This window comes from Corvus moneduloides, chromosome 2 (assembly GCF_009650955.1).
Source record: "Corvus moneduloides isolate bCorMon1 chromosome 2, bCorMon1.pri, whole genome shotgun sequence".
NCBI classification, from domain to species: Eukaryota; Metazoa; Chordata; class Aves; order Passeriformes; family Corvidae; genus Corvus; species Corvus moneduloides.
Window position 1 is genome coordinate 18,278,562 of NC_045477.1, and position 144,179 is coordinate 18,422,740.

General features: G+C 40.0%; 1 protein-coding gene and 1 long non-coding RNA gene across 6 annotated transcripts; one reads left to right on the top strand and one right to left on the bottom strand.

The window, feature by feature from the left end:
- Positions 1–56,232: 56,232 nt before the first annotated feature.
- NECTIN3 (nectin cell adhesion molecule 3) lies at positions 56,233–119,143 on the bottom strand. Of its 3 annotated transcripts, none has more exons than XM_032098314.1 (9): positions 118,840–119,143; positions 94,389–94,727; positions 87,020–87,316; positions 85,139–85,256; positions 82,924–83,075; positions 68,985–69,123; positions 67,523–67,604; positions 60,202–60,264; positions 56,233–59,726 (listed from the first exon to the last, which is right to left on the bottom strand). In XM_032098314.1, the coding sequence occupies exons 1-9, from the start codon at positions 119,042–119,044 to the stop codon at positions 59,550–59,552; spliced, it is 1,572 nt and encodes a 523-aa protein (XP_031954205.1). In that variant the 5' UTR covers positions 119,045–119,143; the 3' UTR covers positions 56,233–59,549. The 3 variants fall into 3 exon arrangements, with proteins under 3 accessions (XP_031954205.1, XP_031954206.1, XP_031954204.1); XM_032098315.1 differs by having other exon boundaries at positions 59,636–59,722; XM_032098313.1 differs by lacking the exons at positions 56,233–59,726; positions 60,202–60,264; positions 67,523–67,604; positions 68,985–69,123 and adding an exon at positions 71,647–74,412.
- Positions 119,144–124,053: 4,910 nt separating this feature from the next.
- On the top strand, positions 124,054–136,039 carry LOC116439151. 3 transcript variants are annotated; one of them, XR_004238065.1, is made up of 4 exons: positions 124,054–125,141; positions 126,230–126,308; positions 127,537–127,673; positions 130,637–136,039. It is a non-coding gene; the product is annotated as an uncharacterized LOC116439151 (long non-coding RNA). The 3 variants fall into 3 exon arrangements; XR_004238064.1 differs by lacking the exon at positions 124,054–125,141 and adding an exon at positions 125,508–125,789; XR_004238063.1 differs by lacking the exon at positions 124,054–125,141 and having other exon boundaries at positions 125,508–126,308.
- The last annotated feature ends 8,140 nt before the right edge of the window (positions 136,040–144,179 follow it).

The following is a 144,179-nucleotide window of genomic DNA, read 5'->3' on the forward strand; positions in this document are numbered from 1 at the left end:
TGGCTGCTGCTCATGAGAGTGGCCCACGCCGGGGAAGTTCATGGAGAACAGTCTCCTCTGGGAGGGACCCCACGGCCTCACACGGGAAGACTCCTCTCCCGGAGCAGCGGAAGGAAATCTCGGTGATGAACTGCCCAAGCCCCCATGTCCTGTCTCCCTGCGCTGTCGCTGGGAAGGAGGGAGGGGTTGGGGAGGGAAGGTGTTCTAAGGGCTTATTTTACTTCTCATTATCCTCCTCTGACTCTGTTAGTAGTAAACTCACTTTGCAACTTAAGTTGAGCCTGTTTTGCCCTTGGAGTGTTTTCTCCCGGTCCTTATCTCAACTCATGAAGCCTTCATTAAATTTTTTCTCTCCTCAGCCCAGCTATGGCAAGGGAGGGTGAGTGAGTGGTTTTCATGGGTGACTGGCACTGGCCAGTGTCAAACCACGACACCTGGCTTTTGAGAAAGGCAAGCTACTCCAGAGATGCTATATGCTACATAGGAAAAGCCTCTGGGAGCTCAGGGAGAAGGATTGCTGTATTCCTGCAGGGAGCCTCAATGGAAATCCCAAAAAAACATTAAAAAGAGCAATTGTGGTAAAATCCTTCCATAGTATGGAAACCACTACAACCTGCATTTACCATGAATGTTGTATCAGGCTCCAATAATGTTCTTTTGCTTGTGCCAACAGACAGCCTATGCATCATCTCTGGCCATCAGCCTCATTACTGTTTCTGGACAGTCTATTTTCCTACTGCCTGATACTGTTGCATGTGACTTATTTACATTCTCTTTATGATGAATGGGTAACTTTGGTTATCCAGAAAAGGGCAATTAAAAATAACATGAGGCCAACCAGACAGAGATAAGTGAATATTAAAGCATCTGGGCAGGCCAGGTGTTTGAAGATATCACTGGAAAAGTCTTCAAGTAAAAAAAAAAAAAACAACAAATTACCACCTTGACAGATTATTAAATGTTTAATGCTTCTGGCAATAAGAGCTGCTAATAAAGAAGCAGTGTAAACCAGAAGACAGCAGCAGCAACAGTAATTATACAGCAGAATGATTAAAAAGCGCACAGCTATAATGACTTTAATCTATTTTATGAGAGAAACTCAAAGATTTAGCATTCAAAAAAAATAATCAATTAGGGAGCAAGGGAGATGGGAAAAAAAAATCTATTTAAACTCAATTCCTACAATCAAGTGATAAATCAGTCATGAGTAATTGTAGGAATTACTGCAATTCACCATGTTTCAATAACACTGGCTACTCCACCAGAGACTGAAGAACAACTGCTCAGTTTCTCAGCATCCAAAGAGACTCCACAGAGCACTTTCCAAGAAATTGTTGTGCTCAATAAATTGTGCTGCTTAGCTGGAAGAATATCCAGCATGACCAAAGTCAAGATCTTGGTTTGGAGAACTTTTCTTATTTTCATAGCAACAGAGTAATTTCAGTTCATTGGCACCTAACAGGCAGGCTGCTTAAGTCTTAATCACTTAGAGACACCTTATTTTATTTCCTTTTCCTGATCTCCCTTGACGTTTTTCCTTTCCCAGATATGAGCTGTTCAGCTACCAGTGAAGGAAAGGCTGTTCTTGGACATCTGCCGTATTTCCTTTCCTCTAAAGGCCAGGGAGTTCAAAGGAACGACGAGAGGAGGATGCATGGGAAAACCTGAGCTCCTCCTCTCCCAGAGCTCTGCTCCTTACAACGGGATTCGTGTGCTTGAATGTGATATTTCGCTCACTCCTCCCTGCTCATGGGCAGGCAGCAGGATCCACCCTTCATCACCTCTCTCTCTCTCCTTATCCGCAGAGCTTGGCCAGCTTCTGCCTTTGGGGAGGGTGTGCTCCAGGCAGGCACGCCTGCTCCCGGCTTGGAGTGGCGCAGAGATGAAAAGCCGGCTCCCCTCTAGAGCTCTTCCCGCTCTTAGGAAGTAGTGGGCGCTGTTAGATAAGGGGAGAGCTCCAGGTCATGCACCCTCCAGCCCAGCACAAGCAGCACCAGCCCAGGCTGTCCCTTCCCTCAGGCACCCCACTCCAGCCTCCCCGCGGTGACAGCTCCGCGCCCTCGGAACTGCGAGGCTGCTCGCCTGCTGCCCGGAGAAGCTGCCCTGGGACAGGAGTTCTGTTCACTGCACTCTCACCGGCACCCAGGGCTTCGGGCAGGGAAGTGGCAGGAAAGAGAGGCAAGGACTGGTGTGGGCAGCAGCCTGGACTTGTGCCAGATAGAGCGTGCAAAGAAAAACAAACTTGTGTTGAAATGTTTCTACACCTGAGTAAAGGTCTGTATTATTCTGAAGATAAAAATAAGTTATTCTGTTCCCCTATTTATCTCCTCCTGCTCATTCTAGTGAGATTATTTTGTATATTAAAAATCAGGGCCTTTATAAAGCTTCTGATTTTATTCCTGTAGCTCTTTCCCTCCCACTTGCAAAAAAAGTTCTGCAACGTAGAAAAGGTGACACTATCAGATATCTGCTTTAGAAATATCAAAGAAAAAAATCCAATAGCTCTCACCTCACAAATCAATATAGACATCAACATGTCTATATGGGAAATCTCTTTACATGGGCTCTTTTTAACATGGTGATGTTGGTCTGACATGCCTTGTTTGCTATTACCCTCTTCAAGGTCTATGTGCCAGGACGAGATCCCTGCTCCTCCACCCTGATGAAATGCTTCCGAGAGCAGAGAATTGGATTGGACTAAATGCACCAGATGCAAGAACTAGGTATGAAATACAAATAGCAAGAACATGGATCAGATCACATGAAAAAGCAGTCTGTGGGTCAAGATAAAAATTTAATTTCTCACTTGCTGCTTCCCTGTGTAATTCTTCTTTTTGTGTTTTAAATAAAATCATTATAGGAATTTTTATATTGTGATTGAGCAACTCAACTTTCTGTAAAGTAAGCATTATACCATTAACTACCAAATATTTAAAAATTCAATTTCAGAAGAAGGGAGAGATAAACCAACTCAGTATGGACTTAGCTGTGCCAAAGTTCCTCTGCTTCTCAACATCTCCCAGGAAAAAATAAGCACTGATCATTATCACCATACCATCCCTCCTAGCTTGCTTAATGTTCAAATTTCAGAATGGGATGAAATTAATTAATATGGGCTTACACGTGCTATGTTTTCAGACCTAGTATCTCAATAGATACGGCCACTTGACATTAATTATTTGTATTATTGACCTCTTTGCATCAGAGAAAGCTCTCTAGAGAAGAGCTTGGGAACATACCAGAGGTGGAGAGGCACAGTTGTAGAAGGCAGGCAGGGAGATGCTGTGGTTGCACTTCTGCAGACTGGGAATGCAGGTGCTGCAACACTGAGCTCAGGGTGCTCGAGTTATTGGTGTTGTTTACATCAGTGGGCTCAAACTGGAAAAAAGGCAGCCCCTGTTGTGTTCCAATCCTCGAACAGTGTGACCCTACCTAGCCTGGGGATGTGCCTGCGGCACAAAAGACAGTGAGATGCTTCCCTTGTCACGTACACATGAAAAAGCAGCCTGGCCCACTCCAGCTAGGTGCTCTTGGGCGGGTGAGCTCAAAGTTAGGCAAGTCCCTGAGGCTTCCAATAAAGATGCATACACACAAAACTAGCAAATAGATGAGTCAAGCAATAAGCAGAACATTAAACTTCAGAAACAGCACCAGAGAGATGAAGTTCTAATTGTAGGGACACCGGATAGCAACACAGAAACCAGATAAATCCGAGTGCCAGGGCCACAGGCAGAGCAGCACGGCCTCAGTGACACAAATAGGGCAGGTACCAGTCTGAGGGCAGGTGTGAGGGATCCACAGAGACCCCCAGTGAGTCCTGGACAACAGCAGCCAGGAGGAGAGCAACATTGACGGAACTTGGGGCAGTGCAAGACCTGCAGCTGTCTGAGAAGGCATCACCCAAAAGCTCATTGTGCTGGGAGGAAATTACCAATGATGAATCTGCCTTAGATTGACTGTCAGCCTGGTTACACAGCAAGCAAGGGACTGACTACTAAGAGACCTTGAGGGCAGGAATCAACTTGAAAAAAACTAAGAAGGTACAAAAAATTGTGACTGTGGAGAGAAACATTGGAATAGGAGAGTGGTGGTCCAACCCAGTTAGAAATCCAGTAAGGCATAGGCTTTTGATAATGTTTGAGTGTCTAGTATTGTATTTACATTGTTGATATTGATCCTGAATGTGTTTTGTTAATTGTTCTTCACTTACTTTTCATTTAAAAAAAAAGCAAATCAAAATGCTTGGATCCTGATTTGATTTAACCACATAAATTGTACAGCTCTTCTACCTGAGAAAGTAGGCAAAAAAGGGACATACATTACATGGTGAGGAATGTAGGTATCAAAGAAACTGCCCAGAGGAACTATTTCCTGCTCACCCGTAAGTGTTGAAGTTGGGGTGAGCACTCACCTCATGCTCACATGCTGCCCAGAGGCAGTGAGCTGAAGGGAGGCAGGATGCCCACAGGTTTTTCCCTTTGCCTTTTCCAGGCAATAGGCCAAAGACAGGAATCAAATAAGAGAAGATTAAGACTTTTCCACCCAGAAAAAAGCTCTCCCCTTAATGAGCAATAACAAGAAATTCAGCTTTTCCCTCTCCACATGTGTTATGTTTTTAGGAAGGTGCAAACAGAGGAAATTTAATACCAGTACAGGATGCTACTTCCCAGCCAATAACACCTCCACAGAGGTTACGAGCCCACGAGGTCACAGCAGGTAGCACTGCTCTCCAGGTTGGGGGAAGGTGCACCCCTACTTTTCATACTGATGGCTTCTTCTGTGAGCCTACAGAAGGATATAGGAAGCAAAGGAAGCTCATAGAGCTGTTTAATGGTGAAATACCTTACTAATAACCACCAGAACTGATTTAAAAGCTTAAAGCTTTAACAGCTGTCCTTATCATTTATCAGTTACACCCCAAGAAACACAGAAGCAGAGCATCTTTCCTTATCACAGTCAGATCCCAGCACACTCCTCCTCCTCCCACTTTGCTTTAAGCACGTGATGCAGCTCCCAGCGGTCTGCTGTTATCCTTCACACGCCAAACCCAACCTCGAATCCTCCCTTTAAGATTGAAATGCACGTTTGTCTCTGGTGGCCTCGCTCCATTTTGCGGCGTGCTTCAATTGCCAGAGCAGCCAGCTGGGCCAGTAAGTTAGAGAAAGACGTTGTTCCCATAGTAACTCACTTTCTCTACCCACTCATTAGATTAACACATTTCAGATCAAAGGTAGACATGAAAATGTCTCAGAAATGATAGTCCAAGACATTGCTTAAATATGAACAAAATCCACCTCACGATCTCAAAAAGCACTGTTTGATATCAGAGCATACATCTGTAGCTGCTAGCCTCATTGTGCTGTCCCGCCTGAAAGTTATCAAAAGCATCTTGGATAGTTCATTTTGTTGCTAGTCTGCAGACAATTGCTTAAGTACAGAAACAAACAGGTACTCCCCACTACCAGATCAGAGCTACAACCACTGAAGAAGTTCACTGTCTCTATGCACTCAAAATTCAGTTAATGTTTGCAACTTTGCTGCAGAAAAGGTCTGACTCACGCTCCCAGTAGCAGCAAATCTCTTATCAGTTTTGCCTGCCCCAAATTCAGTTTTGTTACATTTTTAGTACTGCAGCATGGTAAGTTCAAGCCCAAGGAACAGATTAATGTGCCAACACCATGTGTCCAGGCATTACAGAAAGCCTTTGGGCTGCTTCTGCTCCGCCATCATACAGCAACTCTGCCACACACCAAAAAGAACAAAAAAAAGTCTTGATACTGCACAGACCCTTTGCCACTGAAGATTTCCAGTAACAGCTTCTGGTAAAATACAAAGGACATAGAAGTAAGGAATGAGAAACTGGGAGCTTTAGATAGTGTTTCTTTTTTGTTAGTTTTTATTTCCCCCCCAAGTGCAGCTCTGCAGGTGGAATATGAGAAAGTTCTTTGGATTGCCTGTCTTGCCATTCATCTCCCCAAACTGATTTTATGGTTCTCAGGGGGCTTCACCACGTATACATGTATTTATGTATACTTACATAACACCTTCAATGCACACTGCTTGTGAAAACTGCAATTGGTATTATGGGTCCTGAACATGCCTGTAATGCTACTGTAATGCAAGCAGGAGCCATGAGCTTGCTAAACCCCTGTCTTAACCCTTTGCGAAGACCCAGGTAAAGACTATTTACACCTAACAACACAGTTCAGCGACTGACTTGCACTGGCATTTTCATGTCAATGTCCACTGTCCATTTGTGTCTAAAAACCAGGATTTTCCCAATGACAGCCTGCAATTTCAGCAGTCTGTTCAAATCACCAGGAATTGAACTTGGTTCTTTTTTTTTTTTTTTCTCTCTGCCTCTCCTTGTCAGAAATCTCATTTGTCAGCTGTACAGCCTTGGGGCACCAGCTCACCCCACCGACATCTCACCTACCTTTTCCTCAGTACAGCTCCTCACAAAAGTGCAATTTACAGGTGACAAAAAATAATTCTCATCTCAGAAAATTGCCTCAGAGTTCTGGCAAAAATTCATACAAAAGGCGTGATGTATATTAAGAACTTAGATGAGCTGATGCTGTTCATCATTTCTGATGGCAAAGTCAGGGCAGCCCTTTGCCTGGTGAGGTGGGGGAAAATGTTATGCGTGTCCCAATTAAGGTCTCTCACATCAGGTACTGTAACACCCTCACCTAATATCTTCACAGTGTTGACTGATTTTAATTTTTTCTCTATTTTCTTTTGTCTCATTCACTGTCCTGCCCTTGTCTGCTTTACTTCTACAAAGAAAGGTGTTACTGGATTCATGCTGGGTGGTGCATGACTGGGTCTCTGCTTTTGTGCTGGGGACTCTGCTGTTTTCTGTCACTTGGGGAGAATGAAATTTGGTCCTAGTTTTCAAGTAAACTGCAGATGAAAGACACTTTTCCTGCTTTGTTGTGCTGTAACCTTAGGCTAGAGCTTTAAAATATATGATCGTGGTCATTAAAAAAACTGCAGCCTTTTTCCTGTCATTTATGTTCTCTATACTTTGTGCCTCATTAGAAACATGAGGGGCATACAGGCACTCCAACATCTTGGAAATGTCAGCCAGAGCCAGTATATTTTGAGTGTTAAAATGCACACAGTAAAGTGGTAACGGAATGTAAAGAACAAACCATTTTCCTCTTAGCTTCTATTATTTTCTGTGTTTAAAGTATAGTAGTCAGAACAAAATCACAGACTTTTAAAATGATGAAAGGAAGCTGAGTAGGAAAGCTGGCCACGAATTTCATAAATTCCTGTTACTTAATAGCTGTAGCTGACTGGATCTTCACAAGAAAATACCTGTCAGCCATGTCACTACCCAGGGAATAATCGTTCTCTGACACTTATCTTCCTGCTTCTTTTCATTGGCAGAGGATAACTGGTTAAGCTGCTCTGTTTCTATTGGGAAAAGATAAATACCCTGCTCTCCCAAGGCAGGCAGGCAGCTCCTGATCTGTGTGGCAACACAGGGAGTGAAGGGACACTGCCTACTCTGAACTAAGTGCAGTTCCCTCAGGAAACGTGCTGCCATTCTCAGGGCACCGCAGGTGGGGGTCATACCTTTGATTATCAGATACCAAGGCAACATTGACTGTTTTTCCTCTCTCTCTAGTCTGATATGTTGCTTTCCTCATTTTAAGCGTCCAAAATCAAGGGAAGAAAGACAACAGTTTTCCCCAGAAGTCAGCAAGCACTTGCGCTTGCGTGAACTCTTTCTTTTGCTTCTTTTTACAAAAGAAGATGGCCAGCAATTAGAAGGCAGGCAATGCTTTGGGAATAAGTTTACTATTCTCTGTGTTTCAGTACTTCAGACGTTTCCTCTCAGTTAAATTCCTACAAACAGCAGATGAATGTCCTTTCAAGTCTACTTCTGGACCAGATTTGGTGTCATTCACAACGGTGAAAAAGTGGTGCTTTCTACTTTGCAGGTAGAAAGTAACCTACTACACAGATTTCAAGGTTAACGGAGCTCTTCAGGGACCCTGAGACTTTCCTATAGAAGGGTAAACTCTACTACACAGTGTGTTACAGGCTGAGAAGGAGGATAACCTTCCCTGATGTTTCTGAAGTGGTCATTTTTCAACCCTTACTCAAAATGATGGTGGGGCTAGCTGGCACACCAACCCCAAAAGAGCTCCATTTTCCTCATAACTCTTTATCCTTGCAAATACAGAGAAAACTCCATCTGCCTTTTTTTAAATCTCTCTTGCTCCTTGCCAGCCTCATCTCCTGCAGAACACCTTTTTATCCTCTGAGTGATTTTACAGCTGGCAGACAGGAATGGCACTGTGCTGAGCAGGCTCTGCTGCTTGGCCATGGTGTGTGCACATGCATGTGCAAACCCTTATTTCAGTGTCTTCACTTGTATCACTGATTTGCACTTACTACAGCTTTACTTCGAAGTGCTCTTGGCCCTGACACAACCTACTTACTTGCATTCTGCATTTAAGGACACATAGCTCCTAACCAGCATATGCATATTTTTTTTCTTTTGGTGCAATTTTCTTTTTTTTTTTTTTTTTTTTAAGTAGATGTTGCCCGAGCTGCTCCCACTACTTAAACGTGTCTCTGATTAAAATGTCATGCTCTGGTACGTGATGTTCGTGTTCAGCCCCTGGGATCCATCCACAAAGCCAATCAATACACCGTGCAGAACACAGATTACAAGAGGTGCCACCCAGACACATTCGTGCATGCAGTTGCTCTCTTCCCCTGGCAGCATTCCAACAGCCCTGCAGACGGCAGACACAGCGTAAAGGGAGAGCAAAAGTAGTTTATTGGCAGAGATGTGCACTGTCACACAAACTGCAGGCAGCTGCCCTAACACATCCTGACAAGGAAGCTCTGATTGGGCTTGACACCTGCATGATATACAACTCTCCAACTATACAGGTCCTAAGGGAGTGCATGGGAGACCTTTTCCCTAGGAGAGATGCAGGTTAACATGCCGGGAGTTAGTCAGCAGTACTGGTCTCTTGTTAATATAAACAGCAGCTCGCCTTAAAGAGGAAAGCACAAAGTGACCTTCACCGCCTGACAGTCAGCAGTCTGAAATCCAGCAACAAGCACAACACAATGCCTTACAAGTCTCAGAATGGTTTTTAAAGAGAGCTGGAACATAATAGCCACCTCCCCCACCGATATCTCAATTCAGCCTTCGACTCTGACTGTGATGTGTTCTGCTGCTAAATCTTCTGTGGCGATAGCTCCAGCTGCCTGATGCCCGAGGGCTATGTCAACTGCACAGCGAGTGCTCCGGAGGCACACACAGGCTGTGGGGAGCACCATGGATGGGGCACACAGCAGCACCCTGGGATGCGTGTGTCCCCGCTGCCCAGCGGAACGCACGCGCATCCGGAGGTTGCCAAGTGCTCCTGAGCCAAGCGGCTCCGCGAACTGCTCCTCTCGTGGGAGAGCAGCCAAGCCCGACGGGAGGGAGCTGCCCTGCAGATCAGGCACAAACACGCTGGCGGCTTCAGCACGGGAAGGCTCACAGCAGAGCAGGTGGCACTTGTGGGAGTAAACGCCTGGCTGGTACAGCCTGCCAGCGTGCTGAGCTGCTCTCCAAGCAACTCTGCGAAGGAGGGAAGAAGAACGTCCCAGTGAACTGTCAGACAGCGATCCACTCCTCTGAAACCAAGAGGCTTTATAAAGGCAGTGCTTGAATTTTAGTTATTTGTTTATTAAAAGCAGTTTGAGTGGGGCTGAGAGATTTCAGGAGGTTTTTGGTGGTTGCAGCACCCAAAGGTGTTCTGGACCCTGGTGTTGCTTCCCTCCCCTTTTCTGACACCCAGCATTTCCTCTGTAATTGTTGCCTGTATCCTTATAAGCTGGTTTTCATCTTTGTCTCCTAGCATTCATGACGTAAGAAAACATATTCACAGGTTGTGACACTTTTTCTCTGAACTGCCAACTGCTGACCCATTCCTATTCCTCCGCAAGTTTTTAGGATGAGACTGGCCTTCTCAGGATGACACAGATCAGCTTTATCAGCTGATATCAGCCTTCTCAAGCAATAAAGATTTTTTTTAAAGCTGTAAATCAACAGCACACAATGTCTGTCAGTGACATATATTGTAATATTGTGCTAATATTGTAATAACTCTCCAAACTGCTCTTTTATCTTAGAGAATGTTTCTGAGTTAAGCAGTGACAAGTGTCACATTAGGAACTTTGACCACTGCGGTGGACTGCAAAACTCAGTTCTGGTCACATCTCCTCAGAGGAGCCTGGTCTGGGTCCACCACAGAAAATCACAGCAACCCTACACTGTGACCCAGCTTCCTGCAGTGAAATGCCTTAATCGTGCTTCTCAAGCTCAGCCTGACAGCTGGTAACACACTCAGGCACACTTGGCACTACCTTCCACTTAGCACCATGAAGAACCTGAAGTTTGATAAGATTACAGGTGCCACCAGCATGAGCCATCAGCTGGACAGCATTTTTATTCCAATTTACCCAACACACAGCACCCTCGGAAAAGTCTCTGGCTTAGGTCTACAGAAAAGTATTTCAGGCAAGCATCTCATTGGCGTTTGGTTTAGTTCAATTTTGGGTTTTGGATGAATGGAAGGAAAGGGGACAGACAGGCACATGCAAAAAGAGCATTAGGAAGCTGTCAGCTTCCCTTCACTATGATTCATGTGATCCTGAGACACAAGGTAAAATCTTATGCTGAAGAGTAATACAGCACACCAAGATGTGCTGTACAAAGTCATCTATTTTTGCTCTTCTCTTGCTTCTCAAGTGACAGTCACTTAATAAAGAAAATCTACAGGAGCTCTGCAAACAAGTACACTAAATGCACAATTACATACATTTTATTTCCAGTCACATCACATTCATGCCATTGCTCTTGAGACTTCTCATCACAGTGGGACCAAGCACCTTCTGGTATATTCTAATATGTTATCATTGGTTCCCTGCTAAATAAATCATGCATAGGAAGGCAGCTTTTTAGTCAGATTCTGTGCTAACAGTCATTCAACTTCAGAAGAGGAAATTCCATTAACTGAAATGAATTTCAAGGTAAAGATCAGGTTGAAAAAAACATAAATTATTTTGATGATCATTTGGCGAGGTCTGAAGTACATTTCAAAATAAAACACAGAGTACCTCTCAATCTTCCTGATCTTCTTGTTTATCAATCACCAGAAAGAATAAATATATGATCCAAAAAGCACATGTTTGGCCTTAACCCTGTAGGTTGACATAATTAATCTTTTGTAATGCATCCTGAATAAACTACCCAGGATATCTGGGATACGTACTTTGAAAGCAGGAACTCCCTGTACCCTTACTAAATGTTTTAAATCCTGATTTTTAGTTGAGTACACTTAAATGTCATTTTACCTAGCTGAAAGAACAAATTTGATTTTGCCACTGAAGACTTACATCCTTAGACTTTTGAAGTTCTCTACTATACTGTGAACCATCCAGATTAATCATAGTGGAGAACCATAGTGTTGTTCTTTTCTTTTTTCCCTACAAAATGTGCAAACACAAACACCAAATATGCCTTTGCCCCGTAACAAAAGATAAACAGGAACAAATTTGCTGTCTTTGCCCTCGTGGAAGTGGAGAAGAGCTGCCTGTTGTCCGGGGCTGGGAGGTTGTGCATCTCCATGCCACCCCTTGCTCTCCCCCGGACCTTCTGGGTGGCCTGGGACATTACACTTCTCATTCAAGTTGACAAATCAGTGAAGGAGTTGACATCCCTTACTAGAGAAGCAACTTTTGATCAGTTTACAGAGTCTCTGTTTCAGCATGTGTGAAACAAGAGCTCACATCACTGCTGGGCTGACAAGCCCTGCGAGACCAAACTCCTGAAAAAGCCTGAGGTACTGCCTGCAATACAGGCTGTAACCTAACACATAAAAAGCCCCACTCGAGCATGAACTGCCTTTTCAGGGCCACCACACTGTGCTCGAGAAGCCCAGCTGCCACCTACCACACTGCTTGAGCACAGTGCTAAGCCTGGACTTTCTCCTGTGCCTGGACTTGCCCTCTGCTACAGAATGCAGGGGAAGTTGCAATCTCAGACTGACACCAAAAGGTTACAGAGTTGTCATTGCTCCAAATCAACTCTTGCCCCATCTGCTTCCCTAGCATCTGTTCCCATAGCAGTTCCTGACTCCCCCCAGTGAAGGAAATTGATCTGCTGCACAATGTTGGTACGGAAAGGATAGGAAACGAGGAAGCAAAACTGGCGCTGTACCAAGCTTGTAAGTATTTTACAGGCCATGTTGACAAATCTGTTCTGCACAGGGCACAAATCACTGGCAATGACAAAATTTTTACCTACTTCTGAGATCCCTGTGGAAGTGCCAAGCACGATTTTCACTTTTCTGGTTCCTGGACAAGGGAGCAGAGATAAGTGACTGCACTGGGAGAACATCCATCTAAAGTAATTTGTGAATAGAGCCATATGTGACTTACTAAAGAGCTTGAGACATTTTGATTGGGTTTAATATCCTCACACCTTAACAGATGCCACAAGTATGTCAGCAGGGAAAAAAGCAGAAATGTAGGGATGCACATGAACAGTGATAAAGGGCAAAAAGAAGCAACTAATTTATTTGGAATCGATATTAGGGTAATAGGGAACAATTTGAAATATAGAATTAGACAACTTGATTGCAGTCACAAGCCAGATCATGTTTTACAAAGGTAAACTCACAAATGCAGACATGGATTAATGGTGTCAAGATTGCATGATGAAAATTACTAGAAAGGGCAAAACAAAACCAAGGCTCCACACTTCAGTTTTGCTCACCAGAGCAAATATTGTGTCCTGGCACTTGCTGGAAAACTGTGGTGAGTGGGATCCTAGTGATGCCTTTGCAAAGCCTGGGGATCAACTGGGATATGTGGAGCAGTAGGCAGCAGCAGCAGCAGAGTTTAAACATCTGAACAAACCCTTCTTTCTTACAAGTTTGCTAAAGATCTGTACCTGTAACTTCCCAAATTGTCATTAAATAATTTAGTCCTTCCTTTCAATCCTGAACCAGGAGTACAGGCACAGCATTTAATTAGTGTCTCAATTATCATTTAAATATTTGCCCATCAAGTTCAATAAAGATCGTGGCTGAATTTTGAGACAAGTGGCTGTGTCATCAATGATCTCCCAAGTGGTGACTTATTTGAAGGTTAGAAATTCATGCAGGTGGTTCTAAAACAGCAGTTAATCAGTATAAATTCTTTGGCTGCAGACCCTGCCCCTGTGAGCAAGTGTCCAATTCATTTGACCTTAATGGAGTAGAATGTATTTCATGCGTCACAAGAACAGATGTCCTAAGCTGCAGTCATGAGCTTCAGAGAGGTCATATCTCTAAAAATATGTTCTATCAAGCAATTCTACTGCAGAAAATTAGAAAGTAATTCACTAAAATAACTTAACTACACCAGTGACTGAAATAAAGATATAGAAAGGTGTGCAGCTGCAACCAGCTGCAACTTCAAATATGTGTTCTAATGGCTAGAAATCTGCTTCTCAAAAGAAAGATTTTCCTGGTCTCCTTCCAATCATCAGTCATCAGCTGATTTTATGAAATGTTTGTTTCTAATCCTTGGAAGGAAGACAGCAATGAAAAATCCCCAAATTTATCGCAACTTCTTGAACAAAGATGCATCAGCTTTGCTTCTATCTCTGGGCTGCCTACAAAGTCTGCTACTTGCAGAAATGTGCAAGTTTTCCTTCAGTTGCAGGGACTTTGGAGATGGAGAGAGTGGAGTTCAGGTCTTGGGTATCACATGCAAGATACATAAGGAATTCTTCCCACAAAGCAAGCACATTATCTGTAAACCAAGTGAGTACTGGAAGACCAATAATGCCAAGATATTCCCAAAGATTGCCTGGGACTGAAAGCTATAACTATCATCTGCTGTCTTCATTCCCCAGCAAATACCCCTACAATACAATAGTGACAGTTCAGTGAGTAAACATAGTTAAACTTCCCAGATATTTTTCAATGTGAAGAGGGAAAGAGAGAACCAAAATCTTCAGACAGTCCCTAAGACTGAATTGCTGGAGGTCAAACGGCCAACAAGGACAAAAAGCTGGGTAGACCAAGCACACCCAGCTGATCTCAGCACAGCACACACACCAAAGCTCACTGCCAGGGCAGCCCAGCAGGACACCCCTCCCAGCCCCAGCCTCCTGGTCTTATGCAAACCCTGAGCAGACGCACAACTGCAGAACTGAAGGGAAGGGATGCTCTGCCATTTGAAGCCACACAAGTAGACAATCTTGATTAGTGCCTTTGTAACCTCATGTTTAATGTTTGCTACCCTGTCTCTTGCAAGTTATATATTGCCTCAGATTTCAAATCACTGGCAAAATGGAAGAAACGCTAAATCAGGAAAAAGTCATGACTATGAACTCATGAACGACCTCCCATTGACAAGCTGAGGGATGCCAGTAAATCAGTTCTGAATTTATCCATTTTCTGGTAGCACCTTGTATGATCTAAGTACGGTATTTTTGTTTTGGAGTTTTTATCCAAAGCCAAAAATTAGATGTAATATGGCATTTGTAGCCAAATGTCTCAGAGAAACGCAAGTGAACTGTATCAACTCAATTTCTTTCGTTCATTAGATAGGTAATCCTACAAAACAATGAAACTAATTTTACCAAGGCCATGAATGAATGATGTAGATTTACTATGATAGTTTTAGTCCAAGCTTTGTGGACAGAATTCTAAATTAACTATTTCATTAAACTGTTCAACTGATTAACTAGCCAATCTATAATTCCTACTCACCATTTTACATTTATTTGCTTTCACGAGATTTACTTGTTTCAGGCAGAGATTTGTTTAGATGTCTGCAGGAATTTTATTTATTGGAAGATTCTGTCATAGGCTTTTTCCTCAGAATTTTGCTGATTACAGAAGATGCTTAAAGATCAGCAACCAAACTCCAGGCTAACATGGCTAAGAGTACACTTTGTGCTAATGAAATTGAACTAAACCAGCTTGGCACCACCTGCAACAATGATATGAAGTTGGGCTACACAAATAGTTGATTTCTCAGATTGGTTGCTAACTTCAGAAAACATTTTTTTTTTCCCTAATTAGAAGGATTATACCCTTGTCATTAAAAAAGCCCAATAAATTGAGAAGAGTAGGTTAGTTTTGTTGGCGCTGAAACAAGCTGCTACGTTTCCCATGCTGATGGTTTTAACCCATACAAGGCAATTGAGATTCCATAAGCATTAGTCACCAAATAAAGGACAGGGAAGAGATTGATGCCTGATGTCCTTTCTCCCCTCTCCAGTCAAGTTTCAGAGGGCTCAGTGGGAAACATGGAAGCCCTTTCACTGCATACTGAGGACATGAATTGAGGTCTCCCCATCACAAGGGGGTTGCCGCTGTCAGTCAATCCCCGTAGATGTTCACAGCACCCTGATTCATTGGCTCTGCCTCCACCTTCCCCAAGGCTCTGAGCTGGGAAGGGACTGTTTTGGTACCCCAGTGCTCTGCTGCACTGTTTGCTGTAATTTCTAGGACACTCAGTTAGGGATGAATAACCTCTGAACTAGATGAAGGATACGAGGTGCCAGCCCATGGCACATCTCCAGCTCAGGCAATTACCCGCTGGCATAGGTGTGTATGGGGGAGGAGAGGAAGCTTTCCCAAGGTGAAAAGCAGTACACCAATGCTTTCAAGAACTTCTCACAGAGAACTCTGTACATCTAACCTTTTTTTTTTTTTTTTTTTTTTTTTTTTTTTTTTGTTTGGTGATCTAAGAATCGTAAATCCACGAGTCAGTTCCCAAACATTTCATGCCAAGGTTATCATTGAATCACAGCCATTGTGAAATGCCCTGTCTCACTTTTCGTGCAGCATTTTTCTTTCCTACTGTTGTTTGTATTGTTGCCTGAGCACTGCAAGCAAGCCTTACAGTACAGGAACAGTGTAACTTCCCCACTTCTGACTGCACAGAAATAAAACTGCCTCCCCTCATCCCCATGCTTGGTGATTTAATATACACCTCATTCAAGATGTCCCAGTTTTAGGCAGGGAGCACTGCAGAGGTGGTGGAAATGTACAGTGCTGTAGTTAGGAGGGAAGGAATATAAGCAGCATGAGCTAACTCCTGCTAGACAAATATTTGGGCATCGCAACCTCTAATATTGTCTTAGATGGCACTTGAAAATTAAGTAACATAATTGTGGGAAGAAAACAGGGTGACACATTCTTTCCATCTTCCCTGGGCTACTGGTTACCCCTCAGCCTACCTCTCAAAAAAACGCTCTTACTTGGGCAGAAATGCCACAAAGAAACTTCCTGAAGCCCGAGGCAGGGCACCTGTTTGGGTGCAGCCTGGCTCTTGTGGTTTATGAAAAGGTCTGTGCATAGAGTCCTCTCACCACTTTTGTTTTGACTCTGGGTAATTAAGCCTGTTACCTCCTGGTAATAATGCAAACTATCCAACACCTCTTTAGCAAGAGAACAGGCTTATCTCTGCTGCATTTGCCCTGAGGACAGGCAACACAGTTTCAGTGCTAGCCACGAGCAGGTATTTCCGTCTCATCCTGGTATGAACTGTGAGGCATCTTTATCATCACAGTTCAGGATTCAGGCCTTAAACATACTTTAAAGAAGGGAGATAAGAAATAGTGCAGCATCCACATCTGCAAAGCTGTGTAGTTCAACTTCTGTATGAATGTGTGTGTTGAGAATTGAACCAGCATCAGGAAGACAGAGCTCCTATGGGACTTTTAACACAGGGAGCTGGTATTTTGGGATAACAGGTACTAAGCTCCCCAAGGAAAAGGCAAAGTGCAGACATGCCAGCCCACGTGTTCATTCAAAACTGCTTTTTAACTGAAAGCTGACTGCCATAAAAATCTCACCCTAAATCAGAAGGAAAATAATGAACCTGATTAGACACTTACACATACTAAGGGTGAATACTAATCTCTGGCTTAATGCATCCTCTCCGCCCTACTGAAATTTCTTTGGTCCTCTGTCTGTTATAGGTGAATGTCTTACTGATGAAAAGCTCTGCCACCAGCACGTTTCCTTCAGTACAGCTCAAAATATTTGATCCACATAGGTTGGTTCCAATGTTCTTATTTTGAGTGTAGGGAAGCAGGCAGAAGGAGGGGATTACATCCCAGTCTCTCCACAAATCAGCAGTGAACTGGAAACAGGGCTCTGGGTCACTCAGCTCTGCCCCAACACTACAATGAGGCCAACACAGCACTGCCTCAGCCCCCAGGCTGGAAAAAGACCCCTCTGCCTGTCCATCTATCTCCCTGTCTGTGCTGGGGCCTCTGCTGGGCAGGGGCTGCCCCATGGGCTACAGTGAAGTCCTTTCCAAGGCTCCCACCAACTCATCAGTAGCGGCTCACAGCTGAAAAAGCCAAATATCAGTCCTTGGAAGCAATATCTTCTAAAGAGTAAAGAGAACAGATGTCCATGTGTTACAGTTCTAATACAAATATCAAGTCCATTGCTTCTGTTGCCAGGCATTCTGCTTGTGACTTCAGTTTCCCCACAAAGAGAACACAGAAGCAAAGCACAGATGGGGAAATATTAGTTAAACCACTAAAAAAGTTATTGCCTTTTTTTTTCTTCTGCAAAACAAAACAGCATTTCTAGGAAATGCAAATGTAGTTCCAAACTAAGTGGTTAATATTTGGAGTGGTGGATCAGATTTGTAATTAGGATTTTAAAGGATGCAAAGTCAAGGCAGCAATCCTTCTGGCTTCCGCAAGGTTAATTACCTTTAAAAAAATCAATAGATACCTTTACATTTATTAAATATGAGGTAAGTTCTAGAATGAGGGTTAAAATCTGTTCCTGCTTTTCTAGAAATATTTATTACATTGCAGAATCACTCTGACGAAATCTAAAAGAAGGTTGATTATTTTTTATTCCATTCCAAGGGATGCGGGCTATTTTCCAAGAGTGTTCAACCCAAAATATGCGGTCTTCAAGGTAATCTACACATTGTCAATCTTCTGAAAATATATACAGTCACACATAAAAGATTTAAAGGTGCACTGCACAGTGTTAACAATAATAATAAAAATATTCTCTGGTTGGAGAAAAAAACTGGATGGTCATATGCAAAGATCAAACCACAGGAGGGGCGGAGAGACAAATTCACAAGGGAAAAAATGGGGAAAGCAGCAATACACTGGCAAAAAACCAGCTTTGATAAGTATAACCAAGGCAGCTATTTTTTACATGCTACCAACTCATTTGCAGGACCCAGACCTTTAGTTCTGCTGCTTGTACATGGGAAAAGTATATTTTACAGTTTCTGTTATCCTATGGCCTTCACCTCACAGGACAAGAAATTCCCAGCAAAACAAAGGGATTTTAAAGTTACACAACTGCGGCCTCAAAGAACAAATATTACCGCAGGCCTGGTTCCTATGGTATATCACCGTGTCCCGCAGCCATAGGGAGGAGGAGGAGAGAAGATCCAGCAGGCAGGAATTGTGCAGCAAGATTGATTTATTTAATTATTTTACAAACTCTTTATAGACTTTTTTCTTCATAGTCTAATTGGACAAAGGACCAGCCACCCCTTGGAGGTGATTGGCCAAAATCCTAAAACATCCATTATCAAAATATTTTTCTACTATACCATAAACAAGACTTTTCAAGGTTGCAGGTGGCTTGGTTGTTTACATTCCCTGCTACCTCTTCTGTGAGAGAGAAAAGTGTCTCACGGACTTAGAAAATAGCAAGAAAATCCTTGCTAGCAGCATTTTTGTACCTACAAACAAGTTGAATCAATAAACCCAACAGTCAAATAAAAGGCTAGGAGTGTAAATAGAAAAAAGAAAAGTTAGGACCTAAAAAGAAAATAAAATTAGTGTCAGCAGATGCATCAGAACATGGAAAAAGTTTGTCATTATTTGTCAACAAGAGGCGGTGAGTGCAAACTGAAATTCAGGAGATTATACTTGAACAGAAAAAATAAAATTGCTTTACAGCGAGAGTGGTCAAGCACTGGAATGTGATGACCAGAGAAGCTGTGGAGTCTCTGTGCTTGGAGTCCCAGTCCTGGACAACCTGCTCTAGCTGACCCCACTTAAGCAGGGGAGAAAAGCTAAATGGTCTCTAGAGGAACCTTCCAAACTCAACCTTTTGCTGTGTGATTTCATAGGCAAAATCCTGTCCACGAGGCAGCACTTGTTGCAGGCTGCCTGCCTTAGTCCAGTCTGGTTCAAACAAGAGACATCTCCTGCTTCCAAGGCTTATTTGAACTGCACTCACTCCACCCCATCCCTTGAGAAGGCAGCAAAGGAAAGTATCTTTTTCCTCTCAGGCTGTTTAGTAAGGTCCTAGGCTGACTACCAAAACTTTTATTTTTTTTTCAGAGAGTGAACCAAACAGATTTTTAACACCAACCCTTCCCTGGTTATTGTCTGGTGCAATCAGCTGTAAAGTCATCAATGTGATGGTAAGTTTATGCACTGAGTCCTTGTGTCTACTCTGTGAGGTTGCTCAGGAGATGATTTACTACCACAAAACGTGACTATGTTAAAGACTTTTTACATCACTCCTTAAAAACTTAGCTGGGGATAAAACAGATCACAGGAGTCAAGAAGCAATAAGTCTTCTTCTGATGAGTTGAGCTAGTTTTGGAACATTGATTAACTTGTCATGTTTTCCTTTTACAAGAAAAAAAAATGATGTGAAAGGAATCAATTTAAAGGTGAAGATAGATCCTGTACACTAAGTTTATTTGACTGTTAAAGATCAGACAGTAGCGGAACACTTTGCATGTAGATTTGCTTTGAAAACTGCCCTCTATCTAAACATGTCCCTGATAACCTAGAGAAATCAACTGGTAAGATTGACTGTGTCAGTGGGACAAAATAATGAAAAGAAAACAAAATGTACCTCTTTTAATAATTAAATATCAAAGCCTACAAAGTCATACAAGGTGTCTCTTGTCAGATGTTTGGGAAAGAAAATTTTGCTCCTTTAAATCTTGCTTCTTTTGCTGAAAAATGATTTAATGGGTGTGATTTCAAAACATACATTAATGCTCTTACTGCAAGTTTATTTTTACGAGTATGAATCAGCAGCAGAAAGGCAGCTCAAGAGATTTTAAGGGTAGGAGCTGAAGGCAATGACAGCCCAGCATGCACTTGTGAATGGGAGCAAGAAGAATCAAAGCCTTTGCCTTCTGCTTCATGGCTTGATTGACTTGGCAATTACACAGGCCATTGCTCTGATCTGCTACAAACTTTCTCTCACAGCATCAAGTCTTATTCTTTAAGGGCTCATGTTCCTGATCAGATTTCTTTTTCAATAAGTACCCCTTTTCATCAAGGAATGCCTGACATATAGTGGAGTGAGGTAGAAGCACAGGAAGAGAAATTATGTAGGACCAAAGTATAAGCGTCCAAGAACAAATTGGCAGTGTTTGTTCATGTGGAAGAAAATCATATGAAATACTTGCTGTGTTCCAGAACATCACAGAAGGACACATTGCTGTGTTTTATCAAGGTATTGTATCCTTTTTAAAATCAAAGTGATTGACTTTCCATTGTTCACAAACTCAACAGCCACACGGAGGCCATCGCTTTGGATTTAAAAGCCAGTGAATCATTTCCTCTTGCTCTATACATAATCTGGTCTTGCCACCCCTTGGATCACTATGGCTCCTTTCAAGCTACAACTTCTGTACAGAACTTGGAGGTGACATATTCAAATGACTATGCTGCAAGTGAAAAAAGATATACAAAGGCTTTAGCAGCCCAGGTTTTAAAAACTGAGGAGTGTAGAAATAGATTTTTATTCCCTTTGTATCAGTAAGGAAAAAATGGTTTCTGAGATTCTCCAGTAAGAATTTGCTACAGAAATACTCCAACATTCTGTAACTGTCTACAAAAGAACACACCATTATTAATCAATCATTCTCCTTCACAGACAAAATGACTGCCAAAGGCTGGCATGCCTATCGACAAATGAAACAACAGCAGCCCCAGGAATAGATAACTTTCATCTTCCCTTGTGGTCCATGTTGAAGCAATTAGACACTAATGCTTTTTAATGGTACCCACAATCTATATGCTGCTCTTGCATTCTTTGACAGCTTGGGAGTTGAATCATTTTCCTCATTGAGTGAATAAGGAAGGTTTTAACTTCTATGAGTGAGATGCATACTCTTGTTTTAAAGAATAGAACAAGATTTAAATTCTGCTCTCAGGCAGAAGAAAAATTAGATACTATACTTTTCCAATTCCACCAAGAAGTGAGGAAAGACGCTTCTCCTTTCTAATGAAGTGAAAGAAATTACTCGGAGCAGTTCATTAGCTAGACCAGGGATCTCTGTGTCCTGATTAGCCATTGGCTGCATCAGTCTGGACATAATTTTTGAGGCCAGAGCAAGGCTGTCCTGCTGCCAGGTGCTGCCAGGCACAGGGCGACCTCTCCAGCCTCTGATGGCCACAGCACTCACACAGCAGCGGTGAGGGCAGGGAAGGGCTGAACTACAAACGAGGCTTAGTTTGCAGTCTCTTCTGTCCCTCTTCTCTGTAGTCTGTCTGCTTTGTTAACCATCATCACACACGACAAATAAAATGGGCAAGAAGGGGGAACAACCTTGATCCTTGGTTAAAACAAAACCACAAAACACACATGTCCCAAACCAGAAACAGCACCTGCTGACTCAAAGGTTGTGACGGTCAGTTCTTGCCTGAGAAGGCTGGAGACTGGCAGAGACACAGGGATGAACACACAGCTCCTGAGAGCCCCAGCGAACTCTGGCCTACATCTCCAGTCCCTCTGGCTCAGGTGCCCTCATACCCAATTGTGCCTGGTACAGCAGCCTCAGCCTTTGCCACACACCTCTCCCTGTGCTTTTTTATCCATAACCACGTCCTGGAGCTTGCTTCTCAAAATCACTGGTGTTTTAGGCAGCATGAGGGGAGAAGCAGAGGAAGAGCTAGCCTCAGAAAAAAAGAAGACAAGATATGAGGCGGTTGTGGGGTAACATTTACTGCTAAAAGTATCACTGCCTTGTAATTCTTCCTGACACAAGGGAGGGTCAATCCTGCCAGGTCCAAGCAGCACCGGCAACTATTAATTCCTGTGACTACCTGTTTTTCCTCCCTACCCTGGCTCCCCTTCTTCCTCCAACCCCTCACTTTCTGCAGGCCCAGGGCCACTATTTTGGCTTGGCTGAACCGCTAGTGTCCTGCTGTCCTGACCAGGCTCTCTGGACATCACACTGGGACCCCCGATGGAGCCCACTGCTGCCCTGAGCTCAGGGCCCTCTCAAACTGGGGATACTCTGCTCCTCCTTCACCTTCAGAGCAAGGTCACCACTGCTTTTGGTGCCTTCTACCAGGCCACTGCACCAGGAACAGATCATCAGTGAGAGGGAGACAGCTACTGTTTGACTGCTTTGGGAATCCCTTCCATTCCACTGTGGGATCATCACACCTTAGTGGAGATGACTTATTTCAGATGAGATGGGCAGCCTAGCCATGGAAAAACACCTTCTGCTCTGCTGTCACACGAGCCACCATTGACACCACTCTTAGCACATGGCTTTGTTCTGCTTCCAAAATATTCCCAACTGCCTGTCATTTCACACTCTCCTGCCTTCATCTTCCTCATCCTCCCTATTATTTCTTTTGCATCTGACACTTTGTCTTCCTCTTCTTCTATAAAGCAGTACAACCAAATTGCATAAGTCTGTTGCATAAATCCCAACTGCAAACACTCCAAGATGCCTGTCATGATGCCTTGTTTCTGGTATTCTCTTCCTCACCACCCCCCATCCGCCCCCAGCCCCTAATGTTCTCTAGCTTTTAAAGTCTTCAGACAAGAGCTATCTTACTATCATTTTTTTTCCCTGGTGTAATGCCAAAGGCCAACTACCTTGCCAGGTTATTAATGGCAATTATTGCGATTACTAATTCAAGAAGAATTATTTTGCGACTAAATTAAATATCTAAAGTAAGGGCAAGTATATGTGATGAATACCCAAGAGCTGTCAAATGTCTGCAATTAGTACCCTGTTCAGAGATAAAGGAAAAGCCTTTGAAGCAGCACTGAATCATAGATTTTTTTTTTTTTTTTTACTATATTTCATTGTGGAGTTGGAGAGAGGATAAATCACACAAAAATGACAAACTCCAAGGTTTCTAGGTGTATTCACTACCCAAAATCTTAAACATCGAACAACTCATTACATATTTACTGATCCCATTAGAAAACACCGGTCAGTTTTCATTTCCATTGTGGTCAATTTGTGTAAAAAAATCAAAGCAATTTGTGTAATAAAACCAAACAACTGTGCTGCAATCAAGACTACTTCATTTTTCCCATCTTCTATTCCCTTTACCATGTTTAAAGCAAGAAAAAAAGGCTTTCAGCCAAGGCCTCAGTGTGCATGCCCAACCATGATAAAAGAAGAACGTGTCCTTTATCAGCAATGTATTGATGAGCAGTATTATTCTATTTCCCCTGCTAAGATGGAGTGAAAGCAATGCATTCTGATGAACCACATAGAGCCTCTGAACTGGCCAGGCACTGGGATCAAAACAAGAAGCAGACATGACTCTCCATCTTATGGCATTTGTTCAAAGCCACATTTTTTCTTTCCTCAACAGAGAACTTGGTAAAAACCTGTTTCAGAGGTTGGTCTTTGCTGAAGGTGAAGCATGACAAGTAAAGTGTGCAACAAGAAAGCTCCATAGGCAAAGTCATTCGTGCCAAGCAACCTCTACTCTCCTGCTTGACAGCTAAGGCTGTGGAGCTGCACCAGATGGGATGGAGATCTCCCCCCTGGGATCAGAGACATTTGTTCCTCAGACGCCTGTGCCAGCACAGAGGAAGCTGCGCCAAGGGAAGACACCGTGGGCATTTGATTATAGCTGCAGCGTCTGTCTCAAGTGCAGGCTGCATTGCTTTACCCTTCTGTAAGTTGTTTCAGCACCACTGCAAGGGCTTGCAAATTAGGCAAATACTTCCTGTTAAGGGTTGTCTCAGTTTTCACCCCCATCTTTCTGAGCCTGAATCTCAAGCAGTGAAAGAGCATTTAAGAGTAGGAGCTGCAAGCCCAGCTTTTAAGTGGGCACTCTTGTTATTGACCTTTCTATACAGGAGATGAAATCATAGAATATTTCAAGTTAGAAGGGACCGATAAGGATCACCAAGTGCATTTGATATCTCCATTTGATGGATTCAAATCAAACAGTTGATACACCCATTGGTATAAAAAATGTTAAGCATGTAATAAAAAAACCTAAATTACTTTCAGGCTGCAGGGAACACCTCTGGCTAGCCAGTGTTGGCTGGAGTTGGGAAACCCACACCAGGAAGAAATTAAACAAGTGTATTCAATTAAGAGCAATCCTAAAAGCAAAGCTTTTATAATTAAGATACTATAAAAGAGACTCAAATCCTTCAGAGATATCAGAAATGCTTAGAACTCCAGTGCTGTTTGTCTGCAGTCAATTCTCAGTAGAGAATTTTCCTTTGGGCATGTCTTCTCATAAAAGGAATATCTGTTCCATCAGAACTTTTTGCCATTTGCTGAGCTTCGACAGGCTGGAGAATGATGTTCCCCACAGAGTCAAACCATGTGTAAGAACAAAGCCCATATGGCTGTGCTGCATTGTTCTCCTTTCTCTCATCTCTCTCAACAGATAATTTCTGAGCACAAATTTGCCAAGATTTTTAAGATATAATCCATCACTAAACAGAAGGAAACACTGTAAAACTTGCCATCTCCAGCCTTACTTAAAGTTCCTCAAGGAGCAAATTGATACCTGGACTCAAAAGACATCTTTCAGGTCACAGCTTTTTAAGGAAAACTTGGCCTTCTGCAAAAATTACTATACTCCATCTCCTGCTTTGCACCTGGTTATTATTCAAGCTGTAGCTTGTTAGCATGAGGACTTCCTACAGGCTTTTATGGCCTGTTAAAACTCCCAGTATGCATTATGGCCTTCACATTAGAGCTGCATAATACTATTAATAACAGAACATGGAAGGGCAATTTACTGACAAATGACTGTAATTGAATACACACAATCCACTAACAATGTTTAAGAGAAAAATACATTATATGTAAGAGAGAAATATCATATAGTGTTTTAAGAAGGGACTGAAGGCAGCAAGGCAGAGATAATGACACCTATTAATTAAAACTATTCCAGACAGTCCCTTTGCTGGCTTGTTTTTAACATTCATTAGTGTAGACTCCACAGCCATATGCCACTGCATGCCACTTCTGCTGAGGCTTTGCTGTCTTTTTCTTTAGCAAGCTTCATCAAAGTCCATCCTGAACCTCCTGTGCTGCAGTATATGCTGTCCATCAAGGACATGAAGGAAAAAAAAAATTCCTTTTTATGGCAATAGCTTTTCAAGTATTTGAAGACTATTATTGCATGCCCTGTCAGACCCTTCTTTGGGGTGTTTTTGAGTGACCACAAGTTTTCCAGACCTTGCCCTCTCAGTTTCTTCCTCAAGGCTCCCTCTGATTGATCCTTCTCTTCCTGAAAGTGTGATGTTCAAATCTGGATGTCGCGCTTTTGCTGCAGAGTAAGAGGAGAGATGAGCTGACAGCAAACATCTTTATAGATAATACTTCTAGTTACCTTATCGACTCTTGCATCGTCGTTGCAAGAGTTGTGTGAAAACACAACAGATCTGCGTAACCTGAAATCAGATCTTGCACTACAAATTAAATTTAAAATCCCTTAGCCTCACACTTGAAAAGAACTCTCAGTATTTTGGCAAGCTGATTCATTAATTCTATCTCTTTGCGCTGGAAAGAGATGACTCCCAACAGTGACGACTTCCCAAATGTTTTTCCCACGGGTTTTCATGCTGTTGGGATGGAGTTATAAGACGTATGTCTGATCTCTGTTCAGCAACTATTTTCAAAGGACATCCTTGTCTTCAAGGATATTTCTGATCGAACACATCCCAGAGATCTAAGAATCATGACTATTGCTTATTTGGCATTTTACCTCAAAAAATGAGGTGGGAAAGAGGAGCAGTCACATAGCTGCCAAGCTAAGTGGATTCTCTTACAATGCAACAGTATTAGCAGGAGGCACAGGAACTGGACTGCGGATAACCAAACTACCAGGAGGAATCAATCACGAAAAATGGACACAGAGCAAAACAGATAAGCTCCTCAGCAAAAGACCAGGAGGCATGAATACATCAGAGCTACTTCCATAAAGAACAATGAAGGAACTTCTGTTAATCTATTCCCACTCACCCCTAGTTACAGTTTCCTCTGGTTTCCTGGAGAATCTGCTGCTAAATCAAACAGATGACACAGTTTCACAATGATTACAGTGGCACAGTGTGCCAGTTTCCCCTCTGTCCCTCACTGACGTGCCCAGTAACTGTCATCTCTTGGAATTTAGAGCCAAGGGTCATCCACAAAGTGGAATGCACTTCATTTCATGGCTTTCAAAACATCATTAGGACATGATCACTCATTGTTTCCAAATAAATCAATCATAGCTCCAAGGCTGAAGACTTAATGCCATACTTTATGCTTAACCATCTCCCTCTAAAATAGACTCTCTCCAACAAACCGTCTGCAGGAGGAATATATATCTCTGTCAGAGCAGCTTCTAAGCAGTACTAAATTCGGTAATTCCTATTAAATTCCCCTTTTTTTTTTGCGTTTCTCCATCATGTTAAACACCTTCCTTTTCCTCAAATTCATTTGACAGATCACCATGACCCAAAGGTCCAGGATATAATCCCCCAAATCATTATGAGGATATGTATTGACTTTTCACTTTGGAGCAGAGGTATGTTTTTTTGTTTCCTGGTTTTTATGTTTGTTCCCATCATTCATCTCACCTGGGTACAGAAGAATCATTTAATGTCTACCTACAAATTCTAACAAATCTGTGAATAATTCATGCAGTGGAGGAGATCAAATTACCATCCACCTGCACCTGTGGATGCCAAGGGATTAATAATCATTTATAAACTCACTTTTCTCTTAAACTGCATTCCTGTGGCACCAAACAGCACACTCGATCAGCAGTGCTGTCAACTTGGGAAAGCGAAACAGATGCATCACTGGAAGGCAAAAGTTCTTTTTTAGATTAAAGATAATTCATGAGGAGGAGACACTGTAGATCTGCTCACCCCAGACTTTGAGGTCAACACCTCATTTCATAGGGGAAGAGCAGCATGCACTTAATGCCACAGCTTCAACCTGGGAGTCCATCTCTGCATGAGGGGAAAAAACAAACAGATAAAAACCACAACCCATGTGTTGTGGAGCTCAGTATACAGTAAACAGGAATCAGTATTTTCCTTCTTTTGTTACCAGTCAGTGGAGTAGGTCTGTCTGACCCCCTTCCACACACACTGAACAAGGCTTTCTGCTGTTCTGCACAATAAAGTACCAGCTCCTGCTGCTAGATCAGATCAATTCCCTCGTGCCTGCTTTGTAAGCAAAGAGAAGAATTTTCTATTCTAGCAGCCTTCGTGCTCTAAGAATGGAGCCTGAAGTGCTGTCTCTGTTGTGACGGTGGAGCTCAGGCCTCTCCAGCAAGCAGGGTGCTGCACGATGCCGAGCTCTGTCACAGCACAAGGGTCTCTGCCACGTTTTTGTACCAACCACTATTAATTTCCCCAGCAACGCCCATGGAGTATTTGATCCAGAGTTGCTTCCTTTTGCAGTCAGCACACCAGCTTGCCCCCATCCTTCCTGGGGACACTGGCATCCCCCATCCTGGGAGCAGCGATGCTCCTGGGGTCTCCCTGCCCTGCCCCAAGTTTAGGGGCTGTCACTGCAGCCAGAAGGGGCTCTCAGCCCTGAACCCACCAGCTGCCCAGAGAGCCACACCCAGCTGAGAACTGGGAGCTGCTGCACCAGTTCCTCCTCCTCCATCCGCTCTCCCCGTGTGCTAAGGGCCCCTGGCTGCAGAGGATACCCCAGGACAGGCCCAGGGAGACTGCCTGAGGCCCCTCCTGCCCTCAGCCTGCCCCCGGTCCTGAAGACAAGCCGAGGTCACCCCGGCTGCACATGGTGCGAGAGCAAGGGGGCCCTGCCCACTGCCCCGCTCACGAGTGACCACTGGCACCCGAGGCTGAGCCTGCCAGGCCAGCACCAGGTGAGGTGCAAAGCACTGCTCATGAAGCATCCCAGCTCCGCCCTCCACACCGGTGTGCCGTGGAAGAGCCGTGAGAGGTTTCTGCGCCATTTCCCGTGCCCATTTGTCTCCCCACGTGGCAGCCAGCTTCCAGCTCGCTGCTGCGCCTCCAGTGCTGCTACCCTTCAGTGAAAGCCTGGAGCTGGCAGCACCACTGCACTGCTGCTACGTGGCTCCTCTTTCTGGAAACATGGACAGTTTTTTTCTTGGAGGTTAACACAGAAAATGCAAATTAGTAATTTTTCCCTTAAATTTTTTTCAAAAGAAACTTAAATTATTAAACACATGGAAAAAAACTTTCTTCCTCCTTGTCACCATGAAGAAAAAAACCCCTTAATTTCAGTTTAATATTTTTAAAAAATGCTAAGATTTTTAGAGAAGTAATATGAAATATATTTCTTCTATATACAAGCAGCAAGAAAGTATCCAAGCATGCAAATTACACTCCCAGATTCACCTTTTCCACTTACCTCAAACACATTGTGATTAGTCTTCAATTGTTTACTTTTGCCATGTTTGGGGATTGAGGGTTGTTGGTGGTTTTTTTTTGTTTTTTTTTTTTTTTTTGTTTTTTTTTTTTTTTTTGTTTTTTTTTGTTTTTGTTTTTTTTTTTTTGTTTTTTTTTTGGGGGGGGGGGATGTTTTGGGTTATTTCTGCTTCTTATTTTTAAGGTTTCTACCCTATGGATAAAACACTCCCCAAATTCATGATGAGATCTTGAGAATAAAAGGAATAATTAGTTTCCAAATATTTGCAGGGTAAACAAGCAACATTTCACCATCTTAAGTAACAACCCTCAGTCTCTGTTAAGTGTCTCAGTAAAAGCCCATAAAGCTCTAAACCATAAAAGTTGTCTCACGAGCCTTAGGCCAGTACGACAGGCAAACCTCTTCAATCTCCACAAAAAGTGTCTTTTCCAAGAAGTCTAAGGCCTTCTATTATATCCAAATAACACATCAGGCTTTGATTCCTGCTTAGGAGTAGTCACAATACGTAGCTATAAATTATTTGACACAATCGTTTACTCAGTAATTTCAGGTACCAACGTCAGGTAAAGACAGATGTGTATGACCTAAATCATCCTAAACTGTCATGGCTACTGGAAGCTATTAACAAACAGTGCACTGAAGCTGGAATATTTCTCAAGGAGGTCATAATCAGCATGGACAGTGCTGGATTGAGTCTCCTTCACATCTTCTTACTTCTTACCTTATTACAGTTTTGCATCTAATCAGCCAGCTGGATTTGCTTAAATTTGTGTCTGGTTCTAGTTGATGTCAACTTCATGTCAATTCCCAATTCCATCACATGGCTGAAATTGCCCATCTGGAAAAAAAACATAGCAAGAATATCCTAGGAACATCTAGTCCTTCCCCTCCCTGGAAATGAAGCCAATCAACTGTGAGCTAAACTAAGAGCAGAAATTGGCATGAACAGTGCAAGCTATCTCAGCTGAACCTTTTTTCCCATCATCATATCCCTGCTTTACCTAATGCAGGAAAATTCTTGCAGACAGCTGTTATTTTTTTTGGCTTCTTTCGTACATCACCAGGAACACCTCCCACTGGGTTTCTCAGGAGATTGCTAAACTAATGTAAGTAATACAGCACAAGTATTCTATCATTAGTCATTGGGAAGAGGATCATTCTGGCTTTGTCTGCTTCTCTCTGTGATTTCCTTCACTGCATCCGTACAGTCCTTTGTTCTCTGTGAACACACTCATCATTCTTCAGCCCTTGTAGTGCCCATGTGACAAGTTATTACACCGAAAGCCTTATTATGGGCAAAAGGAGAAACGCCTCATTTGGGAAGCCAGGAATTCTATGTTAGACTAATTAAAATCTTAACAGCCTAACTAAAATACAGTAAACTGTTATTACGGTGCAGTTGCAATGATACCAACCTTCGGAGTCCCAGTTATCCGAACGACACAATGCACAGCTCAGTAGCGCAGTCAAAGATTGCCAGACAGGAGTGTTCCCTGATGTTATGCTCTGCTCTCCCTTACCCTGCCCCTCTGGCTCTCAAGGGTGACATAAGTCAGCCTCAAAGATCAGCTCATGGGGAAGGACAGGGGCCCAGGGTTGAAACACTTTGTTAGCATTCCCAGTCCTTTGCTTGAAGGATGTTCATGATGGGGTTTCTTCCTCTCCTTTGCCGAGGATTATGACATCAATAGCTTCTTTCTTTTCCCTTCAGGGCCCCCATTTGAGTAATTTAATACATTTTCTAGGACAGTTCTAAACTTAAATCGTTCTTCACTGATGTGCAACTTGCTATTACATCCGTATTTGCTATAGGTGAGAAACTCTCTCCATAAATTCCTTTTCTCTTTGTTACCACTAAAGCTGGCTTTGTCAAGCTCTACAGTTTTTTAACTGAGAATGGTTAGGCCATCAATAGCCTTAGGGTTTCCAGTATCATCCTTTGCCCCCTCCATTTTCACCCCATGTCTCTGCTCCTTTACACCACATCCTCGGATTCTTTGGCGGCCTCTACTGTCATACCACACCTACATTATCCTGTGTTAATTTATGCTATGGTAATAAGTGTTCAATTCTAATAACTGCTTCTTATAATTGTTTATACAAAATTAAGGTAATTCCACATGCTTATACAAAATTAAGCAAGAGCAAAACAAATTAGGCAACAGCTTCCTTGTCATTAAAAATAATAAAGAAATGTTGCTGCTGAACAAACAAAACTAAAGCTCTAGGATGGCTAAGACAAAATTAGGAAGAGACTAACAAGAATCAGTCCTGAGGCCTTAGGAAGTAAGCAGGCTACAGAGCTATGATGACCAAGATACCCCACTCTTCCCAAAGCATCATGACTTGGGTCTCAGTGTCCTAGAGCTTTGTGCACAGCTGCAGCCACTGAAAGGTAGTGTGAGCTTGCCTATGTTGCTTCCAGTCCCATACAGCCAATTACACCCCTTCAGAGGCAAAGAAAATGCTTGGGAGGTAACTAAAACATGATTTAGGAAGAAACACCCCAAATCCAACCACCCAGATCCAGCTATAAATTGATGTGAATACACCAGGTTCTTTAATTTGCAGCCTTTGCTCCAGGCGGTCACTGGGTTTGCTTTGACTGCCACAAGTATGGATCAGACCGACAGGGATGGAGATCATGACTTGAGCAGCTGGAAAGGTGGAAATCATGGATCTCCCCCACAGAAGGGGTGCTACAAACATCCAGTACAGGTCAGTCAGATGTATGCTTCTCTTGCCTGCACACCTATTACACCTGTTAGTCAGACAATTGTGCTTTTTCTTTTCTGCTGGATACAAGATCTTTAACGTTTGTTGATGTGTTTATCATTTGTACTCATTGTGATGAGGTTTCATCTGCATAAGTTGTCATCTTGTTGCGGCCTCACTTTACACAAGTTTGGCACCAAATTTCAGTCAAAATTGTCATCAGTTCTCCTGAAATTTGCCATGAGAAAAACTGCAGCTTTAGGAGAGCACAAAACAAGCCCATGTCACTTGTCATGCATCCCCTCAATGTCCATCTCCAAGTAGGTGGGAGGGGAAGCTGCTGGTCTACTCTCCCCTTCTGAATACCTGGGCAGTATCTAAAGTCTGGAAAATACTTGCAGATTTTCTTCTCCTTTGCCTAGACTAAGCAGCTTTCACAGAGACTAAATATAGTGGATCTTAGTCTACAAGGCTGCAAAAAAGTCAGTCAAGTCCTGACAGCGTAAACTAAATGAAATAGATTTTTTTTCAAGTATAATGTAGTTTAAAGAAGCAGATGTTACCACCTTCTGGCAGAGAAAAAAAGCCACATTTTCTGGCAAAACAGCATCTTAATACATATTGAAGAGCCTGCACAGTGGAATACTTGTTGAAATCCAGAAAAGTCCAATTTGTGAAAGTAAGTAATTGCCCACAGCTCACTTTTGAGACACAGAAGAAAAGAAGAAAGCCATTGAAGATCATACCCTTCTATGCTCAGCAGTGTCTGCAGTGCTACCTCCTCATTATGCGAGGCACCACACAGAGTGCAGCTTGCAGAAGACTGAAGACTGTGAGGAGATCTGCTGTCACATGTATTCACAAAACCAGAATGGTTGCTCTGCTTTGAGCTAAACCTATTCACCTTAATGCAATGTATACTTAAATAAAGCTGTCCTCATTCAAGCTTCCACGTTAGACAATCCAACTGTATTTTCATAGAATTGTTGAGGTGGGTGTGAGACTCTTAAGATCCTTTAGTTCAACTCCTGCTCAAGCAGGGTCAGCTGGAGTGGGTTGCAAAGGACTGTGTCCAATCAGGCTTTGAGTATTTCCAAGAATGGTGACTCCAAAACCTCTCTGGACCACCCACACAGAAATACAGTGGTTTCTGATGGAATTTTCTGTTTCAGGTGTGCCCAATGCTTCTTGTCCTGGCACTAAGTACTTTTGAGAATAGTCTGCTTCTGTCTTCTTGACTCCCCCTCAGGTATTTACATACTTTGATGAGATCTTCCCAAGCTTTCTCTTCTGGCTGATAAGTCAAAGCTCTTTCACAGAGCTTCGTCATGTGAAAAAAGCTCTGGCCCCTTAGTCATTTCAGTGGCCTTTAGCTGGACTCTCTCCAGTATGTCCCTGTCTCTCTTCTGTTGGGAAGCCCAGCACTGGATACATCTCCAGATGCAGCTTTGCCAGTGCTGAGCAGAGGGGGAGCACCCTGCTGTGCACCTGGACTCCCAGGTCCTTGTCTGCAGAGCTGCCTTCCAGCATGATCTGTGATTTGAGCCCATGAACTCACATGAGTGCAGGAGAGCTCAGTCTTTGTTTCTTGCGGAGACCACCCATGTCCAGAAGATGTGCCAGTGTCACATTGGGATAATGGCACAAGAAGGCTGGACTAGCAAGTGTGCTGTACTGGCATTCATTCATTGTCCTTGAGATATTTGGTACAATTTACTTTCCTCCAAAGAACGGCAGGGAGCAGTTGGAAGTCTTTTCAACTCAACTAAAACTGGCTGATCCTCTCCTAAAACTGACACACTATTCTGTATAGTGTGATCTTCTGTATAAACTACTGTTTCCTGGGAGTCGGAGAACACCTGGCTGTCCACATGCCTGGTTTACATGCAGTAATGTGAGTTCTTGATCCAGAAGCTGAGAAAATGCCTTGAAATTTCCAACAGCAATTGAAACCACCCATAATCTGAACCTGGAAACCCTCAAAGGGCTGCATTTAAGCCAAAAAACTTTCTTGGTTTGTATGGCATTATGCCTGCACTGTGTTTATTTCCTCTGCTTCAGACTCAGATGCAGCACCAGGCCGAAAACAGTCATTGCTGACAAAGGACAAAAAGCAGGATTAGTCACATTTGAGCATCTGCTTCCATCCCTTCTTAAACCTTAAGAGCCTTTGAGTACTTGTCGAGTTGTTTCTCCTTTCATTTTTATACAAGTCATTGCTGATTCACAGAGGTGGCAGAGGAAAATAATGAGGGAAGCACACATGTTGCAATACTAAAAAAGACATATTAGTATAAACAGCCCAGCTGGAAAATGCAAACAACAGAAACATTATGAAACAGTTTGATCTTAATTTTCCAGCTGAGCTATGTGGATCCTCCCACATACTCACAGCACTCACCCTCCAGGACTGTTTGGAACTAGTTTGCAACCCACCACAAGCCATGAGGGCCTGAGTCCATGCTGCATGACCCATGTGCACAAAACTCAACAGAAACCCTTTTTTTCATTTTATCCAAGAGAAAAATCTGTGCTTTCTCTGCCTACTTGTTGTGCTGAGCTGGAGACAAACAAGGTGGAGCATTTTAGAGTGGCTTCCTGCTAATGAGCTAACATTTCCAAAGTGGGCTCAGGCAGATGCAGCTATAAAAGTACTGCAATTTCAATTCATTGGCCTCTAGTAGAAGTGAAGGAATGAATAAGACAGCTGCTTAAGAGTGATCCAAGAAAGAAAATTATGATTAATGTTTGTCTTATTGCCTTAACATCTTCTTTTTTCGTTATACAAGGCAACACGTGTGTTCAACATAGTATTCAAAGAAAATATTTCATTACTCATGTTTCTTCAATCAACAAAGCTAAATATCATCTACATCAAACAAGTGTGTTCCTGACCTACTGAGGCATGTGGATGTGCAATGAGCATGTTTCCTCTCCCTTCAGTTTAGCTCTAGTGTTGAAATGATCACACTTCCCACACCCAAGTCCTTCGAACATTTAACTTCATATGACACCCAAAGTAATTCCTGCATGACCTAAACTGAGTTTGTAATTTGCCATCATTCCTCATCCCCCTCATATAACCCAGCTGTTTGATCAACGTGCCATGAAATAGCTACAATAAACCATCGACCCACTTGGCACCTAACCAGCAGGCTGAGCAAGGACACCTCCCAGTGCTTTAGTGCCGAGGGACATTCATCTGCTGGTCACAGTAAAATGTAGCAATTTTTCAATACATAGTCATAACCTGTACTGGGGCCACAGGTTCTTCAGGGAATTAGCTCTGCCTTTCAGGAGCAGCAACCTCCGAGCACTGGGGTACCCCATAACCTCCAGAGCTCTGCACTCACACAAGGCAGGCTCCCGTGCAGCAGCCAGCACACAGACACACTCTTTCTGGAGACAGGCTCACTTCAGCCTTCTGATTCATCTGGGATCCTACCCAAATTCTTCAGCTGCTACAGCTGAGGGAAGAAAAGCACGGAAACACCACTCTCCAGCAGTAGAAATGGAGGCTGGAATTCAGGCAAGTCCCATTCCCTAAATGAAGCAGAGAGGGATGCAATCCTTTCTTCTAAAAGAATAGCTGCTCCATCAAACACTTATTTTGGATTATTTTCTTTAGGCAGAGAGGCTTCTTTGAGCCATCTGAGACAAGCTGCACACACCCTGGGCCCCTGCCAGATAATCGGAGTTAACAAATGCTCACAGCAAAGCTTTTTCTGCAACCACATATTTATTTCCCTTACACCCATATAAGCAAAAGTGTAAGGCCACTGTTTGGCAACATTTTTACTTTCCAGGATAGTTTCAGATATAAACTCTAAAAAAGAACATTATCATGTTTTATGAAGTGTTTTAATATTTTCTCTCCTGCACTGGCATCAAAGGCATCACCTGGATCCACACAAGCCCTTCACTTAAACTATCAGTAGATAAAGCAAAGTGAATAGATGCAGCACTTTTACATATAAAGATTCCCCTAATGTTTGGACAGGTTGGTAAATACTCGTTTTGTTAGGGGAAGCTGTGCATTTCCATGTTCCAGCCTCTTACACCCACAGATATGCCACTGTCACCAGTTACAGTCTTTCCAGGCTTTCCCTCTCCTCTATATTTAGCAGATGAACCAGCAGCTCACTTGCTTCTCTTCTTTAACCAAGTCACATTTGGATTTTGTTTTTCCCAGGTTTCTTGCTTGAATTTTTGCAGCTGGCACTCCTTTATTCTTCTGTCACTAGAGGCTCTCAGGTGGTGTGTGACAGATCCATGTGCAGACTCTGTCATCTCCCTGTGCCCCACAAGAGCAGACTGAGACATCTGTGTCCCTGGGCCATGTCCCCTGCTGCTCTGGAGAGCTGCTGTCCACATGCAGTTCCCCTTCCGAACATCTAAGCACAGCCAAAGCCAACAAGTCCTCCTACAATCTGCTCAGGGCTCTACACCACATTTCATGATACATGCTCTGAGGTTGAAAAGTCTCAGGAAGAGGCCTTCGATGCCCACTTCTACAAATGGAAAAATGAAATAGAAAAGGAAAAGGGGAATATGAAAACAGATTTTGAAGAATCCAATCTGATCATCTGCAGCAAAAATTAAACTTCATGTGCAATAAGCACCCTGGGACCAGTGTTTGAATTAGAAGCTTCTGAGTTATTTGTCAGATCAATCCCTGTAAGAGACAACAACAGGTTTTTGCTGACATTTTTGTATTGCAAACAATTTTTATTATATTCCCCCATGTATTCCAACAGCTGTGCTAGCAATGCCCTTGGTAATAGACTTCAGACTCTCCAGTTTGTTTGTATCTGCTATATTTAGGTTTGTTGTTCAAACCTCTTGATCTGACTATTGGCATGACTCATCAATTTTTGGCAGCATATTATTATAACTAATCAGCATCTTACAGTTAGAGACAATGGCTTCTGAATAAAATTGTTGACTGGAATCCTTTTTGAGCCAGTCAGCAGTGGCCATTAGAGAAAAAGCTTTACCATTTCTAATTTTGTGTTATTGATCCAAAAATGCTAGAGATAAAACACTGCTGGAAAACTTCCTGGAGATTATGTCAATACACACTGAGTATTAATACAATAACTTTTAAGAAGCCAGACACAATGATTCATTCCTTTTAACACATGCTTGGGCTTTGCAATTACCTTTTATGATTTCCTTATCACTATTTACACTAACTGAAAAGCTTACCTTTCTCCCAAAATATTAATTTAAAGTTTTTAAAGGAAAATCTCTTCCAGCCTGAGCAACAGCTTTCCAAGTAGTTTCTTTAAGTGTCCAGATCTAATAGACTTTGCAACCACATAGGCAACTACATGTATGAGTTCCATGACTGGTGTTTTTGGCAAGTTCCTCTGTGCTGCCATTTTCTCTTGATCCAGCTTCACAACAGAGATCAGTCAATGCAATCTCTGGATTTTATTGCCTGTGGAACACAGCCTGTGAGAAGATTGGAGTGACACTCTACACTGGTGGAAGCCATGGTGTTTGGGGAGAGGCAGCAGCCTCCAGCTTTGGGCACGCTCTGGAGTCAGGTTAGCCAGGAGCCTTCTTTTAGGGACAACACATTGCTTGTTGGCTGCTAAGCAGCATCCAAGAGGCAATATCCCAGCCTCCAGCCCCGTTTACAGGCATGTTTCACCTATAATTTGGCAAGGCAAATTGCTATCTGGCACACCAAAAAGGTTGCTGACTCCAGGTAGAAGCTATTTTAAAATGCTTTTATGCCAGAATACTTTTTTCTCATTTCCATTTCTACCAGGGGATAATTTTAAAGCTCAATGCAAAGAAAAACATATCACCCTACTATCTTTCCAGAAGAGTTCAAATGGGAATTAAGCCAGTATCTTCACAAACAAATCTTTGTTTACAAGCCCAGCACACCAGCAGTACCTTCCGTACTGGCAGAGCGCCGCTGAAGTTTAATTGATGGCATCACCCTTCCCAACAAGGCAGGAAACCTTCAAAAAACCCTGTAGAAATTCTGTGAAATCTAATTTTTCAACAGTTCATTTTCAACAGCATTGATTATTAATTATTTTAGCTCAGAATTTGCTGTTTGCCAGCTCACATGGTATTAACTTCATCTACAAGCATTCCTGGCACCCTGTGATACCATGACAAGCCAGGGCTACGTGCACACTTCACAACAGCATCTGTCTGCAGATCAGCCTCCCCAGGCCAGTGTCCCGAGCACATGAGTTTTAAAAGCTGTCAATCATCACTCATGCTCAAACGACAGCACAAAAACAGTAAGAACACAGAGCTTGGTGCTTTTTTCTTCCCCCCCCCCCCTCCTTAAAACTATGTCATTTAAGCTCTATTTTTACTCCAGTCCTTGGTGGCGGCAAGTAGGAGGCTGATGAAAAAAGGTGCAAATCCTGGACCCACCCTGCTGCAAAACACAGGAGTACAGATTTCTCAGGAGATCATTGGGGCATCTTCCCAAGGGCCTCACATTCCAGCGCCACTCCTGTGAGAGTCTGAACATCTTATTTGAGACAGTCACCAGCCTCTGGGACACATCTATACACTATGGAAAATTGGCCCCTCCTTTCCACATGTTGAGTTAGGGAAAGGAAACAGAATAGACATGCTTGATGTGCAGGGAAAATACATCATGTTAGTCTCCACAAGTGGCAGATTCTAGAACACACTCTTGGGCTATTAAGACAGGGTTTAAAAGTGCTAATAAAAAACCACCCAGGATGGCAGTAAATGGACCTATATCAAGCCCTAAAGAAACAAAAAACTAGTAAGCAGGTTCAGACTTCAGTCCAAAAATTGTTGGAACAAGCTCACAGTGACAGTACACTGGACAGCAGGATTCACAACAGCAGCATCAATTTTATCCTGAAAGGCTTTCCTGTTACTCATTTACCAGCACTATCAGCCAGATCCCAAGCCATGATTTCAAGTGTGACATCAAATTGAGTTTTCATATTTCTCTTTCACAGATGCTCCTTCCTTGGCTTTGCTATGCAGGCATCACAACCACATCACAAGAACAGTGACACACACAGATTTATCAGCTCCTCAGCCTTTTGCAGGATCCAACACTCATACGGTTGTTATTTCCATTCTGAGCCCAAACCCATCACTTTTCCACACCATATTTTCCTCTTGCTTTTCTCCTCAGTTCCAAAGGAGGTGGGAGGAAGGAAGATCACCTCTTCCAAAACATCCTCTTTCCAAGGAAGGCCAAACTGATGTGGGCAGCCTGAGCAGTTCCTCAGACTAAACAGTTTCCTTGATGCATACATAACTGCACAGGATTTCAAATGAGCAACTAAGTGCTGGAAGTGAATATATAATTCAGTAGGAGAGATGGCAAGTGTGCCATTCACTAAGATTAATTTTACTGTGAAAGAAAAAGTTCACAGGAGGAAACTTGGAGGACAGATTTTCTACCAGCCAGTGATTTGTGCAAGGACTGCATTGGTTAACTTGTATTTTAGAGCTGTTGACAAAGGTGGCTCTTTAATGTGCCTGGTTGCATGTTCACATTTCTAAAATGCTGCACTGCTGCCACAAGCACCACTCATGGGGTTCATCATGTCCTGTACAACATCAACCACACACCAGGTTGCCTTGAGCTCAGAGATCATTCTGCTAATCTTAGGGAGAGATAATAGCTGTTACAGATTCAAGCCTAAACAAATCAAGTTAAGAGATTTGTTTCCATGGTAAGGAAGGAGATTTTTAAATCAAACTTTTACAGGTAGCAACTTTATGTTCAAACCCAGCATCTATGCATCAGAGAACATCACCTCATGACACTATTGGCCTCTAAAGAACTTTTCTGTAATTTCCAGTGAGCCTTAATATCGTCATGGGGAATAAATCTCAGCCACTGACACATGCCTAACTTTTCTGCTACTGACCCCTGTGAGAAAATGCAACAGAACCCTTCCGAAAGAGTTCAGAACTGCACATGGAAAATTCATTTCCCTTCCCATTTCGTAGTCTTGTTTCCACCTGTCTGTGCATTGTGCAATCTCTTCTGACTGCACTTGATACAAGGCTTTGCATAGCCTGGCCAGATTCTCACTGTGGGTACAGCAACACAAACCCAAACTATTGTATCAATGAATTGGTTTACTTTGAGAAGCAGTTCCAGTTTTAGCCCTCTAAAGAATTACTGGAATATGGAGTATTTTCAATTTCTAGCAGACATGGATTAACTCCTGAAAGTTTACACAGATTAACTTGCTCAAGACCCTCCTCTATCTCTTTCTTTCAGTAGTTACTGGTCTCCCTGGAAGAAAGATTTTGAGGGCCAGTAATTCCAATCAGGTTAATTAACTTGTGTCTGGTCTTTATCAAGAAGCAGCAATAAAGTCTCTGGATTACTCTACTGAAATGATTTTACTAATTATATCTTTTCAGTTTTAGGCTAATATAAGGTGTTAAATTTTAGTGGTAAGAACTTTCAGACTGAACATGCTTAAGTCATCCAAACAGGAGGCTACTGCCAAAGGGGTGGTCTGGCTGCCCAAATGTGCCTCTTGCTGCCTAAATACTCGCACTGCTTCCCATTGACTGGATTGAACAGCCAGGTGGCTGCAGTGCAAACCTTTGATCCAGCCAGAAAAATAACACCTCCATAAACTACCCATTTGGTAGATTGGAGTGGACTCAGCTGTCAGTTTTGTGACAAGCAGACAAGATGAACTGTTGGATTTGATGCCTGGTGCAAGGAAGCAGCTGGGAGACTGGTACAGCCTCTTTCAAAAATCAGTCACTACATGGTTGAGTTCAAACTACTGTTCCGTATTGTGGCAAGTCACAAAATGCAGAGGCAGTGGTGGGGAGTAGGTAAAACAGGAGGATGAACTGAGCTGAGCTCCTTAGTACAGGGAGAGATGAACCTGCTTGGTAAAAACGTGTCTCAGAGGTTGGTTTTTGCTGAAGGTGCAGCAAGGCAAGTAAACTGAGCAACCAGAAAGCTCTATGGACAAAGTTTTACTTGCTCAGCAAGCTTTACTCCATGGCTCCTTTGGCCTAAGCAATTTACATGAAATAAAAACACTGGAGAATACACCCACACCCTGAGTATTCCCATGGAGTAGATCACAATTGCATTTTACGTGTCAGAAATTCTAAATTAGAAGAAACTCCAACATTTTTAAAATGAAAAAAATAGCAACTTCTGTATCACACAGTCAAGTGAAAAGGGGTATCTTGTCAGAAATATGCAGAATTTTGAAACAGGACAGATATTCTCATAGGTGAACATCAGAACTGAGAGGCCATCACTTGATCACAAAGACAAATACCTCAGTGCTTCAGATTCAAGCTTATTCACACTCCACCTAAGTGCCTTTATCTTCTCTATTGAAAAAGCTTTTTTTGCTTCTCATAAAAAGGGGTGAGGAGAGGTCAATTATAACTGAATTAAAGATGATACTTGACAATGAAAATTATGCCAAGAACCAAAAGAAATCAGCTGTTAATAGGGGAAAAAACCTCCACCACATCTGTACCTTAACATCTTTATGACTTCACCTGTTCCTCTAAAGAATTTCTTTCTGCTAATACAAAGTAGCCCAGGACTCTCTTCAGCTTTTCTTGCCTGCTGGTACAAATGTACTCCACAGAGGACAGTCTTTGGAAAACATATATGATGGAAAGCCAGATCTAAACATTCTGGAGGAGTTCCAGTTCCTGAGGAAGATTTTTATGAGTCTGATAGCTGCTTGAACTGCTTTGAGGCATGGTGTGACACAGGAGAGGAGAGGGTAGGTGTCCAGGAGATCACTCTGGTGTGCAGCAAGACAGTGATAACTTGTTTTAGCCTCTGGAAGTCAGTGTGATGCAAACCCCTCAGTCTTATCAGGCAAGACAACTGAAGTGACTGTTACCTGCCTTTGTTACTGGTTTACCATGTGGCACTGTATGACTTTTGAATTCAGCACTGCTATCGCTGTTCTCTATAAGGAGCTCACCTAGGGCATCTAATTCCCAGCTTTGAATCCAACAGAGCTGTTCCGGCAGCATAAAGGCTGTATTAGCCTCTAGGTAAGTGCTTTCCAAAATGACCTTGGCTGGAACTCCTGTTATTTCAGTCAGTAGGAACCATCTATCCTACCAATTCAGTTTAGTACAGGTGCAACTTTAGTTTCCTCATTCCTCTAATCTATGCATATCCATTTCTATGCTAATTTGACTTTTCCCTGTTCCTTAACCACAAGCAGCAGCCTCTCATAAATTTCTTGTTCTGTTATTTACTCATCTGCATTCAAGTGTTGTCTTGTGACCAGAATACCCTCAGCATGTTTCAATGACTACTAGTTTTTCCATTCGTTTACAGGCACTGCCCTTCTCAGAGTTATTCCAGGAAGGGATACATTAATATATGAGCTCATTGCTACAGAGGATAAGGAACAGGAATCCTGTGCAAATGCACTTCCATTCGGCCCTACCGCAATAACTGGGCAAAATGAGCAGACAACCATGAGAAGGAGGCATCTGCTATTCTTTTTTTCAATGTGAAAGCATTTTTTTAGAAGTAAGATGATCTCCAAGTAGGGAGGTCTGCTGCTCTGCAAATGCCCGCTCTCTTTACATGCTCTCTTACCTTTCTTCACTACAAATGGACTAGTTTTTCAAGCATTGGTATGACAGTCAGTCCTGAGAAAGCACCATTTGCCTCACCAGTTCAAACCATTGGTTAATCCAGCCCAGTAACTTCACTGCAACAACAGCCAGCTCCTCTTGCTGCAGATATATGCAGAACAGAACAGGTTTGCCACCTGACGTCTGCCAGTCCTTGTGCATTCCCTCCTGGGCTCACAGCTGCAGCCTCGCAGTGTCCCCACAGCAGGCCTGCCCTCCCTGCTGAACATACTCCCCCACAATCAATAGTCTGATCAAGGCACAGAGATGTTGGTCAGGAGGACACCCTCCTCCCTGCATTCCAAGGTCACCCTTCTCCATATGCCCTTAGCCAACACCAACCCACAGCACCCAGCTCCCCTCCTTGCCCAGCCAGGCAGCCCCTAATTGCAGAAGGGGGGCAGGAAACACAGCCAAGCCCCCTCATTAGTACACTGCTTTCCTACTTAGAGCCACCAGAGAACTGGGACAGGCCAGCACTGTTTGCAATGGCACACGCAGCTGGAGCTCAGACAGACCTCATTAGGCATTGACAAATCCGCCTTTAGAGCTGAAAGTGAAGCTCAAACACTAAAGCAGCTGCAGAAATGCATCTTCAGACACTCTGGGCAAATTCTCAATTTACACAGAATGTTAAAGAGCCTTGCAAGCATCCTACTCAACATGCCATGGCACTGTGAAGGATTTCTTGTGGACCTTTTAATTAGTTGGAACTTCCTTTATTATTCAGTAAAAGGTCCAGATGCTGGTGTTCCAGATACTTGCTTACTGAGGTACAGGAGGAGACATGCAAGGGATACAACCAGACCAGGGCAAGCATGGCACATGCCACTTTAGACTTATATCCAGAAAGGATGCATCCCTGCATTCTTCTAAAAAAGCTTCAGTCGTTGCTTCAGAGGCATTTCTGAACATTAGGTAAAGAAATGCTCTCTGCCCTTTTCTGCAGTGACTGAGGAGCCTGCATGTGCTGAGCTGCAGAGTACACTGAAAGGACATCCCAGCTCCCATCTGACACACCAGCCCATGTGCTGTTTGTGGCATCTTTCATTTTTCTCCTCCCACAGCCATGGCAAAGGCAGGCTCCCTCCCATGCCTAACCTGCTTTCCTTAACAACTAAAAACTCCTTTTCAAATTGCAAGAAACTTGATCTTTTACCTCTTTCTCCAGTTCAACATTCTTAATTTGCCCTTGATATAATCTGATCAATGTCTTCATGCTGGCAAGATTTAAAATAACACTTCTATTTAAACCTGTTACATTTTGCTCCTTAATAGTGCTCTTCAGCAAGCAGCTTAGGACAGCAGAGACAAGGCTAAGGACTTTCCTAGACAAAAACAAAATGGGAAAGCAAGAAAAAAAGAGAGGGAGAACTGTTATGTAGAAATCCCATGGCAATCAGAAAGTTCCATGCATTAGAGTATCATGTTTTTACCAATAATAAAATGTCAAGGAAAGGAAGAAAAATTTACATATCTTCAGTTTGCGCTCCAAAGGTGCATAAAAGAAACTTTTCATTTTCCTATACCCATATCTGTAGAAATGGAGGCAGAAATCAGATGTATCTATTCACTCATAACTAGCTGAGCATCCACATTCTTGGTTACATATCCATCAGTGCCTAAATTTTCATATCATAGTTGATTAGCCAGCACTACATTATGTTGAAGGAAATACTGCTTCCCTGAAAATGGCTATTTGAATTTAATGGTAACTGTTTTATATCCCAGGGGTATTATCACTATTGCAGTCAGATTTCTGCAATTAATTAGTTCATCGTCTGCCCTTGATGATGAGGTGGCGCTTCTCCATGGCAACATTGATTTGTGAAGTTTAGTTTCAGAAAGAGAAGAAACCCACAAACCCTCAGATTTCAGCTACACCAGCAGCGAGAGCGCTCAGGCTGCAAATCCTATGAGACAGGAGCTGTTTGTCCAACTTGTGCTGTGCTTCAGTGCCTGGCAGCCCAGTGCTTCGCTGGCCCTCTGCTAGGGGCTTGCAGCTCATTAGTCATGTGTTGACTCATTATTTCAGACATGTGAGATAGCCAGCCAACAGGAAGGGATAGAACATTTCAGGTTTCATCCTCATCTAAACAGCTGAGCTACCATTTATTTCTTGCCCCTTTACAGGAGGACCTGTTTTAAAATGTTCCCATTGTTTGGCTCAACCATGCCCCGACACCTAATACTTTGCAGCAATAATAAGAAATAGTAAACAGTCTAAAGCCTAGGTGCTATGTTGGAAGATCCTAAGACAGTCTGTACGTTTGGTGAAACACACTCAAGACACCTAATAACTTGCCCAGCACTTAAATCCTCTGAGTTGCAGAACAATAGAGGCTTAGCAGACATCAAAGCTGCCACAAAGCATTAAACTCACATAGCAAAATCAGACAGAATTACCATGACCCTACCTGGCTTGTAAAGAGTTATTGATGTTGAAAAAGTTAAAAGTTGCAAATATCTCCTCATTACTTCAATAAATTGGGCATCTATTGCTATTTTGTAAGAAGACACAAAACCTCAGGAGAGTAAGTAATATGAGAATGCTTACTATGGAGTCAAAAAAGCCAACCCCAAATTTTCGTTTTCCATACAAGTCCATTGTATGGGGTTGCTAAACATCAGGATTAACAACGGCTACTCTGTTCTAGTCTGGCTCCGAACATCCCCTACTGAAGATTTTCTGTTGTGAAAAATTAACTGGAGCAGGGACAAAAGCTTTGCTTTCTGCCCACCAAGTAGCTTAATGAGGGTGGCTACATTCTCTTGCCTGTATAGCAAACACCTCATTATTTGTACAAAATAATAGATCCCCACCAGAAGAAGCCTTCCCATCTCAAGAGCGCTCCTTGCGGCTCATCTCTCTGTCCCTGCCAGGGGAGCCACAGGAACCCCACAGTCCCTGGAAGCACGGGCTAACCCCTGATCTTCACTAGACGTGCCTCTACTGTGAAAAATGCTGGGAGTGGGGTGTCATTTAGACACCCTGTGCACTGTTAACAGCAGGGCCTTCTAAGTGAGTTAAACAAGGTTTCAGATCCTGCTGCATGCTCTTGAAGTAGTCTCCTCCAAAGACACCATTGCTGTTAGGACCACCAGCTTCCCATCCCTGTTGTTGGTGAACAAAGCATCTGTATAGAACTATGAGCTATTGCAAATACAAAATCATCCAGGCTTTAATAGCAGCTCAAGATCATTGAGTAAGCCCCTGGCAGCAGGTGCCCTACAGGCCACAGAAGAATGGTGGGTGAGGGAAAACAGGCAATTACAGTTCCAGCCAAGCCTGACTTAAGGTGCTCTACTGAACCAGCAGATTACCAGCCAGTGACATGAGCAAGGCCCAGAGAACTCATGGCACTAATTGGTAGGATTTCAAGTGCACTACAACTCTGCTCTGCAGGACTTCCTGGCCATTCTGATGGAATTAATTTCATCCTAATGCCTCATTGTTTATATTATGTATCCTCCTTCTCCAAATATAGTATTTCAAATAATTAAAGCCAGGTTAATTACTCCGTCAGCCCCTGGGAACACTTACAATGCCACCACATGTGGCAAAGGAACCACATGCAGCTAAAGAACCTCATACTGTTTCCCATGTGTCTGGATGGGGAAAAAAACCCCCACCCTGTTCTGCATTTTAATAAATAACACTAACTAGAGCATGGATGCTATGTGTGAGATTTGATGGAGTATCTGGTAAGAGATTTGAAAATCAAAGTTGCAAGTGCTCACAATGAAGCAGGCGAGCCGAAGGCTCAGGAACTATTTGTCTTTTAGGGGTTACATGCAATAGTCTGGTATTGCAAACAGAGAGATGAACTTCCTTAACCCAGCCCTGAGAAGGGCAAGGGAGAAATACAGCTGCTGGCTACAGAGGCCATACACCAGGAAGGCAGAATTCAAACTGAAGACAATTCATCGTAAGAGAAAATAGTATGGATTTACCAAATACACCTGTAAGCTGGAATCAGGATGTCCCCAGCCAGCAGAGCCACCACATGTTTAAACAGCCTTCCACAAAACAACAGCTTTAGAGACGCCAGTCAGTGAAGTGAATATAAGAGCAGCTAGAAGTGACAGTAGGGAAGCTTACTTTCACAGCCTGAGAAATCTTTCTTGTCTTACTTTTAAGTTCTTAAGTACTCCATATGTCCCAGCAGATTTACTGGGACATTTTTCACATACTCACCTCCCCCAAGCACCAATGCCTCAGAGCTCAATCATTTATCAACAGGGAAACAGTTCACCCTCTAGGCTTTTGATCTACCCATCATCTAAACCAGAGATGAAAGCATTTCAGCTCTCTAGGAAGCACAGCTACTACTTACTTATGATTTCTACAGATAAAATATCTGGCACTACACAAAAAATTTCAAAGCCACAGTAAGCACTTTGAAAGGCTGGAGAGTTACATAGTGCAAGATCTGTTACACCCAAAGAAACAAGTAGCCCGTGTTCTCTCTGATTTCCTTTATAGCTTGGGCAATTCAGCAGCCATGTTTTCAGTTGCTGCTGTCAGTTCAGACTGCATTTGTCCCCAGGTTCATAAATGTTACCTAAGTAAGTTTCCAACAGAAGTCTGCTTGGATGTTTAACTAGCAATCTAAAACTAATCCTTGTCCCTCTTTCTCTGTTCATCACATCATTCACAAGCTTGTTTGCACTGTTACTTTCAGGCAGCCTTAGTGAAGTCTGGGAACAGCCATCTTCCCCTGCTAGCACTACAAATGGGATGAACACATCTCCTTAGACTGAGCCACTCACCCAAAGTAGCAAACTTCACCTTTTACTCTTTCCTTGCTGGTCAAAACTCATGTTTTCAGAAACTGCAGAATGGATCAACAGTTGAGAAAAGAATAAAACGCACCATTTAAAATTCTGCACTCTTGTAGTGTGCTCCCCCTTGACATAATTATTTATGAAGCCCAACAATATACAATTTGTTCCCCAACTCCATCATGCTGCTTTCAGGGGCTGTTTCCTGGAAGCTGGGGTGTGTATATAGCACATTGCTGTTTGGCTTTTTTTTAGCTAGACTTGGCACACACAAAGTACATCAGTCTTTATTCTGACAAATAGCGAGCCATATCCTTTTCCACTCATAACCCTTGGATTTTCTTTCCATAAACCCTGAATCTGGGTGTTCCAGTGACTCTGAGAGCAAAATCCACCTGTGACTTAACCTAAACCAGATTATATCCAACTTCTGCCAATAGGGGATGACACCTGCAGGACAGCAGAATTCACTGTATCAGGCTGCTTTGCCTTTCAAGTACCTCCACCTTCCATATCTGCACACAGCAGCGAGGCAGATTCAGGGATAGTACTGTGAAAGATGATTTTATTGTACAAGGAGTTTAATACACCTACAAGTTAAGAGACAGTTTCCTGAACTCTGGGAAAAGTTGTGTAAAATGTCTAAGTTACAAATTAGTTACCCAAGATACGTGAGAGAGTTAAAAGACTAGTTATACTCGTCAATACATATATTTTCTAGAAGCTATCCCTGTTATGAAGCTACATGTTACAATAAGCCAAGCTGTGTGATCACTTGCTAAAGTAATTCTGTCCTTACAACAGAATTATGAAGAAATAGGGGCAATAAATGACATAATTGCTCCTTTTTCTACCCACAAATTATTTATTTTTATTGTTTTGAAATACAATATTTTAGCTGGAGCAGGTCTCTGGACACATTTAAGTAATATTAAAGGCACTGTAAGAGACCAAGCTTGTAGTGCAGCTACACCTACCACAACTGCTGGTTTGCTGATAATCTTTGATTCATTACCATGGCAGCAAAGAGTGAACCATACCCCTGAAGTGTGACAAGTAAACCACACACCCACAGCATGACCAAACACACAAAGAAAATTTTCCCTTTTTAAGAGAGTCAACATTTTTATCAATGTTGAAGTATAGTGACCACTACCCATCAGAACTATTATGCACAGCACATGTGTATCAAACCAGGTGTACAGCAGGATTCAATTCCTCAGGTACAGGAGCTCAAGTTGAGCCATACATTATAAAATGCAGGAACTGGGAAAGCACAGAGCAAGTGCTGGCCTCTGCAGGAAAACATCTGGGTGCCTCGGTGAACCCCATCTTGCAGCAGCGTGCCCCGGTCAGCAGGCCAAGGGAAAAGGCCTCTCTCTGTGAAGCCCATCATGGAGCACTCTATCTCAGCCCTTCCAATAGAAGACAGAAATTGGCAAGTCTCTTGTAGTGACTTACGGGTGACAAAAAAATCCCAGACTTCCAAAATGAAGCAAGCGTACAGTTGAAGCCAAAGTAGGACACTTTTTTTTCAGAGAACCTTCTCCTCATTTGTAAATTCACACCATCAGCTCAGTCTCTGGAGGCTATTCTGGCACCATCTATAACTCTGAGAAAATCATCCCACCAGTTTCTCCCGTTTTCACTAAGATGATCATCATTATATTTTAAGCAATTCCTTAAGCACTCAGGGCATCTTTAGTCACTTGGAACTGCAAGCAACTGCAAAAGCAGTAGTGCTTTAATTGCACTCACACTCCATATGGTTTAGCTTCAAAGGCACAGGAGCAGCCTGCCAGGGCTGACAGCTCATCCTGGTGCTCAGCAGGGACGTGTGGGGTGCACGGGGCACATTCAGCGTGGCTCACACAGGTGACACACTAACCGAAATCACTCGCTAAGCCATCAGCTTCAGACAGAGGCGCTGCATCGTCTCACAGCTTCTGCACCTGTGACAGACCACCACACACGGAGGCACAGGGAGTCCCTTACAGTACCATTTGCAGCTCCTGAAGGTGTCTCATCCTGATGTAAAAGGATTTTCTTTCCTCAGTTCACTCTTGCACCCCAAGGTGCACTCACACAAGTGGGGAGAAGTGGCATTATCAACAAATACATAATAAAAGGGAGATCTATTCTCTGGCTAGACTGTAACTTTCACTTACCAGAAAAAAAACCATGGAAAATTTCAGAAAAAAAAAAAATCTTAATTATTAGGAAATATTATAGCTGAATAAACTTCTGAGACACAGCTATTAAGGGCAAAGACATGAGTGATGGGGGATACTGATGAAGAACACAAACTTGATACAGCACAGAAATAAACCTAAAACTTACTCCTGTTGTAGGACAATTTTTTCCCGGTAATCTGATGTGCAGAATTCACAAAGACTGCAAAATGCAACTAGGTTTCACTTCACGATAAAACCACGCATCTTCAGATTTCACAAAGGCTGAAAGGAAGCCTAGATTCTTTTGAAAAATTTCAGTATCAGCGCAAATTAGAATTTAATCTATGTTTTTTCCAAGGTTTGCAATTTGGGAAACAAAGATGTGTTTCAGTTACGTGTAAGCAACTTCACTGTACACACAGTGCTCTCTCAAATAGGAAAAAACTGGAAAAAGCTACGTTTCAAAAGAGAAAATTCACTTGAACGGGCACAGCAGCATTGCGTCATGAGGGTCACATAATTTTATAGTCCTCTTTATCTTCCAGCTGACTGCACAAATGTTAAGCTGCTCAATAATTACACCAGGCAATCACAGACCTAATGAGGGCAGCAGCACTGACCACCTACCTGGCAGTAACCACCAGCTTCTTTGGAACTGCCTGTACAGGCCTAAGGGGAAGCACAATCACTTTGTCCTGACATTTATTGTTTTAATTGAAGATACATAAAACCTACTGTAGGCAGCCCTATGTGTTCACTGAACATGTTTTGTGAACAAGAAGCATTTCAATAACAGCAAAGCAATTCATAAAGGGAAAAACACAAAAAGGTACTTTTGATACTTTTTGTCTAAACAAAGACTTCAGTTTGGGCACTCACCCAAGGCAGGGGAGATCCAAACAGCAGGACAAACAACACACCTGTATTAATGTACCAATGGCTCAGAGTTAAATACATTTTACACTTAGGTTGAACTCCATCTTTATCCCTTCACCAGTTGACTTCAAATGGTGACTTTCGGGAATTTCAGCCTTATGGAAGAGCTGGCCCTGCTAGCATGAGTCTGTATAAATATCCAAAATGCTTCAGTCTTCTGCATTTACAAAACCGGTGTGTGCTTATCCAGGTATTAGAGTCAAACATGCATGAAAAGAAAATCTGAGACACAGCATTATTCTTTTACTTTATTTATAGGAACATTTGGTTTTGAAGACAGTTATTTGACAGTTTTCGAAGTATTCAAGAACATTTCTAATGAAGAGAGCCTGATTATATTTTAATTATTTCCTGTTGCTAATCAGGGTGAGATACAAGCTCTTAACACAACGGAAGCTATCTTGAGACAGGGTGAGTGCTATCCAGATGCACAGTAGTCCTCAACAATCACTATTCCCTTCAGCCTTATTTGTTTAGTGCTCCAGTAAACAAGTGGGACTTCAGTGGCAGCCCTTAAAATGCTCTTTTGGCACTTGGATGGTAGCATATACCAGCCAGCATCCAGTTTGGTAACTTTTTTTGATGTGGGTTTTTTTTCCCCCTTTTCTTTCAGTTTCATCTTCAAAAATGTCAGGTGTGTCAGTAAGTCTAAATTAACTGTAAACCAAAACAAATACACGTGCTAAATGCACAGACTTACAGAAAATACAGAGCTCAGTAAAAGGACTTCATATTCCAAGTCACAAAGGGAAGGGGACAGGTTAATAAAAAGCCCTAAATAGAGGGGTCTTGTTTAGAACTTGGTAATTATGTCAGTCAAGCATGGGCAAGAATGACCTGATCTTTCAAAATTAAATTTCCATCTCCAAGTAAACAAAGCAATGCTTAGTTAAATGCAGAGGAGCAGCAAGCCTATCTTCGTAAGAGGAAGTAGTAAACAGGCTTCAGAAGAAATATGAAAAATACTTAGATTTCCAAGAGGATTCCAAAATTCCAGTTATAAAAGCCAGCAAACATTTGCTGTTGGAGTGTGCTATTACTGATACAATTAAACTTGTAAGAAATGCCAAGATGGAGTTTGTGACAGGGAACAGACGGTTTCCTGAACTGCATCAATCAACATACATCTCGTCATATACATATTGTGTGTAGGAAGCTTACAAGAATCTTCTGCTTATTTCCCTGAATCTTAAAAAAAAAAAAAGAAAAAAAATAAAGAAATATTACTGTGTAGCATCAATGGATGCTATGAAATATTTTTATTTGCATAGGCAGCAACTAGGCCAACTGGAGTTAGGGCAAGTCCAATGTAATTTAAAAACCTTTCCTCCCAGTTTTTGGCAAGATTTGGCACCTCTATGGTTCAGCACAAAATGGTAGGTGCTCAGCTTGTCTGACTTTTGTCTAAACTATCAGTAAACTCCCATATAAACTGATTAAGCATAGCCCTTAATGTGCTCATTTCAGATTCAAGTTTACTTGCATATCACCTCAGTGGTTTTTTTTCCCCTCTTTACCGAATGTCTATTAAGGAACCGGAAGATATGAATTGTATGTGATCAAATTAAGATGTCATCTGTCTATGAACATTATGCTGTGAGCTGCAATCAAACATTAACAGCAGAAAAAAAGCACTACCACCTCTATGACTCCATGTGGTTTCCTAAGGAAGCTCTTCCTTTTAATACACATCAGCTAGTGTTTCAAACAGTACTTTTCAAATGGTGCTGGAGTAGATCCAAAGCAGCTCCAAACAGGCATCCATTAGCCTGCTACTACATAATCATACCGTAGTCTGCCATAGTTTATTTAAGTCATCAACTCAGAAGCTCGCCAACATTGGCTCCTTTAACTCTAGAACACTAGGAATTTAAAAAAAAAAAAAAAAAAAAATCTCAAAATATTGCTAAAAGCATCAGCAGAGGGCATGGGGTGGAGCAAGGGGCATCAGAAAGCAGTCCAGAGTCAATTAGTATCAGCTCCAACTGCTGATGTCAAGAGAAGCTGAATTGCAGCAGAAGCCCTTCTGCCGAGGTTCCCAGGCAGCCTCAAGACAGCGACAGTGGGAGGGAAAGCCAAAGGTGCAGTGAGCACCTGCAGCATTCGGACATCTCCATTGAGCATCCCCTGGCTTTGTCTTTAAACACAAAAGGCTGATGGCTTTTCCAAGCAAAGGCTTGCGGAGTTCTGAATCATCTTCAGGTATTCTTGCAAGAGGAAAAGTTATCTAAAAGCTGAAGCTTCCATTACAAGAGAAGCCAATACCACTACTTGCTGTAGCTATTCAGTTGAAGTTGTTTTCTACTTTCAGCTGACACTTTGTATTCTGGGGTCTTGACAGCAGTTTCTTCCACACCCCTCCCTCAGCATTCTTTAAAGAATAGATTTTCTTAGTTAATTCAAAAAGACTGAATATTTCCCAATACAGTAACTCAAACTACTTACTGTATAATCAATGCTTTTAGATACAAGTATCCACTGGGCATTTTATTTCACATAGATACCCATGGGGTCAATTACACTTGCTGTGCAAATCATGCACTTGAGTGTGATCAGTGACATTAGAAATTCAATTATCTTTGGCTTTCTAGATGAATCTTTGGATGGAACAGGGCACAGCTATGTGGCTAATTAATCTGTACACAGATCCCATGTTAAGCAGATGGTGAAACTTGGATGTGATTTCATAGTAACACATTTGAAAGTGACAATTCTAAATCTCTCACTTTGTCTCCAAACTGGCTTTGGGATAACCTGCTATAACCTGCAACAATCATCTAAGTAGCATCAACATTCAAATTAACCAGATTCTTCCTGCTATTAGGACACATCCGAAACTGAGGAGCTTTCTAGACAGTGGTTACCTTTGGTTCATTTGAAATTGTTTCAGAAAACAGAGAGTCACTGCTTTGACAGAGAACAATATTTTTCTGTTTGTTTGCTGATTTGTAGCCCTACTATTATGTTATTATTATACTATACTTTATTATGCTTTATTATCACCACCTATGCTGCCTCAAGAAGGCAATAGGCAAGTAGTCTAAATATCACCTTCTTGTGTAAGCAGGAACTGTTTCCTCCAAGCTCCATTCCATTTTTGCCTTTTTCCTTGCTTACTCTACGTCACGTATCACCTGAAAGTCAGATGATTTAACCATCTGCAATGCCTCATCATCTTCATTTGTCCAGCTATAACGAGAATAGCTGATGTTAACAAGTTTCCCATTTTCCACTTTGAAAATTTCTTGGAGTTAAACATAGACACACCACAGCCCTCAAGCTGTTACAGAACATGAAAGAGGAGAAAAAGAATTCAGCAACGCTAGATCTCAAACATTTCCATATAGAGCTGAAAATTAACTAACACTGTCCCAAGAAGCCAGAGCAGAAAGGTAAGAGACAAATATGGAACAAAATGGAACCTACTCTCCATCTTACAACTGCGTTAGGTATTTTCTTGTTAATAAAGCCCTAACTAGGTGTATTAGTGAGAAATAATTTAGCCAAGAATACAAAAATGGAAATCCTAGGGAGGAGACTGCTACCTCTCCCAGCTGGAAAAAGAGATACGAGTTGACTGAACAAAGAAAAACCCTAAGGACATAGAAGGAGCAAAGGTATAGGGCAGGGATAGAAGACAGACAACTTGCCGAATTAACAGAAACAAGTAGGCATTTTTAAGATAGCTGACAACTTTTCAGTGTGAAATACTTTCATTACTAATCCCCAATGGAACCGAATGAAACACAGTGTGAAAAGCTCCCTTTTAAAGAACAGAGGCAAGAAGGAGAACTTGCAAGTTCTGGTTTATAACACTGAGTGTACGAAGTCAGAAGACACCAGGGGCTTTGCTGGCTGATCAAGTAACAATCCCACAGTGTGAGATTCTGGAAAACCGTATTTCTGTCCACACAAAGCCTGGTAATGGCCACACCAATTCTAGAAAATTAAGAGACCACTCAATTTTGTTATGTGCAGTAGATACATGTGTGCCATATGACTTAAGGTGTGAAGTCCACCCAGGAAAAATTCAGGGTAGGGGGAAGTGTAAAGCAGATGGCTTGACTTTTTAGTTAAAGGTAGTGGGACTTTTAAGAACCAAACATTTAGTAGCCAATTTTAGAACTTCTTGAAGAACCAACACAAAACACATCCAAACAGGTGAGTTGTTTTGCCTTGCCCAATATTTGGGTTTTTTGCTACTAATGCAGGGCCATTAACAGTATTTATGGCCACGGGAAATTGATCCAGATGAAAGTAATGCTTGTGACTGAGATGTCACAAGCATTACTAACAAAGCACTGTACTCTGAAGCAGTGTGTTCCCTCCTCTGGCCACCTTAAGCCTTTTGTCCATTTGCTTAGCCTAGCTGGATAAACCAATCTACATTTGATGCTATCCACCCATCTGAATTGTAAAGTTAATACAAAGACATTTTATTTGCCCATAGCCATTTCTCTCTTACCTCTCAATTCATGTCAAAGAAGCAAAGAGCTTTGTTAGTTGTGGGATTAAAGTCAGGCTCCTTCAGTTTGTATGCTTAATAGGAGCAGTCACATCAGTGGCTGAAGTCTGGTCTTAAAAGAGCCAGGTTAGTCAAACATAAGACAGAAATTCAAATGCTCTATGTTTAGTCTACCATACTTGATAAGGAATTAAGCATTTGCCACAAATAGTGCCTGAAAGCAATTATTCCCATATTATGATGGCAGTCCAGAAAAGTTATGTATATCTCTGAATTCTTTTTCTTGTTAGTACGAAACACTATGGTGATAGTGGAGACCACACTTAGACAGGTGTCTGCCTCTCCCCTGACCAGCCAGAAGGCAGGGCTGAAGCATCTTTTGTGGGTACACTGCTGCATTGCACACAACTTCCTACTGCATACAGCCAATACATCAGCAGGGAAAGTGTCATTTTCTGGAGTTTGTTATTAGCTGAACTGGGTAAACAATACTGGCCCAAAGTACTTTGCTGTCAAGGAATGGAGCTGTTGAAGTACAGAATATCTGAGTCATACAGAGGACTATAAGACTTCTTAATAGTACAGGCAAGATGAAGTGTCAGGGAAACTGAACCTGCAGGCACACCTTCCTAGGAACAGGATCTAATGCAGCAACACCATTAGAAGTAATAATTCAGAGATCCAAGACAGTAATAAACAAATAAAATTTAACATTGGGAAAAGGACAAAAAGAAAAAAAGAAAGACAGTGGAATCTTTTATAGCATATCAAACTTCTTCTGACAATCAGTATTAGAGAAGCTATTTCCTGTAAATGCCTGTTAGATAATAAGTCTAATTTAACCAAGTACTTTTTAGATTGGAATACAATACATCTGTGGGTAAACTCAGTCAAATTGAAATGACGTTTTAATATATTTAGCATACTCAGTGTGTAGCCCTGCACAGAAATTCAAATTTATCTCAGCTGATGAGGAAGCTGGAGTTTACTTGATTTCCAACTTGGTCTCAAAATAGTGAGGTAAATTCCAATTTACAGTCTCGATTACTAGTCCCACAAAGGGTAAAAGAGTCACAGTTTGACTTGCAGGCTTTTAAATATAATTTATTTTCTAGTGACAATTGAAGGATCCAGAGTTAGATATAGCATAAAATCAACTCAACTAAGATCAGAAAACAAGTATAGAAAAAATTTCACTGAGGGGTTGTCAGTGCAGATTAAAATGCCTAACACATCCTACTTGGGTTTATCACATTGTTTGAATAATTACTACTAAGATTCACAATACACTTTTTGTGCATTTTCAATATGATTCAGCTAAAGGTATCAAGCTATTCACCAAGAAGAATGCCATACCTTTCAATAAATGCAGAAATACCACATCTTTACCTTCTGTCAGAAGGTCAAACCCAGTCTCCCAATACTCTGGACATGTACCACAGGTGGACAAAAAACCCCAGACCACCTCCCACAGGGCAATCGAGCAGCTAACTACCACAGATATTTCTTTTTTTCACCTGGAGCTTTACCTGTCCTCATCAGCAACCTCTGAACTGACCCAAGTTGTCAAAACAATGTCGTCTGTTCTGCAACTATTTGTTGGTCCGGCACTCACTCACCCTTCATACAACACAGTGGTTCAGATAGAGTAGTTTCAGGTCTGCGGCATTAAAAAAGTTATTGTAATACATTTTAATCACCTATATAACAACATGGAACCTGAACTTGCATCCCTCAGAGGAGGAAAGAGCAGTAACATGGCCAGAAAGAAGGCAAAGTTAACAACTCTGAAGGCGAAAACCTTCCCTCCACTCTTCATGAATTATCACACCTTTTTATTGGGCTTTCCTTGAGCTGGATACACAATACATTAGATCATTTGTGACTGAACAGTGGTAGTCCTTTAATAATATCTCATTGAGTGCCTCCTTTCTTCTAGTAGTACAATTTCTTAGTTTTCATTTGTATTGTATCCATGACGACTTTGGACATAGTCCAAACATTAAATCTTATACTTTTTATGATTAGACTACCTTGTAGAATTTAGAGATACTTGGGCAGAGGACAATTTACATTTATCAGTGGTAGAGATGTGAATTACTAATCATCTCCTCCTTCCCTACCTCCCTCACCAGTGATTCTGGGTATTCAATTCACGCAAGTGCTGGATTTTCACACAGTACTAAATGCTTCCTGTTATGTAAGACAAATGTTGAAAGGATTTCAGCATGCAACACCACAATATTCCAAAGCGGTACTGTTAGGAAAAAAACACATGCTCTGCATATACAACCACAGAAGAAACATGTCACCAAAAAAGTGGATGCATTTTTCCAGACCTTAAGCAATCTTAAATCTGAACAACAGAAGAAAATTTTATATTTTGAATGTTTTTATTCCAATCAGAATACAAATACAAGCATTTGAAAACGTACAAAAATAAAAAAGGACATTTTCTACATCTTAAAAAAGCAGATCAAACTTACTTCTATATGTACAGTCCTACTGGTGAGAAATCCTACTCAGAAGACATTGTTTCTGTTCTCTTCTAAGCATTCTATGCCAAATCCTCTCCCCAAAAATCTCCCCAAATCCAGCCACACTTAAAACTAAAAGCAACATTTCAAAAACCTAATACACTAAATGTCCCTGAACAGATTACAAAGAAACCATTTCTCACAGGTAATAAAACTGTAGGTGATAATGTATTTCCCTAATGACTTTAGGGCAAACTACATCCTGATTGGTAGTTTGCAAGTCAAGCTTTCTGTAGTTTGTTGATACATAACTTGAACAACACAGTTGGATTATATTTTTCTTTTTTAAGCTAATTTACAAATTAAAAAACCAATTATAGCTTTGTTGATAGCATTCTTCCTTCCTCCTTCCCTCAAAGTTATAACTCTTCAAAAAAAAAAAATCTGCAAATAAGAATAAAAAGCAGTAAAAGAGGTCTGAACCCAAAATAATTTGTTTTTTGCACCATCTGCCAACATAAAAGGCACTGAAATGATCACCTGCTCAATACCGCTACATTGTACTAATGAATGCAGAGGAAGCATCGCCACAGCAACAGTTTTGAACCACTCCATAATGTCTACTCAAGTATTTTTGGTATGAAGTTTTGCTCAGTAATATTGATCAAATTATCTTAAGCAGTATAGTTCATCTCAATGTTCTCCCATTCGTTTGGCCAAGACACTGTTTTCTTTCGATGTTCTGACAGTTGATGCTTTTTGGAGCTGCAGTAATGTAAGGACAGGTGAGGCAATGCTCACGTAAAGAGGTAGCCACTTAACTAACATTACGGAAAAACATTTTTGGGGGACACAAAGCCCTTCTTTAGGTCTCAAATACAGCAGGAAACTTTAAAATTGAAAACAGTTGCTCAATTTACATGAATATGCCCAGTTCTTAAGAGAAAAGCAAGGTGACAGTGCTTCAAAGATAGCTCCCAAAAAACAGGTTCTCTCCAACCTTTTTCTTTGCCATTCCTTCAGTTGTCAATTTCAACCACATCATTTAACAGAAAGCTGCTTAGCAAGAGAACAGCTAATACCTACTTCTACAGTGTCCAGAACACAGGCACCCAAGCCATAATCTTCTAGCTGCCACCTGTAACAAGCTAGAAGCATTTAATTTACCTGGCCCTATTGTGGACAGGGATCTCATTAACTTGTCCTGTGATGGAGATAAATACAGGTTGAATGCAGGTTTAACAATGGCCTCCTGCCTGCAGCACACTTACCCATGCTAGCTTTCAATTCTGCTCCTTCTACCACTTGACTCTTACCACTAAATCCAAACATCTGCAGAGGAACACACTAATATCCCAGAAGTAATGTTCAGTTCTGTACAACAGCTAGTTCAGCATGACACAGCCATTCTTAACATTTTGTACTTCAGGTCAGCGGACCAAAAATCACCATTCTGTACTTACGTGCACACGTACTTAGAGAATACAAAAGTCTGTTAAGTTTCTCTGGTAAATTTTAGACACAACTCATTTTTCTGCTGTCTTAAAGTATTTTAAGATTGTCCTGTGAGCTCATTTCATCACTAATACATTATATACACATTTTTTACTTGCTAAATATTTACTTTTTAGTCCACAGGAAAACTAATTTTTCTAGAAAGATCCTGAGCACATTTTTTAACCATTACCACAGACATTCAAAGATTCCTGTGGGTAACATCAGGACATTCTCCAGTTACTTCACACAAGTGGTTAAGATTAAAGGACACTGCTGACAAGCATTTGAAGTTGACTGAAGCTTTTCTTTTTTGCTAAGACATAAGAACACATCACAGGCAGTTTTGTTGCAAACTGAGAAAAAAACAAGGAATGTATTTATTACCAAGGAAAATTAACTCTGCAGCATTTAAAATAGGAGTCATACTTGGGAAAACAGCTAAATAACAGTTTAAGGGTAAGATGTAGCTTCACAAGACACTTACAAAAAGTTGTCTGCTAGTCATCTACCTCCTTCAACTAAGTTTCATATAAATGTAACTGTAAAACCAAACCCAGGAACAGGCAGAATCAATAGATAATAAAAAGCTTTTGATGTAAAGGCAATTGCTTCACTTTTAACAAGGTGGGAAGACAAACAGTGTAGTTTATGGAACAGCCAGTCAGTATTTGAGAGGTAGTCTAGTTGTTCATTTGACTGAGAGAGGTAGAGCTAGTCAAGAAATCAAAAGCTAAGGCCAGTGAAAATCACAATAATCCCAAGTGTTCTAAGATGGAAAAAAAATGCCTCAGCCTGAGACTGCTAATGTCACACGGGATTCAGTTGCCTTGCTCATATTTAGTCACTTTAACACAGGTAAGGTTATTGTAAAACATCCAGAGAGAATGCTCTCAGAGACAGCCAGTGAAAAACCTTAACCACATTTCAGCATGTGCCAAACAATTAATATAGGTTATACATCTTATGACTGCGAAGGTTAATAAAAGTAAGTGGCTCTCCTCTTTGGGCAGGTCGACAGTACTACAAAAACACAGACATACCAAAGACTAAAGGCAAGCTAAGTCTCAAATTCCATATGGTTTACCTATATAAAATTCTCCATACAATTTCTTCACACATGAAAAAAAACCCCAATTATTTTAGAGATGAAAGCCAACAAGACATGAAGGTCATACAGTCAACAGGTAATAAAACCTTTGTTAAAGACATCTGGGTACAGAATCATACATAATGCTCCCTTGGATTGATGTAGACTCTTCCAGGTCCTGAGTTTTGTGGGTATCTGTTGCTCCAATTTTTATAGTAAGTTTGCTGATAAACAGGATACATAGGCTGAAGACCCTCCTGTTCCTGTGGCTCTTCAGCCTCACAAGTAAGTTGCATTCCATTCACAGCTTTCTAAACACACACAAGGAGTAATAAGTTTCATAGTTCATGTATAGAACCTGCAATTCCTATTCTTGGTAAAGCTTTAAGCAAAATCAAAGATGCATGATTTCCAAAACAATCCTATGAATAAAGAAATAGGGACTTAAAAATTCCTAACAGAGTCAACCTCAAATGTTTGTTTCAAAGCTCAATAAATCTAAAGAGCAAATCACCAACTAAGAAAATGTCTGTCAACACTCCTCTGCCTTATGTTACTCACCAAAAAATGAAAGCTGAAGTATTTAAGTATTTAAATTAGTCAGCAAAACTACTATAGGATATTAAAATGGTATTGCCACTTTCCACTTAACCCACACATCCAACAATTATTGACAGGGATGGTCAAATATTTTTTTGTTCATGAAAAACAACATTGTAAGCTTATTTTATGGAATGAGATTAAATCAAAGCTTCAATCAGGAATTCAAGCCATCTTATTATTTACCATGTGCTGCAAGTTTCCAGCATCTTTCTCTCTGTACTGGCTCTGCAACACAAAATGTTCTTTCTGAAAGAAGAAAAGTTACAGGGGAAACAAGTCAAGATTCAACACTGCAGAACAGGTTTGGTTAATACAAAAAACACCAGTCATCCCAAAATATACTCTGCCTTAGGAAGTGTCTTAATTCACTCAGAATCCTTCTTACAATCCAATGGCTAGTGGAAAAAAGATGGGTATCAGTCAGGGTCACCTGGCCCAGCTGTGTTCCCTCTCCCAATATCTTGTCTCCCTCCCAATCTCCTGTGCACACTCCAAGCCCATCTGCTGGCAGGGCAGTACAAGAAGCAGAATAGGTCCTGATGCTGTGCAGCAATAAAAACCATTCCTGAGTTATCAACACTGTTTTCAGCACAAATCTCAAACATGGCCCCATTGCGAAGAAAATTAGCTCCACCCCAGCCAAACCACCCACTGTAGGAGATGAGGTTAAAGACCATCAAGGAATCTGGATGTGAACAAGTTCATGGCACCTGATGAGATACATCTGCAGGCTCTGAAGACACTTTCAAAGGAAGTGACTAAGCCACTATCCATCCTATTTTAGAAGTAATGGCAGGCCAATGAAGCTCCCACTGGCTGGGAAAGGGGAAATAAGACCCCCACTTCTAAAAATGGCAGCAAAGATGACCTGGGGAACTACACATTAGTCACACTTCAGTGCCCAGCAAGGTGAAGGAGCAGATTCTCCTGGAAACTGTGCTAAGGCATATGGAAAATAAGGAGGTGGTTGGTGACTCTCAACATGGTTTCACTAAGGGCAAATTGAGGCTGACAAATTTAGTGGCTGTCTATAACAGGATTATAATGTTGATGGACGAAAGAAGAGTAATGGATGTCACCTATCTGGACCAGTGCAAAGTATTTGGTACTGTCTCACATTACATCCTTGTCTCTAAATTGAGGAGACATGGATTTGATGGGTGCACCACTCAGTGGATAAAAAATTGACTGGATGGACACACTCAAAGAGATGGCCCATCAGTGGGTCAATGCCTGAGCAAGAACCAGTGACAAGTGCCATTCCTCAGGGGCCTGTATCGGGACCAATGCTGTTTAACATCTTTTTGACAATGTGGACAATGGGATCAAGGCATCCTCAGTGAGTTTGCCAATGACACCAAGCTGTGTGGTGTGGTGACACACTGGACACAAAGGGATGCCCTCCAGAGGGACCCTGGCAGGCTTGAGAGGTGGCTCTGTGTGAACCTCATGAAGTTCAACAAGGCCAAGCACAAGGTCTTGCACCTGGTTCAGGGCAATCATAAAGAGAAACACAGGCTGGGCAGGGAAGTGACTGAGAGCAGCCCTGAGAAGGACTTGGGAATGGCAGTGGATGAGAAGTTACTTCATGCAGAAGCGCTGAAGTCTCCCTTCTTTCAAATTTTTTTTTTTTGATTCACCATTATGATAAAACAACTTCATTTGTGAAATGGGCTGTTTCCAAACATCCAGAATTCACCAACTACCTGAGTTAGTGGCCAATCTAAGTCACACCAAGCAATGCCATCTAAGAATTATGATTTAGGGCATGGTTTGCACTGTGGTATCATCACTCCTAATTAAGTTCTTCCTTTATGCCACACTTAGTATAGGGGCACAATAGGCCAAAGCAACATCTTTGCATAATCGTATGTATTTTTTGTTTTGCAATTCCTTCTTTTCCCAACAGTCTCACAGTGGTAGCAAGAACACGAAGTAGCTAGGTTGCTGGTCTTTGTGCAGAAGTCCCTCCACAGCAAGTATTCATACAGGTAGGTAACATTTGCAGTCATCACACATCCATATTCTCACCTTCAAAAATTATTTTGAAGAGAACCCAGTCTCAGTAATGTTTCATTCTTTCTTACTTTATCCTCCTTCCCCTTAACATTTTACCCTTCCACATTTGTTTAGTTCAAGTTTTGAAGCAATTTTGAGTTGTTTAAGTTTTAATGTGACCCCCACATGCATTGTAAAATTACTTTAAAAAAATCATGTAATAATTCCTATCTTCTCCACTCCTCCAACAGTTATTTTTCACCTTCTTCACAGGTCTATTTTTCCAACTTTAGTTTGTCAAACTTTTTGTCTTGTAATTCCATTTCAAAGTGTCCTCTCCTGCCCTTAAGGTCACACTGCTTTTGCTTCTCAAGTCCTAAATGCAATCTGCATTTCTGTGATTTACCACTCAGCCGGCAGCATTGCTCTTTCACACCTGAGCTAAGAGCATGAGTTCACCACACAAGAAGGTAAAACACAGATGGGGAACAAGAACAGTCCCATCTCCACCAAAAGCTAATGTTCTTTAAACAAACAAACAAAAAATCTGCTTGCTTGAGAAATTCTACCAACAGTGGATGTGGACATGATTTAGACACACACTGGAAACCAGAATAGCAAATTCCAGTCAGTCCATTTATTCAATTAAAACTGTAAGTCAAAGGAAATCATCTCACATGGCACCTTCACTAGATAATGAAATTATACATTTTACAGCCACGGAGCAAGTGACAGAACCAAAATTACAGATTCTGTCAGACAAATGTGCTGAGCTACATAGTCTGTGTCTTCCTGCATGGAAACAATCTGGGGTTCTGGGCTTGGATTCTTAACAGAAGTTTGCACTGTCTTACCATTACATTTTGCAGAGTTTCATGAAATCTGTTTTATTCTGAGAATTCTCCTTCTCAAATAGTTCTTCAAAAGCCTAAAACCAACGATCTCAGCAAAAAACTTCATCTTACATTTTCTGATACTTTTCAGTTTAGAAATTCCATTACAAAGGGATCTACTACCAAAACAGTTTGTGCCTCATTCTAACCCCATCTGATAATTTTTTTTTCCTATTTGAAGATCAGTACAGATGATTTTATCTATGCACACTTTGTGCTCCCTTCCATTCAATCTTGTTTGCCTAAACAGTTCTTTGGTCTAAGGCAAATGATAACAATAATGCTTCCTTTTTCATCAAGGAAGAGATATTCCCACCTCAATGAAAAGCATAAGGAAAAGAACTAGAAGAATGCAAGAGAGCCATAATCTATAAATGAATCAATATTATATTAGGTTTAAGGGTTCAGTGGCTGATGTTTTCAAATTTGATTCAGAAATATCATCATTTGGTAAATGGTGTTTTATGCTTTTAATGGTGCTAAGACAACTTCACTTTTTTCTCTCCCGTTGTGATCAGTAATACAAATATTATTGTTAAAGAGCTTTGCTTGGCTAAATAAGTGAGGCATTCTTCCAAGCTGCAAGTCTAAAGTCAGACTTCTCATGGGCAGACCTACCTACTGGGCTGCATTTCCCTTATCCACTCTTATTCCTGTTTCTACAGAAGAACCCTGTTAAATTCTGAATACTTCAACAACTCTGAATGTTGCACTGCATTGTGCAAAAGACGTTTTTTTCTCTTTCCTTCATAAGCACCTGTCAAGGTAATAATAACTTCAGTTCTTTCACATTGTCCAAGACTGCCTGTCTCAAGCACGTTTAGAGGAAAATAAAGAAGCTTTTGCTTCTTAGTACTGTATTGTTTGAAACAATGAAGCTAACTCTAATGATTCCAAGGACTGCTGGAATTAGTGCACCCTCTTCCACTCCTTTTTAAAATATTATGCAATAGAAAAATTGCTCTTTAAGCCACTGGAATTCTTGCATTGCTCAACTTCTTCCTGAATCGCCTCAAAAACTGCGTTGCCAAGCAGAGATTCCTCTCTTACCAAGGACGTAACCTTCAGGCTGCTCTCACCACTCTTTCACATTACATGCAATAAATAGTTCTGAGTAACAGAATAGTATTTCCATGACAATGATTATTAAAAGGACACCCAGACAAAAGCAGGAGTGCTGTTGACAAAAGAGTTGACAAAGATGAACCTACAGTCTTCACAGTAAGTTTAACTATAATGTAATTTTTTTCCATAGTATTCCTATGTTTTGGACTTTTGCCTCACTCTTTTAGGGCCTTAAGTGAACCAGTTTTTCCCAGTTCTGAGGTGATTCACATGAATACATGAATTGGTATCTGCAAATACCAGTACAGAGAAATTATGAGTACTCAGTTACATAGTACTTGTACATACTGGTAGCTCATTATTAACACTAGCATGTAAATGATAACATATATTTAAAGTAAACTTAAATCTTCCAAGTCTCAAGAAGTACCCATGAAAGATACTGACTAGCCAGTATTATCCCAGGTCTACAACACTTCCCCTCATTTTAATACCATCATCTACTGACTCAGATATGCATAAAATTAGTTAAATACTGATTGCTGGGATACAAACAAGAGAATTTCAGCATCATCAGTTGAATCTCAAATACTTTACAAGATCAAAAAAAAGCTACTGTCCATGATTTGAACAATAACAGTACAGATGATTGAAAAACTTGAACATTATTTATGACAATTTACCAGAATCAGCCTAAATTGAATCAATCCACTTTCAATTCTAAGTTATTGTGAGTATGCAGAAGACACCATTTAAATTCATTCTTCTTTACTTTGCATCTTTGTGCAGCCTATCATTTCCACTCAGACTGAACTGATCATCTATTGTGGTTGACAAAGCAGTGACAATTCCCCTACAGTTGTTTTCAGTGTATCCAGAAGTTTGCACCTGAACTCCCAGTGAGAGGCTCACCTGCTTCTCAGTCCTGGTAGGCAAGGCAGCATTTGGAACATCAGGCAATACAGTAGTGAGCACAGACATTTAGTCACACAGGACAAGACACCCTGACAGGCTGCTAACTTGTTTCTTTTGCCTCTTTACAGCTATCCAAATGCTGGCTTGTTACACCAAAACAATGCAACCAACCACTTTCTGGCTAAAGCCAGTATTTTGACATTTATTTCTGTTAGATAAAATGAAGATCTTGCCTCAAGCATAACAGAGTACATACTGATTAGAGGCAGTATCAGCTAAGACGACAGCCTCCAGCTCCAGTTCTTTTCAGTTCTGGAGTTCCACAGAGAGAAAAAGACAGGTACACTAACAGCGTTATGCCAACATCCATTTCTTAAATAAAGCCTAGTTAACACCTAACCTGAAGAGGAATCTTTCTCCTCCCAAAACAACTTAAAACTCTGTTTATCCAACTTGAGGAAAATGAATATTCGATTCAGTCTCTTCACGATTTTTTCTCTATTTACAAAGTAAATTTTCATAAAACATTTAATTAACCATTCCAAGACTACAGTCAGCTTCAGCCTAAGTTCTTTAGTACCCATCAACAGAAGCCACGGTATACACAACCTAGAAAAGAATTCAAAGACAGCGAAGTTCTGAAGAGGAAAGCAATAAGGTACACATCCTCGTATGTCTATCTCCTTTATAAGTAGCTCTGTAAAGGACAAATAATTGTATTTCCTAGTGTTGTCATTTTGCCATCTAGCAGCACTACAGATGCACAAACAGCACAATAAACTATATCTTTTGATTCTATAAGCAAGACAATATTTTTCAAATACTTTAAGCCAAAATCGTAGCAGAAGAATGATTCATCAAAAATTGTAATTGTTGAGTACTGTAGTGACAGAAGAAATAGCTAAGATGCCCAACCTGAGCACAGAAAAGCACTGGTTCTTTTGTGTCATCTTTAGTGCTCTATCACCTTTAAGGTAAAAAGATGAAAACCTTATTCTTTATGCCAACAAAATGTTTTCTACCTTCACAATGTTATAATCATCAGGCTGCTACTAAAAGCAGCAATGGATCTCAGAATAGTTTCCTGCCTCACTCAGCAACAATATACACAAGTATTACTCATTGTTACGTTTACAACATAAGGAAAGCTTTTATCAGCAACTGATATTTGGTGAGCTTTAGTAACTATCAATCACAAAGAAAATCTACAAGAATATTTTCAATGTTATTAAGAACTCCATCAAAATCCTTCTCAAATGTAGGTGAAGATTTTTTTCCCTCTATGAAAAAGGACTTTTATAGGTCCTTAAAGCTGCAAAGATACACCACAGTATCGGAAAAAACAATATTCCTTATAAACAAATGATTGTCTTCATTACCTCAGTGTTGTTATTCAGCACATCAGTGGTTAGAATCACATTATTTATGCTATGTACTGAAGATGGAACAAAAATTTAATTAAAAACAACTATAATCTAATACTTACAAATACTGATAGGTGACGGAAGTTTTCTTCAGTGTAAGCAGAAATCTAAAAAAATCTGACTGACTAATTTAACATAAACACACACACACTAAAGGCACTTCAGGGGCCATAGCCAGGATCTATAGTTTTCATTAGCTGACTGGTTTATTATATGAAGTGTAATAATCAATGATATTAGCTTAAGCCATCTCTCATGAATACATCTCCCCTATAATGCCTAGTGCAAGAGAAGCCTGAATTCACCTGGAGTTTCCCAAGCAGTCCAACCCACCTCAAAACCATGCTGTAAGGAAGAAAGTAGCCCTATCCTTCCTTGCTCCCCACTTATTCAAACTGTTTCATTTGCTAGAATCAGCTTTCCAGTGTGACCTCTATGAGCCTGTTTGATCAGACTACACACACACAAACACTAAATGCTGCTAAAGAACTTTTTTGCCAATTGCTCTCTTGCTTGGGCAGCATTACTTTGGATGACAAGAAGCTACCCCTGAAAGCACACTAAAAATTCAAGTACTTGTCACAAAATTTGTATGGGTCTTTTGTCGCTGGTAAACGCAAGAAGAAAATATAAAATTATAAGTTACATAATTGCAAATATTTAAAAGTGATTTAGTGACCTTCAACAAGAATCTAACCCATACTTTGGTAAATTAGCCAATTTACCAATTTACCAAATTGGTAAATTACCAATTTACCAATTAGTCAAAGCCCGAATTCCAATATATGCCCACCCCTCAAATGTTGTTAACTCAAAAGAATGGCAGTTGTTTACTAGCAAGGGAGCTGATGAGATCACTTTGTAAGTTTACCAAACATAACTTTTCCCCTTATGAACACTGCTTTATAAAGTTATGTATATTCTCTCATCAGAGAATTTCAACGATAGGTTTTCTAATTCAAAAGAATCTGTGCCTGTTAGAAATACAAGATGATCTGTCTACCAGTTTCCTGACCTCTAACTAAGGATGACTTTAACATTACAGATAAGAGATTTGGATATCACATACATAGGGAAACAGCTTGGTTGTGAAACAATTGAAAGGCTCCATATATTACCAGGAAAGCAAAATCAGACTAAATTAACATAATAAAGCAAAGTTAATGCTTTCCTTAAGTCAATTTAAGATGCATATAAACACTTACTCACCTGAAGCATAGCTTCTTTCTGTGGTACTGAGAATGTTCTCTCCTCAAATGAAGCTGGTTTGTGAGTGGGTGGAAGATCAATCCTGTAGTAAAGAAAGAATGAAACATGACACATCATGTTTGTGAAGTCCAATTGAATGGTCAGATATTAACTGCCAAATCACCCAACACTCAGTACTCATGGACAAACACCTTTCAGTCAGCAATAACTCAGATGGGATATATTGTAATGGAACATGTCCACCACACTATTATTCAGCCACACACTTTTTGTAGAGAAGCACCACCTATAATTTGTTATTTATTCCATACTGCGTTAAGCAGACTGAGCTTCCCCTCATACACTCCAACTGAGGATTAGAGACTACTGGTATCTATCAGTTTCTAAGTTATGACATAGAGCTCGAACAACATTTTTAACTACAGCCTTTCCTTAAAAAGCCTTTGAGAAAGCCTTACTATCAATTCTTACATGCAAGACTTTTTCTATTGTAACTTTCTCAGTGAAAGCAAATGGTTATAACAGAATTTAAATGTTTAAGACCATTCATATAAATATGCTTCAGATACAGAATTTAAGAGAAACAAACAAGAAAACATCATTTCTAACATGTTAGAAATTGCTCAAGACTCTTGACTCATCTTGCTAGCTCAATGCAAATGAAGAAACTTACTTTATGCTAAAGGCTATAAGTTATTTTACTCTAATTCTCATTAACTATATGTACAGACATGAGCAACATTTTCATTTCTCATTCAGATTAAGTGTTAACTGTATATGGGATGTGAGAAGACTCATATTTACATATATTCTAAGCCCTCGTCACTTTTTTTATGCATGTTCCAAACAGGATCTAGACATCATCCACTTTAACTGACAAAATCTTTTCAGACTTTTTTTGTTTCCTTCTTTTGTTTGATCACATTGGATGCTGAATAAAGTAAATTGCATATCTGTGCCAGAGACTTGAAGAAACAACCAACATTCCAGAAAGCACAAGAAGTCAGTAATTTCTAAGCACGTATCTGTGGGAGCTTGCTTAATTTTACAAACATATCAGGATTAATTTTAGGGGGCCTTCAACATCTCCAAAGCATGGACAATTTACTTTCAAGTTAGACCCACAGTTACAACAAACTAGCAGTCACTGGCATCAGTCAAGAAGGGACTCTCCTTTGCCCTCCAGTTAAATCCATGAGTAGTTTTGTTTCAAAAAACCCAAACTTCTCAAGAGGTAAAGCATTATATTACCCCTGAAGTAATTCTTACCTTTCTCATTTATTTTTCAGAAATACTAGTGTGATTTCACATTTGTCTACTCTGAAAATAGAGCCCTGAAATTATGAAAGCTGAACAGCTGCTAAATTAAGTCAGACACTTAAATTCATGTATAAAACAAATGCTTTCTGCATATTGCTTTCAACTGAATTAAAAAAAAAAAAAAAGTCCAACACATACTCACACTTTGTCAAGATAGGCTGGCCTTTTCTTCCTTGGGGTCAGCAGCACTGTCACAAAGATGGTAATGATAAAAAGAGCAAGGACTGCTCCAATCACAGCCCCTGCTACAGCAACAGAAGATGTCTGCCTAAAGGGCACATCTGCAATGTGATAGCATAGATTACAACTTTAAGAAGTTCATATACTTTCAATACTCAAATAAGATACTTCAGCATTGTTCTGAGAAAGGCTTCTTCCTTCCACCACCTAACAAAAAGCCTTGTCCTGCACTAGCATCTTTGTAGTATTACCTCAACTTACCCAACTAAAAAACTGGAGGAATTAAGAGAGTTCATGAAATCAAAACTGATTTCAAAAATTTCATGGATTACTTTCAGTAAGTACTAGCAGTATGCTTTCATTGTCAATTTCAAGGCAAGATGACATTACAAAACATATGGCTTGCACTTACATGAGCTAACAAGGTGTTAATTCAAAAACCTGGGCAACTATGATTTATTGACAATCTTTCTTTAAAGACACTTAAGTCTGCAGAAAGCAAAAAAGAAAAACTAAGTCAGGGTAAAAAAAACATATACTACTAGGAGCAATGAACACGCAAAGGAACACAAAATACTTGGCTTACACTTATCAAAGCAACCCCTAAGACCACCTATCATCTTCAGGACTTCACACTTCAAGCTACAAGAAAGTAATTTTCATAAATAAATTTTAATAAGGGGAGAGAAAAAGCTGTGTTTTTTCCTTTCAAAGCATTTTTCTTTTGACCTTAGCATTGTCAAATCCAATGCTGAACAACTCTCATACTGAATTAACACACTTGTCAGTCTTTAAAGGCCACTCCTTTCGCTATGCTTAGAAATCAATTTTTAAGTCTCAAAACTGAAAAACCTAATATACTTTAACTTAAAATCATCAGTGCTTCAAACTTGCACCAAGAGGTTAAAAAAAAAATTCAAAATTGGAATAATTCATGTCAGCTGCACTAAACACTTACCTACAATAATGCCCTGATTTACAATGATTACCAAATCAGAAATTTTAACAGCAAAGAAATTGAAAACTAACACAGTTCTATACCTGCAACATATTTCTAAAGCAGTCTACTTCAGCTATTATCCAAACGGGACACAACCATTCTCTAATCTCTTACTGAAAGAAATTTTGAGAGCCTCTTCAGCTGTATGTTCTATTCACAGATAAAAACCCTGAAACTATGCAACATGATTTATCAGTTCCTCAGAGCTCTAATGGTGTTCTGTCTGTATGCTGGAAAGCTGAGCAAAATCTCTCAATTAAAAAAAGAAACCCAAAATACAACACTTGCACTCTAATACAGCAATTCCTGTCCCCTCACTGCTTATGAAAGATCTAACATGAATATTCCCCTGGGATCACATTCACAAAGGTATACTTAAATAACTTGAAAAAAATGGAAAAAAGCTTTTTTTATGATTTCCTTAATGCTAAGGAATAAAGTCCTAGAGTAACAACTGGCAGAACTTACTTCCCTCCTCAAGATGAACGCAAGGCACCACCTTTGGCTTACACAACAGCTTTCCTGGCATAAGCTCCGTGTGTCTGTCAGATACCAGCCTGGACACTATAAACTGTTCTGGCTTTGGCTGGGATAGAGTTCATTTCTTCTCAGGAGCGGGTACAGTTGTTTGGATTCAGCATGAGAATAATGTTGATAACCCACCCACATTTTAGTTTTTATTAAGTTGTGTTTATCCTAAGTCAAGGACTTTTATTTTGTGTGTGTGTCTCACGCTCTACTAATGAGGAGTTCACCTAACCACTGCATTTTAACTGGCTTAAGTTTAGTTTACACTGGGTGCCCTCTTCTTTTAGTGAAAAAGTCTCAACTAATGAATATTACGTTCTTAGGTCCAGAATTCCTGAAGATGCCTTGGTCTTGTGATTACACCAGGAGAGTTTCTTGACTGCTTCATCCTAACTTCATGGTGCCTTTTCTTCTAGCAAATTCTGCTATAATGTTAAAGCATCAAAAAGTATTATACTTTCAATCGAAGTCCAGCCTTTGAGTCTCATTTTGGGTGAGATGACAATAACCACCCACTGGCTTCTGAACACCAGGAAAAATAGTAATATCCCAGCAAGTGTAGTGACACACAGAAACTTAAGGGCAATTATCACAGGGCACACTCATTTTGGTTTTTTGAACTGCTTTGACAAAACATCAGTCTAACCAGTGGAATGATCATAAACCCAGACCACCATGCCAAGCTGAACAAGCCAGAGGGCACCTAAGATGCATAGTGCCACCTACAAAGCATTTTAACCACCAGAAATAGATGGGAATTGATTAACTCCAAGAAATACGGTTGAAGCTAACAAAGACAACAGAATGAAAAAACAAGGCTATTTTTAAGTATGCAATTCCTAGTTAGTTTATCAGCTGTGCTTGAAATTAAATGTTTTGGACAGTAACCACCTCCATTTATCATTCTCTTAATCTTCTTAAAAGAGTTTCTGAAGATGCTTGTTTTATAAGCTTAGGGCCTCCAAGGGGCAATACTGAACAGTCCATCTCAAACAGCTTGAACACTTCAGCACATTCTATCCAGCCTCTGGGTTTATTGTGCTTTTCCATCTCCAATTCTTAAGAACATACCTGTGAAGCATTTTTGAACACTACCTATGTTCCAGAATGTAAGAAAAAGTTTATTCACACAACAGCCATTTGTACGTACAATCAATTCTTTTTACAGTAGACTTAATGTACAAAACATTGCAACACGCGTAAGCCCTATCCCTATTAATAACTTCAACTCCAGAACATTTCAACTTCTTATCCCATATGAATTAAATATATATATATTTTAAAAATCAAAGCAAAAAATCCACAGAGACAAAAGCAAGGTATCCCATGTGGAAAACTGGTTTATGGTTATGTTTATTTCCAAGTAACACCATCTTTTAAAGATGATATATCAAGTATTTTTTATTTGAAGAGAGGTATAATCTCTTTATTCCAGAAATAATTTGGATCAGAACCCTCTGCTAGAAATTTCACTGCTTCTCTTGTGTTTGCACTCAAACTACAGATAACCGCAATATCACTTGCTATTGTTTTTGGGACTTTGGTCAATCATGTATCAGTACTCCATTAATCCAAACCCAAACTTAAGTTGTTTAGGGATGCTTTTCCATTTGAATTTCAAATAAAGCTGTTGTCTCAATCTTTTTTAAAGACATGCAGTCATATGCAATCACAGTGTATTGTCTACAACGCTCAATACAACTATTTTTGTGAAGCTCTAAATGCTGTAAGCTACCAAACATCATGAGGATAGAAAAGAACTTCCAGCATGAGTGCTCATGAAGCAGCTGTAATTATGCAGCCTATTTCACGTCAACGGTAGCAGAGACTTTTCCCTTTTCAGGTTTCAAATACTAATAGCCTTATCAGCTTCAATTTCCTCAAGCTAAACACTTAAAAATGGCACTTCAAAGGATTTACTATTCTACTTATGAATTTATCGTTGTTCTGCAATTCATCTAAAGTTATTTCATTCCGCCTCACAAAATCAGCAGATTTAGTTTGGTGAATCTGCTCAAGACAAAGTAGAACTATTTCAGATGTCAGACATGATGTTTTAAAGAACATGTAAAATCAGTATTGATTATTCGCAGGGAAAACAAATTCACTGCGGTACAGAGACTGCACAAATCATCTGAATTCCTGTTTAGACTCTTTAGTTGCACCGTTGGAGAGTGCATTTTCAATACCTGAAGTAGCAGCTCAAGTGTCCTATTATTCCCTACTAATAATCTGAAACTCTGGTTACCCTCTTCAAAGCAGGCATTGTAACTTAGGCGGAAGCAGCGTAAAACCGCTGTTTTAAATTCTGGTCATAGAAACTCTAATGCTTTTTGGCACCTGGGAAAATAAGCACATTCACATTAGCCTCCAGCTTCGCAATCTATATGGGTGTTTTCTCCTTAGTTGTGTCCAATTAACCAGCTTTTAAGTTAAATGGTAAGATTCCCAAAAAGCCTCCAAAACAGGTCTCAAAAATTGCACCCTGTGTACTTGCAAAGAGTATCTTGTATACGTTAATGAGTTTTGACATCCTGCCAACTGCAGGCCTAACAAAACACCTTACTGTATGTATATATCCAAACACTAGAATAAGCTTTAGAAATCAATGACTATAAAAAAATAACTTTTCATCTTATTCAAATACAAGCCTTTGACCTGTTTACAGTTACTCCTCAAAATGTTGTTCATAAGTGAGTTTCAGTGCAATAACTTAACTTTTAAGTATATAGTTATAAGAAGGCTCATTAAAATGCTAAGAGGTATTCATTTTTATGCAGAAAAAACCCTAGAAAATAAAGCTTTAATTCTGCTGTAACTCATTTCAATTGGTAAAGTATTTTCTACATAGAAGCATTAAGTTTACCATGGATAGTACCTAGACTGGAGTAATTCAAAGCCCCCAAAGATTATATTTGATCATTGCCTTGGGTAAACTTATTTTTAAATCAGAGAGCCACTTTTTATTCTTAAACAATATTGAATGGCAACTTTAATTTAGCCTTTTTTTTTTTTTTTTTTTTTTTTACCTCTGACATAGACCAATATAAGCACTCTGTGTTAAAACTCAAATCTCAAACAGTAGTACAGCATTGGGAAAAAAAAGCAGCTCAAATACATTTTCCCCAGATTCAGTATTTCCATTGTGTCAAGTCACAATATAAAAACCTTCAAAAAAAAGTTTCGAAAAGTTTATTCCTCCTCTTGTGTAAGTATAAACAATCTGAAAGTGACCAGCCAATGAAGTGAACTGCAGGTACATGTTTAGTTTTCAGTGGTTACTACACATACCACTCCCTCCGAGATATTACCGCGCCATCTAAGTGAGAAACAAAGTCATCATCGTCGTAAAATTCACCACGCATGAAACTCATTCCAAATGTTCCACCTTCATGGTAATCCATTGGTCTTTCATAACGGTCCTGGTACCTGTTAGTATTGTCTATATTGTTCAACTCAGGTTTTCCAGGGTCTTCTAAATAATCCTTAGATATTAAGTTCATTGGGTGCTTTGTTTCTTTTTTTATACTGCCAGGGTAAGAACCCATATCATCTGACTGAAGGACATCTATTTGGGACTCTTTTTGCATATCTGATGGTGGAATGTAGCTCTTAGCAAAGTAGTCACCACGGAATGTCTTTCTTCTCCTATAGCAGGCAACTCCAACCAGAGTACCGAGAAGTAACAGTAAAAGAACCCCACCCACCACACAACCGACGATGATACCCCAAGTGTCGTCCTGCTTTGTTGGCTTTGATGTTGGGAAATTTATTATTCTAGGTTCTGTGGCTAAACCTGTGGTGCCATCAGTCGAAGGATGCCAGGGAACCGTGGGCAGTCGAGTGGTAGTAGTAGGAGGATCTAATGGAAAGAGCAAAGAAGTAGACAAGACACAGAAAAGGCACAGAATGTCAATGCGAGCTAAATCAGTTAAGGGTTTATAAGAAAGCAAAGTTGATGGGTATGTTCTACAAGAATAGTTTTTCATTCTCAACTTCATGGCACTATAAAAGTCTTAAATTGCTCACAAGCTTTGAACTAGCTTCCTGACACATGACTTTGAGTTAAGCTGCAGCAGGACAGAAAGTATGGAGAGTGAACAAAATAAAAATAACCTTCAGGCAGACAATTTGCCCTCCTCAAAGTAAGGAGATGGTTTTTCCACTCAGATGTTGACTGTTCATCATTTACCTCCTCCAAGGAGGAAAAACCCAAGTAGTCCTCTAACTTTCCATCCAGCCATAGGGAATTCTGGATCAAATTAACTGATTATGCTGCTGAGTCAATTATTCTACATTAAATTCCCCATTCAGAAATGATTCAGGGCACTGAACATAAGAATGAAAAACTATGAGTTGTATGCTCAGTCACGTGAACTATTGATTTTTAAGCTATTCTCTCCAAAAACATTTGTTTCATTAATAAAACTTACTCAGCCTCACCTTGGGATTAGTGAAAGAAGCATAGTTAAAAATGGCATGTATTAATCTCAAAGTAACACTTATGTTGAGCAAGGAGACTTCAGGTTTTTAAAATAATAAAAAAAATTAAACATTTGAACCAAAAATTATTTCTATGCATTCCTTCTACAAGCCATTTGATCCTTCATGCACAAAGAAATTTCCATATTTATTCCTCAATATAAAATATCAACTGATTTCATGTCAGGTTATGCATGTAAACAATAGACTGCCAGGTACCAAGCTTCTCCAGCATGCAGATTTTTCCTGTGTTCTTTAGGTCTACTGGAGATGTATGCATCTGTATTGCAGACAAGGTTCCAAGTGACAGGCTGATGACACTGAGATTATACCAGTCAATCGTAGTATTACATACAACTCCACTTCTTATTTCTATGCCACACTGAAAAAAAATTACTTTTTGCCTTGCCCAATGCAAGCTAATTATTTTAAAACCAATAAAGCAATACTAAACATGTTATTATAGCTTGAACCTTTCAGAGAGAATATTACATGGACAGCCAAGTAGCTCATTGTATCATGTTATTTAGTTAAATGCCCATAAGCAAGATTCATGAAAGCAGTACTACCACCACATTAGAGGCACCCTAAATTTACCACCACAAAGAGTAAACCAGATAGAACTAGAGCTCTGTCAAGCTTTCAGTTTTTTGACAAATCACAATTATATAGCCATAAATATGATTTTTAACCTTGCTACTGAGAGAATGACATAAAATTTTCTCATACTAGACAGAATTCTCACATTTGTCACGATCAGTACACACCTTGCTGCTGAATGCAACATTTTAAGCATCACATAAGTAAAGTTTTACACAGATTTTCAGAGGGCATAATTATATTCCTTAGCTATGTAAAAAGTGATGGTTCATTAGGGAACTATACGTAAATGGAATTAATTTGACAGAAGACAAGAAATGGAACGAGAAAGATGCACTACCAAAATGAATAAGAAGAATTCAGATTATGATTTTAGTAAAAATTGATTTGAAGTGAGTTTGACAATTTAACAAAGAAGTAGAGATTAAAGAATAAAGTTTACCAGGGTTCTATGTCCCACACATCCCTAGGTCAAGAAGTTCAAATCTCTCTTCCTTGAAAAGGTATTTGCTTTAGACAAAAGATTTGTGAGCTTAAAATACAATTTCAAACAGTAACAGCAAAATCCTTCCAGGCTATATATACTTGTTTGATTTTAATTAACTGGCTTCATAATTGTTTTGCCTCTGATACTGAGGTCTTAAGTCCTATCCTCCACATCCACAAGAATGTAGTATTTGCACCCTGGCAAATTTAACCATAGCATATGTGAAATAAGCACAGTAGCAATTACAACTTTATTAATATATTAGAAAGTCAGCATTTTACAGAAAGTTTTCCCTTCAAAACTTCCCATTCATCTACAATTTGTCAGATTGTCCAGCTGCATTACAGACAAGAACTAATTAACATTAAATCAATTGCAAACATAGGATCAATTAAGCATTTGTTTATATGTATTCCTGCAACATGATACCTCTAAGGTCTATTTGTTTTGGTACCTTTTATTGTTGAAGAATGACAAAATTAAAACCGTCCCTTCTTGTTTATAAGGCCAATTACAACTAAGAATATTTGAGTTAGCTTCTCACGTCACCCAGGGCTTTCTAAATGTAAAGCTAACTTTTTTTTTTTACTTCCTGTACCAAGCAAATTTCCCAAATAGAGAGCAACATTAAGATCAGGAATGCCAAAGTTTGATGCCTACCTCATAACATTTTGCTTGCAAATCATATCTCAAATGCCATCTCCAAATCAAGAAAATGCCACTCTTATCTGTGGCTATGGAAGACAATATCATTTCATATCAGCAAGTTCTTTAACTATAATATTTCACATAATCACTGACATGTTTGAGTTTTTAATGCTTTCCACAAAACATTAAGGGCATAATTTAAATTTTGTTTCATATGACACTTTATTGAAAAGCATCAATTTCCTACTGATGATTTCCTTTAACATTTTACTTGGGACCCAATGTTTAACAGCTCTTGTCTCTTTCATTGATACAGGCTTCTGTCATTGCACAAAGCACAACAACATATTAAAATATCCATGCAGGCCAGGGAGCTAAAAGTAGAAGAAATTCTGGAAAAATATTTGGGTTTAGTTTAAATGCATCTTGATTTCAATTTTTGCCTCTTACTATGTTCTGGTCCCTGTTCAAATCCTTAGTACATGCACCCTGTAATAATGATGAGGACAAGCAAAGACCTCAGAATTTCTTCTACTTTTACATAGCTACCACCCCCACTAAAATAAGAGACATAACTGAAGAAAGCAAAAACCAATTTTCTGGTATGAACATAGCAAGTCAGCTGGCTCCTTCCATACACATAAAGAAGCCAAGTTTCCCTAGTTGGTTTCAAAGCCTTTAACACAGTTTTCTGCCAATAAAAGCAAGACTTACTCTTGACTTCAAATGAAGCCCTGATACCACCTCAAATTAAAGGACCATGTTCCCTGTGCACTGCTTAGTTTTCACTCTAATAATTATTTTCCAGATGTTTCCCATGGAAGTCAGTACCAACTTTCAACAGTGTCTATTACTGTATCCTACAGCTGTAGGAAGGAGAGAAGAGAAGATCCAGCAGACAGGAATTGTGCAGCAAGATTGATTTAATTATTTTACAAACTCTTTTATAGACTTTTTTCTTCATAGTCTAATTGAACAAAGGATCAGCCACCCCTTGGGGGTGATTGGCTAGAATCCTAAAACATCCATTGTCAAAATACTTTTCTACTGTACCATAAACATAGTTCTACAAGGTCGCAGGTGTTCATGGTTTACAGAACTCTGCAAATATCTTTGCGTGAGAGAAAAGTATCTCACAGGCTTAGAAAGAAAAATTCTTGCTAGCAGCAATATTGTATCCACAAGTGTCAGTTTGATATTTTTATTTTTCCCTGAAATGCCTACTCTTGATATAGTTTTCTCAGCTCTTGCAATTCCAACGCCTTATCTTCAGCAGGTGAGTTTCTACAACTAAGTTTAGTACAGGCCTCCAACTAACATGACATGTTTCGTGTCCCAAACACTACATCTTCCCGCTTCAATCCTCCTGCAGCACCACATCCTTCAAATGTCTGGGACTCACCTCTGCCTCTGCACCAATTCAAAGCCAACAATAAGCAAAATGTCAGTGAGATGAAAGTAGAAAGAGATGGATGAATCATCCTTAAAACCAGGTCGCTATCTTCAAAGTCTTACGTTTAAGTCCTGTCTTGGTATTATCAGCTTATCATTGTAAAAAAATCAACTAGAGAACACAATATTCTTAAACCATAAACCATTTTGGATTTAGCCCACTATGAAGTATTTGAGAGGTAAAGTGACCAGCTCTGTAACAGATAAAATAATTCAATATTGGCACAATTTCCTTGGGTTTAAATTTGTCATTTAAACATTACAGAAATAAAGTTTTGGAAGGAAAGGTTCCTTGGAGAGTTGTTGTGTATTAACATACAGTCAAAGTCCGCCTGGTCGCAAAAGCCACAACAGAGTGGCCAAAAATAGCTCTCCCTATTTGAAAAAAAAACAACCCCACAACATTCAAGATACAAATGTCCCCTTTTTTTGCCTCCTACAAAACAAGGATCTATCAATTACTTCTAATCCAAAAGTGAGTTGGCTTTGCACAAATTACAAGATCTCTCTTTGTACCTGTCATTTTATTGAGTGTCAAGTATCTGCCTGTATATGTATTACTCGTATGTTTGCAGAGATACATACATACATACTACTGTGTCTTACTGTTCTTTCTAAATTACCCTTAGATGTTAAGTACTTAAAAATTAAATAATAATTCTGTGCAGCTGGGTCTTAAAAACTGCCCCTTTATTTCAACTTCTGGAAAGCTTATGTAGTAACTCCTTTATGACATGGCAGGGGAAGTCAGCTTTCCATGTTAGAAGACTCTAAATGTCTAAGAGTAAATGATTTTGAAATTTATCATTCTTTCTTTCTCCAACCATTGCTACTCTAATGTTAGGTAACAGGTGAGGACACTGCATAACCCCCTCCCCACAGTGTCTTGCCTACAAAGGTTCCACACTGGAGCTAAACATTTGCCTTAGGATTATTTTCAGTGTGTGTCCCCCCACATCTATTTTGGCAGCATAATACGAAGATTTCTCTCATCAATCATCCACTTTCAAAGTTCAGTGTGCTTCTGTGGTTTCTAGCTGGGATTTTCATGCACCAAATAAAAGATTTTGGTGGTTTTTTTGGGACACAAGAGAAACTTTTTATTAACTTAACCTCCAGCATGGAAGAATATTCAGGAAGACCACTGAAATTTCAAAGCCTGCTAGACCAGGAAGCAAAAGCCCTTTGCTAAAGAGCAGTTTGTCAACATCCCTTCCAATATGTAATTTAGAAAATAAAAGAGTGCCTGTATTCACAGTGCACTCTCAGAACAGAGGTTTATATATGAAGCAGCAAAAAGTAAAACCAACGATCAGCCTCTGCTGTTAATCCTGACAATGCCCACTCTACAAGAAGGTGACCCTGTACTTAAAAACAACACCTTCCTAGGACTGCTGCCTAACAAAGGCTGGCTTTACTTTTAACAAAAGTAATCTCTTCCAAAGGCTGTCATGACAGAGGAAGTATGGCCCTACCTTAAGGCAAGTCTCACAGGTCACCTCTCCCTTGCAAGGGGAGAAAGGGAAAGCCTCAGTAAACAGCATGAAGGTGAAGAAACACAGAGCCAAGAAAACAAAGTTCAATTCCTTGTGTAAGAAAACTGAGTAAATCAATACTGTATGAGGAAGTGCTTTATGTATCAAGCTGACAGCTTGTTTTGGTAAACTGTTACTTCAACACCTGAACTCCACGAGGAACACAACTTGCTTTTGCTGGACAGCTATGGAAAAGGTTTAACTTTACATCATCAAATTAATAAAAATACCAAAGATAGCTGTGCCTTAAAAGCAATATAAAAAGAAGTATCAGGCTTCAAGTGCCATTTCAGTATTTCTCTATTCCTACAAAGATGTATCATCTCCTGAAACTAAAAGCTGATGAATTTACCATTTAGTTCCGGTCAACTACTTGTCTTTCATTTCTGTACTCCAAGAATATTAACCAAGTTTAGGAACAACAGAACTTATTAAGAATATAGCTTTGACTTTTTTAACAATGAATATCAGGACCAAAAGCAAGTTTTTGCTCAGCTTGCATTCTAATTCTAAAACACATTTCAACTTCTTTTCTAGCAGTTAAAAAGCTTGACAACTACCAGCATCGCGACTGTTCAGAAACATTAACTTCATAAATCCTTTTTGACAGCATCATAATTAAAATTTGAAAGATGGTGTGATCATACAGCTTTGTCCCTTAACTTTCATGTTTCACTTCACATTTTATGCCAAGCTTTATACAGTGGCTAAGAGCAAAGATAGAAAAATAAACTAACTGATTATTTCAGCTTATTGCTCTACACTGCAATATCTGCTCTACACTGCAATATAATGCTCTATCACTGCCATGTTTGCCATTAATAGATACCTGGTGAGTCAAGTCAAATATTAAAGGTGGTAAGTGCTTTGATTATTAATCACTTGCCCAATCTGCATCATTTAAGGGCATTTCAGTTATTTAAAGAACCAATCATGCTGAGAAGTTATTCTGAACAGTTACAATAAATTGTGCTTAGTATTTGTTTCTGAAAACAATATAGGTGTTACACTAATAATTGCTTCACCTCTCCCATTTTTATCAAGTCTCCTATATATGAAAAGTTTATATGCAGTGCTTTAAACCAGTTTGTCAGCATGATCAACATAACACTTCAAAAGACTGAAATTTACTGTCAGCTAAACCCTTTGTTGTTACTGGTGCACCTAACTGGCAGAACCATGACCCTGTATGATTCCTCACTAAGTGAGGCTCAGTTTTGTCGCTCCCTGAAAACAGCTAAGGTTTGCTAATTGCAGTTAAATTACTACAGTATGACAAAGTTGCCAAGCACAGCTGAAAAGCCACACACATGTAAACAGTGTCCATCAGTTCACAGCAAAGACCAACGACTGCAGCTTATCTATCTCTGCACTGAGCTGGTTTAAATGGTCTAACATTTGCATTAGGCTAGAACATAAACCATCACCACTGCCCGACTAACCTGTATGCCTACTCTGCTTTTCAAAATCTTGATTCATTTTAGGAAATATTATCTATGACTTCCTAGTTGGCCTGTTTTAGTCTGTTAGCTGAAAACATAATTTGAATGACAGCCTTCTGTTTCCATTCATGACAGTCACAGTAAAAAGTGTAAGGTCTACTTACAGCAGATGATATTCACAAAACTGACAATTTGAATAATAGGGGACTTTAAAAACTTCTCCCCACTGCTTAGTTAGAATAGGGCTGAGAACAGAGCTATAAACTGCACTGTTATTTTTTAAGCAAGTGTATTTGAAAGTTATATTCTAGTCAAATGTTTCACCCTATTTAAAGATATTATGATTTTTTAAATTAGTATTTCTTAAAACGTGCCAGTTTTTGTAATTGCTTTGAGACTGCTATGCAGCCATGAAGTCTCCTCCACAGAAGAGGCATTAGAACCAAAACATTCAAAAGTAACACTCACAGAAATAACTTTCATAACAACTGGCAGCACTTGAAGTCTTTTAAATTACATAAAATTCTAGCCATTAAGTTGTTTACAAGTGATTCCACTGTCTCAAACTATTTATAAGTTTCCAGTTAACTAGCTCATTGACTACAGTTAATTAGAATTTACTAGCTTTCCACAGTAGCCTACAGTGTAGTTACGGCACTGACTGCAACACCATCATTCATTCTAAAGATGCAGACAACTGTCAAAAGTGAATTCTGACTGATGTGGTCAGTACTTAAATTCTCATTCTCATTTTAACCCTTAAGTGTTCATACGGAGTTTTAACAAAGAAGTCATTTATGTTTGTATCAGTCATCTTTGTATCATCTAACAGGCCAACATGCACTCTGACATGTTGCTTAATGAAATAACTAATGTCAAGAACTTACTGAAAAGCAGCAACATAATACAGAATGAAGTTTTAATTTTCATGTCTATTATCTTCCTCAAAAAATCCTTTAATATTTATAGGAGCATTTATTGCTCAAGCTAAATATTAAATTAATTTAGCTAATGCCTTATGGAAATCTGAACAGCTTTTCCACACTTGCACAGAACTATTCATGTGTACAATAAGTCATGCTGTTCTTCCACAAAAAAGGTGCCATGGTAAAACATTAATTACATTGTGTTAATGATAAAAGGATGCATGTTCGAACAGCAGTAGCACTGAACAGACACACAAATTTGCTAGATGATACTAAGTAGATCAGCAAGAGTTCTGCATGAGGTATTTAACTTGATGATTACTGGGTATCTGCATCCTGAGAAAATGACACAAGTAACTGGAGTACAACAGAGATACTCAGAACATAACCCCAACTTCCTTAAAACAGAGCATCTTTAGCTTTTCTAAATGTAGTTGTTCCCCTTCCACCAACAGCTGTTTTTTCAATTTTTTACAAAGTACTGTTTTTTGCAGTCAGTAAGTCTTGTCAAACACAGGTTAACACTGCAAAAAACCATCAGTTTAACTATCAAGAGAAAATAATCATCTCAGAAGCACCTTAACCTTAAGAATTTCCACTGTATGTTGCTGTTCAAGAGTCAGTTTAATCCCAAATTGTGCTACAGCTTTTAAATCCACACTTTCAACAGCTTTTCACGCAAAAACCATATATATTTCATATACTTCATGCAGCAACTGGCTCTTCAGTTTTCTAATTCAATCACTGACAAAAAAAAAGTTCCAAGTTAACATACTGTCTTTGTTGAGAAGTAAGACTTACCTAATATGTAGATAGTCTTCTGATCACTTCTCTGACCAAGAGCATTAGTCACCTTACAGACGTAAGTCCCAGTGTAGTTGTAAGTCAAAGGGCTGCTGAACTGCAGAGTATTGTTAACAGCCAATAGTCCTTCAGGCCATTGTCCATCCAACCTAAAAGAACAGTTATACTTCAAATGAGTATATTTACAACTAGTTTAAATAGAAGTTTAAAATAATCTTTCCAGTAATCTATAGAATGAATTTTTCACTGTGCTCTGACACTTCCCATGGGCTTTCCTTCAATATTCTCAGTGTACACCTGAAGATTTATTTAGTATTTAATTTCTGGGACAAATCCTTTAAATGTCAGATCTGCTGGATCTAGCAAGCTGTCTAAAACCAGCACTACTACAGCTAAGAAAAATGCACCTCAAAAGAACTTGGAAGAACAAGACAAGGCAAGCTCTGAAAACGAACAATCTAACTAAGAAGCACTTCCGCTGTCAGGATTATCTGCCTGTTCATTTGCATCCAGCTGAGCTATCACAGTAAATCTTTCTGTCCATACTTGCTTAATTTAGAGGACATTTTGACTAGAACTTCTGTGCAAGAATTCAAGCAGTTTCTCCTCTCCTGAGCTGCCTTTTCTCATCTCCCACCACTTTTCTGTCTAAATTACAGCACTGAAATGGAATATGGTACTTGGTGATACACCTGGGGAAACAACTGGTTAAAAAAATTTATTTTTTTTATCAGCTGACTTTTTAAAGTCTATCATTTCCTTGTACAATTCTGCCTCAGATTGCAGTAACAATTGTGTAAACACGACAGAAAAAGGGGAAAGGGCAAAGGCCTTGGAACTATTTTAACAGAGCTGCCAACTGCCCATTAAACACCTGTCTAATTTCATGCCATTGAAACCCATTTTGATTTATCTAAGTACCTATTAACATCTAAGCAGGTCTAAATCAATATTCAAACTAGATCACTAGATGACTATCTTGAAAGCATTTGGTAAGTTATTTTTTAAGTAGTATTGAATAAAAAGTTAACACTAAGTGCAATCTTCAAAAAATGTGGTTCAACACAACATTCCTACTCCTTTGCTGTGATTATTGCCCAGAATTGCTTCAGCCACATAAAGCTGATAAAAGCCATCAGGCACATACTCTGTAATTCACAGTACCAGAAGTATTTATTTCAAGATACATAAAACAGTCAATTGGTTTGAAAGGTCTATTATAATAAAATTCTCATACATGCAGCATTTTAAAATATTACTAACCATGAAAATATCACTATCCCAGTAAATACAATGTCATCTTGGATTCCAAGGGATACAAGGTAGTATCAAGGTAGTACAACGTAGTAAGGTAGTTCTACAACCTATTGTAATCTGACAACAGTAATACAGCACACAGTTCAACACAGCACTTCTCATTTCTTCAAACTCAAGGTTCCCTTCTTTTACATAGATTTCACCCCCTACACATGAAGTTCCTCATTCACCAGTGCTACAGCTTTTTGGATGGGTTTTGTTGTTGCTCAAAAAGGCACACCAGGTTTATTCCAGAAAATTTAGATTTCCTATACAAGTTTGTTCCATTTTAAGTTTAGGAAATCTAATATTCACCTCTGAAGCTTGAATGGCTTTAAATGTATTTAAATAGGTTTATTTCTTCTAGAATTGTAAACAGTGGTTGTATTGATTAGTTCTTACATATGTTTGAAATTCAGATGAGAGAACTGAGAACCCAGTGCATCTGAAGAAGCAAATGGTACTGCTGCTAAAGCTTTTTTTAAACATAAGAATTTTTATGTGCTGAAATTTCCAAGCCTGGGATGGGGATGGCAGTCCATAAATTCAAAAAATGTGGATGCCTTGTAAGCTTTTTAATTTTTTCATAAGAGGCATATATAAATAACAGTTGGATCCATTCTGGATTTACTGGTCTTTGCTCTACATGTAACACACAGAGCTTAGTCCACCTTGAGTAACTAAAGAGACTTTACCCTGAGAGTAATGACAAACTGTTTAGACACAAATTTTCAAGATATCCACTCACTTGTATTCATACAAACACACATCTTGTATTCTCCTTTTAAAAAGCTGAATAAAACCATTATGACCAATACAAATCATATAATCTTTGTTTTCAAAACATGCATTTACTGTAAGCGAAGTTATTATACCACTTGAATCGTGTGGGAAGTCCCTTTTCATAAATATTTACCTGGTCCACATAAATTCCATAGGTAATGGGTTTGCGTCAGCATTGCATTTGAGCTGAACATTCCCTCTTCCAATGAACCAGTTTCCATCATAGCCAGTTACTGAAACTTCTGGGGCATCTGACAAAAAAAAGACTTCATCTATCAACAACCACAATTTTTACATTAAAAGTGAATTGCATTTAAGATCAATAGAACAGAAGGGTACTTTTTGGGACGCTTTTTGAGAGGGATATGTGCTTTAGTTGTTGGTTGCCCTTTTGTTTTTAATTTAAATACCACCACCAAAATATACAGAGAACATGATGCAGCTCCAAGCTACAGCATTAATATGCAGCAGTGAACAAATTGTTTTAAAGTGCAACTTTCCTATTGTGTTTTCAGCAACCACACAGTACCCTGGGGAAGTGAGAGGACTTCAGGAAAAAAAGAATCAGTTTCATGTTTTTGGGACATGAGGAATGGTAAGTTAGAACTACTTTTCACTAAAAAGATACAGCAAAGGATCAGAAACAACCTTGGGAGAAAGCAGGTAATTAGGAAATCACCAAGAAATTCACAGACGCCAACTATAAAGATTAAATTATCCATTGGCATCAAAATGTAGAATTATTTTATGGCTCTAAGAAGCCAGGAGGTGATTTTAGAGAGGCCTTGGCAAAATATTCAAAAGCCAAGGAACAGATGAACCAGTATGATTTGGGACAAGCTCTGAAGCGGAGATGGAGGAGCAGTTGCAAAGCTACTATGTGTCAGGGAAGACTGAAGAGCACACACTGCTTCTCATTTGCTGCTGTGTACCTTACTATACAATTTTGTTAGAAATTCTGAAACATGCATTAACGCTAATCTCAGCTAAAAATATTAAGACCAACTTGCATCCTCACTTTACTTTCAACAGGAAACAATTCTCTTATTCACTGTTTGAGACAATGATGGGAACAAATCCTCTTTAGTTTTATTTCTGTATCAATGGCCCTCCAACCTAGAACTTCATTTCAAGATCAATAAAATAAAGCAGTGCTAATCATTATTTTATGCCAAAATAAGTGATTCTTTACCAAACAGAACAAAACCAAAGCAAAATCAAATTCTAGTCAAATCAAAACAGCCAAATCTACTTTTTCCAGCCACTACATTTGTTCTGCTTGAACTGACAGACTTCTGTGATTTAGGAACTTTAAAGCAGCACACAGCCAAGACAGAACACCAAGGAACAACGTGAAAATAGTTGGTTTTGTTCATATATGCAGTGTCTAACAAATGGACCACATGCCTAAAGCTTATTTGTCTTAACTGGTTTTAATTAAGCAACATTGTAAGCCACCTTGCTTTGCATTCGTGTGTTTTAAAAGCCATAAATTTTTTAAAGAAGGCCGGTACAGATTTGAATTATATGAGCCATCGGAAGCAGAATAACAAACGCTAGGCATGTATGTACTATGTTCTTGTTTCCTTACACTAGTTAGAGTGGACAAAGTTTGGTGAATAACCTGAAAATAACTTATTGACCACCACAAGATCTATTTTCAACTTAACATCTCAAACATGAATCTTCATTAGCATTCTTTTTTAATTCTGCTGAAATTGTAAGACACTATAAACAGCTTATGGATCAACCCCCATGTTTACCCATGATTCAATATCCAAAACAGTAGAAATGTAACAGTATTCTAGCTTCATTACTTTATTTTCAATACAGAGACCCTAGGCTTTTACTCCTGCCTGACCTGCCCCTTATCACAGATTTTCTATATGGTTTTCACTTCCTTTATTTTCCTGAAGCAGAAAGTGCTCATCTCCTTTCTGTGCAAGGTATACACTGATTAAGGGGGTGGTTGCAAGATATGTACCAGGCAGTAATTACCTCACAGAATACTTACACTGTATGTCCAGCATGTAAGGGTATCGTATCTCCTTTTCAAAGGCAGGGTGCCTCACAATGCAAGTTATGTGTCTTCCTCTTGCAAATCGTGTCGGGACAATCACATACTGACTTACAACTGTCACTGTTTCATTTGGAAACAAAGTAGAGGTGGATTCCATTTCACCAAGGCCTCCTTCCCAGTCAATCTGTGCAGCAGGTTTTCCAGTGGCTGCTGTACAAGTGGCTGCTATTGTCCTATTTGCACCATCTATTAGAGGGTTTGGTCCTTTCGTTAAGCTCACAACAGGTTCAACTAAGAAGAAGGAGAAAAAGTAGATTTAAACAAGAAAGACTCCACATCTTTGAAACTGTCACTATGTAAAAGTTAGACAAAATCTAATCCATTTGCAAATGCTCATGTTAATCAGACATCCTAGACATAAGACCACGCATATCTCAAGAGATTATAGCTCTACAAGGCTTTGGCCTAATGACACTATCCCCCCTTGTCCACTCATTCAAGTTCAGTGTTGTTCATTCACTACATTTAATGCACTGTCAGGGAATTCCAGAGTGGTTAGGTCCAAAATGCCAATTGCGGTGCTCCAGTTGCAGTGTCTGACAACAGAGAGCTTAAGGTATTAGATTGAAATTACACCACAGGTTTTTTTTCAAAAAGCTTAGATTCTGCTGCATTTTCAAGCATTCAAAATTAATCTGTCAGTTTGTGCCACTTGAAAGCTACTTCAGAGTTCTAACACCCAACATTAAGAGTTTAAGCTTTTATTGATCAGTACAATACAAATTACTTCCATGCTGCACCTTCATTATATATACATACTGCACATCAAATAAAGGACGTAATATGTACAAATACACATAATTGTATATAAAATTTATCTAAGTTTTCAATATACAAAGTAATTGTTTCTATATAAAATAAAATTTTGCCTATATATATATATATATACACACACATGTTCTTGTGAATGAATCCCTATAAAAGTTTAAAAAATGGAACTCAATACTAAGTCTAAGTCTAAAGAAATCTGCACATGGAAGGATGTGATCTCCTTTTTGTAAAGCCACTGCTCACCCCAAAAGTCTAGAGACTTGGGGAACACACCTTTTTCTAGAAGGAAGTTGAGTTCCTCATGTACGAGTCTACTGTTGAAAGCCATAGACTAAAAAGCTTTTAAAAAATTTCCTTCTGATTTAGCAAATCTGTTTCAGCCCTGTATGAGCCACCCACCAGTTGCAGCCCAAGTCGGAAAAACTACCTGGTGCTTCAGATACAAACCATAGCTGGGCTGTTTTAGACTGGCCCATTTGTGCTACCAGTTCTGTAAGGGACAGGTTTGCAGTAGTGCACCAGCCTATTCCACAATCCTGGTCCTTCGCTCTAATCTGGCTACCGAAGTCCTCTGAATGGAGGTCATTGCTACTCACCATAATGCTTCAGAATCCACCTCAGTGGATCAGCCCTCACTAATCACAAAGCAGAGACAAGTCTTGCAACTTCTGTGCCTTTCAGCATCCAAGAAGAAGGAGAAAGGTTAGATCATGGAATTTCTTTCCAATAAATTGAAGCTGACCCACACACACATCTTGTAACAGAGTAGAGCAAAGTTCACAGTACCTGGCAAGTTCTCCAACTACCTACACCTTCCAAAGATAACTGGCTACCAAATATTTTCAGCTTGAGCCCCTTCAGTGCCAAGATCAGTTTTTGATTGTTTTCTGCTCAGTCTAACACTGCTCATGTCTGAAACAGGTGGTTTATTATTTCTCAACTATGCTAAAGGGAAAGGCAACTATTAAATGGATAACCTTATAAAATGAGTTTTCTGTTCTGTGCTTAGAAGTGCTTGAAGAATAGAAATTGTTATGAAACTGAAGATTGTTTGGGCAGATACTGAGAGCAAATTATTTTCTACTTTGTTTCTCTGAATGGCTGCCCTCTGAGATCTGTTAGTAACCCTACTGAAAGTAAACCAATAACAGTTTTTTTCTGCCAAGTTCCACACTCACTCTTCTAGATCTTGAAGCATTTCTAATAGAGCTTCTTTAAAAATCTGATTCCCTGCTCTCCAACACCAGCAACAGCTAGCGCTTTCTGCAATAAGCTTGGATATCTGAACTGATGTACATATGAGGCATTGTATCATCTGGATAAAAGCCTTTACATAGCTTTGTTATTTGACCCACAATTTGGTTTTCCTGATTTAACATGAACACTACTGCCTCGTTCACTGGTAGTGACTTCTTCAATAGCTTCTGTAGTATTACTAAAATGCAGAAGTAAACACCCAAATTTATATTTAGAGTTTTACATGCATGAAGATTCTAATTTTTGCTGTATTCCTTCCCAAGATTTCCGTAACAGTAAAATCAACTAAATTAGCAGCTATCATTAGCATTTCATGCCAAAACTGTAGACTCCAATAATTTCAACTAATAGGAATAAAAGCTTGATATGTTCTATTCCTTTGATTTTTCTTTTTAAAAAAAGTATGCAACTACATAATTTTTCCTCCACCTCTTTGTGAAAGGATACGTAAGTAAACAAGAACTCTTAGTTGCAGACATCTCCAGACCCAAAGCAGACTAGTCAGTACTGGACTCTTAAAGTCTTCAACTAGCCAGAAAGCATGATAGACTAATTTAAAATGCCTACTTTCTCCTATTTATATATATAATTATCATTATAAGGAAAAAACCTACTTTCTCAAGTGATACCAGAGATTTGTTAGAGTTCATTGTGTAATACTTAGTTTTACACTTGTCAACCAGAGACAAAGGTGAACTATTCAAAACTACTCAGCCTCATAAAATATACTTATTCCCAGTCCTATGTGTTTCCGTGCTCTAGTTTTTTTATACATCACAAATGTATAAAAGGCTTCTACTGTCACATCTTCCCATAAATTGTGATTCTTGTACTACACACCAACTGCAAGATAACTAAATAGCTGCATACTGAAAAATGGAAAGCAGCTGCTGTTAGGATACTTATTTCTATAGTTTATCATTTAGGACTACTTTGTCCCAGCAACTGAAGCAAAACCAGCAGAAGCCCAGCTACTTATTCTATGGCCTTTCTAGATGTTTCAGCCATGGATTAAGAGAAGTATCTGGTGAATGAATCCATAATTACAAGGGGCCATTGGCATCTCATCCCTCACAGTGTGAAACAGTTTTACCATTTTCAGTTTGGAAAAGAGATCACCCAAAAAGTATGAGCTTTGGAAGTTTTTTTTGTGGTTTTGGTTTTTTTTTTTTGAAAGTGTAACTTCTATATGCAGTCCTCTTATCCCAGGACCATTCAGCGTGCCACATGAATCACACAATCATGTGATTTTCAGTGACTTTCACTCCTCACAGTGTTGGTGGAGGACACATGAGGCAGCTGGAAGAGCATTAGAGAAGCTACTACAGCCACTCAGTAGAAACATTATGCTCTATTCAGGTCAAATGAAAAATATGGTGAGGACAATGTCTGGCAAAGGAAGAGACTAACCCCCTAAGAGCCAAAAGCAGGACCTGCTTCCACAGTGGAAGAGTTCCATCTAAAGCAACATTATGGCATGAATTGCATTTGAATATTAAAGATGTGATGGGTGAAGCATGGAAGCTAGATGTGCAGCTGTTCAAAAGGTCTCAACTCATTTGCCAATCTGTGCTTGCCCTTTCACTGATTCATGACCACCACCTAATTTAACCCTGCTTATTCTACCTTCACCTTATGTTCAACATGGACAAATCAGAAATCTCTCACTGCTTAAGTCCTGACACTTCTTTACAAAAAAATAACATAATACAGCATCCAGACAAGAGCCTTAAATCCTACTGCATTATGTTTTGAAGAAAAAAAGCTGCTTCTTGGTTTTCATGTACTTCATAAGCCTTTTTCAATTGCTTCTGCGCATACTGGGCACAGGAGGTCTGGATGAAATTGGCATGATTACAACACAAAAAAGATTATTTCTTCCTGTCATTAAATTCACTAGTTCCTTGGCAACAGCATGACACTGGGAATTGTCATCCCCTTCATCACAACTGACATGTACTTGATTAACCTCTTTCCAAAACAATATTTCAAGTTCTTATTTTCTCTTGCCTCAAAATCAGCAGCTCTATCTTTCTGTGTACCTTATCCTGTTTGCTAATTAATGCTTAATTATTAACTTACTAAGGTTGTTTTCTTGTTTTAGTAGTTTTGGGGGGGGAGGGGGGGGGTTTGCTTTTTTGTCTTAAGGCCAGTCAGTTCACTAATTTGTCATCTACTTGATATTTTTTCTTGGCCCAGAGTATTTATTCCGTAGTACTTAAGAACATGTACATCTCATCAACTAGCACTTCTCGAACACCATTACTTCATTAGAATTGTCTGAGAGGATCCAGTGTCTATACTGCCTGACACACATCATCTTTTAATTCCTAACTGGAAGAATTTCTGCATTAGAGTGTCTGGGATCTAATTCACATCGTGATAGACCTATACCTTTGACACATCCTTCACTTGTAGCATTGGTAAGAGCTAGACTGCAGAAGAAGACGACCTACTTTATCAATACCCATGATGAGAAATCCAACTTAGCAAGACAGAGTCAAACCAAATCAAGTACTTAAAATAGTCATGGACAGCACTCAAGTTAGGAACATAAAAATTATGTCAGCTCCGCAAGCTACCCTGTGACAAGGCATCTCTTCTGCCTTGAGACTTCAGTTTGCCTCATTTGGTCAGCAACTTGGGAAACCAACAGCTTGACACAAAAATTATTTGCCATTTTTTGCATAAGTTTAACAAACCAAAGTTTTAGCAAAGTTCAATATATCTGTTTGACCTTAAAAGCATTTTCATATTTTCACTGTGTTAACCTCTTCTTTACAGTGCATTTCCTTAAGACAACATGAAGCAGTAAGCAAAGCAAACTGCGAGTGGGTAAAGTCACCAAACACGGCAAGTCTGTTAAACTCAGGGCGCAGAAGAGGTTCTAAATATGGTCTTAAACGATCAGTGCACTGTGGCAAAACACAGGGCATTTTACCTTGAACTTAATTTTTCCTTCCATTTGTCTTCAGTGTCTCTACTTTACAGTGCAAAAGCATCTACTACATGATTAAGTATGTCCACTACACATGGGAAGGAAACAAATTCTTTGCTAAATAAGAACAGACAGGGACTAGGAAAAAAGGCAGTCCTGCTTCAACTGGAAACAGCCTCAGCATTAGGACAGGAACTTCTTTCCTTACTTAAGGGAGAGTTTTTTAGACCAGTGGGAGAATGCAGTCAGATTGAAGATTTTTTAAGTCACATTAAGATTTAAATTAGAGCTATTGCATGCCCTAAGATTCTGATGAGCTTGAATTGCTGAGTTCAGGCCAGCAAAGTTCACAAGTCATTAATTTACAGCATATTCTGAAAATCATTACTTCCAGTATTTTGACTGTTTAAGCCTGCATGTCAGTGCAGCAAAAAGTTTCTAGAAGGACAGAAGAAAACTGTAAGGCCAAAGAGCTTAAGTCCAACAGAGGGCTGGCTACCTAGCGGTACATGCAAGTGAAGCTGCTGCTAGCTAGGATGGAAAGGCATCTTTGCCAAGTAACAGCTGGGTTTTGCCATTTAGAGGTTGATACCAAATCCTGAGAGACTTATAGCAATTGGCAACCATCTACATCAATGATGAAAAAAGCTATGATCAGAACCATTGTACGCCTGACCAACACTTTGCCTATTTCAACTGCAATTTTTCATAACACATATCTAATGAAACCAGTTGTGGTCCCTCTACACTTTCAAATGTAGAATAATAAGCACACAGGACATACATGTGCTTTCCAAGTTCCTCCAAATACCTGAGATTACAAGTGCAAAATGGACACAACTACTAATGTGATCTGAAAAAAAGAAGTAATCTTAGGAAGAGGAACTGACTAGAAAAGATGAGGCAAGACAGTAAGAACTTCCCACTGCTAACTGGTAAAGCACAATAGCTGAAACCTGAAGTCAAAAGACTGCTACAATAACCACAGACAGCCACTTGCAGTACAGATGGAAGGCAGATGAAAAAGAGAGCCATAAGACCACATGCTTTGTGCATCACATAGAATTTTGGTCAAGTTAATGGTTTCAAATTGGATTAAGTCAGTTGCTTTGATGCATTTATTTTGCTCCCCCTTGTGGTGAAAACCAGTTTATAGCCTGTGCTAAAGCCACCTGATTAATCCCATTGAATATTCTACTACTATGAAAAGCAGGTATTGAAGACTAAGAGATGATCCTAAAAAGCATTTTTGCTTACAGAAGTAGGTATTGATGACCACCTCAGCTACAGAAAATATCACTGGACTCCTGGCAGTAGATACAGAAGTACCTTACACTAGTACAAGAGGGATACTACTCTAAGGAGAGGGCAATTTGATAACAGGCTTTCAAGTTCCAGAGTAATCATATTACCTTACACTGCAGTAACACCCGAGTTACTAGCACTTCAGCACTAATTCCTTATGACAGCAATACTCAACCCTCAACAAGAGGGACAAAATTAGTGTAAACAAACCCCCAAGTTTATAAAAGCTTCACATTATGACTATCCACAAGCAGTCAAGAGCTTAAAGTGACTCTTCCCACAACTCCCAGCAGTCATCTAGACAGTTTTGCTTTACATTTACACTGTGCAAAGAACAGTTTACACTACCAGTCCCAAGCAGCTATATTAAACTATCATGTTAGCAACACATCTATAAAATCATACAATTGAGTTGGAAAGGACTTTTTGAAGGTCATCCAGTCCAATCCCCTAGCAATAAGCAGGGACATCTTCAACTACACCAGGCTGCTCAGAGTCCCGTCTGAATGTTTCCAGGCATGGGACATCTACCACCTCACTAGGAACTCTAACCTAATTACAGATGATGGGTTATTTCACTGAGACAACCAGTCATCAGCGGGGTTTAGAAATACCTGCTTTTTCTGAAGACCAGTGACTACTTAGTACTAACTGAGGGAATTTGTGAGGGAATTCAGCCAAGGTGGTAGCTAAAGCCATGTTCAGCGGCTTCTCAGCACATACACACAAGTCCCTGGTATCAACATTGTCTCAAAGTTCTAAAGCACTGTACTAATACAAACTAAATGTCTGTATAAGCACAATGCCTAAAAAGGAGCTTTTTTAAAATTTATTAAAAAAATATTTATTTTTAATAACTAGTCAAGTTCTAAAAAAACAAGACCCAAAAGAAGTCTCCTCTATGACATTCGTAAAAATAACACACCTGTAATGAAAGACCAGCAAACACATATTTTGCATTAAGTTAAATGGCAAAATACAACTTACTAGTAAGTTAAGAATTTTTCTCATTTCAAAAAGCAGCTGACTTACCTAGTACTGTTAAAGTTGTTGACGCCTGTGTATTTCCAAGTGGGAATGTAACTGCCTTGCAAATATATTCTCCTGCATCAGAAAAGCTTACATTTTTTAAGATGATTGTTGCATCAGTAAGTGAGTAGTTTTTAAATGCCACTCTTCCTTGGTATTCTCCTTGAACAGATATTCCATATTCAGGGTGATGAACAGCAATAGTCTGTGAAATTTTACCATCTATCTTCTCCCAAGAAACTTGTGTTATTGTTTCATTTACATCAATTATGCATTTCAGTGCAACCTTCTTCCCCCAAACTGCTGTCACATGTGGATCAACAACTGGTCCAGCTAAGGCACCTAAAAACAAAGCAATTGTTAGTTGCTACAGAAGAAGGAAGCCTTCTTCAGTAATTAGCTTACCTTTTTAGAAGAGAATTCCCACTTTTTTCTGAATAACTGATTCACAACAGTGTGGAAATACTTCAGAAACGTATTTCAAGCAAAACCATCAAAGCTAGGCACAGATCAACCATTTTTCAGAGAATACTACCACTAATACACAACTTCATGGAAAAATGACCTGACAATTGTGTAACAGTCTTTTGGGAATTTAACTAGACATGAACATTTTGTTGATTCACATTTATCAAAAAACCAGTAACAAGACATGTTACTTTTTAGCAGTCTGATTACTGATACAGAGCATCATGCAAAAATTTAAGTTAAACTTCTACACTTGCGTTTCTCCTTAAATAATCTTTATTAAGTCGTATCTTTTTAAGTAGAAATAAGTGAAACTTCTAGCACTTACCATACCAGTAAATACTTCAAAAGCAAAGCAACAATTAAAAAAACAAACAAAAAAGCCCCTATCAAAATCCCACAAACCTCCATGTTTACAATGATAGTCACTCAAAGAACTCAACTTGAACTTTCCTACTCTACTTCCTAATGAAGACAATTACCATCATACATATGCAATCTTTCTGCTACACTCTGGTGGGGTGTCTTTACACAAGATCTTCTCTCACACAGTAAATAAGCAAGAGTAGGCATAGTCAAGCACTTGCTTAGGATTCAATGTATTTCTGTTTAATACCTAAAATGCCTTCCACAGTAGCAACTACATTCTGAACTCAGCATTTTACACCACCCTCCTTTCAAAAACTGAAATCCACTAGGACAAAGCAGTTCAATGTAACACAGGTTCACAATTTCTTCTGCCAAACAGATGCTCCAGAAACTTCACTCATTAGCTCTCTCAGAGCAAACTAACCTGACGAAAAAGAACCAAACTCTTAGTTCACAGTGTATTTCTTTTTCCGGCGCTGAGATTTTAACAGAGCTATTTCAAATGCTGATTCACTCCTCAGATACCAAATCAATATCCAGGATGTTACTGGGGAAGTTCACCCATGAAGCAAAAGCCAAGTATAAATTTTAGTAGCCCCGTTCTCCTAAGCATGAAGAAGTCATTCAACTTCAGACATGAGCTGCCTTTTCACTCACCAAGTTCACACAAAAGGCAAGCCATGTGTTCAGGCAAAATATCTCTATACACCTTTACGTACAAGTCCATTGTTAATAGCTCTCTGCTTCCCATCAATTGATTTTTCATTGTTCAAACCATTTCTGAGTCAATGAAGTCACCCAAAAAAGTGATTTAGCTATGGATTTCTTCAGTATAAAACTACTGCCTAACATCAATAGGATGAACACCTTAAGTTACACAAATAAATCAAACTAAGCCAGAACTTTAGATCAATATTGTTGATGCATCAGTGGCTAAGTGGGGCTTGTGAGGGGACAAAAAATAGCAAGTAAGAAAACTCCTAATATGTTTCATGTAGAGAATATCTGCCATGACAAGTAGAGGAAGAACATTCTGGCTATTCTCCTCATGCCTCTTATCTAACACATTATGGTAACAGACACTGGAAAGAGGGAAACTATTTGCAAACTGGCATGTGCAGAGTTCTGCCCAAACTGTCTCCACTTGCCATCACTACATTTAAGCATAAGGTGGAGTGCTCCTTAAAAAGTATTTGACTATTGCTTTCTACTTTATAAATAAGGCTCACAAGTTACATTTCTGAAATGTATTTCAGAATGTACAGGATATACATATTCTGTAATGTATTTTAAGTAATGTAATTAAAAACACACCTTCATTCAGAAATCAGCTTTTTGCAACATTTAAATCTACTGAATTAACCTGTATTAAGCTTTAACATAGTGATTAGCTATATATAAGCCCAAACAACTTAGTATAGAAAAGCCCCCACAAGTGAACTTAAAAAAACTGCTCAGACTTCTGGGGAAGGTAACAAACTGAACTGGAAAAACATCCCAGTTAATTGAACACAAGCTTTTTTGTTTCCTTTTTTTTTTTTTTGACAACTCTGCTCCCAGTAATTGGAGGCTTTAACATCAAAATGACCATAGTACATTTAAAAAGTCAACACTCCACAATTTTCCCACCAAGGAATACTTCTAACAGCTCATTTGCGCAATGAGAACATTGTGTTCTCACATGAATTACATGAATATTTTCAGAAGTCAAACTTCTTCATTGCTGCTATTTTCAAGATTTACAGAGTGAACTGAGCAGGACCCATATATATTTATAGACATAAACATACTTTTAGTTGATCAGTTAGATCTTTTTCCTTCACTTCCAGCAAGGGAGGTAGAGCTAACAGATCACTACTCCAAATTTTACAATTTTACATTTATCTCATCTTCTGACATATGTTCACACTACAAAGACCAAAAAAAAAAAATTAGCTTATCTATGAGGATCATTTTACTTGAACTTACATAAAGCTCACACAACAGCATATAGACTCCAAAGTGTTTAAAGCTCTAGAAACAGCTTAAATCTGAAGTGCCAATGCAATGCAACATATTTAATTTGGAACAGTATCTCTTGATTTAATCTCCATCCAGTTATTCTTTAACTAGCTTTAGCTGCAGAGCAATCAAGCTAATAGTTCAAACTAGCAAGCTAATTACCATGCAGATATTCAGGGCTCTCCAAGACTCAAGACTCTAAGGTAAGTATTTCCTTTGATATAAAGACTTCCACTCAAGAGTCAGTATTTTGCTCACAGATTGTAGTTGAATAATGAGCTACATGTCTCCTCCAAAATAACACATTTAGAGGCTTACAATGCACAAGGTTCTGAAGAACAAGACACTTCAAGACCACCCTATTCAGGTCCTTAACTGATCCAAAGTACTAGCACATAGGACATACATTTCTGGTTTTAATGAGGCCTAGCCCTCTTCCTCTTGAAATCTAATACTGAAATCTGACCTTCTCTGCTTCACGTTCACAGTATTTAAGTCTGTCATCCTCAACAAACCGTATGGATACACTTTGTATTCAATCAGTAATTAAGATGTTTTGTAACTTCTCAAGGTAAACACAGCATCACAAGGTTTTCTTACTTTTTTCTTTATATTTTTCCAAGTTTTTACAGATCTGCCTTCCCTTTCCTTTTTGCTCCCTTGGAAGACGTAAGATTGTTCTGTACTGTTTCACATGCAGCCTGATGACATCACCATCTCAGGCACCTTTACATGATTCAATTTTAGCTAAGTCCCTATGCACCAACTGATTTTTGATCACAGTGATCCAATGCCATGCCGGCAATAAAGTCAAGGATCTTACCTGAAACAGCAAGGCACTGACTCTACTCATATAACTTGACAAAAAGTTTGAAGAGTAAACAAAACCAAACAAATCCCTAAGGCTCACTTCTAGCATTAAAAGCCACAGAACTAGGTGCTATCAAATGCTGACCATGATAACAATCTGTTCAATATCAATTCTTAATTAAGCTTGTACCACTAACTGAAGAAAAGATACTGATGAATTATATGAACAACCTTCTTAAAACAACAAAGTATTCATGCTATGAAATGACAGAATATTTTCCAGATTTACAGGCTTGTTATATTTTGCAATAAACAGATTTAGATTTTCTATATGAAGCAGCCATGCGCAAGTCTAATTATAAAAGAAATGCATTTTGTTACCCACTTAACAGCACACTTCTGGCAAGACAAGGTGACCATACTGACACTTTCTAGCCACTGATTTCCCATAACCTGCCAACTATTTCCACAAGACAACATGGCCAAACTACAGAAGAGCAGAAAACTGAATTTTTTGCCCTCTATCCGCAAGTTATTCAGCTCATGGATATGTGGCCTTAGCATACACTAGTGGCAGGGAACTCCTCTGAGTTCCAATCAAGAATGGCTCAGAATAAGAACATCCCATTTTGGTGACAGCAAGTTGCCATGTCAGTAGACCTTCCCATGGAACACTCTTAAGATCAGGCTAAGCATTATCGTTATGTCAGTTTAACTTCAGCTGACATCAGAAAGCTTATTCTTGCAGTCCTCCTCCTCCTGTGTCAGCACTCATCAGGTACCTAAAAGACCCCTACCTACAAAACCTCACTTGTTCTCTTCCTGTTTTAACCTTCTGAATTAGCTCAATCACAAGTGGCAATGTAACAGATGCAATGAGCACAAATCTAGTGGCATTTTGAGATTTGCTTAGCTGGAAAAGCAAATAGCTTTAAGAGACTGCAGAAAACAAGCTGAAACCTCAACTTGAGGCTTTATAAAAATATATGCTTAAATGACTGGGACGAAGTCAGTGTGTCTTTTGACCACCAGGGCACAATCAAATTACTGTGTCAAAAAAAGATCAGAACCAAGAAATGGAAGAGATTCAAGATTAAGTAGTACAAAATGCCTCAACAGTAGCTTCCAATTAGAAGTGCTAAGAAAGGACTTAGGAAAAAACTGCACTTACATCAAAGAGATAGTATTACAACCCAGTGTTACTCTTACCTAAGGATCTGCTTTGTCACAACCCTTGCTTGGAGCGCTAGTTTGTCAACAAGTCTTTTGGGGGAAAGCGAGCTGGGATTAAAAAACAGTGCAAGATTAGCAACCATAAACATTGCATTTACAGGACTCAGCTCAAGTTCCCTTTTTTGTACAGTACTTGCCTCATTTTTTTAAATAAGAAAACTAGGGATGTATTACTTCCACCTCAGAGAGCAAATCTTAAAACCTTGTTCAGTGTTTAGCACACAATATAACACGCATACAAAAGCCTACCAGAATGCAAAAATTTTGGTGAAATGAGGCATAGCAATTCAGTAGTCTGAAGCCTAGACCGCTGAAACTCTCAGGCGCTCTCAGGTTATTTTTTCATTTTACTGAAGTTCAAGGGATTCTATCTTTTGAATCAGAGGTCAGCTTTATCTAATACCAACAGGAAATGAAGAACATTATGATGTAGCTCATGCAAACCCACCACTTGGAAATGGTTCTATTAACTTCTGAATGTTAACTTTTTACACCTGCAAATAACCCAAAATGAGAATCCAGTCTTAACTTTGTTAGTGGTATGAGCAGCTCTCCTCTAGGTGACTTTAGCCTGACATCTTACAAAAAAACCACAGTAACAGGAACATAATTTCTAGTTGAAAATTATAAAATAAAGTTACATAAAGTTGTATCTTTTCCAAGTACACCTAAAAATCAAAGAGACTGGCAACAAGAACTGCTTGAGCATGGGAATGCATGAAGAGGTCAGTCTCTTAATTTCAGTGCTGTCTCAAAAGTTAACTGTTGCTGAAGGGTTTTACTAACATCAAGCTCAAGACAGACGGATTCTCAGTTAAGTGCTATCACAGGATGTTCTGCAGAATTTTGAAATACTCTGAACCTCCATCTGGCTGCTCCTAAGGGTACAGCTGACAAGATATCACACCATTGAGCCAGGAGGCTTGTGTCACTCTGCTCCTTTATTCCCCACAGCTGATGGAAGAGACTGCCAGTTCTTCCATCAGCTCTTCTCTCAACTCTCTCTAGTTGCTGAATCAACATATGTATCTACATAGAAAGAGCAGGGAATAGTAATAATTGTTGGGAAGGCTACAGCTACTATTTGCAAGACAGCAACCAGAGCAGAGCCCAGAGAGAGGACTCACACTGCCTGTTAAAAGGCCAGGTACTGCAATACTGGATGAAGTACTGTCATCCTAGCACAAAGGGGTCAAAGATGACAAAGTATGCAAACCTCTTCAGCTCCACAATAAACAACCATCAACAAGACTGACATTTGCAACACAGAGCAAAGGAACAGATTTCAAAGAGACACTTTACTCCAATGTAAAGGAGTCAGGAAAATTAAATGTGTCAGGAAAATTAATTCACAAACACCAGAGGTTTATGTCCAAAAAAGAGACAGAGAAGTCCTGTAAATTTATTCGAATAAAGGGAGAGGCCATGGGGCATTCTCCTGGGGTCTCTTGAATTGTTGGGGGATGCAACCCCCTTTTTATCCTAATTCCTGGCCCCAACACCCTCTTCCTTTCTGCACTGGCTGAGGTACTCAGAAGGTACAGACTTCTCGAATCGCCTATTCTACGCTCCCCTCTAACATGCATTCCACTCCCCCCCTTTTGTTATATAAAAGAAAAAAACCTATTCATAATTCTATTAAGTCTTTGTTCTTTTTCTCTAGGTTCAGGAATGTAACATGGCCTTGGCTGAGCAACAGTCTATGTTGATTAGTAACATCTTCTAGAACTGAGAGTTTTCTTCTGTTACTTCCCTATCTCTAAGCTCCTAGCCCTATCTACAAGCAGATTTGCAGGTCTGTTTGTAAAGACACATTCATCTTATTCCTTTCAAATGCAACACAAAATCAAAGAAAAAGTAGTTGCAACTCAGAGTTTATCAGCTTGAGCACAACTCATACAGGCATGAGTTGGAGCTTCAAAAAAAGCTCTGCCCTTGAAGTCAGACATGGCTGTTAGCCACCATTCTTATTTCAGAATGCCATTTTCATATGTGAACTGGTCCTTCTGTTCTAGTTTAACTCCACATAAGACAGCACCTGTGCCCCGGCCTACTCTGCTTCCCACCACGCTGCACAGACCTTTAGTATCAAGCAGCAGGACAATCTACGACACTATAGGAAGCTAAAGAATGTAAGGCTCGTGATTCAAATGGGGTTGGGAAGGATACTCTTAGCCAATTTTATAAGGTTGAAATTTTAAATGTAACTACTCACTAAGAATGTTTACAAAGTCCCACGAACTTTAAAACTTCATCTGGAATTTTGACTTAAACCATATTAACATCAATGTCCATTTTACATGTTCTTACATTGTAATCTTCTATACATATTAACACATAGCAAATTAAGACATACATGTTTATCCTGATACTAAGCTTTCAGATGTTTACAAAACATGTTGAACTAATAGTTAAGGCATGCTATGAGGCAGCTGGAAGTTCTTCTGTAATGAATATTTCCAACTCTGTTTAACCAAATCTTCTAATCCCACCTCATTTAAAAGGAAAAAAGTGAGACAATGAGGTACTCTTTTTCCAACAAATGAGCCAGGCTCAAAAGCAGGACTGGAGGAGAACATCTCATTCTAAGTCCCACGCCTTCAAAAAACTAGTAGTAAGAGTAAAGAAGTAGCTCAAAAGTTATCCATATACACACCACTACTTCCTAACCACCACAGAATGCTTCACACTGCCATTTAAATAAACTCAAATCCCTGAGCATCAGAGCTGTAGGCCTAAATATGCAAAAGAGATTGAAACAAGCAGTCCTTAATGTAACACAAACCTCTGACTGGAAAGTTCGTTAAAGAGTTCCAGATGATCTTACAAATCTTCTGAAACACAAAAGATGAGTCAATAGTTCTGACAAACTGATCTGGTGGGAAAGGTTGAAGTCCTCCTATATAGCATCCAGTTTAAACACACAACCAAAATACGTAACAGATAACTGGAGGTCAGAAGGACAGCTGTACATCTGAATCTTGGTGGGGCTGCTGACTAATGTATTATATACAGAGAAACAAGTGAAGTTACACATAAACTTCTCCCAGTCAGGCAGACAAAACCCTTCAAGCGGTAGTGGGTCCAAATTAGACTAGCAGCCAGCAGGAATAGGTCTAAGTAACACATACAGGATGTTAAATAACTGGTTAGAGAGCAAAGAGTGTTCTGAAAGCTACAGCAAGTGTACGGTGATTACATTTCAAGAATTGAAAGTGACACTATAGAATATGCTAATCTAGAAGTATACTTTGCTCTAGCCAACATCAATGAGGCTCCATCTGGAGTTGTTCAGCTTGAACAGAACACATCATATATTAGCCATCCAGAGAGTCTGAAAGCAAAGTGTGCTCAAAGGCCTAGAAAACATGACCTACAAGAAAGGACTGGAACAACTGATTATTATTCTCATAAAAAGTAACCTGATAAAGGTCCTGAAGTACTTACACTGCAAAAAGAGAATGCCTGCAATACTGAGAATGCCTGTGAAGATTAGGAAGGAGATAAACCAGTAAAGCAATAAATAAAACAAAAGTAGAAGCACAAAAAACAAGCAACCAAGTCCAACGAAGTAAAGAAAACCTTTGATGCTACAGAACATGAATTTCTCATATGAACACCCTGGCCAAAACGACAAACCTCCCCAACCTTTAGAAAGGTTTGATATTTAGTAATTAAAAAAACCCAAAACAAACTCCCAAACTAACCTAAGATGATCCTGCACATGATCAAGGATTTTATTGGCTTCATTACTGTAAGATTAACAGACATTTTTAGTAAAGTAATAATCCAGTCTTCCTTCAAGTTCTTGTTAGCCAATATGACACACATGCTGAAGGACTTAACGAAAAGTTCTTGTTTCAGGAACTTACTTGCAACATTCCATTCCATACACTTATACCACTTGCTCTAGCATGACCATTGGGTTCACCCAGACTTTACTACTGTGAGAAGATTTCAGAATACACTGCTTTTACAAGCCTCATTCTGAGTCCTCTTCCTAGCAACCTGCTGTTTCTTCACCTGTGTTTAAAACCATCCTCCACTTGCTTTGCAAATCAAGAAACCAACCCAGTGACGCATGAAGGAAATAACAAAAACACAAAATAGACATTAACTCTAAAGATATCTGGAATGGCAAATTAATTTCATTTTTAATGCTCTGTTAGTACAACTTAAAATACACTACGAAACAGATCACCAGTGCTTTCAGCTAACACATACTTACCTAAAACAGAGCACTTTCAGCTACTTTTTTCATCCTCAGGTCAGCTGTATTTGGGTTTAGCTTGAATATTGCAACTTGTTCAAATAAATACCTACTTTCTTATCAAATATATTCCTCATTTCCTTCTGTTTGTATCCTTTAGTTACTTTTTTCAGTAAAGGTTCTCCTCTTCATCAGAACAACAGCCAGCTCACAGCAGGTGACCAGTCTCCTCTGTGACTTAATTTTTTGTCTTCTGATCCACAAGCAGATATTCATCTTTAATAATGTGTTTTGTAAAAAGCTTTTAACTCTTCAAAGTTGTATATTTAAGTGCCCATGAAATCTCTGTTAACCTCAGTTTGTCCTTAGTTAAGTCACTGTGGCATCCTCAAATCACTCCTTACAAGCAAGTCTTATTCTCAGCAACAAGTAAGATTTAAGAAAAATTACAGCCTTCTGCTTTGAGAAAAGTAACTCCTTCTGAGCACGCTCAATAATACACTGAGTTATAACCTTATGCTTAGACATAACTTTAATGTTCCTTGCTTAAAATTTATTTTAAAAGCTCAATTTCTTCATTTATTTGCAGGGCTGTGAGTTCAAGGTGATGACAGGAATTCCATTCGGGAAATATACCGGAACACCTAATCACAAAGTTTTAGTCAGCTAGTCCTTCAGCTTTTCTGACTTCTATATATAAACTGCCTTCCACGATACAGACAATGTCACACATTACACAAAAATTAACACTTTCTGGACATCAGTTTATTCTTAAAAGGTTTCAATTCTAGTATACTCTTCAAGGCTAGGAAATGTCAAAGCTGGTGTTACTACACTTAAAGTTCAAAGAGGATGCCAATACAACATCATGACAGAGGACACGCTTCGCAACAGTGCACTGCCTAGTTCAGACCTTGTACAGGCAGCTGCCTTCAAAACAGACCTCTGGCAAAGTTCACAGAACCGACCACCACATACTCAAGGCCTTCTCTGCAATTATACAAATACTATGTATTATAATAATTCATACACATAAAGCTTAATACTCTCCTCCACAAAGGATGCCTTATGGGCATCACTGAACATCCATCTACACTTCAGCTTGCTTAACTGTTCAATCACTCAGTTTCTTAAGGTACTTCAAAACTCCGTAACTCATCTTCATTCCAACTTGTTATCAGCAACTAGTAGTTATGATAATAAAGACACCTCATACTCCAGGAAATGCAATAGACAAGATCCTACTATCCTCCAGCACCACCTACAACTATAGCTTCCAGCACATGAATTCTTCCAGAAAAACTTCCCAGATCACAGTGACTGCTAAACGGTCTGGTCAGATAAATACCCTGCCACTTCCTTCCAAACTCCAGACCTCTCCACTCCTTATTTGGAGAGGCAATTTAATGCTATTGAATGCTATCACAATATCCACCTTTTCTTTTTTTTTCAAGGGGAATTAAAATTGGGGGTGAGGGATTGGGCACTAAATATCATAGAAGTATGAGGAGTTACTGCCCATCATTTCTGCTTCATTTCAAAATGTGGAAGTTACCAATAACACAGCAACATGTTCTCTTCCACCTAGCCACAAACTTGCAAAAACATGGGTTGGTGTTCCAGATGCCAACCCAGTCCAAAACACAGCTTTCCTTCCAAGTTAAATGGTTGTTGTTTCAATACTACCATATAATAAACTTGCCATTTCACAGACTAACAGAAATAAAACAAGGCAACTCAATCACAACCCAAAAATACAATACAAAATGTTCACTATAGGATTCTTGTCACTGCTGTTTGTTCTCTTTCATTATAAAGTAGCAAGTCACTTTTCTGCTACACAGCAGTATTTACATAAGCTGCCATCCTAACCATGAGGATAGCTATAATGCGCATCTTGCTAGATTACCCAAAAAGCTCATGTCTATCCCAGAGTCTAACTTATGAGCATTATTAAGATATTCTTGACTTAATCACTCTGACTTCATTTGTCAGACAGAAGCATTCAGACTCAAGTCCCAGGAATTCATCAGTACCAGCCTGTAGAGGGGAGGGGAAAAAACCAACCAACCAAACTTCCAAAGAAATCCTGGGATGTCTCCAAAGTGTTCAACAGATCATGTCAAACACAGATGTAAGCTATAGTGATCATTTCCAACTAGGTCACCTAGCAATTACCCACAAACACAAGTGAACTCCTAGGCACAGGTTTCTTCATAATGCATTTATCATTGGCAAAGGCAAACAAGCTCTAATATTGATGTAGAGAATAATGATTTCATGCAGGTAAAGCGGCAAGGGACCTCAAAAGGCCACTCAGTCCTGCTCAAACTAGGTCGAGTTATATCAGACCGCTTGGAAATTCATCCAGTCAAGTTTGAAATATTACCACAGAAGATTGATTCCTCAAATATTTTGGGCACCTGCTCCCTCACAGAGAAGTTTTACTTCCTTACATTGGCTCAGAATTTCCCACACTTCAGCTTGCTCCTATTCCCTTCTGGGGGGCATTTCTGAAGAAAGTGTAGATCTACCTTCTTGATATGTTCTCATCAGGCAGCAAAGTAAGGGTTCCTTTTTCTCAGCTTTCCCTTCTCCAGGTTGATCAGGCGCAGCTCTTGCAGTCTCTCCTCACACACCCTGTGCTCCAGTCAACAGTGACCCGCTGTCCACTCTGGTAGCTCAGTGTCCCCCTGGTACCGTAAGCCCCAAACTGGACACAGTGCTACAGGGACAGAGAGAGGTAAAGGATCCCTTCCCTCAATCTGCTGTCATGCTTAGCAGAGCCAGGATGAGGTCACCTTTCCTTGCTGTGAGACAAACTGCAGATACTGCTCCATCTGTTGTTCACCAGGGCCCTGTACCTGTGCCTCCCAAGCTGTCTTCCAGTCCCTTGGACCACAGCCTATATTGAATGGAGTTCTCTCAGTCCAGACGTGGGATTTAAAAATCACAGAATTGCTGAGGCTGGAAAAGACCTTTAAGATCACCGAGTCCAACCATTAAGCTAAGACTGCCACTAAACTAAGTCCCTAAGTGCCATATCTACACCTGCAGAGTGATGGCATTCAGTATGATCTGCTCCATAACTTTCCCTGGCACTGAGGTCAGGCTGGCAGGCCTGTAAGTCCCCTAAATCCTCCTTCCAGCCCTTCTTGTAGCTGGACATCACATTTGCTAACTTCCAGTGAACTAGAACAAGGACTGCTGGTAAATGATTCAAAGTGGCTTAGTGAGCACTTTTGACAGACTTCTCAGTAGTCTTGGGTGGATGCCATCTGGCCCCACAGACTTGTGTGTGTGTCTAAGTGGCACAGCAGGTCACTGACCATTTATCCTTGGATTATGGGGGCTTCATCCTGCTCCCCATCCCCGTCTTCCAAGCTCAGAGGTTTGGGTACCCAGAGAACAACTAGTCTTAACATTAAATACTGCGGCAAAGAATTCATTATATACGTCACCCTTACCCCACATTCAATAAAGGATGGAGATTTTCCTTAGCCTTCCTTTTGTTGCTCATGTATTCATAAAAATCATTTTTTACTTTCTTTTACAGCAGTAGCCAGATTAAGTTCCCATTGGGCTTTGGCTCTTCTAATTTTCTACCTGCAAACATCACAACATCCTTGTAGTCCTCCTGAGCCACCTGCCCCTTCTTCCAAAGCTCATAAACTCTCCTTTTCCTGAATTCCAGCTCTCTGTTTAGCCACACCAGTCTAGCTCCAAGCATTCTAGACACTCTTCCTCACCTTGCCAGCCTGCCTTCCCTGAAAGGTACAAATCCAGCAAATTGCATGACTCCAGTCATACAAGCTATTCCACAACATTGCTGGAATTCCAATGAGATCCTAAGTTCACAGTTGTGCTCATTTGTGCTGCCTTCACAATGGAAGGGATAAAACCAACTTCCATCATAGCCCCCTTGGACACTTGTTGATTGCTCCTTGCATCTTTGCTTCTCTTCAGATTAGAGAAAAATCAGAGGCCATCTCAACATGTATAGCTTAAAACCCTCCTCACAAGTCAGGAATGCTTTTGGAAAAGAACCCTCCGCCTTACTTCATCAGACAGACCCTGCCTCTGGTTCAGTAGTCCTTGTTCCTCAGGGAAAGTTCAGTGACTAGGGAAGTCAAATTAATTAATACCTGATCTTTCATGCATTTCATAGTATTTACACCAGGCAGCACAGGAAAGGTGTAATGGTCAGCCAGAATCTACATATTAATTATAAGACTGCACAGCACACAAGCTGAAATGACAGCCCAGCTGGCTAGGAGAAGCAACGAAGATACAAATCAAGAATTAGCATATCTCTGGGCTTGTATTTATAGACTTGTGCAGTGCTATATCAGTACTTAATTATTTTGTTATTCAGTAACTTATTTTTCCATACCTCTATACTTTCTGTTCTTCCCATACTACACTGCACTTGTCAGACTCCACCTCTTCATTCATTATCAAGGCAAACCTAAGTCAATGCAGAGAACCGATTAACTGTCAATTTCTGCATTTCACAATTACTGTTTATGTTCAGACAAAGTTTAATACAAATGTGATCACATTCAAGCTACATGTCCTAGAACTGTGCTATATTTTACCTACTCAAAGGTAGGGGTCAAAAGGAGAAGGATTTCTGTTCAGTTAATAACAGACAACAAAGCCAAAGCAAAGAGTACACAGGTTGCTTTCCTTTGTCTTGGTTCATTCAGTATCAGCACAATGCAGTTTAACAAATCAACAAAAACCCCCAAATAACTCTGACATACGCCACCAGAAATGCTGGCTGGTTTTGACAAACCAAAACTATCGACATTTAAAGGTGTGCCATACTGAAAAGCAAGGTCTATGAAATTCCTAACCTAACCAAGATGAAAAGCAAGGTCTATGAAATTCCTAACCTAACCAAGATGAAAAGCAAGGTCTTTGAAATTCCTAACCTAACCAAGATGAAAAGCAAAGTCTTTGAAATTCCTAACCTAACCAAGACAGAAGTTTTAAGCACAAACCTCCTGACTTGGGATAATATAAAACAAACAAAAAAAAACACCCACAAAACCAACTATCTAGGGCATTTCAGCCATTTTGGGGAGAACAAGGTAAATGAAAAAATACTGTTGTATTACCATCTTTGTCTTTAGTAGGATATTATTTTTATGTAGGAACAATAAGGCAAAAATTCAAGTCACATGGAACTGAACATCACTTCAACTTGAAATGGAGAAATGGACATGGCAGAATCAGAGAGACCACCCACTGCATTTAGTGGTATGAGTGTACATGGTCCACATAGCTACCAAAGGCTACCAAAAACTTCTGCACAAGCAAAATTTCTGAATTGCTTTAAATAAACACTCTGTTATCAGGATTTTGGGTTCTGGGGAGTTTCTGGTTTTCTGTGAAATTAGTAAGTAGTACCTGAAATTTTAAGCGTTCAGCAACAGTTGTAAACATGCAGCATTCCCTGCCCCCAGCACTGTACTTCCCACACTGAAACCAGAAAGCCATTAAAAACTGGTCAGGAACACTGATGTGTGTGTGATGTCCTTCTAGAGGAAGGAACAAGACCTTCAATCCCTAGGAAAGCCCTGACTGCCTTAAGCAGATCCCTCCTTCACTTTTTATATGTTGTCTTTCCACATACCACCTACTCTCGGGAGAACTGAGGTCTGGGGGAAGAGAAGGGAGGTTGTACTTTGCACTATGTAAAAAGGGAAGCTGTACTCTGCACTATGTAATGTAGCAAAGTCTCAAACAACCTCAGAAAGGCAGCTAAATATTAACTTCACATTTTTGATTACCTGTAAAGTTTTAGTGTTATCTGCCAATACTGAACAACTGTGGTCATACAATGAAATATGAAATAAACTTATTTTATCAGGAGCAGCAAATCTCAACTGTCCATAACAAAATCTGATGTGTTACCAGTTACATTACAAAGTTATGGGATGCCTGCTGCCCCCTGCATTGCTGACACTGCTGGCTTTTTTTTAGCTCCTAAGGCCAGCTCGCTGCAGGCCATTCCAGAAAGTTAACCCTTTTTTGTCCAGGAAGTGCATCCTGACAGTAAGCCTAGGGAATGCTGTTTAATAGCTGCTCAATTTACTGCTGAGCTACATTTTTCAGTATGTCTCACACTGTCACCCAGCTCTGTGCTGTACAAGATTGGTCTTACTGGCTACTTACTGAAGTAGCAAAAAAGATGTAGGCAGATCTTTATTTAACAAATTCTCTAACAGTTAAAACTTACATTAGGAAGTAACAACGGGATCCAATTTTAAAGTAAGTTTTTAGAAGTCAAATTGATTTGTAGGAAAAACTTGTTTCAGACCTTACTTTGACATTTTAATCTAAATAGAAGACTCCCAACTACTTCTACTTTTCTTCCAGGGCTAGCAACTATAGTATACTAGCTCCTGCCTGCCCATGCACAGTATGAGGCTCATTTAGACTGAAAGGGACTTCTGGAGGTTATCCAATCCCATCTCCAACTGAAAGCAAGGCCAACTTTGAAGACAGATCAAATTGCTCAGAGGTCATACCATAGTCAGGTTCTGAATATTTTTAGGGACAGAGATTCCACAACCTGTTTCAGTGCTTCATTCTGCGTGGGAAAACATACTGCTAACACATTATAGTGATTTCCCTTGTTGTAGCTTGTGTCTGCTGTCTCTTATCCTTTCCCTGTGCATAGCGAAGGAGAGTCTGTCTTCATTTTCCCTCTCACTGCCTATTAAACAGAGTCAGCAGCAATTAGGATCCCCCACTTCAGACACTTCTCAAAGCTGAACAAACTCACTTCTCCTGCCCTCTTCATACATCATGTGCTGACTCCCTACCTTAGTGGCCTTTCACAGGCACCTCAGCACCTACCTCATTTGGGAGCGCGAAACTGTGCACGATACTTCTGATGCAGTCTCACAAGCTCCAAATAGTAGAGAATAATTGCTTCTTTCAACTGGCTGACCACACCCAGTGTGTTCTTCAGCTTTTGCACCACAAAGGCACATACTGTCCCATAAGGACCCTTATGTTCTTTCCTGTAAAGGTACTTGTCACCAGTCTGGCCTACACCTCTGCTGCTGCATGGGGTCATTCCTCCCCAGAGAGACTTGGCTTGACACTTGCTTTTGAATTTCACAAGGTTTCCAACAGTCATTTCTGACCTGCGGACATCCCACTCAATTAGCCCCAGTCTCCAGCAGATGAACTGATCCTCACAGTCATCCACAGTACCCATAAACTTGCTTTAAGTGCCTTACAATCTGGAAAAGAGGTCAGAATGCAGACGAACTGCCCCTGCACTGGTGCCACCAGTGACAAGTTTCAGGTTAGTAACACTCACTGTTCTTCCTTTGTCCAGTGCCTTGTCCTACTTACTTACAGCAATCAATTCAGGACCTCTTTTCACAGCAGTCTCAGTTGTGGAGACACCACCATAACTGCTCTTCATTTCACTTCAGTTTTCACCCATATGTAGCCACATCAATTTATTATACCTAAACCATATCTCTTGAGATTCAAAAGACACAGCTATAGAGTAGCTCTGGAAATTCATCACAAGAACTTTCACTAACAGTTCTAAAGAGTCACATAGTCCTCACCTCTGTCTGTAAGGCAGAACACTCTCTGCAGAATCGTTTAAAGATCTTCCATGAAGCTTACACAAATCTGCTTCTCCACAATAGTTTCCATTCTGATTTATCAGGAGCTAGCATAAGTTATTAAATATTCAGGTGAAAACACTGATACATCAACTGTGATAATCTGGTTATAGTAAAATACCTTACTGTTTTACAGCTGTTGAACCTGACAGTTGTGTTAGACATATAGAATCATAGAATAGTTTGGTTTGGACAGGACCTTAAAGATTGGAACTAGACCATATAAGCCACATGTAGAAGCCTGAACTACCTCTGATACCTCAAACTGCTGGAACAGCTACACAGAATTTATTATGCTTCTTCCTGTACACCATATCCTGGATAAATGGGTATTTACACATTTGCTAGCTACCAGAGGTAGATTGTTTTATGCTACCTTAGCTATCAATAACACATTGAAGCTTTCAACAGGATGCATTTAAATTTCCCACAAAGTGATTAATGGTATGGTCACAACCATCAATTTCTCATCGTTGATATCTTTAGAACTACAGTGTCTTTTTAAATGATACAGTGATTTAATGAAGTCATAATAACATTACTTCTCTTTCAAGAAAGTTTATCTGTTGAAATCAAAAGCACATTGAAGTGTTTAAAACACAGAAACAAGCACTGGTGAAGGGCTAGGAACTGGGTTTTTATAATGCAATTATGAATCTTCACAAATAAATTTAAAATCATATTAAGCTTAACAGCTCTTGACTTCAGTTCTCCAACCCTTAGTAATAAACCTTAGCAGAGTTAGTTATTCATCGTGGCAAGGGCCAACAGATGATGTTGGAGAAATTAAAGGAATTTGGGGAAAGAAATTACCCCCAAGTTGTGTATGAGTTAGAAGTCTTGCTCCCTCACTTACTCTGTTGCTATTAAGAAGTTACTTGGTATTTGATGTAATTTAACTTATACTTAACTAAAGTGACTATTTTTCTACCAAATTATGTACACTGAAAAGAAATTAAGTTACCGATCTTGAACATGATCTCAACTTCTTCATATTCTTTCTTCAGCATCTCTTCATCCAACAGGCTAGTTTAAGGTATGCTTGTCCCAGTAATAATTAGTTTTCAGCTTAACCACATGCAGCATGGGTGGTATTTCAAGTAAAAAAAGCAACATAAGTGGGCAAAGAGTGCCCACACAACACAGGAATAAGAAAAAGTTAAATCCAACACTAATCTTTAATCTTCTGAGGGGCTAATAAAAATAAATTCAAAAGTAACCAATAAATTCCTCAAGCTAGCTCAGTTGTTTTTTTCCACTCACCTCTACACATATCAGCTACGGAGACCTGTTTGACTAGTCTTTATTCACCTTTAGCAGGAGATTGCCATCTCAATGCCTACAAATTTTGCACATGCCACTGCATTACACTGATAGCACTAACACCTGCCAAGTATTCAAAACAACGGTCACTTTCGGAAAACATTCTGCTCTGTACAAACTAATCCCAGGACTAGTTTAAGAGCTATCATGTTATACAAACCCTGACTAATGGAAAAGGAGAAAACAACAAATCCCTGTAGACATAAAAAGTTATCTTAAATGCCAGATAATGAAAATCTGATGTGGGAGGGGGGTTGGGGAAGGGGAATGGGCAAGAGCTGTCTACTGCTGCAGATAATCTTAGTATCCCTGTCAACTCAAGGCGAGTTACACTCAACTAGCCTTCATATTGAGAATAAAGTGGATAATATTTTACACTATTAAAAAATTAAAATTGCTTTTACTCCTGTACACTACTTGAAAAACAACTGAAAAGAAGCAAAAAAAACGGAACAGAAGAATGCAGTTATGATATAAGAGGATTGTCTGGAAGCTTGTTACTGCTTTTCATTACCTGAACTAAAAGTGACCTTCTTGATAGCATGCTAAGCTTTACATACCTTTACCTTCCCATACACTTGGGAAAAGCAAGGTAAAAGGATAGAGGACATCAACAGAAGTTTTAAGACTTTAACATTTTTTCCATTCCTGCTGCTAATTTTCTTCTATTGCTAACTTTTGGACAGAATGACCAATTTTTGGGTTCACATTTGAATCACTCCAAAGTCTGAAAGTTAATTACCTCAAAAGTTACTCCTGAAGCATTCATGTATTGGATAACACAAAAAAGCTGGTTTGGTGCTCTCACTGACTTGGAAGTTGTGCTACACCTTGAAGCTCTTCATCACAAACTTATGTACGAAGTTGTGTAATAAACAACCACAGGTCAGCTTTTCTAGAGTCAGTGTAAATACTGGCCATGAGCCCCGTCAGGAGCTTCACTCATACCTCACTCCACCTCCTTTTAACACACTGTTTTACACCTTCACCATCTAGGACATCCAGGGGAGTAAGACAAGCTTTCACCCAACAGCTTTATCATCTCTCCCCACAACAGAGACAGAAACACAATAATTATTTTCCTTGACACATTTTTTTCCTTTACTGCACATGTTGCTCTTTATTTGCTTCTCATAGATTTCCTTGTATTTTTTCCACATTCAGCTATTCCCACCTGTTCCTTCTTAGCTCTTGTGATTTCTTCCTGTACTCAGATGATACTCTTTTCTAGGCAATCCTTCTGCTTTCTAACCAGGAATAAAGAATAATCCCTTTACCTTTAACAAGAAAGCTTGATCAACCTATTTCATGTCTAATCAAAGAATTCCTCATCTTCATCCTCTCAATAAAAATCCATTACTGCATTTCAGATACCAATGAACTCTGAGGCACTGAATACAACTGCCCTTCAAATAAGTACTGTTCAAAAATGTTGTTTTAGACAGGCTAACCCTACCAAAACCAAACCATAGAAACACAGAAGAGTTTTGGTTAAAGGTACCTTTAAAGACCATACATACCTCCACCTCTAATGACAATAAAACACAACAACATGGGGCATAACAAAATAATAATAATTAAATAATTGCACCTATACCTATTTTTCACTTAGCAAACCTCGTCACTCAGTTCCAACTATCACGTGCCTTAGAAAATTCCTGACAGAAACTTCTGCATTACAATCCACATACCACTCAGAACAGAAGTCATCAGGGTAAAAGAAACAACCAACCAAACAACAAACGTTCCAATAACCCTCATTCAATACAACACATTCATTCAAAGCTGGAAATAGGAAGTACAAATACAAATAGTGCTAGAGCAAAGTAATCTGTCATCACACAGCCACCTTTAAGAGGCAGTGTATGGGGGCTCCAGAGCAAGCAGACAACACAATCTCAGCACTCTCACTTCTTTGCAGACGTATCCAACCAGTCCGCAGCCGTACCTTCTGATAAAGAGCTGTTTGGACAAAGCTGAATTCAGCCACAGAACAGCAGAGCAGGCCACCTCCACAGCAACAGGCAGCTGTAACACCAGATGAAAGCTCATTGCTTTTCAACAGATAACCAAATCAACACTAAAAAAAGACAACAGTTACCAACAACACTGCAGGTAGCTGACACTTAACAAGATTATCTTCTGTGTACCAGGTTTTTTATTTCTCTTACCCTAATTTCATTTACTCTGGATTTTGTTTCTACAAATTGAAATTCAGACTTTTGATTCTAGAGTTTCCAACTTCTTTTTCCTTTGAACTCCACAAATGCTACACTCACCAGCCCCACACACTGCTTTCTGAAGCAACACACTCCCAACTCCTTTTCCCTTCTCACATCAGATGCAATTTACATCTCATTGTGCCTACCTTAAAAGCTCTACTACCAGCACCTGAACGGTAATCAGCTGGTACAGGTGCTCTATAAAGGCAACACATTTTTGCTTCTCCTGCTACAGAACAGTCCTTTGTTTCTCAATATCGTCCTGCCAGCAATACTACATAAAAGGGATCAAAAAGAAAACAACCTAGATTTGACCATATTTCTCTCTCTAATCTCGCAAAAAGAAAATCCTGATAGAGCCACCTCTTGTTCACTGTCAAATAACACTCATATTCCATGACATAAAATTAAGTTAGAAAGGCAAGAGAGAAACACTGTTTAAATCAAATTCAACTTTTATGTAGCACAAGTGGCTAAATCACTACAATTCTTTTATGATACTCCAAGTGTTCAGATCTTAACTCAAATAACACTGTACTTCATTTCCATATATATGGGAGTTCTTGCACGCCAGAAGCATCACAGTGTAACAGTAACATTGAAAACGACAGACCTACCACAACGAAACAGAGCTAAAAATTCTTTCAAAAGATCACACCTTATATTCCAACAAGTTATCCTCAAGTACAGGCTGGACAAACTTCTGGCAGATTTTTAAAAATTTTTGCTAATTATCAAACAATCCAGATTTAAATTCTCCTATCTGTTGTTCCTACCAGTGCACCTGCTCTGTTTCTTCACACAGCAGTTTCATACACCACCCAGCCTACTACATGGTTCACCACTATTTCATTCCAACTTTTCAAATACCTTTATAGCATTCCCATTCCTTCTTTCACTGCTATGACATTGCTTCACTGAACACCTGTTCAAATGTGCATTTATTTCCATATCGTTTTCAAAAAAAAAAAAAAAAAAAGCATATTTAGACATGGATTTCTAAACTATTATAATTACATTTAACATACAACAAGGAAAAAACACATTCTGTTGTCTTTCTGAACACTCTACTACACCTTCCCATTTCCAAGTCAGTAATCTGCTTTGCTTGACATTCTAATTTCCCATGACTTAACCCAAAAAATGAGCAAAAAGGTTTATAGTCAGCGTGTTCTGATCTATAATTACTTGGGAATTTTCTTTTTTTTTTTTTTTTTTTTTAATTTTTGTATATGGTATACTGCACACCTACATTATCTACATCTTTATAATCAAATCCTTCCAGCTCTACTGCTAGTCTGGAGTTCTGAATTCCAGGCTGCTTTAAGAAAAAAAAAAATCACTGGGATCTTAGAAGACATAGGTACACTTCTTTTTCTAGCCTTACTGAGAAGCTTAACATAACCAGCACTTCAAATTGAAAAAAAATAATTATTTCTTCAGCAAAATACCTGAAAAATGCATCTTGTACATCTTTCTATTCACGTCACTTTACAGTTTTGCTTATTTTTAATTCATACTTACATCAAAAAAACTTTGCAAAGAACTTTTCACTGTGTGCAAACTAACGAGGCACTGGAATTAGGAGGACTTTGTTACTTAGTAGCACACAGGTCCTCATTTACAGCCTAGCTGAAAAATATCTGCTGCAATGCAAAATAAGTTACTTCATAAATTAAAGATTATGATGATGCTTCCTATGGATGCTATACATCTCTCCTAGTTCAAGGATGTAGTTTGATCTAGCACCTAGTTCGATCATGTACCTTTAGTATGCACTTTACTGTCTTGTGCACTGTTTGACTGAGAAGTGGAAGAAGCACCTGTACATACAACCTGAATCCAACAGTCTTGCTCTCAAAAAAGCAGCAGCATTTATTAAAGCAGGTCTATTTTTACTCAAAAATAGAAAAGTTGCTGTTATTTCAGAGTCCTGATATATTTTCTCTTCCCCCATTCAGTTTTTTGGTATGAGTGTTAAGATATTTCTGGCAATATTTCTCTGAGGAATTACAGCTCAAATCATTGTTTCTAACTGTCAATTGAAATGACTGGATAAAAATTGATTTGGTCTTGTAGTGACTTTATTCTACTAGGGTTTGGATTTTTTTGTGGTACCATTTTCAAATCTTCCTTCTGCTAGCATTATCAGAATTGGCTGAGTAGTAGGACAAAAGGCAACCAAAAGTAAGTTTTGGGTTCCATCAACATGTAAACATGCTCAAAATATATTTAGGAGAACTCTTAAAAGCCACAGCAATAATATTTTTCCTTCATAGTCACATGTTACAGTTACAGAGATATTGAAAACAACTGTGGGAAATTTCAAGGTGAAAAGAAAACTAAAACCTAAGATACTGACAAAAAACCCCTTGCCCTGCTGATAACCTCCAAGTCCAGAAGTCATTAGCGGTTTTTTAAGTTTTCGCTTTTATCCAGAGATTATACTTCAAAACTTTGTGCTTGAAGAACAAAATTATTTCAACACAACATTGCCACTTCTGGCGGATGTTCTGAAGTGTTATCAGTCAAGTTCACGTATGCAAAAAAAAAAAGAAACCGGGAAGACTGGCATCCGAATTACACTCATCAAGACTAAAATGGTTGAGTCGCTGTATGACACTAGGCACGGATGCTCTTAACTTCATTGTTACTATTATCTTCACATTTAGATGTAAAAATAGCTTGTCAAGGTTACGTCAAGTCTGCAGCTTCACTCTTCTAATTGCAAAAGAGCAGAAATAACCCTGAACAAAGGAAAGGGAGAAAAGTACTAGTGCAAAAAGTTTGCCAACTATATGAAAACTAAGTATTCAAGCCTTAAAGTTTGAAATGTGATGCCTTCTCAATATTTACAAACTTAGTAACAATCATCTTTTTTGAAATCTACATCATTGCCAGAGGGGGGAGACTATTACATACACGAGCACAATCCTACAGCAGCAGCGCCTCAACTCCCTCCCTGAGAAAGCATTTCTCAGATACTACACAAGTGTTTTACGGTGGCATGGCTTGCTCGTTCCTGGGTATTTTTATCACATGAACCTCCAGAGACTACCTCCTCTAACTTGTTCCTCCTTCATTAAAGAGGGAAGGGACACAGCGTCTCCTATAATAAAAATATCCTTGCCAACTATTCATTACTGCGTTGGGAATACAACGGCAGGATGATGGTTTTCGATTTGCTCTTGTCCAAGTCTACTTTTATCCCCTCTCATCTTCCACTGCTGTAAAAAAATGACACTACGCACACTATACCGCATGCAGTACAACACAAACAAATAAATAAATAAATTCCTGCTCAGTTTCCAACTGCTACGTCGCTTGTTTGTTCCCCACAGGAAGATGAACGGGAAAGGGGCGTCGGTGATGGCATTTTCCTGCCAGAAGTGGTCACGCCAAGCCCGGCGGGGCCCCGCACCGCAGTGCCCCCGGCAGCAGCTGCTCAGGATGCGGGTGATGTAGAGCAAGCAAACAATCCCACCTCGGCAGCAGCGGCGAGCGACCCAACACCGAAACTAGCACGGGTTTCACTCTCAGTGAGAAGGAACAATGACACGAGCCCACACCGCCAGAGGCAAAGTGCGTACTAGTCCTCCCCCGAGGCGCACCCGGGTAACACCAAGATCCTTCTGTCCTTCCCACAGGATGGGAAAGGAGAAGGGAGGGAAGCACCCGTGAATTCCCGCAAACAAGCGAAATCCCGCCGCTTAGGACGGGAATTACAGCGGATAACCTGCCGTCCGCCGGGGGGAAGCCCCAGCCACGGCGAATAAACTTACACTGCTGCCCCACCCGGGCCGCGGTCACACCAGCCCGACCGCCAGGGAAACTTGGCCTCCCGGGACACCCGCTCTCCCGGCGGCGGCCGCAGCGGGTGTTCCCGGGAGAAAGCGCCTGTGGGTCTCCGCGGTGAGGGCTCGAGCTTGGACCCCGCCTCATATCCCCCCCTTCTGCGCCATCCCGGCCACGTCCCTCCCGGTTCCCCCAGCGCAGGGCGGCCGGCAGCCCCCGCCACCCCTCCCCGCCGCCGGGCGCCACACAAAGTTTCCCTCAACTCGGCCGCGTCCCCCAGCGCTGCCGGGGCTCGGGTTTCTCTCCTCCTCTTCCTCCACCCGCCCCCTCGCCCGTCCGCCAAGGAGAAAAGTTCCACTTACTGCAGCAGAAACGAGAGAAAACCAGCCCCAGCAGCCCCAGCCCCGGCCCGGGAGGCACCGCCGAACGTAGCAGCCGCCGCCGCCGCTGCCACCACCGGGGGGAGGCACCGCCACCAGCCGCTAGGAAAAGTTCCCGGCGGGAGGGAGGAGGCGGCGAAGGGGGGAAACCAGCAGCAGCCTCCACAGCGGCTCCAGCCCCTGCCATGCTCCGGGCTCAGCTCGCAGTCGCCGCCGCTACGACGCCCGGTCAGTCCCGCCCGGTCCCGCTGCCCGCGCCGCCGGCGCCTCCCCACACGATGCCTGTGTCACTGAATGGGGCGGGGCGCGCCGCTCCCGCCCTCTCAGAGAGGGCCGCACCACCCGCCGCAGGGAGGGGGATCCGGGGGAAGGAGGGACGCGTGTGTCGTGCGCCTCCACCGCGACCCCCACCACCTCCCCCCCGCCCCGTGGCGAGTCGCCTCGCCCCCGTCTTTCCCGGTCCGCTCTGTGGGACTCGCAGACGCGCCCCGCGCATCGGGGGGTTCCCGTTGGCATCAGCGCCGCGGGAGGCTGGTGGGAGGGGGCGCCACGGTGTCCTCCCCCGGGGGGCTGTTGGTACGTCCCGCCCCGCCCCGTCCCTCTCGCCGCCGCCCCGAGCGCGGTCGGGGGCACTCGGGCGGACTCGGCACTTGCGCCCCGCTCCCGCCCCCGGTCCCTGCCGCCGCCGCCGGGCCGGGGTGGCCTGGGCGGCCACTGTCCCGTGGGCTGGGGACCGACCAGCAGCGCTCGTCCCGGGCGGGGAGCCCCGGGGAGCGGCGAGGGACCGACCGCCGCCGTTTCTGCCGGGCGCTGGGTGCGAGCATTCCCGGGAGCCGGGAGATCCGGCCGTGGCCGCTCCCGGACCTCCGCGGAGGGGCCAGGCCGGTTCCTCTCGGCGGGAGCGGCTGCCCGCTGGGCTGGAAGCCCGCGCTGGGGCCGCTGGCCGCGGGCGCGCAGCCCGTGCCCCGTGGTTTTGCCGACAGTAAACTTTCCCGGCGTTGTCCTCGCGTCGCTTACGCTGCCCTTGGCGAAGCCCCGTGCGGGACGCGCGGTGTGAGCCGGGCAGCGAGGGGCCGGGCCGGGGCCCCGTTCCCGCAGCACCTCCTAACGGGGCTTGTGCGGGCAGCGGGGCGGCGCACGGGGAGCGTGGAGCGCACGGCTGCGAGGCGGTGCGGACTCCATCCCCAGCCCGCGAGAGGTGGCAGGGTCCGGAGGTCTGAAACCATCTGGGAGCAGAGCGAGCCCTGTGCAGCGCTCACTGAGGAATACCAAATACGGCCGTGTGCAGCCCGCGCAGAGGGGCCTGCAGGGGTCCGGGGGCAGCAGGCAGCGTTTCTGTAACGCTAATGCCTGCAGGGATTCTTGGCTGTGGCACAGCACATAACTTTGCTCTGGGAAAGGCTGTCACAGAGGAGGGCAGAGCTGCTCCGCAGGGAGCGATGGTGCCCCAGCCGCGGGCGGAGACCAATGCTCCCGAGTATTGCCAGAGCAAAGTGGCCGCTCGAGGTGAAGAGGGAATTCGTGCCTTTGCCCTAGGTCCCAGGAGTCCAGCTAAGGGCGTCTCAGAATTAGAGCAGTCTGTAACAAGGTCACAAAACTAAAGGTGACTTTTGTAAGAAATGCAGTTCCTTTGCTGCATCTCGGCGCTGATCGTCAATTTGGTGGGTACAACGTCAATGGATGTATCCCCCAATGAGATTTTCAACAGCAAAATACAGAACCTTAAAAGAATTGGTTTGAGAGTCTTGCCCCTTTACAATCTAGGTGTGTTTTTTTCATTTTTGATGCACTATCCTGCAAAACCTCAAGGAAAATACTGAATAGCTATAAATACTTGCTGCTGAAATGTCCATGGCGAATGGGTTCCATGTAAGCACCACATATTCCCCAAAACAGTGTAATATTTGATGATTTCTTTCAACAGTGGACATGAGCAGTTTCTCTCAAGGAAACACATGGCTAAGTTTGTCAGATGCTTACAATAGTATGTTCATTCTGTCTTCAGCCACACTGTTTGCCAATTAACTGGCCTCATTAATTTGTAACTGAAACAAAACAGAATTCAGGCGAAGAGTTACTACAAGCAAATTGCTGGCTATGACGGATGTTGGACATTCCTCAACATTCTGCTTTGAAAACCAACATAACTGAAAGGGCCTAAAGTTTTATGAAATCAGTGTAATTTTGCCAGTCTAATTTTCAGCTAGTGCAAAACTGTTCTCGTTCCAATTTGCAGTAGAGCTGTGGGGTCACTCAGGTGATACACAGGATGCTGTCCAAAGGTTCATAGATAGGTTCATATGGCAAACCTTTTTGTTTAAAAGAGGCTTTCTCACTCTGCTGATACTTTTGATGCCTGGTCCTTTACTCTGCTGTTAGACTCTGCCTTTTGATTCCATGGTAACCAATATATTCCTCCATGCCAATAAACCTGGATAAATATAATACTGAATTAATCATTAGAGACCCATTTTTATTTATGATAAGAGCTTTTTTACACAGGAAAACTAATGAGCATAATTGTAGCAGAATAATTTATACTGCTATGGCTTTGCTGATGTAACATCTCAGGTAGACGTATTAATTGGGTGTAATTACTCCATTTCCCTGTATAGACGAGTCCCATACAGATAAATCCCATTTTATAGTTAGCAGTTGAAACAAATTACATTTTATAATTACATTTACACCAAGTTTAAGGCATTCTTAGGATGAGTAGGAAGTATAATGGGGCCATAGTGTAATTGAGAGTGCAACCTTAAAATCCTATTTGTGACAACTATATTCAAATTGCCATCTGCTATAATATTTTTATTCCTTCTCATTTCAAAACAACAAAAAACATTAAGTCTGTTTAAAATAAAATGTTTTGAAGGTCTAGCACCAAATTATGTACATCGATTCATGCAGGCTAAGGAAGCAAATGCAATTTGTCATATTTAAGCAGAACTGTGCCCAGTCTGTAGGTAACATCTTCCAGTGCCAGATTCAGCACTGTTGTAATCAGGCATCCTGGGGACTTTGTGGTACAAAAGGAAATTTGACTTCATGATATCAAGTCTAAATTTGGCTCCCTGATGCTTAGAACACTCCTGAAGGCATGATGCTCCAAACAATTAATCTTGCATAATATGGAATAAATGCATATAGGACACACTGGCTCAGTTCTTGTAAATCCATTGTTACTGGCATATTTTTTCCATAAAAAGATGGTTTTCCATGGTTGGCAGCAGTCCTCTTCAAAAGCATCTTTGAGCTGTAGAAATACAAAAGACTGTACTTTATTTCCAGTCCCTATTTCCCTCACTTTCTGGCCATTGTCCATCCACCTGCCCTTCCCCCCATGCAAAAAAAAAATCCCTCACCCTTGGTTTAGACTGGGGAGTTTGGCAAGCGTTTCCTTTTCAGTTCTTAACCCTTTTGGTAGTTTGGAAACAAAGTCCTGAAGCAGTGTGAAATTAACTTATGTGCATAACATTTGAAGTGACGGCACAAATTCCCGCTGGAATGAAGGGCTATTCACTTCAGTGGGAATGGGCAAATAGATTTGTGGCAGAACAATGTGCTTTTCTCAACGCTCTCGCCTCCATTCCAATGGATGGGACAGGGCCTCCCTGGCGATCCTTGCACACCACCACCCGTTATGACCCTTTCAAATAAAACCACACCAAACCAACCTCAAACAAAACCCGCCTCTTTTTCATGTGCTTCCAGCTGGGTGAGATATTTAGCTTGTTATTGCACGGAGTTTCTGCAATTTGCTAACAGGTGGTTGTGCTTCTGCATCGTCCCTCCAGCTGAAGTCAGAGTAATTGTGTCTCTGGGTGTGCCTCAGCAAAACTGCTGCCTGAGGGACTGTTTTCTGTGCTGTGTAGAGAAAGGTGCCTGTCCAATTCCTTGTCTAGAAAACGATGGAAAAGCATTTCTGAAGGCTGTGCAGCAGGCATGACTGACAATGGTGCCAGCAAGACCAAAGGACATGGTCTGCATATTTATATGCATGCATTTCCTGACCCAGTGGTGGACTCCTTGCTCTGATCATCCATGGATGTGTTTGGGAAGGGCTCAGGCAACACCCCGCAGCACACAGTTTGGCTTACCAATGGTAGAGTATGTTTTTAATACTGTTGGATACTCTTAGGAATTTTTGGGGGAAGGATGCTTTATAACCATGACTATTATCAAGAAATGATTAAAATTAGGAATATATTGTAAGACTGGATTATTCTCATGTTTCCCACTCTTTGCATACAGTATAATGAAAAACAATCTGCGTTGTCATCTCATAAAATATCTATCATAATATTTTGATTCCAATTGTAAACAAGCTTAGCCAAGAAAAACATACGTACAGTTGCATGGTATATGCTATTTTTAAAATCTATTTGCCAATCCTATTAAAGATGACATACTTAAATCTTGTTTCAATCAAAGACTATCCCTTTAAGGAGAAATATGATTGTCTGACTCCTTCTGCATTGCAAAGTACAACTAGAAAATTGGTTCTCTTGCTCACAGAGTGGTCAAGCTCTCGATGTGTCTCAGAAAAGTTCCAGACCTCAGGCTTTTTGTCACAAAAGAATAATGCAGTTACTGACAATAATCACTCTCCAGCACTGTGTTTTATACCCATGATCAGGAGGACATATCATCCAGTCTGCAGTGCAACTGTGATTCCTGTTGTCTCAGCCAAGAGATTTAAAACTCACAGCCAACTAAGTAAATTCCTCGTGCATTTCTGGCAGACAGAAAATAATAGGTGAGGAAATGGTAGACTTTCCAATTAGATCTCTCTCCACTTACCTCATTGACAAAGAGAACAGAAAACTTCAGGATTCCTCTCAGACTCATATTTGCAAGACAATGCTTCCCTGTTTTCTTTCTGCTCTGCTTCCCTTTACTGTAGTCTCTTGCTCTCCTTCTGTATGCTTGTTTTCTTGCCTTTCTTTCTTCCTCTTTAACTATTTGTTTATATTTTTATTGAAGTGTGATATTTTATACTAATAAATACAAAGCATCCTTGATTCATACGTGTCTGTTTGGACAGATGCACAATTTGCATACCTTTTTCTAAAACTACAGCCTTTCTAGGCACAAGCATTAGGTACCTAAGATGACCAGAAAGAGCACAAGAAGGCAAGAAAGAGAAAAGTGAAGGGAATGGGTGGAGAAGAGAGGAAAAAGAGAGAATGAGCGAGTGAGGGCTTGCTATGGTACTATGACATTTTAAAAGCAGGAGTGTGGTTAGAAGTTAGAAAGAGGGGAAGAAACCCAAAGGACCATACCCTGGTCTGTAGCTGGGGAGTAGCTGGTGCAGCACTAAATGGTGTCACTCACCCTGGGGCTGCTCCCTGGCCAAAACTATTAGCCAGAAGCTGAGGGTGTTGCCAGTCTGCTTGGTGCCAGTTGGACATCCCTGTACTGCAGTTCTCTGCCCTTGGCACTGGTCTCTCCAGAGGCCAAACACGCCTCCAGGCACACCTCCACAGTCTGGCTGACTTCCCTGCACCAGGGAGAGACACTGACCTGCCGCTTCATCCAGCCCCTGCGTGGTATAGTGTGGAGGAGGGATGATTCTCCAAGATGGTCCTGGTCCAGCTCTGTAAAAGGATTATTGCTGTCTTCAAAGAGGTTTCTCTCACAACTAAAGATAACCAAAATCAGTCTTCTTTTCTACAGTGTCAAAAAGAAGAAATATGACTTCCAAAAAAAGAAATATATCTCTCAATGAGCTCACAATTTTATAGTGCATACCTACATTTTGCAATGATATTTTCATTATGCCAATTCACTGACATGATCTCAGCCCCAGCAGGAGGTTAGTTTCTGATTCAAGAAAAAGGAAAAGGCAGTTTTAACATTCATTTTAATGCGAACATTTATTCATTTTTAGTATCTGTGCTGTTACACTAGCTTCACTTAATTATGGGAGTAGAAGCAGGTTTAGAATTCCCTGGAGGAGCTTGCTCTTTTTTCTTCTTAGACTTACTCTCTTCATCTTCTCAACTGCTCCTCCCTTAGTCTTTTCATTTTCCTTGAGAGTGCTTATTCTTATCCTTAGAAATGAGCACATCTTGGCAAGACATTAACTACTAAAAATGGTGTAAACTTTGTTTTTCTTCTTTTCCCTCATCTTTTCCTCTGTGGGTTGATAGCTAAATGCAGCAGGTTTTCCACAGTGTGATGAGTGGAGTGCATGAACCCAAAGGTTATGCCTGCCTGTGCCTTATGGATACAGCTTGGAGATGTGGTGTATGAAAGATGCATCAAGGTAAAGTCACAAGGTAACTGCAGTAACATGCTGTACTCCTGCTGCTTACATCCATGTTTGATACTTGAAACCATCTTAACTTCTGTGAATTCAAAAACCAGCATAAGATGGAAACATAGCATGGTTCAGTCATAAAAGCTCACATTGTTTTCCTGTAGGTTTCTACTGTTATGAAGCCTGTGTACATTGCATTTTCTATTCTGCCTTTTATGAGTATTGCTAAAAATTGGTCTTGTCCTGAAACTAAATGAAGGTTTCAGTCTCTGAATGATTTTTGAGCACATTTTATCTCACAGATCAAGTATTTTAAAACTTTGAGTGGCAAAGAGGAGTGCATATTAATTTTAGACAGCTTTTAGACTTTACTTTTACACTTTTACATATGTAATTGAATTCTGAATTCCCCCTTCTACTTTCAGCCTGAAAAAGGTAGCCCAGAATGCACCTACAAACTTTTTGATCCTTTGAGAAAAAAAAACCCTGAAGGAACCTTATAAAACTTTAAAAGCAATTCTCTGTGCACAATGAGTTCTTAATTTCTACACGTCTTTTTAATAGACTGTTAGAAGCACACTGAAAGCCTCAAAAGCTCTGCTTTAACCTGAGATCCATCCCAAGGTGTGTCTTTACACCAAGAGAAGCAACACTGGTGCACATGAAGGTATGACTGAGGCTGAAGTCTTCATCTACTTAAATATCTTGCACCTCTTCAATTATTCCCATATACAAGAGAAAGCTGCATTTATGAAGAAGCAAAAAGCCTTATACCTGTAAGGAAAAAAAAGTGCCTTTATTGATAATAACTAGACCTGAATTTCAATTATCTAACTGTTTTACATAGAAATCACCTCCCGATCAAAATTGTTATGTAACAAGGACAAAATCTGTGTAGGTTAAGAGCACATAATAGTGGATTTTTTCTTTGGTCATCCAGGGAAAAGTGTAATTTCAGTTGTGCCAAAAAAAAAAATTGCTCAATTTTTTGGCTTTTGTGCACATTTCTGACCCCTCCAAATTAGGTCAGTTTTTAAACAAAAGCATAATTTAAATGTGAAGTATCAGTGTTTCATTTCAGAAATATTTACTGTTTCCTTGTTGCAGTCCTCCAGAATGAGACATTCTGCAAGTTTCTGGAAGCTGTCCCAAATTCACAAATGTTTTCAGATTCTGCAAAAATGAGGTTTGGATTTGTAATATTTTAGCTGGTGGGGGTGGAGGGTGGAGTAAGGGTACAACTACACCTTATTTAAGTGTTCACAAGGCCCTAGCTTTTTTTCCCTTAATTTATAGCAATCCACTCAGAAAGGATTAAATAATCCAAATCAGCCCATCCTGTAACAGAAATACAAAAGTCCTTTTTTCAACTTACATGAAATATATCAGTTTAAAGGAATATTCTATATGAGGTGTATAGTAACTGAAACACCTGACATTCTTCAAATGTCGTCCTTTATCAGACATGATCAAGAAGGAATAGAGGCTTGTCTGGTAAAACACAGTCATATGTGACTTTAGGAATGAGAAGAACCCTGTTAAAAGAGAACTCGCTCTAAGTGACATGTAGATGTAAATACCTTGAGAAACACAGGCTGTAAAACATATTTCTCCTGCCCACAAACTCACACCTACTAATGCCTCATAAAATTAGTTGCATCCTCAATACTAACCTTCAGCAGCAAGTTTTAAGGCCTAATTATATATTTAATTATCTATGTTTTCTCAGTTCCTTTACATCCAAGCACATTCAACAGCATGTCATATGGGATCAATTCTTCAACAGTGATTTTATTATAATTTCTATATAATGTCACTTTGGTATATCCACCCTGTTCCCACCCCTGAGCATATGGTGTCTCTTTTTTTCATACATCTGAATTAGAGAAAAGTACCAACATTTAATATGAATCTCTTGGTTTTTGATGTTTTCCAGTCACAGAGTTATTTGCAAATGTTTTTAACATCAATTTCACTTCTACACCACAAGTGTTTTGTTAACATCTGTCCTGCAGCAGATGATCAGTTTTATTTAGTGATTTATTTATGTATCCATATTTTGATGTGAAAACATAGTCGTCACTCTTGGGCTTTAATCTGCGGAAGGGATGGAGCAGAATGAAATGCAGTCAGTCATGCTTTGCACTTGAAAGGAATAACGCCATTATTTCTTTGTTTTCTGCTGTAATCCTAGGTATAATGGGCAGAATGGCAAAAATAAATTGGGGTCTTTGTTGCAATTCTCCCTCTCCCAGCCAGAGCAATGCTTTCTCTCACGTACATCGTCTATCAAATGTTTAAGAATCTTTTTTGCACCAGCTGCTATGCTGTTTCACTTTTTACTTCGGCTAAGCTCTCTAAACAGTTTGATGAGCATGAAAAACGATGCCAACCTGACAAATCCTGTTTTTCAGATTTTTTTCCTGAAGTTACTTGATTGTGAAACACTACGATGGTGGCCATATTCATTTTTGGGGCAATGAGAGCTGTCAGCCCTGCTATCATCGAATCACGGAATCACAGAACCATGGGATCATAGAATCACAGAAAGGTTTGAGTTGTAAAAAATCTTACAGATCATCTAGTTCCAATCCCCCTGCCATGGGCAGAGACATCTAGAATGACAAATCTGAGAAAAGCCATTACCTCATGGCTTTGCAGGGCATGGGATTTCATGGGTTTTTTTCTGATAGTTTATCTTTTACCTGCTTATGATTATATGATCACAAAAACTTTTAATATTTACAGTTCTGTTGTGTAAATGATTTCATGTGATTCAGGAAGGGCAGCATCCGGTTCATGAACTGCATTTTCAGGGAAGATTGCATGTTCCACTATAGACTACTGCCACTAGGCTTGAGTGGGCTGGATATTTAACTTACCCATTTAAAACTGCAATTATTATTTTATGTTACTTCTAGCAATTCTTTATTTTTAATCAGTTATGTTCTTCCTCTGCTGGCAATCAATTGAGTGAAACTCACAGTAAATAAAATGGGAAGTACAGAGAAGTAACAGATAGTCCTGGTCATCCTGAACCCCTGACACCTCAAGTCTGACTCTTTTGAACGTATCAGAAACGGATGGCTTGTCATGAGCTGTATAATGGTGCAATGCTTTTATTAGCATGGGGTTTAAATAAACTACATAAATAGTTGTGGTTATATCAGTAACGGAATGATTCTAACAGATCTTGTTGGGGAGAGGCGGTGTTCAAGCATAAATGCCAACAGCCCCCAAAACCATGTAGATATTCAATGAGAAACCAAGCACATTTTCACCAGGACAGAAGAGTTTCATATTTTGATAGCACAAAAGTATAGATGATTGTCATCAAATTTCCAAGGATTCCTGGCTGACTCTGATCTAAAATACTCAGTCTAAACCCTGACAGCCATCTTTAGCTGCATTGTTTGTTGGTTGTATCACTTTAATTTCCCGTGAGGCCCCTCCATCAAGGTCGTAAGTTCTCAGAAAGGCAAATGAATAAAAAAGTTTCTCCAAAGTCAGACTGACTTGTATTATGATTGATTATATTCTTATTAATAATCTTAGAAATGAGATTCATAGAATCATAGAACTCCAGCTTGGAAAGGACATCAAGGATCATATGGTCCAATCTTTTCTGGCAAAAGCATGGTGTGGAAAAGATGGCCCAGCTGAATCTTAGAAGTGTCCAGTGTTGGGGATTCCCTGGCGGGATTGCAGTGGCTGATTATTCTCTTTGTGAAAAGTTTTCCTCTGTGTGTAATCAGGAGTAACTTGTACCCATAAGGAACCCATGAGGAGAGAAAACAACTTAAGTGAGGCACTAATCAATAACTTCTCTTGTAAGGATGTGAACCTTGCATGAGAACTGGGGTGTTAGAACTCTGGCCAAAAAGGTGATTTTGGTGCACTGTTCAGTCAATAAAAAGAAGACATTGTGCCCTCCCCTGTATGTGTGGAAAATAGGATAAATTATGTACTGTGCAACTCCTTTCCAGAAGAAAAAAATGCTGGAGTTCTTAATTTTGGTGTATTATGAGCAGAGCTCTATGCCATTAAATATTTATATGTCCCTGACCAGTAATACATAAGTATGTCTTTTAAAAGTTAAGGTCACAGAGGTAGAAGACAGACAGTAATTTATGGTTTTCTAGTTATATGTTACCAGAGGAACATTTCTTGTGTTCTAAGCAAAATAGAATCATAGTTGCAATCCAGTCATCATTCTCATATGTTGTATCTTTCTACCTGTGTATAAATATATTTATCTAAATAGGTGTGTTAGATGCAACTTGTCTTATGAGTAACCTGATCCTGTGCTTTATTTTTTATGCCTGATATGACCAAGACAACGTCTCTGGCACATGTAGAATTCAGTGTGTGTGTCAACCTTAGCAAGTACAGAAGCGCTGATCTGACTTGATTACAGTGAGTTGGGAAATTACACCAAAACCACTTTTTATATTCAGAAAATGTAGGTGAATTGAAATCAGATTTTCTCACAAGGGAGTATATACTATTTCCAAAAAGGCTGGAATTTCTGGTGACAGTCAGAATCTCCAGGACTAAAAGTTATCTGAAACATGTAAACCCCTATTTACCAAATCATACTTACTACGTTAAACATCTTCAGTAGACAGAGAAGACAGCGTGGGCCCTGATAAAGAAAGAAGTCACTAAAGTACGTATGCAGGGATATGTATTTGAGACTCAAATGCAGACTGTAACTTAGGCAAGAGAGGAACCTTAGCCTGGGAGATGAAAAATTGTTTTACATGAGGTGCTAGAAAGCTTTTAGATATAGCTATAGACCACTCACAACTGTTAAATGCGGACAGGTTGGAAAATGCCTACTGGATTACTTTCATGAAACAGAAATATTGTTTCTTATTCAGCTGTTATGACTATGTCTATTGTTCCTGCTCCATTTTGCAGAGAATATTTTTACATCCTTTATTGTTGTAACAGCAGGGAGAGGTAATTTTTTTTTTCAATTACCGTGAAAGTCACTGAAAGTACAGTTTTAAAATGACCGAAATTGTTCACACCAATGAATGTAATTTGGCAAATAATTACAGCTGAAAAATATGGAAGCAGTGTAAAAAGATCTGAAATGTTTCATTTTAAAATCACCAACTGCTTATTTTGACATATTTTAATGAATCATTTTGGGTTTCTTCTTTCAAACAACATTTTTTTATTGGCAAGTGGTCTATATTTTTTAAAGACAAAATAATTAGAGGTACATAATCTGAGAACAAAAGGCAGAATAAGTCCATTTCTGTTTCAATGTAGAATACACAGAATAAGTCCATTCCTGTTTCAATGTAGAAGATTTTTTCTATATTTTTATTGAAATTATTGAACTAAATAGAATCATGATTTGCTCTGCTATATTAGTAATAATTGTAGGTGTCAATAACCCAATGTATGCACAGCAATTTAGACCCAATTATATTTTGGAAGAAAAAAACCACCTCATAAATGTGTGACAATACAATTAATTTGTTTTTTCAATGTTCACAGGTAACATAATGGACTAAAGGTGGCTAGACCATGGGTGAATGTATGACCAGACTAACCAGGTCCTCAGAACCGAAGTATGTTAGAGCAAGGAATGAGGCCAGGACTGCAAATAGTCCTGGCTTAATTCAAACTGTCCTTTGAAAGATGTACAGGGTATGACCAGGCAGCTTTGCAGAAAAAACCTGCCATGGTAAGAAGCTCATCAAGAGCCCACATAATTCATTGAAAGACTGACTTAGGGCCATCCTGCATAGACAGATATAAGGGGAGGCATGCTTTATTTCCTGAAGTCTTAGAGATCTGCTGAAGAAGCAGAATGGGACAGCTACAGGAGCAGAGAGCTCATGGCACTCAGAAGTGGATATCTGGAAGACGTGTTTGGAACACACCAGACGCCAACTTCAGAGCTTTGGCATGGAAGTGGAACACGCAGGGCTCATAAAATGGGCAGAGAAGAGTTAAGACACGTGGCACAATTCCAGAGTGTACAAGTGTTAACTATTAAAAGAGCTGAGCTGATGCAAAAGACAAAAAGGATTTGAACCATGTTCTTTCACTTATTTTTTTCTGAACTGATGTAAAGCTGATCCAGTAAAACCCCACCAAGCATCTGTCAGCTCCTGGGTGCAGCACAGAAATCCTCAGTACAAAATTCTCCTCATGAAATGATGGGGTTCAGGCCTTTGTACACAAGACCTGTGATCCACCAGTCAGTTAAGAGCCACCACACTACAAAGTTTAAACCTTTTCTCCTATATTACAGCAACACTGTAGTGATTTTGTAACTGCTTATGCAAGTACCTCTGTAAGTTAAAATGGCTCTATATCCCCTTAGCTTACCACTAGTGAATTAAAGTTTGCATGTGCGAACTTTTTTACATTTGTGTGAAAGAACAACAGAGGGGAAAACTGAAGGGATTAGTCTTAATACCTTAGAGCTAAATAAATATTTACTGAGTTTGATTCTGCCATCATTTCATAGCCAATGTTAAGTACAAGGTGACTGCAGGACTGCTGAAAATGTACAAACCACATTAATCTGCTGGTTTTTCCCTCATTTTGAAATGTATCATAGAATCCAATTTCATGGCACGTTTTGATTTTATATATATCCCTTCCCAGGTGAAATAGCCATTTTTTGTCACCTATGACATTTTCATTTCTCATATACACTTCTAAAATGCAAGGCTCTGTTTCCACACTTAGATTTGCCTTTATGCTAAACTATGGCAGAGATTTACTGCTGCAGCAGCTACTTCTTGACTCTATCAGGCAGCCAGCTATTTTCTACAAAATCCTCCCTGTTATAGGATTCCAGACTACCCATAGATCACTCCAAACAGGAATGTGAGCATTCAAAACCAACTCTCCTGCTAACAAAAAGAACTTTGTTGCTCTCTATGGAAGATTCAGCTGAAAGTTAATCAGATTCATTCAGAATAGACAACTAATGATATTAAAATACCCATGTAGGTGCAAATGTGTAACTTTCTGATATTTTATATGAGCAAAAATTCATGGGAGTAATTAAAAAAATAGAACAATGATTCCTATATTGTTTGCCTCCATGTAGAGTAACTATAATTCACAGAATTTGCAGCTGTAGGTGAAGATGACAAATTCACGCGTTGTAAAGTGTAGCACCTTCTGCTGACTAGCTTCAGACATTTGCAGAAGAGAGGTTCATGCCACTCTCCTCCTTTTGGCTCCAAACCATTTCCAAAGTCAGCTGAAGGCTTTAAACATAATCATCAGGGTAATTACTGGATGGAGCCCCAGCAACACAACAGATCTAGTTTCAGCCTCTGAATGGCTGAGACAGATTCTTCTTCCTGGAGAGAAGCACAGCACAGAGCTAGGGAAACTGCTCTTGCCCACCCATGGACTGCATCTCTATAGCACATCCAGCTGCCACTAGGAAAGCTTGTAAAGGTGCTTGGCAATGCAGCCTCAGTTTATGGCTAATTGCCTGTCAGATGGTTACAACAGCCTCCCTTGAAGGTATATTACATGGCTTTGTGGAAGTCATGTAACAATTGATAACTTCTTTAAAAGTTTAGTAATTTAACAAGGAGTGCCCCCCTTCTCCTGGCATAACCCTCCAGAATAAAAATTTTACATCAGGATAGGGAAAACTCGGCTAAGGTGATTAAACTGTCACATGGATTGTACATAAAGACTGAGCCTCAGGATGAACCTGTGGACACCTAGAGGACCTGTCTTTTACAAGGTGTTCTTTGACTTGAAAAACATAGAGGGATTAATCTGATGAAAAGTAAGTTTATTATTTCCATTCTGGATTTCCTTCAAAGATGGTGTAGACGAAAACACATCTTTGTGGTGCAGTGCATCTCATCCTAAAGTGGACAATAAAGTAGATGAACATACCTTTAAAAGTGTCTGCTTCTAACTTTGAACAATTAGAAAACCAGAACTAACTAGCTGAGGTGCAGACATTGGCATGATAGACAAGTAAATTAGGGAAAGGGAAGTCTTATGAATATATTCATCATAATTTGTGCAAGTCATTTAAATGTGAAGTTTGCACCTGAGTAGACTTTATGTGACTGGAGACAACCTCAGTGTCCTTTGCACAGGCATGAAAAGTAAATTGAAAAGTGTATGGGCATCCTTTAACCAGAAATGGGCTGCAGTTTACAGGACAAAGGGAAGAGATGCTGCACCCTGTCTGACTACCTGTTACAGCCGTCTCTCGTCACTGCTGGGTCCGTGCATTGTCTGCTGCACTGTAATGCCAGTTGTTGGCAGCATGCTGTAACCAGCCCAGACTCAGAACAGCTGCAGAAGAGAAGGTGCAGGATTTCTTGCCATCTGTGTCCCAGTGCTGAATCTTTGATCCACTCCTTAGTGGAGTACTCCACTAATTGCCAGAAGCAACTCCTGTTTTCCCACATGCATGAGCAATACAGTAGCTCTACCTTTTGGAAGTTCTGGATCTCCTTACTTATTTCTGCTTATCTGAAGTTGTCTTATTCCTGTCAGATTTTTTCTTATTTTTTACTATCCCATAAGAACACAAACACTATTAGCATACAGGGAAAATATTGAGAGCAATAATTTCATGGCATACACAAGAAGTGAGGAAGAGCCTGTGTTGAAACCTTGGAGGCTCTAGTTCCATCAGCCTGCTTTCCATACTGAGGTTTTTTCTGACATGAATCCCAAGCATAACTATGCATATGCAGGTCTAGTATATGCCTCTTTTAGTGTGACACATATTCAGGGGTGTCAGCCTCTAAAGGACACAGGGGCTCGTTTGGATGTTGGTATAATGTTGTGTGCTGTTACTCTTCTCTCCATGTGTATGAGGACATAAGCATACACGTGCACATGAGTTCACGTCTGAAAGCACTCTTTTCTGAGATTTACCCTTGACTAATTATAAAAAATGGTGCTACAAACCCATTTTCCACTGTAAGACTTCTCCCTTCAGAGGCATCCATCTCAAATGGGAAATCTGGATGGTATTTTCTCTGTTTTCTGGCACCCCAGTAGGGAAGTAATTTGCAAAATATACTATTACATTTTTAATCCACATGACAAACCCTTTAGTTCCACTGAAGGATAAAGTTCGGGAGAGATTAACATTTTGGAGACCTATGCACACTGACATACAATCAAAGTAATTTTTTATTGACCTCCTACTGATTTCTTTTCCAGCTTAGTGCCATGCACTAAAACTTCAGTCATGACACTGAGTTTATCTTCTGAACCTGAGCCATGTAAGACTTGTCAGGTTTTTATGACAATTTCTTACCCATATCAAACAATAGCGGTTCAGTGTCAACTGACTCCACTGGCTGTTTTAACATCTTTTCTGTACTTTCCAGAGGAAACATTTTCACCATTTTACCACAAATAAGATTAATATTGAGATGGCCAATGATATGTCTTGATATTTTGATAAAGTGCAGATACTTTCTGTTGAAGAAGCAAAACTACCTACCAAAATAAATAACAGGAAGCAAAATAATAATTAAGAAATATTACCAAGCTACAATCAAACATGGTGATGTTTCACAGGTGATCACGAGACTTCAAAATTATGATGTCAACTTAAACAAGTGAAGGTGGGGGTGTTTGGAAGGGGTACCATGGCTGAAATATTTTAAAGGAGTGAAAATTAATACCCCAATGGAAAATTTGAGAGGAGTTAATGGAAACATATTTTTCTAAAATAGGGTTTGACCAGAATATTGAAATTTATAAGTGTAACTTATTCATTAAGCACTTTTATGATTATTAATGACCAGAAGCTTGATTTCTTTGGATAAACTTGTCTGGAAAACATAGCAAGTTAAGCAGAGATGATCTCCTGTTGCCATGATAGAGTTAATTAAATACTGTCTCAGAAAGATGTCTTGGTTGAACGTCTTATAATTACCTAAATGTGCTCTAACATGTTTTATCCTGTTACTGCTTATGGTCACTGGTCACTCAGGAACCTAAAAGATAGGCCAATTAAAAAACATAGAGAATACTGATGTATAAAAAGATGCTGTAGTCCCTTCAGAGTTCAAGCTAAATCAGTATCTTGACAAGGTGCATTAAAATGTTATGTTCATCACCCACAAATGCTTGTTTTCATTATTTCCATTTGGGTCATTACTTCTCACATATAACAGGTAAAAATCTTTATTGTCTAAATGATATTCACTTTAAATAGAAACATATTTTAAAATACTTCTTACTGTTCAGGGTAATGATGGTAAAGAACTGCAATCTGCCACACAGGGATGCTAAGTGAAAATAAGAAAGTATTCTAGTCATAAATATTATGGTGAATACCTCTGTAAAACCTGAGTCTTATTTGTGTTTCTCATTATGAAAAAATGTGTGGCAAAATTACAAAATGACCAGTTTGAAAAATGAAATTCAGTGTCTACTCCTGCTTAATACTCATATGTATGAGAGAAAGAATTGTACTCCAAGAGTACAGTTTATGTTCCTTTTGCAATTCTTGTGCAAAAAAGCCATTGTAGTCACTAGACTTTCAGTATTAGAGTTACTCTGGATGTTCAGACCTCTGAAACCAAATTGATATAACTCTGAAGCCACATCAGTACTAAACATGATCTCTGCCTCAGATATAATAAGTCCTATCCAGACTGTAATTTACATTGCCATTTCTATCAGTTATACCACAGGTATGTCCAGGACTTCAGAATAAGTTTAGGAAATATAAGTGCACACTCAAGCACTCTATATAAAACATTCTATAATCTTGCCATTCACTGAGACCCCAGAGATGTACAATGCAGCTTATATAGTGTGCAGCAGTGATAATATTGGCAATGTTTCCTGCATCATGGAAGCATGTGCCATCCTTTGAAATTCTCCTGGGGGACATAAATTTGGTAGCCAAGCAAAGCATCAAAAATCTAGGATGTGAGCCCTATAACAGACCATGTTTTTGAAGCAGTCCGACGGATTTATATAGTCAAAGAAAAGACAGTGCCCCCCACCCTTTCTGATTATCATTTGAATGATGTTTGTTACAGAACTGGTACCTAAAGAAAGTAAACCGCATAGGTAAATTATCTGCTAGATGAAAGTCACTTCTGTTCACCATTCAGTGTACTGTGACTGGATTTTCTTGATGGAACCTCCTTTTCCACCTATCTGTAGGAAACAGGATTGAAGGGAGGACAAAGTGGCCCAACACACAAGAGAAAGTGTAAGAGTATAAGAAAAAACAATTTCTCTTTAAGTTTTTCTGTACTAGATAGATGTCAGGGAGAGGGAGTCTGCATATGGTGTACATACTCACATTTATTTATGCAAATAATGATGTAACTTGAGATTTCTCTTTCACCTAGTAATATTTGTATGTAATTCTCACATTTTCAGTATCCATGCCATTGTAATACCATGCTAATTTGTACTCGGTCTCTGAGTCACTTCATTACATCTTACTGAAAAACATGACTGACCCATGTTTGCATTTCCATGACTGAAATAGCTTTGGAACCTGCATGCAGGCTTCTCATTGTCTTTGCTTGCTTTTGTCTTCTCAGACTCCTAGTAAACGAGATTTTTGTAAACTGCTCATGGTTTCTTCTGTGCCTGTGCAACATTGTGCCAATATCACTCGAGAATTACGGACAACTTCAGTGATGCATACGTACAAGCTGCTAGGAATTTCTGATCTTTGTCTTCTGTTGCAACGTGAGCCTGTACAAGTTTGTCTGACATGTGAACTGTGCAAAATCTTTTCTGAGCTTTTTTAAGCTCTGTTTTTGTCCATGGGAATGCACGGCATTTTATTACTTCAAATCTGAAGATCTTTGTTGTAATGAGGACAGAAAAGCAGAAACCAAAAGCTTAGTGAAAGAATTTTAGTTAAGACAACTGGCTAGCTAGGACTCTGATCTCCTTGGCTTATAGCAATTGTGAGTATAAAACTTATAATAAGAAAATACTTTTATTCATAGAATACAAACACTAAAATAATAATAGCATACACCTTAAAGTCATTGGTGTTTTCCTGATATTATATTTGTTCATTCCAGCAAACTTCATCTGGTTACTTGAGGTGATTTAATAAATGACAAATATAATTTCTTTATAGCTGGACAAATGCAGATATGTAGAAAGTAAAATATTGACACTTCAAGTGACTTCTTCTGTGACTATGTTGTTGATAGGTTGAGCTAAGAATCACTTCCAATAGGTTTGTAATTTAAGTAAATGCCATCATATGGTGCTGGCAATTAGTAGAAACAAGAAGCTGATGTCAAGCTCTGTGAAATCACACATGACATTGTACTCAGTCTAACGTACTGTTCAGGAGGTGATTGCTGAAAGAGGAAGGAATGGAGTTATTCCCCAATAACTACATCAGGAATAATTCTATCCAATTCCTGTGACAATTATTCTTGCTTTTTTTTTTTTGCTTTCAACAATTTATTTTTTTAGCTACCCCCAGAGTAAAATATCACTAATCTTCCTGGGAAGCTATTGGACATTCTAATGAATATTTACATTCATGTAAAAAGACACAGCTGTCTGAATACCTATGGTTAAGACTTTGCTATTTTGATGCAAATCAATCATATAATTTTGAATAGGGAGTGGTTTTTGGCAACATGTAATTTACATGAGCCACTTTAACATTAAAACAAGGTATCTGATTCTGTGAGCTGCAGATCGTTTCCACTGAGGAACTGAATATTGTACATTCATGTGTCGATCAATTAATATTGAGAATGTTCAAGGATTTGCAGAATGTGGTTCTAAGGAGAGAGGTTCATATTATTTTCCCTCTCACTACATCTTTCCTCTCATGTTAGAAGATGACTATCCCAAAGAACATTTACTGGAATATCTACTAGATGAATTATATCGTTGCTGATAGCTTTCAGTGAACATTGCTGTTGTAAGTAAAAATCCTCTAAAGCTAGGATAAAAGCTTTGAAGATAAGAAAGATTACCATGGGAATGTCATTATTTGGAGAGAAAGAAGTAAATGCATTCCCATAAAAACCTTTAATGATTGTTTTACATAAATGCATATCAAAAGCAAAAGTGCCAGGATCAGTAGGCGTTCAGGTTGTTTTTTTTTTTTTTTTGGTTTTTGTTTTTGTTTTAGGGTTTTTTTGGTGGGTTTTTTTTTTTTTTGTTTTGTTTTTATTTGATTTGGGCTCATATACCAATTTAGTCACCTCAATTTAGATTCTCATTTAGTATAAAACAGGGCAGTTTTGCTAGAATAAATGATACTACATTGAAATATATAGAAAATGCCTTCTCTCTTCCCTTCCCCTCATCTGCCATCCCTTCTCCCTCCATCCCTATTTCCTCTTCCCTTCTTTAACATTTCCTTCCTTTTCCCTTCCCTTCCTTTCCTTGCTCTCCTTCTCCCTCTCCCTCTCCCTCTCATCCCCTCAGACCATTTTCTGGTTCACTTTTTAGAAATGTATTCATTATGAAATACGAGTATCAAGAGTAATAGACTTTATAGGATATTGTAATTCTCAAATATGAAGAAGCTAACTTCATACTAATAAATTATATCTCCAGTAGAAGAATGAAGACTGAATCTGAGCTTTCTTTCAGCCTGGCTGAGAGTTGAAAGATTCAGTATGTTTTAATTAAAGCACCCTAATCAAAGTCCAGATTGTGCTCTCAATTCTTTCTTTTCTCAGAGCAGAGGAAATAACAGGTGTGCTAGAACTGCTGTCTTCCCTTCAAACTGCGAAAGTCAGAAACCACATTCCAACTTACAGCTCAAAATTCAGTTCCCCACAGCTACCTAGAAGGGGGGCAGGCGAATATCTGAGTGATTCACTTTGGCTGATAAAATTCTTTGCAAGTGAGACATTCTAATACAGACAATTGTTTATCATCAAGAGCAGGTAAATTATTCCACATTTTTCCCTCCCATACAGGACAACTAGGTGTGACAAGAGCTATGAGACTTAATTTGTGAGTTATAAATAGGTAAAGCAAGCTTGTTCTTTAGTTATAATTATGGTGCAGCTGGGTAACAGGGTGCCTGTGTGCACACCAAATCATGGATTTCTTGAGGGGTTCAGGAATATCCCAACTGTCTCCGCATGGATGAGATAATGGACAAGCTTGAGACAATGGACCAGACTGAAACTAAGTGATTAACTGGACCTTCATAATGCAATAGTTGACTGTTACCAGAGCTCACCTGGTGGGAATTGTGGACTGATCTAGAAATGTTCACTGATGAAACTCCTGCTCATGTCTAGTCTAATTTCTGTGCCTAAATATGTTAATTGACATCCTGGCTGCAGTGTACCAATACATCCCTGTTGCTGAAGTGATTGAATTGTACATAGATAAAACATTTGTAAATAGACAATAGAAACCATTCCTCCAGAAATGGCCATTAGGAAATATCTTGTGTCTGTAGCTATGATATTTAAGAAATGTTTTATATGTAGGGTGTATAAGTAGCAATGACTTATGCATGTGCTGTGCTGGTCATGCAGCGCCATGGCCTGCTGGATTATAGGAACTAAGCAAAACTGTGGGTTTAGGGGTCTGTCCTGACCCAGAGAAAGATGACACTGCAAGAACCCTTGCAACAGACACCCCCCTTGCCACTGGCCAGTGACTGATTTTCCTGCTTGGTAGATTTGATTGCCCATGCAAACCCAGCCTTACGCCAAAGTCCCAGTAAATAATTTTTCTTTTTAGCAAGAAAAGCTCTGCTTGTGCATTAGCCAGGAACTGACTAAAGAAGAAAAAAGCTGATTTCCTGAAGTCCTCTGGCCAGTGAAGAATAATAAACCTGAAATAAGAATGGCTTCCAGCCATATGGAACAAAGTGAGCAATCTTAGGTCAGAGTTCCTCTGCTGCTTCCCTGCTGGCTCAGCTGGTTCCCTTCTCCCTCCCCTCTCACTGTTGCTTGCTTTTCCAGAGACTGCTGGGTTTCAATAAACCCATCCTGCAGATCCTCCAACTTGCCCGCTGGTGTGACTTTGGAACCAACTGTAAGAGACCTGATTTGATTATGCAGGATCCACTGGCCTGTAAATCTTAACTTTGACCACTAAACAACTTCCCCAACTTAGTATGTTCTTAGCTACTTTGATCTTCATAGACTTGGAAAACCTTTACTTGAAGAGATAGGTTGTCCAGAAATATGTCTATTTGTAATGACATCCATTTTCAGACCTCAAACTGAAAACATAAATATGGTATTTAATGCATCACAAGGCATATTTTTTTAAAAATTTAAATAAAAAAAGGAAAAGGAAGGGAGGCCAAAGCAGTGAATGCAGAAGTGATCAGAGGGCATAGGCCCTGTTAAACAACTTTCATCTTTCAGCAGTCAACACGCACAGGCTGAAAGTCCAGAGCCTCTCCCAGGAACCTTACTACTGCCAGGCATTCCTAAAGAAATGCTGTGTAATTTTTCACAGTTGAGGGCAGAGTAGACCCCTCTGTAGATGATGATTACAGGTTATGCATAACTGCATTTGTCAAGTACTTGAGGCTGTTGTGAAGGGCTATAAACTCCTATTTCAGGGTCATACTTTCTTTTCAGTACAATCTCTAAAAACACAAAAAAACAAATAGTCAAAATCAATAACATGAATTGTTCTTTCCAGAAACTTCTGCTTCACAGAAATCAAATGTTTGGCCTCTCTTTTTTTTTTTTTTTGGTTTGGATCATAAAACTGTGGTATATTACAGTGCTGTAAAGGCAACTGAAATTGAGATGATGAGTACGCTAACCAAGCTGAATCCTGAGGTATGCCAATTGTGTAAATATCTCAATTACTACCTCTAGAACAGCAAATATCAGTAAACTGTATGGGTATCCCAAACTTCAGCACACTGGGTCACTGCTGGAGAGATGAGCAGAGGGAAAGCTAGGAGGTTTTCTTTCTGCTCTGCTAGAAATTATGGGCATGATAATGTTGAAGACATGGGAGTTTTGACACTTATTTTAGGAAGAAGTAGAGCAGTCATGAAGAACTCTGTCACTAAGAACTAAGTCGCAGGAGGGATTCAAAGGGGAGCCAGAAAGATGTGAAGTCAAAGCAGTAGCGCTTCCTCTCCACCATCTTTAGACAGTGACACCATCTGCACTGGTGGCATTATAAAGCAGTTGCTGTGATCTTCCAGAAATTATTTAAATGGGAAAAAAATAAAAGTCTATGAATAAAATAGAAACAGAGTTAAAAACAAATCATCTGGTGGAAAAGTCCTAGAGGGCCTCATTTCCACTCGTGCATATTCCATGTCTTAACAGTGTAAAAGGTCCTCAGAGTGACTGGGGGTTCAGTGTGCACTGTGCAGACATCATGGCTCATGTGTGTTGTTTGAGAGCTGGTCTTACAATTTAATAAACAGTGAAGTGCAGAATGCTTGGCATAAAAAGTAGCACCATCTGTTCTCAAAGCATGAATCCTTGTCTCAGGGAAGGGAGCTGCTGTTGTTTTTCATGAGAAGGTAGGTAGTTGCCTCACTGGAGGTGAGGCTGACCTGGAGTTCTCAGACTATTATGTACAGTAACAATTTTGTCATTCTCCACACTGTTCCTTGTCTGATAAGCCCCAGAAGTTATTTACAGTTCAAATCATTCCAAGGTTGCTGGCTATTATAGGAAGAGAAGAGATTGTGAGGCAGTGCAGTTTGCACGGTGCAGCAGCAGGACATTTCTCCAGGTTACTGCTCTATGGGGCTGCATTCATTAAAGCAAAGGCTGGACCAAAACTCCTACAAGGCAGTGGGTCATGAACTGATTTCAATGGTGGTGTAAATAAAGTAGTTCGCATTCTTAGTGGGCACCTGCACTTATTCCACCTGAAAAAAATCCTTTCCTGCCACTGGAACTAGGCTGGCCAGTTTCAATAATCTTGAATACAGAGATACAAGCTTAAAAGGTAGTCCAATTCCAACAAATGTAATGAAAATAAGGGGTCACAGAGGTGAACAAGACCTGTTTTTGCATGTTTTATCGTAAATGCTAGCATTTAAAATCCAATCTCAATATGGACATGAAAAGGCAGACATTAAAGGGTGTGATAAATATCTGTCCATGGCAGAAATTTCACTTTGGTCTCAGAATGAAAAAGCCAGAGACAGTCAACCATGAGACAACACTTCACAGAAAATGAAGCCTCATCAGTCTGGTGCTTGTGGAACCTCCTGTGCAATGGACTTTTCGCTGGGGACCTTCTTCTACCACTGTGAATTTCATCTGATTTACAAATCCCATGGGTAAATAACCATGAATAAATGGAAAAGCTGTGAGACAGCCATGTGTTATAACAACAGAATAATAACTAATGCTAGAATTTATCAGTTCTCAAGTGTTTTTTTTTTTTAAAAACTCATAGCCAAGTTAACAAGCCTGAGTGCTGCAGTCAGTATCTACACAGCATAAGTCAGCGGGACTTGTTTTGCCACCTCGGGTATCAGAGGGGCTGCACATACTAATTTTTAAAGTGCACATAAAAGTAGGAATTCCTATGGTATCAATTGCGCTAGAAGATTACCAAGAGCCTTCTGTCCTGAAGTGTTTAGCAAATTAATTAAAAGATCTGGATCCTCATGAGTCCAAAAATTCTTTGTTGTTTAAAACCATAATCTTCTTGTTATAAATAAGGAGTCCAGTCATATAAAATAATCCAAAGCCTTTTGCAATGCATAATCCAGTGAAAAGACTGGTTTTGGTTCAAAGTTGGCTAAGCTATTTGTAGCAGGTAGGGACAATAGCCGGATTTGAAAGTGGTCAGCTGTTTGAAAGATCCTCTGATAGAAATCTGTGAGGGAGAGCAGCAGTTCACTGTCTAGGGAGGACTTTGTGAAAAATCCTCATGTTCACATGTGTGCATTTAAAAAAGAAACATCTCTGGAATGAGGTTTTTATAGGCCTTGTCAGAAACTGCAACTCCAATTTACACCTCTATTTACATACATTTAAATACAAATAAAATCGCAAATCATCTTAGCAACAGCTGAGGATGAAGCACAGATAAGCCAAGGAAGGGTGGACAACTGTCCTTAATATTCATTTATCTATGTTGCCAAATCACCACTTTTAAAATAAGGGTGGGAAGTCAAACAGAGATGTTTAATTGGGCAAATAACTTCACTGCTTGCTTATGCTGCTGAAAGGAAATTCAAAGGATTTCCAGACATTAATCTTTTCATTAATCCAAAGGAAATCCTTGGATGATGAGGAACTGTTACAAAGTGGACCTCAGGGATTGCGTTATGTAAACTGTGAGACTAATCCAGGGATTCAAACGTGGATATCATGTCCTGACTAACTGTCTGTTCAACTGGTGCTCAAATTCATCTTGCAGCCAGTTACACTGAAGGATTTTCAGTGTGGCTTTTAACGCAGTTGTGTGGATAATGTCTCTATCAAAAACCTCCATCAGCTATTTACAGGACAGTTATAACTGCACTTCAGACTCCTTTGTTCTGGTGGTCTTCATTTTCTCCAGCCCCTTTCACAAGGAGATGTTCAAATCCTGATATGTAAAATGTTAACTTGGACCTTTAAAGGATGGCAGAAGATGTGCCCAGATGCAGCAACACCAGTGTAATCTGCAGTGTGAATGCTGCCAGCTCTTCATTGATCAAATGCATCGTGCTCAACAAGGCGCTCCTGCAGCTTCATAACTCCCCTGAGCTCCTTTATAGTGTTTCCAGGAGCCTGTAAGTCACATATCTTCTCCTAATTTGACAAAAGAATAACTGTGTGCTCAATGCTCCTTGTCTAGCAAGGACCAACATTTTTTTTTGATCCCTCAGTTTACCTATTGTTGACTTCAGGTAGCTGAGTGTTCCTCAGTGATTTTCAGACAGATCAATATTAAAAAGTGTTGAGCTGGAAGCTGCTTTTGGGTAAACCTTAGAAATTCCTTAAAAAAAAGTTTTAATTTTTTTTTTTTAACTGAGGGTGTGTTCTAATGATGTGAAAACTCATGAGACAACAAGGAGTGATAATCTAATCTTTCTCGCAAATAGCTGCATCTTAGGTTTTTAACAACCCGATGTAGAATAAATTAATTACAGTTGTCT

What these genes read in the sequence shown, in the direction of transcription:
- NECTIN3 (XM_032098313.1), bottom strand. Translation starts at nt 119,044, where the DNA reads ATGGCAGGGGCTGGAGCCGCTGTGGAGGCTGCTGCTGGTTTCCCCCCT. An exon ending in TTTCTCTCGTTTCTGCTGCA is followed by an intron (nt 94,728 to 118,839) that starts GTAAGTGGAACT and finishes CTTTGTTTTTAG; the next exon opens with GTGCCTTAGCTGGACCAGTT. An exon ending in AACAACTTTAACAGTACTAG is followed by an intron (nt 87,317 to 94,388) that starts GTAAGTCAGCTG and finishes CCTTCTTCTTAG; the next exon opens with TTGAACCTGTTGTGAGCTTA.